At 43.7% G+C, this 123151-nt stretch overlaps 1 pseudogene; it reads left to right on the forward strand.

Annotated features, from left to right (window-relative positions):
• Positions 1-10122: 10122 nt before the first annotated feature.
• Positions 10123-63173, forward strand: LOC148773123 (MYND-type zinc finger-containing chromatin reader ZMYND8-like; annotated as a pseudogene).
• Positions 63174-123151: the final 59978 nt, after the last annotated feature.

Here is a 123151-nt window from a genome sequence, read left to right on the forward strand (position 1 = left end):
TGGATTCTTTTATGTCTTTTTCTGCTCTGATTGCTGTGGCCAAACCTTCCAGAACTATGTTGAACAGTAGTGGTGAGAGTGGGCACCCTTGTCTTGTTCCTGACTTTAGGGGAAATGCTTTCAGTTTTTCACCATTGACGATAATGTTTGCTGTGGATTTGTCATATATAGCTTTTATTATGTTGAGGTTTGTCCCTTCTATTCCCATCTTCTGGAGGGTTTTATAATAAATGGATGTTGGATTTTGTTGAAGGCTTTCTCTTCATCTATTGAGATAATCATATAATTTTTATTTATCAGTTTGTTAATATGGTGTATTACATTGATTGATTTGCAGATATTGAAGAATCCTTGCATTCCTGGGGTAAAGCCCACTTGGTCATGATGTGTGATCTTCTTAATGTGTTGTTGGATTGTGATTGCTAGAGTTTTGTTAAGGATTTTTGTATCTATGTTCATCATTGATACTGGCCTGTAGTTTTCTTTTTTTGTGGTATCTTCACCAGGTTTTGGGATTAGGGTGATGGTGGCCTCATAGAATGAGTTTGGAAGTTTCCCTTCCTCAGAAATTTTCTGGAAGAGTTTGAGAAGAATAGGTGTTAGTTCTTCTCTAAATTTTTGGAAGAATTCAGCTGTGATGCCGTCTGGTCCTGGGCTTTTGTTTGCTGGAAGACTTCTGATTACAGTTTCAATTTCCATGCTTGTGATGGGTCTGTTAAAATTTTCTATTCTTCCAAGTTATCCATTTTATTGCCATATAATTGCTGATAGTATTCTCTAATAATCCTTTGTATTTCTGTGTTGTCGGTTGTGATCTCTCTATTATCATTTCTAATTTTATTGATTTGTTTTTTCTCCCTTTGTTTCTTGATGAGTCTGACTAGTGTTTTGTCAGTTTTATTTACCTCCTCAAAGAACCAGCTTTTGGCTTTGTTGATTTTTGCTATGGTCTCTTTTGTTTCTTTTGCATTTATTTCTGCCCTAATTTTTAAGATTTCTTTCCTTCTACTTACCCTGGGGTTCCTCATTTCTTCCTTTTCTATTTTTTTTTAGATGTAGAGTTAGGTTAATTAATTGACTTTTTTCTTGTTTCTTGAGGTGTGCCTGTATTGCCATGAACCTTCCCCTTAGCACTGCTTTTACAGTGTCCCAGAGGTTTTGGGTTGTTGTGTTTTCATTTTCATTCATTTCTATGCCTATTTTTATTTCTCTTTTGATTTCTTCTATGATTTGTTGGTTATTCAGCAGTGTGTTGTTCAGCCTCCATATGTTGGCATTTTTAATAGTTTTTCTCCTGTAATTGAGATCTAATCTTACTGCATTGTGGTCAGAAAAGATGCTTGGAATGATTTCAATTTTTTTTTTTTTTTTGAGTTTACCAAGGCTAGATTTATGGCCCAGGATGTGATCTATCCTGGAAAAGGTTCTGCGTGCGCTTGAGAAAACGATGAAATTCATTGTTTTTGGCTGAAATGTCCTATAGAGATCTATTAGGTCTAGCTGGTCTATTGTATCTATTAAAGTTTGTGTTTCCTTGTTAATTTTCTGTTTAGTTGATCTATTCATAGGTGTGAGTGGGGTATTGAAGTCTCCCACTATTATTGTGTTGTTGTTAATTTCCCCTTTCATACTTGTTAGTAATTGTCTTACCTATTGCGGTGCTCCTATGTTGGGTGCATGAATATTTAGAATTGTTATATCTTCTTCCTGCATTGAGCCTTTGATCATTATGTAGTTTCCATCTTTGTCTCTTTCCACAGCCTTTGTTTTAAAATCTATTTCATCTGATATGAGTATTGCTACTCCTGCTTTCTTTTGGTCTCTATTTGCGTGGAATACCTTTTTCCAGTCCTTCACTTTCAGCCTGTATGTGTCCCTCGTTTTGAGGTGGGTCTCCTGTAGACAACATATTTGGGGGTCTTGTTTTTGTATCCATTCAGCCAGCCTTTGTCTTTTGGTTGGGGCATTCAACACATTTACATTTAAGGTGATTATTGATAAGTATGATCCTGTAGCCATTTTCTTTATTGCTCTGTGTTCGAGTTTATACACCCTTTCTGTGTTTCCTGTCTAGAGACGATCCTTTAGTATTTGTTGGAGAACTGGTTTGTTGATGCTGAATTCTCTCAGCTTTTGCTTGGCTGTAAAGCTTTTGACTTCTCCTTCATATTTGAACGAGATCTTTGCTGGGTATAATAATCTGGGCTGTAGGTTACTTTCTTTCATCACTTTAAGTATGTCCTGCCATTCCCTTCTGGCCTGAAGGGTTTCTGTTGAAAGATCAGCTGTTATCCTTATGGGAATCCCCTTGTGTGTTATTTATTGCTTTTCCCTTGCTGCTTTTAATATTTGTTGTTTGTGTTTGATCTTTGTTAATTTGATTAATATGTGCCTTGGAGTATTTCGCCTTGGGTTTATCCTGTTAGGGACTCTCTGTGTTTCTTGGACTTGGGTGAATATTTCCTTCCCCATTTTAGGGAAGTTTTCAACTATTATCTCCTCAAGTATTCTCTCATGAACCTTCTTTTTGTTTTCTTCTCCTGGGACTCCTATGATTCGAATGTTGTGGCGTTTAACATTGTCCCAGAGGTCTCTAATATTGTCCTCATGTCTTTTAATTCGTTTTTCTTTTTCCCCTCTCTGTTTTATTAATTTCTACAATTCTGTCTTCTAGCTCACTTATCGTGTCTTCTGCCTCCATTTTTCTACTCTTTGTTCCCTCCAGAGTGTTTCTGATCTCATCTATTGCATTATTCATTGTATACTGACTCTTTTTTATTTCCTCTAAATCCTTATTAAAACTTTCTCGCATCTTCTCAATCCTTTTCTCCAAGTTATTAATCTGTATCTCCGTTTTGCTTTCCAGATTTTGAATCATTTTCACTATTAAAATTCGAAATTCTTTATCAGGTAGGTTCCCTATATCTTCCTCTTTTGTTTGTGTTGGTGGGCATTTATCCTGTTCCTTTACTTGCTGGGTATTATTCTGCCACTTCATCTTACTTATACTGCTGTGCTTGGGGTGGCCTTTCCGTCTTCTGACAGTTTGTGGAGTTTTCTTAATTATGTAGTTTCCTCTGTGTGTGTGGGGTTGGATTTCTTCTCTCTGTTCAGTCGTGCTGTGGGGAGTGAGGGACGCTGCTAGCAAATATCCCTGGCGTCTGTGGGGAGTTCGTGCAGTGTCTCGGCTACACTGAGATTGCCCCCGCTGGTGGCATGTGTGCTTTCCCTGTTTATGCTGCTCAGGCTCTAGGTTGCTCTGTTGGGCACTGTCTGTGGCTGGCGCTGGTGTATGCACCTCCCAGGTTTGAGCGGCTCAGGTTCAGGTCCTCAGGAACTCCACAAAGGCGCGACTTGGCTGGGCTTGCATTTTGTACCTTCCCCGGTCCGAGCAGCTCAGGTGACCAGGCGTTTGCCAAGCGCAGTCACTGCGACTTATTGCCTCCCTGATCCCTGCCGCTCGGTTTTCTGGGTGTACAACGGGTGCACCTTCTCAGTCGGATATCGACCAGCCCGAAACCAAGAAGTCTCGGTCAGCGACGAAGCCTGCCTGCCACTTGGTATTGGAGGCCTCACTGGGGCCGCATTTGCCCCTTCTGGCGCTGGCTGCATTCCCTGCCTGTGTCGGCGGGGGATGGGGGATGGGTCAGCCGCAGCTGGCTCACTCTGCTCAGTCCTTTGTTCTGTGAGCGGGGCTGGCAGAGTCTTAGGTTGGGACTTTTCGCCTTTTCACAGGCTTTTCACCTTTTCACAGGGTTTTTGCCTTTCCGCAGGGTCACTATCCCTCAGTCTGCTTAGCTATCTCCCCATTAATGCCCTCAGATTGCCCTCGGGGCGTTTAGGTTCGGTCCTCTCTCTAAGCGCTGCCTTCTGCCCAGCCCCCGCTTGCTAGTGGGAGTTGCGGGGCAGGTACACCGCTTCTCCGCTGAGAGTTTCCTCTGGGCATTTAGTCTGTGGGTTTTAATTTTTAATTTTTTTTTCTCCTGGTTATGTGGCCCTCTGAGGTTCCAAGGCTCGCCACAGACTCGCCCATGAGTGTTTCCAGGTGTTTGGAAACTTCTCTGTCTCTCTCTCTCTTTTTTTTTTTTTTTTTTTTTTAGCCTCCCTTCCTGGAATGGAGTTCCATCCCTCCCTCTTTTGACTCTCTTTATTTCTTTTATACTCTTTCCTACCTCCTTTAGAAGACAATGGGCTGCTTTTCTGGGTGCCTGATGTCCTCTGCGGACATTCAGAAGTTGTTTTGTGGGATTTACTCAGCGTTCGAATGTTCTTTCGCTGAATTTGTGGGGGAGAAAGTGGTCGCCCCGTCCTATTACTCCGCCGTCTTCTATCCTCCGAAAGGTGTTGGTTTTAACTTGTAAACAATATACTTCTTTTTTGGAGGGATAGGATCTCAATAATCTGTCTTTGAGTCCAGAGTTTATTAAGTTTATTAAGATTAGTAAGTTTAAAAAAACCATGTTTCTTATCGATTCCATTATTTAGGTTATATGTTTCAAAAACAGGCCTCTACTCCAGAAGAGAATCGAATAAAATCCCAAGCGAAATAGACTTGGGAGATGACCGTCTGTTCCAGTCAGCGAAGACTATCAAAGCACATCGAACAGGTCAATCTGAAGTAGTGATCTATTTAACAATCTGTAAAGTCAGAAACAGCTGCGTGAGGAAGTTAAAATAAGGTCTCATAGGCATTAACAAAAAGGAAAAAGCAATGGATGCAGAAGGAATGGCATAGGCACAGACGGTGAGACCGAGGAGAACCGAGCACAGACTGAAAGTTCAGTGTGACTGAGGAATAGAGTTAAAGGAACAACGTGAAGATCGAGAATAAGTTAGAATCCAGAGTCCTCGTAGGCTCTTCTCAAGATCTTGCTTCCTGTCACATGGCTTAGCTGGTGAGTGACAATTTTCTCTGATTGTAGCAAGGTAGACAGTGTCCGATTGAAATATGTGCATGCTAGAGGATGGATAGGAGACCACTGAGTCATCTGAAGTTGAGAAATCCCACATTTGGTGCCAGGTGGGTGGCAAAAAAGACAGTGATATGTGGCTGAATCTAAAGCATGATAAGGAGTGAAATTAGCATAACTGAGATATGGATAGGGTGAAGTGCGTTAGGAAAGGAAGTAGTCAAGAGTGAATCACAGAAGGAGAGAATTTGTGTTGTTGTTCAGTCAGTAAGCCATACCCAACTCTTTGGAACCCCATGGACTCTAGCCTGCCAGACTTCCCTTCCCTGTCTCCCAGAATTTGTTCAGATTCATGTCCTTGGGTTTGGTGATGTTACTGAACCATCTCATCATCTGCTGACCACTTCTCCTTTTACCTTCAATCTTTCCCAGCATCAGGGCATTTCCTAATGAGTCAGCTCTTTGCATCAGGGGGCAAAAGGAAGAAAGAACACTGAAAGATAACTAGGTTTTCCAAGGAGAGCTCTTGAAACTATTTAGGATAAAAACGCAAAAAACACTTTTGACAAAATCCAACACCCATTTATGATGGGTGTACGGGAAAACCTGTTCAGGCAGTGGGATCAGAGGGAATCTTCTTCATGCTAATAACGGCTACCACATATGGATAAATCCACTGCAAACATGATCCCCAATGGTAAAAGCATGTCCCCTAAGGTTTAGAATAAGACAAAGATGCCCACTCTCACCATTGTTATTCAGCATAGTCTTGGGACTCCGAGTGACAGCAATCAGAGGAAAAGAAGGAAACCATTTTCAAACAAACTGAAAAAGAAGAGGTGAAACTGCCACTGTTTGCCCATGATGTGATACCATGCCCAGAGAAACCAAAGATGCCACCAGGAAATGACTAGAACTAATTAAGGACTTTAGGGAAGTTGCTGGATACAAAATTAACACACGGAAAACTCTTGCTTTCCTATACAATAACAACAAAACATCAAAAATAGAAACTAAGGAAGCAATCCCATTCACCATGGCCACAAGAAGAGTAAAATTCCTGGGAATAAACCTGCCTAGGCTGGGAAGAGACTGGTGCACAGAAAATAATAAGGCATGGATGAAACAAAGGTGACACAAAGATATGGAGAGATATACCATTCTCGTGTACTGGAAGAATCGATATTATGAAAAGGGCTACACCGCAAAATGCAATTTACAGATTCAGTGCCATTCCTATGAAATTACCAATGGCATTTTTCACAGATAATAGAAAAAAAAATTTTTTTTCAAACTTGTATGGAAATAGAGAAGCCCTTAAAGAGCCATGCTGTCTTGAGAGAGAAAAAGAAGAGCTGTAGGATTCAGACTCCCTGACTTCAGCCTTTACTACAAAAGGAGATCAATCCTGGGTGTTCATTGGAAGGACTGATGCTAAAGCTGAAACTGCAGTACTTTGGCCGCCTCATGTGACAGGTTGACTCACTGGAAAAGACTCAGGCTGGGAAAGGGTGGGAGCAGAAGGAAAAGCGGACGACAGAGAATGGGATAGCTGGATGGCATCACCGACTCTGTGGACGTGAGTTTGAGTGAACTCCGGGAGTTGGTGATGGACAGGGAGGCCTGGCGTGCTGTGATTCATGGAGTCGCGGAGAGTCGGACACGACTGAGCGACTGAACTGAACTGAACTGATAGTAATCAGTGCGGCATGGAACTGAGACAGAAACAGGAATATAGGCCAATGGAACACGATAGAAAACCCGGAGATAAACTCATGCCCAAATGGTCCCGTAATCTACAACAAAGGAGGCAGCAATATGCAAGGGAGAAAAGATCATTTCTTTTAAAAGTGATACTGGAAAATCTTGACAGCTAAAAGTAAAAGAATGAAATTAGGACACACCCTTGTGGTGGCTCAGTGGCCAAGATGTGTCTGACACTTTGTGAAGCTGTGGATGGCAGCACGCCAGGTCTCCCTGTCCTCCACCATCTCCCGGAGTTTGTCCAGGTTCATATCCACTGCATCGGTGATGCCACCCAACCATCTCATCCTTGTCTCCGGCTTCACCTTCTGCCTTCAGTCTTTCCCAGCATCAGGGTCTTTTCCAGTGAGTTGGCTCTTCACATCGGGTGGCCAAAGTATTAGAGCTTCAGCTTCAGCAGCAGTCCTTCCGATGAGAATTTAGGGTTGATTTCCTTGAACATTGACTGGCTTGGTCTCCTTGCTGTCCAAGGGACTGTCAGGAGTTCTCCAGGCCCACAGTTCAGAAAGCATCAGTTCTTTGGTGTTCTGCCTCCTTTTTGGTCCATCTCTGAAAACCATATGTGACTACTAGAAAGACCATAGCCTCGACTCTTTGGACCTTTGTCAGAAAAGTGATAGCTTTGCCTTTTTACACACTGTCTAGGTTTGTCATAGCTTTCCTGCCAATACGTGCTTTCTAATTTGATGGCTTCTGTCACCATCTGCAGTGATTTTAGAGCTCAAGAAGAGGAAATCTGGCACAGCTTTCCCCTTTCCCCCTTCTATTTGCCATGAAGTGATGGAATCGGATACTGTGATCTGGGTTTTTATAATGAGTTTTATGCCTGCGTTTGAACTGTCCTCCTTCACCCCCATGAAGAGGTTCTTTAGTCCCTGTTCGTTTTCTGTCATTAGAGGGGTATTCATATGCATATCTTAGGTGGTTGACATTTCTCCCAGCAATCATGATTTGGGGTTGCAACTCATCCAGCCTGGCATTTCTCATGATGTGCTATGCACTTAAGTTCAATAAGCAAGGTGACAATCAACAGCCTTGTCATCCTTTCTCAATCCTGAACCAAGCAATTATTCCATACCTGGTTCTAACTGTTGCTTCCTGACCTGCCTACAGGTCTCTCAGGATCCAGGGAAAGATGGTCCTGTATTGCCACCTCTTTAAGAGTTTTCCACAATCTGTTATGATCAACACAACCAAAGACTTTATCGAGTGGTCAGTGAAAAAGAGGTAGAGGTTTCTCTGGAGTTAACTTGCTATTTCTGTGATCCAGCCAGTGGTGACAACTTGAGATCTGGTTCCTCTGATGTTCCTAAGCCCACCTTGAACATCTGGAATTTCTCAGTTCATGTAATGCTGAAGCCTAGCATGAAGGATTTTGAGCATAACTTTATTAGCGTGGGAGATGAGCACAATTGTGCCGTGGTTTGAACATTCTTTCGTCCTACCCTTCTTGGAAATTGGGAAAAGGATTGACCTTTTCCAGGCCCGTGGCTGTTATTAGGTTTTCCAGATTTGCTGACGTCTTGAGTGCAGCACCTTGATACCATTGTCTTTTAGGATTTTAAGTAGCTCTGCTGGAATTCCATCATCTTACTTGATTTCACACTCCTGAATGTCTGGCTCTGGGAAGGTGAAGGGTGCTTATCTGGGTCGTTTAGGCCTTTTTTTCTAGACCTCTATATATTCTTTCCATCGCATCTTGATCTCTTCTGCTTCTTTTCGGCCTTTACGGTTTCTGTCCTTTTTTGTGCCTATCTTTGGATGAAATGTTCTTTGGATATTTCCAGTTTTCTTGAAGAGAGCTCTAGTCTTTCCCCTTCTGTTGTTTTCTTCTATTCCTTTGCATTGTTTATTGAAGAAGCCCTGCTTGTCTCTCCTTGCTATTCTCTGGAACTCTGCACTTAGTTGGGGTTCCTTTGCCTTTTCGTCAAGCTTTTTGCTTCTCTCCTTTCCACAGCTATGTGTAAACCCTCCTCAGACAATCACTTTGCCTTCGTGCTTTTATTTTTCTTTGGGATGGGTTTGTTCGCTGTACAATATTTTGGATCTCCTTCCACAGTACTTGAGGCACTCTGTTTACTAGATCTAAACCCTTGAAACGATTTTTCCCCTCCACCGCATATTCAGAGGGGATTTGATTCAAGTTGTACCTGGCTGGCCTAGTGGTTCTGCCCTCTACCCACACCCCACTCTGCCCCGTTTAGTTTAAGCCTGCATTTTTTCCATGAGAAGCTGATGATCTGATGATGATCCACAGTCAACTCCGGGTCTTGTTTTTGCAGACCGTATACAGCTTCTCCCCCTTGATTGCTCCCAAGAATATTATCAATCTGACATCAGCATAGACCATTTGGTGACATGCTCCTGTAAAGTCGTCTCTCGTGCTGTTGTAAAAGGATATTTGGTATGACCAGTGCATTCTCTTGGCAGAATTTGATTAGTCTGGGCCCTGCTTCATTTTGTACTCCAAGGTCCAACTTGCCTGTCGCTCCAGGTACCTCTTGACTTCCTGCTTTTGCATTCCAGTCCCCTGAGATGATAAGGACATCTTTCATTTGGTGTTAGTTCTACAAGGTCGTGTAGGTCTTCATAGAACTGATTAATTTCAGCTTCTTCAGCATCAGCATTTGGGGCAGAGACTTCAGTAAAGTGAATGGTTTGCCTTGGAAATGAACTGAGCTCATTCTGTCATTTTGGAGGTTGCACCCAAGTACTGCATTTCGGACTCTTTAGTGGATTACGAGGGCTCCTCCATTTCTCCTATGGGATTCTTGCCCACTGTAGTAGATATAATGACCATCCCAGTTAAATTTGCTCATCCCACTCCATTTTAGTTCCCTGAATCCTAAGACACTGAGGTTTACTCTTGCTCTGTCCTGCTTGACCCCATCCAACTTACCTTGATTCACGGACATAGCATTCCAGGTTCCTATGCAGTGACATTTTTTACAGCATCAGATCTTTACTTTCATCTCCAGACACATCCCTAGCTGAACTTCATTTCTGTTTTCGTCCAGCCACTTTATGATTGCTGGAGTCATTGTTGCAGCTTGGTTAGGAGGCTGTTGCTACAGCCTGCTCCTCTGGAGCAGGCCCTGCAGCAGAGATTTGCTGGGTCTTGCCTGGGTTGACAGGTTTGGATACAGCAGGAGAAACAAGAGCCACTGGGTTCAGGTCTCAATTTCGCAAGTTTGAGATGCCTGCTAGATTCCTAGGTGGAGAGAACATGAGGGTAGTTGGAGGCTTGAATCAGGCCAGGTCAGGGCAGAACGTGCAATTCTGAGAATATAGATGTATTCATGGGATTGGATTCAAAGCAGTAGGTCTCATAAATTAGGTGAAGTGGGGAACGAGGGAAGCTGCTGGCAAGTGATTGCTGACCAGGGATGCTGCTAAATCTTCTGCAGTGCACAGAACAATCCCCACGACAGAGAATTATGCAGCCGCGATGGCAGTAGTGCGAACGTTCAGAGACCCTGGCCAGGAGCATAAAGAAAGGGTGAGAAGCCTGATCCACTTGCCCGTGTTGTTGTTTCTTAGTCCTGTCTGACTCTTTGCAACCCCATGGACTGTAGCCCCCAGGCTCCTCTGTCCATGGGACTTTCCAGGCAAGAATACTGGAGTGTGTTGCCATTTCCTTCTCCAGGGGACCTTCCCAACCCAGGGATCGAACCTGTGTCTCTTGCTTTGGCAGGCGGGTTCTTTGCCATCAGGGAAGCCCACTGTGCATGTAGGCATTAGGAAAAGTGAGCAGAGGAGGCTGAGAAAGGAGCAGGAGACAAGCAGAGAAGCAATACTTGGGGTGTGCTATCCGGAGCCCTTTGAATATACCAGGTTTTATGGAGGGACAGGAAGCCACTAGTGTGGAGTGATCTTCCAGCCTGAAGACACAGACTCTGGTGGTCAGTGCCCTCTGGGCTCATCTTGTCCTGTGATGCCATTTTCAGAGGGAGGAACGGAGAACTGGAGAGGGGGCCCCAGGGATGGGATTGCAGAGACAGAGTGGGTGGAGTTGGAGTGAGTCTCTGTCCCCACTGAGGCTGAGGCCTTGTTTATCACAGTCACCTGGTCTTGCAACCCAGAAGTGATGGGACAGTGGCTTGAGGGGCTCCAGCTCAGGTTGGCTGGTGGGAGCTCCTTTTTTGAACATGCAAGGACCAGTCTGGGCCCCTCAGGTTCACTCCTAGTTCTCAGCAGTGTGGTTTGCTTTCTCACACTCTCCTCCCGCCTCCACACCCTCAAAAAGAAAGCTGTACAGAAGCATTCTCACGGTCACCCTTCCTCTTTGCCAGTCATGTGTGGCAGTTCTGCATTCTATTTGTTTTGTCCTGGTGTTTACTTGCATCTGCACAGGTGTTAAGATTCCTGGATTCTCCAAAAAGTGAACTTTACTCTCTGTATGGGAAAACTATTAAAAAAATATATATATACAGTAACCTTCAAGGTAAGGTAATAGCCCCATTGCACAGAGAAATAAAGTTACCTACCCAGGATCACACATGGCTTGTGGTTGAGTTTTGCCTTTAGATTTGGGTCTGTCTGCCATGTAGCTTTTTAACCAAGACAAATGATCTGCAATGCTGCAGGACAGGGCATCTTTTCACATTCACGAGCTCTCACCACTTGCTGCTGTAGGGTTCGTTGGCCCAGCTGTAGGAATCAGGGGTCAGATAAGGATTTGGATGGCAATGGAATGAAGCACAAAGTACTTTTTTTTCAAGGAGGCAGCTCACACCCATTGAATTTGTGCTGTCCAACCCTGAATTTTCAAGAAAAACAGAAATCCTCAGACCTGAAAACTTTCTTCTTGTTTATTCTTCCACTGTCAATGTCACCAGCCTCCTTGCTTTTCTCTGCAGAAAGCAAGACTTTGGAAGCCAGGCATTCTTTGAGGTCTTGGATGCAGGTCTGGGTACCCCAGTTTTCCAGTTGTTGTCTTGATTTTTCTTTTTTTTCTTAGAGTGAATGAGGTGAGAAAGATGTCTGCTTTACTGACTGACAAGAGCATCTTCCAGGGTGTCTTGTCTAAAGATATTATTCGTTTAAAGGAGCCATTAACTTGTGCCTCCTGCAAGACCATTCTTTATAGTCTGCCTGTGTCTTTTGAATAAAGGAGTTTTTTTTTTTTCTTTTAACTTATAAAGGAGTGTTTATATTTTTGTTTTAAAACTTTTTGGAGGTGGGGTGTGACTCATGGCATCTTAGCTCCCTGACCAGAGATGGAACCCGTGCCCCCTGAAGTGAAAGCGTGGTCTTAATCAATGACCACATAGGAAGTGCCCTTAAAACATTTTGCTTTGATGGCTGTTTCTTTTATGGCTGGAGCCTTAGGTAGTGGGATTTTAGTCCATCATACATCAAAGCTGGCTTGGCTGTTCGTTAGTGTGTTCTGATTTTTGAGGAATCACATAATTGAAGAAAAAAATGTTTTTCTATGTAATGAATGCACAGGGAACAAGAAGTCAAGGTAGGATCCCATGGTCTGTAGCCTGCCAGGCTCTTCTGTCCAGGGAATTCTTAAGGGAAGAACACTGGCATAGATTGCCATCCCCTTCTCCAAGTCAAAGTACCGAAAGATGATTAATGAAAAGTCAGTCTATACCTGTAACCTCTGATCACCTGTTCCTCTTTATCACTCCCCACCTGTGAAAATAATAGTGTGACCAGTGTTGGCCCCTTTTATTTTTTTGTTCCATCCTCTTTCCTTGTTGGCTCTATTTAGTCTCCTTGGAAAGCTCTTTTCGACCTCAGTCTGGGTGATCTGGGCCCCACTTAACAATGTCTAGATTATGACCAACCTTGATAGTATATTAAAAAGCAGAGACATTACTTTGCCAACCAAGGTCCGTCTAGTCAAGGCAATGGTTTTTCCCGTGGTCATGTATGGAGGTGAGAGTTGGACTGTGAAGAAGTCTGATCGCCGAAGGATCGATGCTTTTGAACTGTGGTGTTGGAGAAGACTCTTGAGAGTCCCTTATACTGCAAGGAGATCCAACCAGTCCATTCTAAGGGAGATCAATCCTGGATGTTCATTGGAGGGACTGATGCTAAAGCTGAAACTGCAATACTTTGGCCACCTCATGCGACGAGTTGACTCACTGGAAAAGACTCTGATGCTGGGAAAGGTTGGGGGCGGGAGGAGAAGGGGACGACCGAGAATGAGATGGCTGGATGGCATCACCGACTCTGTGGACATGAGTTTGAGTGTACTCCGGGAGTTGGTGATGGACAGGGAGGCCTGGCGTGCTGTGATTCATGGGGTCGCAGAGAGTCGGACACGACTGAGCAACTGAACTGAACTGAGACAGTTTTAACTCTGTGCGACCCCATTAGATGGCGGCCCACCAGGCTCCCCCATCCCTGGGATTCTCCAGACACTTTTGAACAGGGAGTCCAGGGGAGGGCTGCACCGTGTGTCTCATGACTGAGCGACTGAACTGAACTGAACTGCAAGGCACTAATGTCCACACTGAGAAGCCCAAGAACACATATATTAGTATCTGCATTTCCTTTCCTCCTTTTCTCCCCTACACCAGCGCTAATGCCCTTTACTATTTTCCTTTTCATTAAACAGATGGGCTTTCCATTTCACTGCACACAGAGCTATCACGCTGTTATTTTAGTGGCTGTATTTTCTTCCCTTTAAAGGTGAATGGTAACTTATTCATCCAGGCCCTTTACGTATTGAGTAGTTCTCTACTTTTGCTGTTGGAAACAGCTGCGATGAAGACCCTTCTGCCCAGGTGGGAGTGAATCCACAGGATATGTTCCTAGAAGTGGAGCCGTGGGCCACAGGCTCTGTGCTGCTGATATTTGGAGAGATATTGCCAGATTGCCCTCTGAAGGGTGGTTCTGATTTATGTTCCCATCAGCAAGGTAAGGTTGGTGCCTCATTTCTCCAAAGTGGGTGTGTTTCTTTCTTTCCTTCTTTCTTTTAGTCCCTGGTTTGCATTTATAGCCTAAGCTGTCTTCCTATCAGCTGAGAAGTTTAAATGTTGACAGCCAGGTTGGATTCTGCAGATATTCCCGATATAGAAGGGCAGAAGGAGTCCTGATAATCTCAGTTCAGTTCAGTTCAGTCGCTCAGTCGTGTCTGACTCTTTGCGACCCCATGAATCACAGCACGCCAGGCCTCCCTGTCCAGCACCAACTCCCGGAGTTCACGCAAACTCATGTCCATAGAGTCGGTGATGCCATGCAGCCATCTCATTCTCTGTCATCCCCTTCTCCTCCCGCTCCCAATCCTTCCCACCATCAGAGTCTTTTCCAGTGAGTCAACTCGTCGCATGAGGTGGCCAAAGTATTGCAGTTTCAGCTTTAGCATCAGTCCCTCCAATGAACACCCAGGATTGATCTCCTCTAGAATGGACTGATTGGATCTCTTACAGTCCAAGGGACTCTCAAGAGTCTTCTCCAGCACCACAGTTTAAAAGCATCAATTCTTCGGCGATCAGCCTTCTTCATAGTCCAACTCTCACATCCATACATGGCCACGGGAAAAACCATAGCCTTGACCAGACGGACCTTTGTTGGCAAAGTAATGTCTCTGCTTTTTAATATACTATCTAGGTTGGTCATGACTTTCCTTCCAAGGAGTAAGCGTCTTTTAATTTCATGGCTACAATCAGCATCTGCAGTGATTTTGGAGCCCCCAAAAAATAAAGTCTGACACTGTCTGCACAAGCTGCTAGGAGCCAAATGAGAAAGAGAAGCTCATCTTTTTCTCTCTGGGGAGGACAGTTGAGTCCATACACTGTTGAAAGTTTGTGACACTCAACTCCTAAAGGTCCATTCCCAGGGACCCTAGAGCAGTCCCCTCCCTGGCTTTTGGTGGTTTCTCATTAGAATAAACATTACAATAGCACGTTGACCCCATATTTTGTGAAAAGAAGTGCTTTATTTTTCATTCCTCTTGATTATGAATATTCAGTTTTTAGGCTAAAATTAAGACATTGCACTTACTGTAGACACACATGGGTAGGCCACATGCACTCTAGGCTTTCCAGGTGGCTTCGTGATAAAGACTCCGCCTGCCAATGCCAGAGACGTGGGTTAGATTCCTGGGTCAAGAAGATCCCCCTGGAGAAGGAAATGGCAATCCATTCCAATATTCCAGCCTGGGAGGTCTCATGGACAGAGAAGCCTGGCGGGATGCACTCCATGTGGTTGCAAAGAATCAGACATGACTGAGCACACATGCAAGAACAAAAGCAAAACCAAACAAACAAAAGATGCAGTGTAGACACACACAGGTACACACGCATGCTCATACTTGATTATTTTGGTGATGTGTAGATCTGTTTGTATGAACCCCAAGGTTTCATACAAGGTGCACAAGGGTTAAGACAAATCATGAGGCATTTTCTTTACTCACAGACAACATCTGTGTAATACAGGGCTTACAGCCTTACTGGCCAATTGGAAACACCCGAGGAACCTTTTTAAGGCCACCACTCAGGCCTTCCTTCATGCCTGTGAAGTCAGTCTCTGGAGGTGGGGCCAAGTAGTCAGGGTTATTTTTCTAAACCTCTGGACTGGACAGGGAGCGATTTCAATGTTAAGGCATGGTTAGCAGTCAGGGGCTGGCACACATTCCAACCTGTGGACCAAATCTGGCCCCCAACTTGTTTTTGTAAATAAAGCTTTATTGAAATGCAGTATTTCACGCATTATGTTATGGCACTTTTGGAGTAGAGGCTATACTCCTGCAAAGGTTCATTTACTCTGTGGCTCTTTATGGAAAAAATTGGTTGAACCCTACCTGATATGGTCAGTTGTGTTTTTCGGTAACAGATGTGTGAAATCTGTTAACCACATAGGAATGTTGTAGAGAACAGGATGTCCTGCTGTAACACGGGCAACACCACCATCTCCTGCTACTCCACTTCATGGGAAGTATTTTTGTGTGATAACTTCTTTTCTAACTTTATGCATGAAAAGGCTGCCTGTGTTTTCCCTTTGGAATGCAGTGGTTCCTCATTTCTGAGAGCAGAAATGATGAGATGGACCTCCTGTCTTTCTCCTTTTACTGTCATGTTCTCATTTCAGCTGCTGTTTAGTTTGATCTTCCTCTTTTCTATGTTCCTCAGTCCTCCTCCTCCTAGTTTTTTTTTTTTTTTTGCTCTTTGATCCCTCTTTCGTGGTGTCTGTTCACTTCGAAAAATGCCTTTCCCGTAAAATTGAATGAATATTCTTCCCCCTCTAAAGGAGTTGAGCATTCAGCCATTCTCCTTGCAAGCATCTTCATTCCTAGCCCTGAGAGGCTCTCTGAAGGGCCCCAGATCAATATGTGCACACACACCAGACAAAGACATGCATGCACGTGTGCACACTCGGATCAGTTTTCGTAGAGCGATTTCTTTAATGACAGGATGCTTTCTCAGTGTGCTGTGAAAACTCCCTTTTGGAATCTCCCTGGTGGCCAACCCCAAGTGTGCCCTTGGGACAGAGCCTTTCCTAATCTTCCCTCATTATGGTGATAAATGAAGTTTGAGCGATTTGTGGCTCCAGTCTTCTATGAGTGGGTTGGATGGGGCTTTGGGGTGACTACGTGTGACCCCTTAAAAGAGTAAATCTCTGGTGTGTGGTATTAGGAGCAGCCCCCCTTCTTGGGTGCTGGGCGGAGTGCAATGGTCACGTTAAGTGGGAGAATGAAGGCTTTGGAGGAGCCCTGCGGTCCAGCACTCGGTCTGTATCTTGGTCTTTGTACCAGGTTGGTGGTTGGAGGTGACATTCTGGGTGGGGGTAGCAAAGAGATGGGAGAAGTCGGATAGTGAGCTGATAGCCAGTGGAACCAGCTCAGAGGAGGCTGATCTTTATTCTTGATGGATCCTTGAGGGATCCTACATCCTTTCTGACCTGCTTTCGGGGATCAGTCAGGGGAACTTGGCACCCCTTATCAGACCCCAAGCGCGTTCGGGTCTATTGGAGGTGATGTCAGGATGAAAGACCGTGCTTCCTGGCTGCAGAGTCTCTCACTGTTTTCTGGGCCTTTGCTACTTCCACCATTTTGTCCCCTTGTTATGTTCTGGGGGTCTCCATCCTGGGTGTTCATTGGAAGGACTGATGCTAAAACTGAAACTCCAATACTTTGGCCACCTCATGCGACGAGTTGACTCACTGGAAAAGAGTCTGATGCTGGGAGGGATTGGGGGCAGGAGGAGACGGGGATGACAGAGAATGAGATGGCTGGGTGGCATTGCCGACTCGATGGACATGAGTTTGAGTGAACTCCGGGAGCTGGGGCTGGACAGGGAGGCCTGGCGTGCTGTGATTCATGGGGTCGCAAAGAGTCAGACACGACTGAGCGACTGAACTGAACTGAACTGAGAGGTGGCAGCAGAGGAGGTGGGGAAGGAATTCAAGAAATGCATGCTCATGGAGCCTTGGGAATCTGGGCCAACTTGGTCAAACAAAGACCCAGCAGACATGGGGGTTGGGGTGGTGGTAGGGGCAGGCAGGACCTTCGGACCTGAGTCATTAAGCAGAGGTCTTTGCCCGCAGTTGGTGTGAGGAGGAGTTGACATCTTACCTGAGCAAGAAGACACAGGTTCCTGTCCAAGACTAATCGGTCCCCATTCCTCAGATAGATACCAGGAGCCAAAGGGAGGTACAGCACACCAGCTGGAGTGTCTGCCTGTCTTGTTTTCCCTTTCTTTAAATATTTATTTGGTTAGGCGGGGTCTTATTTGTGAGACGCGCGACCTTTGACCTTCATTGGTGGCATGTGAACTATAAGCCGGGGCAAGTGGAATCTAGTTCCCTGCCTAGAAATACAACCTGGGCCCCCTGCATTGGGAGTATGGAGTTTAACCTCTGTACCACCAGGGAAGTTCCTATTTTCCCTTTCTTTAATTTGACCTCCAGACAAGGTTGACGAAGAATGAATTCTCTAGGTAAATGAGGAGTTGGGGTCCCCATCTTTATCAGTGAGGCTTTATCTCTGCGAGGCTCAGCACCTCTCTAGGCTACAAGCCCATGCTGATCTGAGCCTGAAGTTCAAAGCAAAGTGGCCAGACTCAGTGTGTCATTTTTCTGCTATTGTTGAAGTTGAACGTAGTGTAATCTTTGGCTATGGAGGATCCACAGTGATGCTGAGCTTCATGGAAACCAACCATCTGGCTGGGGTTGTGCATTTTCCATATTGAAAGTGACCCAGGCGATAGTTCAGTAGAAACCCGCCAAATGTTCTCTCAGCCTCTTATGTCCAAGTTAGCCCAGGCTGTCGAGTAGATAATATTGTTGGGGTAAACGATAGAGATATTTAAGGGTTTCTCCTCCTGGGCTCAAAAAGGTGTTTTCTAGAAGAAGCCAAGTGATGAGCGTTATTCGCTATTTCCCTCCAGTGCCTGATCTCACGAGGGGGTGGTGGTGTCTTCAAGACTGAAGCAAGGCCGAGATGGACCTGATGGATCTGGCTGAGTCTGTCCAGCTGCAGTCTGCTCCTGTCTCTCTCCTCTCCCCCAAGGGGCAGATTCACAGCAGATTCCAGCTAAATCTTGGCAAGACGATAGAGAGTTGCAAAGCACAAAGAGGTGTGTGTCTTGTTCGCTTATATGATTATCACCATCATTACTGTCTTTAGGGGTACCACCTGGTGGAAATGAAAGCCCAATCCCAGCTCCATTTTTAGCAGCAATTTTACCTTTGGCGCGTTTGGTCAACCAAAAAATATTTCTCCTGGCAGAATATTTCAGACTTGCTAGTTAACTGTTCAGAGGGTATTTTGAGTTTGTCAGAGTACGATCTTTGAGAGTGGCAGCCTGCTGACTCGAGGTGCCAGTTGTAAGAAAATTTGGAAGCAGAAAGAGCCTCCTGAGTTTTACAGTGTGCTTCTCTGCACACGGCAGTGTCTTCATTTCAGGGTCACATGTATCCCACAGTTGTCCAATGTGTCCAACACAAACCTTTCCCCTCCATGCTGGGCCACGCCCCTTCCCCACTCCTTCCCCTGGGAAATACATCCTGCTTCTGTATCTGTTGCCTCCTTTCCTCGTCCCCATGCTGCCTGCCGTTTTACACTGCCTACCCGAAACCTATCCCTAAGGCTGAGCTTGGGCATCACCTCCTCCAGGAAGTCTTCCTTGACTGCCCTCCCTGTCTGCCCACCTCCTGGGGGTACTTCATGGTTCCAAAACATCTGTGGTCCCTTTGTGTGTGTGGGTATCCCTCCCAATCTAGACTGGAATCTCCATGAGGGCAGAGAGGTTTGTCTTATAAAGATCTTATAAAGACTTGCCCTCTCCAAGATACTTGGTCTTATACACTTAGTAATGCTCTAGAATGTTTGTTGACGAGGTAAATAAAGTCAGGAGGGCATTTGTAAGGAAATAGGAGCTGGCTGGGTCTCAGTAGAGAAAGCCAGTCCAAGGTGAGGTTTCTTTGTCACTGGGTGCTCTGGGAGTCACCCAGGCTGTCTAACAAAAGCATTCCTTCCTGGGTCGCCCATTTGGTTAGGACATTGAGTGACGTGGATGAAATTTTGCAGTTCGTAGTCTTCTTGGGTTCTTGCAGGCAGCTGGTCTAGGTCCTCGGTTTGTTATTGTTAATAAGGATTTACAGAGGACTTCGTATGCACCTTGCACTGTGCGTAGATGGTCCTGGAAGGTTGATACTGTTATCGAACCCATTGTCCAGGGGAAGAAACGGAGGCTCAGAGAGGTAGCTCCCTCGTTGAGGGTCACACAACTAATAGAAGCAGAGGAGCAGGATCCGAATTCACCTCCTTTGGGCTCCAGTATCCACGCGTGTGTGGCCATGCTTGTCATTTTGTTGTCCAACCTTTAATTACCAACTGCACAAGCCCTGACATCCAGAAATTAAACCAGATTTGGTTTTTAGATTCTTCCAATTTGAGCCCTGGAGGAGGTGGATGTAGTTCACTCCTGATCCTGCTGGGCTGTTTGTGGGTAACCTTTTACGATTTTCTCTTCCATGATCCCATCATGGCAACCATTGCTCTAGAAGGAAGATGATACAGAGTTGATGGGGATTTCCTCTTTTCGAAAGTGTAGGGTATCGGATTATTGACCAGCAGATGGATGACACTCACTACAGGGAGCAGAAAACATAAATGGTTAAATGAAATTATTGTTAGAAATAGACTTTTGCCCATTTTTGCTTGTATATGGAGGACACTCCTGGTGTTTTACCATTTTTCCTTTTGCTTGAGACATGGAAATGGGTGACTTTCCTCTGGACTCAAATACAAGTAGAAAAACAGTAGAAGCACAGTAGCGGTTGACTCTGCTTCAGGGCAGGGAGCCAGATGGGGGCTGGGCAGCTGGGCCACCTGGAGACAGTGCTCCCCCAACTGAAAGGGGCCAGTATTTCCAGCCCAAGCCAGTCTTGCAGGCAAGTGACCCAGAATGGCCAGGTCTTCTTCCCTTTCAGACAAGCCTAACATCTTATTTTCTGTGTGAAACTTCCCGATTTGTGAATTGGCCAGCACATGCTAAGTTTAAAACAACAAATTACAAAATACTGGAGCACATTGGGTCAAAACATTGCTTCCTAAATAACACGCCTGCTTGCCCCATGTGGCTCATGTGCTGTGAGTTTGCATCACCTGCTTTAAAGCTTGGCTTGTTTCTTTGATAAAAAAAACTTAATGCTTTGGGAATTTGTGGGAAGAGCCCGTGTCTCTGGCCTTGTCTCTCTGTCTCGGTTTTCTTTGTGTCCCAGGACAAGTGATTTCTCAGGGCCTCTTTCCCCCTCCCCCAATCTGTAAAATAGAAGCACAAGCTGGAATCAAGATTGCTGGGAGAAATATCAATAACCTCATATATGCAGATGACACTACTCTTATGGCAGAAAGTGAAGAGGATCTAAAGAGCCTCTTGATGAAAGTGAAAGAGGAGAGTGAAAAAGTTGCTCAACATTTGGAAAACTAAGATCATGGCATCCGGTCCCATTACTTCATGGCAAATAGATGGGGAAACAGTGGAAACAGTGGCTGACTTTATTTTGGGGGGCTCCAAAATCACTGCAGATGGTGACTGCAGCCATGAAATTCAAAGACACTTACTCCTTGGAAGGGAAGTTTTGACCAACCTAGACAGCATATTAAAAAGCAGAGACATTACTTTGACCACAAAGGTCCAACTAGTCAAGGCTATGGTTTTTCCCAGTGATCATGTATGCACGTGAGAGTTGGACTATAAAGAAAGCTGAGCACCAAAGAATTGATGCTTTTGAACTGTGGTGTTGGAGAAGACTCTTGAGAGTCCCTTGGACTGCAGGGAGATCCAACCAGTCCATCCTCAAGGAGATCAGTCCTGGGTGTTCATTGGAAGGACTGATGTTGAAGCTGAAACTCCAGTTCTTTGGCCACCTGATGCGAAGAGCTGACTCATTTGAAAAGACCCTGATGCTGGGAAAGATTGACGGCAGGAGGAGAAAAAGACAACAGAGGATGAAATGGTTGGATGGCACCACCCAACTCAATGGACATGGGTTGGGGTGAACTCTGGGGGTGGTGATAGACAGGGAGGCTGGGCATGCTGCGGTTCATGGGGTCACAAAGAGTCGGACATGACTGAGCGACTGAAGTGAAGTGAACTGAACTGAACTGAAAATGGATCAGTTTTACCAACTCCTGTGTAGCATTCACTTCCATTCCTCCCATTCTCTGTGTCCCAGTGTGTTATGTGTGCGGCCAAGATTTAGCTCTGGATAAATTAGGAATTCATGTGGTTTGGCCCCATGTCATCTTTGAATGTCAGTAACTGAAACCCTCTCCAGGAAAGTTCCATTTGTCACGTGTAGTCAGATGCAACTTAAGTCTACTGCTAACCCCACCAGGCCAGTGTGATGCGATGTGTGGTTTGTTTGTTTGTTTGTTTTTTAATTCTAGCAGTGAGCATGGAAAATATTTGTGGGTTTTTGGTCCTGCTCTTTATTCTGTGACTACGCCACATGGTGGGTTTTTTTTTGTTGTTGTTGTTGGTTGGTTTAATTTGGGCATGCTTGAATTCTCAGAATATGTTTATATGGCTGTCAAGCACAGTGATTCAGGGGAGTATGAGAAGTCAGATAGTAGCAGAAGTGACTCTATCAGTGATGAGAAGCAGAGGTCCGAGAATGAGCCAGAAAGTGCTGAAGACAAAGAGGGGGCTCAGATGGGCAAAAAACCATCTGCTGTCAATAGAAAAGCCCAAACTGCTGAAGCCAGTGGAGATGGAAGAGGAGCTGAAAGCATGTCACCAGCCAGTGAGAAAGTGGATTCAGGATCAGTCTAGGAGAAGACGAGCCCCCAGCTTGAGAAGGACTTTTCAGACAATGCAAAACCCTTGCCTCATCCCACAAAGGATAAGCTGAAGGGAAAGAATTGACGGAATCCTCAACAGTACATTTGGACCTGGACTCCAACACAAAGAGCGGACTTGACATAAATTTAGGAAAAGACCATTCTGCATAGGAGGGTCAAAAACCTAGGAAGGAAGCCAAAGAACTGTCTCCCAAGCAGGAGGATGAGTGGCTGTACCAGTTTCTAGTTTCTTGATTTGGTTTTAGAATGTCATCTTGCCATTTGTAGTATCACGTGTCATGTCACTTTCTGACATCATGAAGTGTGGCACAACAAAGCTTGGATTAGCTCCTGGTCACCTAGCTAGTTACTGAGCAGGAGAAGGAATTAAGCTGTGCCTGCCCACCTTTTACCTTGTTGATACCCAAAGTGATTGATTTTGAGCACAGGGAAAGAAGTCTCTTAGAAAGTAATAGTTGCTTCTAGCAGTCAAGTCGTTTTGAACCTAAGCAGTTTCTTTTCCAATATGCCTAAAGTGTTTGTCAATGTGAAGACATTGGACAGGGCTGAAACTGATAAAAGTGTTCGATTCAAAGACCTTGATGAGTTTATTCCCCCTTACCTCCCCTCACGCTGCCCATGCATCTCAAAATACATTTTCTTACTAGAATATAAGACCTTTTGGGTCGGTGGCACCAGGCTGCTGAGTTCCTTAGGCCTCTAGACATCCAAGGGGCAGTGTATGATGTGCACCTGAGCCCGTACTCTGTCATATTTGCATTTAAGTGACATAGGCTTGAGGTGTCTCAACCTTGGCGCTATTGACTTTTTATGCTGGATAATTCTTTGTCCTGGGTATTGAAGGATGTTTATAAAGACCAGTATCCCTGGCCTCTACCAACTGGATGTCAGCAGCATCTACCCAGTGGCAGCCTTCAAAAGTGTCTTGACAAAGCTAAATCTCCCCTAGTTGTGAACTGCTGCCTGAGTCTTAGTAGTTCCCCCTTTGCTGCTATTAGGGACTGAACCAGCAGTGGCTGCTTTCAAACCTGCCACACCCCAGGCATGTTGGCAGACCCCCCAGTGGAATATAGGAGTGATTTGAAGGATATTCAGCCCATTGACGAAGCAGTCAGCGAATTTCTCAGCTGGCTTGGCAAGTGGGTGATGATATGCCCAAGAAAGATAAGCATTAATTAAGGGCCCAGCAGAGACATGGCCTAAGGACAAATCGGAGATTGTAGCCTTAAAACCTCTTAGACTTTCTGAGCTACATAGAGGAATAGCCAGGTTTAATTATGTGGCTCAGTGGTAAAGGATCCACCTGCCGATGCAAGACACAAGAATTTGATCCTTGGATTGGGAAGATCTCCTGTTGAATGAAATGGCAACCTACTCCTGTAGTCTTGCCTGGAGAATTCCATGGACAGAGGAGTATGGTGGGCTATATAGTCCATGGGGTCACAAAAGAGTTGGACACAACTTAGTGACTAAACATACAACACACACAGCTTCTGACAGGAGCTATCTTCTCAGTTCTGTGTCCCCTGGGGTTTACTTAGTCTGGCTGCTTAAAGCAGGAGAGGGGGATGGATTTTGAGCATTTTTCCTCTGCGTTTGTATCATTGTGAACTGTTGCAGAACCTCAGTTCCTGCAGTTAATTGAAAGAGGATGGAATATCTCAGTGACACAGGGCAGGAAGAGAGAGAGGCAGTTGAGTCAGTCAGGAAGGAGGGATCACCACCCCATCCCTTAAAATTATGAATGGCATCTGAAACACCCAATTCTGTGTAGATTGTGGTTTGAGAGACCGCTCCTGATGCTGTAGAAAGCAACAGGAGTAGCATTTATTCCATGAAGTTTGTGGAATTGTTGGGTCCCAGATGGCAGTGTTCCTATGAATGACACATTTATACTATCCCGCTCTTTCTGAAATAGATCTTTTGTTTGGTTGTGGGTTTTATCACCCCTTCCAGAAAGAATCTGTGATATACTGATAAAATGGAAATGATGACAGTGAGAAAGCTGAAAATAGAATAGTGAGAGATCTGGGGGAAAGTTTGTATACAAAAATAACTATTTCAACCTTCAGAATTAGCAAAGTCAGGCTTCAGTTTTGGCTCCGAGTTTCCTGGCAGTCGAAATGAAAAGGGAAAAACATATGAGTGCTTTAAAAGAACTCGTGTTTCCCCCCTAAATGGAAAAGCATTCCAGTTGATAACATGAAGCTGAGCTTTTCTCACTGGTATCTGAAGGAAGTTTCTCTAGGATCCTCTGAGTGTGTGGGGCTTTCGCAGAGGCTGAAATCCAGAGCCACCTGAGGGTGATTTCGGCCTTGAAGAATCGACTTCACGTCAGACTGCGGTGGAGCATCTTTTCAAAGGTGTGGTTTCACTCATGAGTTTATTAAGTGATGGGTATTTTGGAGAGTGCTTGGTGACCTCCAGCTGATGTTCAGTTACGAGTGCAGCTTATACACAGAATCTGAATCCTCAAACAGAAAGCTGTTTTTTCTAGCTAGAGATCCCAGAGTAGAGGCTAAGGGAACTCACTTCCGGACCTTGGCTACACTTAACCTGTGTCACATCAGTCGTTTCCAGCCTTCTCTTAAAAAGTCCTTTTTTAATGTACAAGACAGTAACCTCAGTCGGATATAAGTAGGCTAGTTGGGTGGGGTCGCTTTTGGAGTGTTGACCTGTAAGAAAGTCACTTCTTTTTGAGACTGCAGGTGATTATATCCTTCCAAATTTTTAGGACAAATGAAATTTCCCATGGCCTTTACTCCCCCTTGCCCCAAGTAAACCATCAGTATCCTTTAGAAATTAGAATGTTGTCGTGTCTAAATTAAAAGCCCCCAAGAGTGTGTCAAGCCTGGAATGTTTTCAGATTGCATACTTCTGTTCTTGTTGTTGTTGTTTGTTTGTCTGTTTGATTTAATTTGGAAAAGAGCTCCGGTGGGACTCTATCAGAGCAGCAACAAGCTACAAAGCCAGCTATCTGCTCTTGCAAGATGAGAGAGAGAAAGGACCTTTTTGTGGTTGTCCTTTGCCCAAGGAGGTATCAGACTAGCTAATCAACAAGAAAAGTACACTTTTTAATCACATGTCAGAAAAGTGAGGCACTAAAGTTGCTTTTTCAGGTGAGAAGCCTTGCCTGTGGCATCTCTGCCTTTTAGAAAGGCCAAGCTCAAAGCCACTTCTGCCCCCTCAAGGGGAAGGGGCAGTGGCTGTGACCGATATCTGGAAGGTTGTCCTAGGCAAGGATAGGGGTGTCCTCACTCTAGGTAGAGATCTTCTCCCAGCCCCACCCTGTGTTCTTGCCCAGGACTTTGGCTGAATTCTTCCCCAGAGGAGCAAGAGGGCCAGACAGTTGTGTAACCGCCAAGACAGCCCCACCCCCAGGAAGAAAAGTCAGCCTGTCAGCACTCTTTCCCTTTCACACTCCTTGGTTTTCCCAGACCGACAGTTAACTGAAAATTTCCCCTAGAATAATCAAGAACTCCTGTCTTTTCTGGGTGATAGAAATCTAAAAATGATAGGCATGGAGTCATGCAGCAGAAGCATGCTGGGCCCCTACAAAAGGTGTTGTCATTAAGGGCTTCCTTGGTGGCTCAGATAGAAAAGAATCTGCGTGCAATCCTGGGGGCCCAGATTTCTTTCGCTGGGTCGGGAAGATCCCCTGGGGAAGGAAATGGCAACCCACTCCAGCATTCTTGCCTGGGAAATCCCATGGACAGAGGAGCCTGGCGGGCTACAGTCTATGAGGTTGCAAAAGAGTTGGACACGACTGAGCGACTTCACTTTCAGTCCTTATTAAAAAGAGTTAGATGTCCAGGCACGTTGTTTGAGATCAAGGATGCTGACTGGCACCAGTGTTTTTTGTGTGAACCCGAGGGGGTCCTCTCTGGGGGTGCATGTTCATCTCTCCTGTGCCTGGGGCCCCTGCAGTCACAGCTGACTCCCTTCCCCTCACAGATGAATACTCATGTGGTCACCCCTTCTCCGCTGTTCAGTGCTTCTGGCTCTAACCTGCTTTCCAGCCAGCCCTTCTCACTGCCTGTCCTCACGCACCAAAATTCTGTCTATTCCTGGGCATGTCTTGGCTAAAACTGTTCTCCTCCAAATTTTCCCTGCTGCCTGTTGAAATCCTGCCCTCCACCCTCATAACTCAGTTCCTCCCAGTAGATACACTCCGAACGGCAGCGTTTTTCAAACTCTAGTCACTTGTATTCATTATTTTTGTCATTCCCAAGACCTGCTTGTACAATTACTGCCTTAATATATTTTCTGTCTGGAGCAGCAGCTCTTAAATTGAACTCAACTTTGGACGTAAACTTGACTACAAGGCAGTAGGTAAACAGTATTTTGTGCTCTACATAAAAGATGCAATATGGATAACTGCAGTCAAAATAAAAGCAGGGCTTCTAAATTCTCCATAAATACCATTATCCTGGCGATGGGTCTGCCCTTGGTGTGGAGTTCCCTTGAGCGTTAGGTGTCAAGGTACCGACACCACACTGAGACTATTCTGAAAGGAATTAGAAGAGATGGAAGAAAATACTCTTTTTTTTTTTTTTCTGGGTGATTCATTGTTGTTCAGTGCTTTGGCCTTTGGGAGGCTGTCTGATTCCTTGGGATATGTGCTCTGTAGGTGTCCTGGCCAAGGAAAGGGTTCCTGTTAATGTCCAGATGGACTTTGGCTAAGTCTTTCTCAAAGTGCTGACTGAACTCTAACTTTGTAAAACAAGGTACTTGCAATGATTCTGTTCATCCACTGGGTCATGGACTAGCAGGTGGGCAACTCCAGGCCAGGGGCTGGGTCATGTTGACCTCAGTCCCCCAGAGGCCTTGGCAAGTATCTCAAATGTGAGCAAGCACCTAACCCAAGGAGACTGATGTTTTAAGCTAGAATATGCTGCGGAAGTGGCCTAAGCATATCAAGTGAGAATGTGCTAATTCACGGGGAGGTCCTTGGCATGGTAGCCTGGGACGGTCACCTAGAACTCACTGGCCTAGAGACCCTGCAGGTCAGCCTGAGTCCCGTCTACTTTCTGTTTCGTTTTTTCATGTGTTGGCTTCCATTGTAGGTAAAGCTCCACCATCCACAACAGCAGGCAGCCAGTCTCCGCCGGAAATGCCGGTCCTCACCTGCTCATCCTCCCAAACTCGCACGGCTGGTGTCATGGCCCCCACCAGCACCACCTGCATGGTCACGGCCCGACCGCTGCTGCTCCGCCACCACTACCACCAGCACCACGGGTAACCCGGTGAAAAAGCAGAGGCCGATTTTACCAAAGGAGACTGCCCCAGCCGTGCAGCAGCTTCTGTGGAACTCATCAAGTAAGTTTCAAACGTCCTCCCAAAAGTGGCACATGCAGAAGATGCAGCGCCAGCAGCAGCAGCAAAGCCAGCAACAGCAGCCTCAGTCTTCCCAGGGGACGAGATATCAGAAGAGACAGGCTGTGAAAGGTACCATGCCTCCCCGCTCTGCTGTCCATGGCACCCGCTCCTTTTTTGCCGCATGGACTGGGGAAAAATAGTCCTTGTTTTATTTATTTAGTTACCCTTGGTTGCCTGGCCACTGTATTCTGGAGGTCTGATACATTCCATTTGGCATTATTCTGAAAAATTATTTTGCAGCTTGTTTTTGTACTTTTCTTTTTTATTTTTCATTTTATAAACGCTATACACAGGTCTTCTTAGAAGGGGGTGAAATGGATGCCTGAATGCACAAACATCTACTGTATTTTTTGACTTTCTATTTCATTCTTCACCCTTTCTCAGAGGTATTGTTAACCATAAGATGTTTTTCTAATTCATGTATGCATATATATTTATGTATGTGTATATACATATTGGACTGCAAGGGGATACAACCAGTCCATTCTAAAAAAGAACAGTCCTGGGTGTTCATTGGAAAGCCTGATGCTAAAGCTGAAGCTCCAATACTTTGACCACCTCATGCAAAGAGTTGACTCACTGGAAAATACTCTGATGCTGGCAGGGATTGGGGGCGGGAGGAGAAGGGGACAACAGAGAATGAGGTGGCTGGATTGCATCACCGACTTGATGGACATGAGTTTGAGTGAACTCCAGGAGTTGGTGATGGACAGGGAGGCCTGGCGTGGTGTGATTCATGGGGTCGCAAAGAGTCAGACACGACTGAGCGACTGAACTGAACTGAAGTATAATGATCCTTCCAGGGGAACTTGGGAGTTGGCAAGAAGGAACTCATTGATGGTATGGTTCCTAATTCCCAGATTGTCCTGTTAAAGATAAATAAACCTGGCCTTTAGATGACGTAGTTAGGATAGATTTTAATCTGCTGTTTACTGTTGCCATAGGGCAAAATGTCCAGCATGAACTGAAGTCAACTCCAGTGTGTACACAGGGCACTGGGGTTTTAAAGGGAGCATTTGGGAATAGGGAGTGGGAATCATGGGAACTCTATAGAGTCAGAAAATGAAAGTTTTACAAAAAGTGGGAAGGGGGTGTTGGTCCATGTGAAATATCTGGGTTTGCTAACTCTGTTCCCTCTTAAAGGTAGGCTTCTGCCCTCCCATAGAGACTGGGCAGTGGGCCCTATCGTTAGGTGTTGACCATTCTATTGGCAGCCTTGAGTTTTCTTCAGTTCACTTCAGTTGCTCAGTCGTATCCGACTCTTTGCAACCCCATGAATCACAGCACGCCAGGCCTCCCTGTCCAGCACCAACACACGGAGTTCATTCAAACTCATGTCCATCGAGTCGGTGATGCCATCCAGCCATCTCATTCTCTGTCGTCCCCTTCTCCTCCCGCCCGCAATCCTTCCCAGCATCGGAGTCTTTTCCAGTGAGTCAACTTGTCGCATGAGGTGGCCAAAGGGTTGCAGTTTCAGCTTTAGAATCAGTCCTTCCAATGGACACCCTGGATTGACCTCCTTTAGAATGGACTGGTTGGATCTCCTTGCAGTACAAGGAACAGGGTCTTCTCCAGTACCACAGTTCAAAAGCATCAATTCTTCGGCGATCAGCTTTCTTCACAGTCCAACTCTCACATCCATACATGACCACAGGAAAAACCATAGCCTTGACTAGACGGACCTTTGTTGGCAAAGTAATGTCTCTGCTTTTTAATATACTATCTGGTTTGGTTATAACTTTCCTTCCAAGGAGTAAGCGTCTTTTAATTTCCTGGCTGCAGTCAGCATCCGCAGTGATTTTGGAGCCCCCAAAAATAAAGTCTGACACTGTTTCCACTGATTCCCCATCTATTTCCCATGAAGTGATGGGACCAGATGCCATGATGTTTGTTTTCTGAATGTTGAGTTTCAAGCCAACCTTTTCACTCTCCTCCTTCACTTTCATCAAGAGGCTTTTGAGTTCCTCTTCACTTTCTGCCATAAGGGTGATGTCATCTGAATATCTGAGGTTATTGATTTTTCTCCCAGCAATCTTGATTCCAGCTTGTGCTTCCTCCAGCCCAGCGTTCCTCATGATGTACTCTACATATAAGTTAAATAAGCAGGGTGACAGTATACAACATTGTACTGTATACTCCTTTTCCTATTTGGAACCAGTCTGTTGTTCCATGTCCAGTTCTGACTGTTGCTTCTTGACCTGCATACAGGTTTCTCAAGAGGCAGGTCAGGTGGTCTGGTATTCCCGTCTCTTTCAGAAGTTTCCACAGTTTATTGTGATCCACACAGTCAAAGGCTTTGGCATAGTCAATGAAGCAGAAATAGATGTTTTACTGGAAATCTCTTGCTTTCTCCGTGATCCAGCGGATGTTGGCAAGTTGATCTCTGGTGCCTCTGCCTTTTCTAAAACATCTGGGAGTTCACGGTTCACATATTGCTGAAGCCTGGCTTGGAGAATTTTGAGCATGACTTTACTAGCGTGTGAGATAAGTCCAATTGTGCAGTAGTTTGAGCATTCTTTGGCCTTGCCTTTCTTTGGGATTGGAATGAAGGCTGACCTTTTCCAGTCCTGTGGCCACTGCTGAGTTTTCCAAATTTGCTGCATGTTGAGTGCAGCACTTTCACAGCATCATCTTTCAAGTTTTGAAATAGCTCAATTGGAATTCCATCACCTCCACTAGCTTTGTTCATAGTGATGCTTTCTAAGGCCCGCTTGACTTCACATTCCAAGATGTCTGGCTCTAGGTCAGTGATCACGTTATCGTGATTATCGTGAGTTTTCTTAGGTGGGGACTTTAAAGGGGTGGGGTTCATCCTAGGGATGCAGCCTTGAGCTGTTGGAAACTGTGTTACTCCTTAAAGACCCAGGTGTAGGCCTTGCTGAGAAAGGGCTCCATGGAGCCTTGCTCAAGTTTGGCCAATGGGAGAATCTTTGTCCCTTGAAAGCAGAGAAACTTAAAGAGTGTGGATTGGGCCCTGCTCCCACCACATCTTCGAGCTGGGACCGCCTTCCCCAGGCAGTGGGGTGACCAAGAACTTTTGCTTTCCCTGCTGTCCAGCAGAAAGTGATCACACAGAACCCATCCACCTCCACCATCACCCCGGTGACCAGCACCTTGTTGTCTCCCCTGGTCACCAGCTCAGGTTCCACAAGCACCCTTGCATCCTCCGTCAGGGCAGCCCATCACCACCGCTTCAGCTGATGTCGATGCAGAGACCACCAAGTACACTAGCCACGTGAGTGCCAGTTGCGTGATAGGGGAAGACCAGCCTTGGATATTTGCAGGAATTAAAGGGGACCAGGAAGTGGTGGAGTCCCTCCTCAACTCGCCTGTCCTCTTGGCATGTTCCTTGTTAGGGATGTGGTGGGCAGGCTTGCCTGCTGTGTGTTCACTTGTGGGCACACTCTCCATTTAGGTTCTGTCTTCTGTCTTTTAAAATTTATTATATTGAAGTATAGGTGGTGTACAATGTTCTGTTAATTTCTACTCTATAAGAAAATGATTCAGTTATATTCACGTATACTTTTTCACATCCCTTTCCATTATGGTTTATCTCAGGATATTGATTGTAGTTCCCTGTGCTATACAGGAGGACCTTATTGTTTATTCTATGTGTAATAGTTTGCATCTGCTAATCCCAGATTCCCAATGTATCCCATCCACCACCCCAGCCCTCCTCTCTACTTCTCTCTTAATTTGCCAAGTGCTTTTATGCTCACTGTTGAATTTGGGCAAGTAAACCTTGCAGATATCCTTGCTGTCGGATGAGAGCGCTCTCGAGTGATGTTCAGGTTCATGTCTTTGGAACCCAGGGAGTGAAAATCACCACCAGAATTGCAGCTCTCTGGGGAGTCCCTTCTGCTCCCTGCTGGTGCCTTGAACAGCAATTGATACATAGTTATGTTCTATGTATACATAGAATGAAAGCAGGTTGCTGCCTAACTTCTCACTGGGCTTCTTATCAATAATATATATTTTTTAAGTGTGAACATTTTTTAAAGTCTTTACTGAATTTGTTGTAATATTGCTTTATTGTCCTTCTTTTAAAACCTTTTGGTGTTTTGACTACAAGTCATGTGGAACCTTATCTCCCTGACTAGGGAATCAAACCTGTACTGCCGCCAACATTGGAAGGCAAAGTCTTAACCACTGGTCTTCCAGGGATGTCCTCACACGCATTTTATAGATGAGCATACTGAGATCTGGCCAGGTCACACAGCTTGTCCAGGGTTGCGTAATCCGTGAATGTCTAATTGGCATTTGAATGGTAACAGCCAGCATCTAGAATATCCTCTTGACCTGGCTTTGAGCTGACTTGTGAATTCACACCAGGCCTGCTGACCACAGCTGTCCGGTGTCTACAAACTGATTGTTGTTACATGTGGCTTTTTAAAGCAACCAACCCCGCTTAAGAGTCAGTGTGGCTAAAAAGATAAAATCCAAATCTTGGGGTTACGTCTCTTATTTAGTATTTCTGTCCCCCCGTTTTGAACACAACAAGAATTTTTATCAAATCCCTGAGTTTCAGAACAAGAAGTGTTCAACTATTAGGTGTAGTGGCAGCCTCAAGGTTTTTTACTTACCTGTTCATCACCTTGAACTAGGATTGACTTCATATTTTTATTTCTAGTGACTTAACAGAAATAAAATTAAGTCTAAACTCACCAGATCCTAGTCTTCAAGGCTTGAAGCCTAAGTCCATCTTCATTCTGTTAAAAACCAGTGATTAGCATGCAAGTGTTAAAGAATTAATACAAGCTTTCCTGGTGGCTTGTCGGTAAAGAATCCTCCAGCCACTGCAGGAGATATGGGGTCCGTCCCTCATTGGGGAAGATCCCTCATGCCCTGGAACAAGTAAACCCACGCACCACAACTACTGAGCCTGTGCTCTAGAGCTTGGGAACTGCAACTACTGAAGCCTGTGACTAGAGCCCATGCTCTACAACAAGGGAAACCACCACACTGAGAAGCCCGTAAACTGCAACTAGAGAGTAACCCCAATTCACTGCAACTAGATGAAACCTTGCAAAGCAGCAAAGACCCAGCACAGCCAAAAATAAATGCATAAATAAAATTTATTAAAGAATTAATGGTACCACTTGGAGCCTTTCTTCGTAACAAGAGCTGCTGTAGAATGACAAGAGAATTGAAAGAGGGTAATTTTTAAAATTAACTGATTTAAGATGTCCGGTATTGCCCAAATGGCTTTCATTTTTTAATTGCTTATCTGTTTGGCTGACCCAGGTCTTTAGTTGTTGTGTGCAAATTCTTAGTTCACACGTGGGATCTAGTTCTCTGACCAGGAATCAAATCCAGGCCCTCTGCATTGGAGGTGCAGAATCTTAGCCACTGGACCATGAGGGGAGTCCCCCCAGATGGCTTCTTGTTTGCTTGCCATTGGTTGGACTTCTTGTATCGCCTCCCATTGATTTGGTCCAAGTCATCTATTTACAGATGAGAAAACTGAGGCTGCCACGCAGCTCTGGCTAGTGTTCACGCCAAGCCAGTGTTCTCCTCTCCTGTAGCCATTTTTATTCCATCTCCTATAGCCCTCCGCTTTACTTGTGGAACAAAATTGAGGAATGAGCTTTTGGATAGGCATTTTCATCGCTGTCAGGAAAATGAATACAGAGACATAGTTTTGGACCTGGGCAACTTGCTTGTGTCTGAGGTGACCCAGAGTTGTGTGTTTTGGCAGAAGGGCTCTTTTTTATTAATGTTGAGTTCTTTGCTGTATTTGGAAGTGAGAATGAAGGTCAGATCAAAAATTCATGATTTCTTTAAAATGAAATGTAACTATGGCATTAGTAAAGTATTGACTTTCATCCACTTTCTAGAGTTTTCTCATTTTGTTTGAATATTTTAAATGGGCCTGAGCAGGGAGATCCCTGCAGTATGACGGACCGTAAAGCACAAAGTGTTTTTGCTGGCAGCCTCCCCCTGTGGTCTCTGCAACAAAGGGTAGGAGCAACATTTCAACAGATACTTTCTTTATTCATTTTCTGCCTATTTTGGGGGTTCTTTGGAGGTTACTGTTTTGGGGGTTGGCAGCAACTTTGCGATTACATGTTTATGAGAATTAATTCCTTTGTGAAAATAAGAAAACAGGTATTTCTTTATGAACTCCTCAGCAGGTTGTGAACCACGGTCTCCTCTTTTTCTCACTTAATCCTTGTGCACACCCTACAAGGGGGCACTGTTATTATTCTTGCTTTATGAATGGGGCTCAGAGAGAGCTGTGGATGATAAGATACAATTGCAGGAACAAACTCGGGCATCAGATACAAGGGTGCTCCTTGTCCTATTTTCTTGCTGAATTGGAGCAAACTGCATAGCACAGCGATGTCTTGGCAGTGGCTGGGCCAGATCTGAGACCTGGTTTGTTCTCCCATCCCCTTCTGTCCCTCCTGTGATGTGGGAGGGGGTGGCAGGTATGTGCCCATTTAGGTCACCGGAGAGCATTGATTAGAGTTCCCTGTGCTGGACAGTAGGTTCTCATAAGTTATCTCTTGTATACATAGTAGTGTATATGTACAGTATGTGCATATGTCAGTCGCAGTCTCCCAAGCTGAATCTCCCCAAACCCCATTCCCCTACTTTGGTAGCCGTAACTTTGTTCGCTACATCTGTGACTCTGTTTCTGTGACTCTCATCTCTGCCATCTTTTTGGATTCCACATATAAGCGACGTTGGACAATATGGTTTCTCTTCCTATCTTACTTCACTCTGTTTGACAGTCTCTAGGTTCACCCACGGAGAAGGCAATGGCACCCCACTCCAGTACTCTTGCCTGGAAAATTCCATGGGCGGAGGAGCCTGGTAGGCTGCAGTCCATGGGGTCTCAAAGAGTCAGACACGACCGAACGACTTCACTTTCACTTTTCACTTTCATGCATTGAGAAGGAAATGGCAACCCACTCCATTGTTCTTGCCTAGAGAATCCCAGGGACGGAGGTGCCTGGTGGGCTGCTGTCTATGGTGGGGCACAGAATCAGACATGACTGAAGCGGCATAGCAGCAGCAGCAGATTCACCCACATCTCTGCACACGGCACTGCTTCATGCCTTGTAATGGGTGAGCAATACGTTGTTGCATATATGTACATCTTCTATATACATTCCTCTGTCGATTTACATTTTTGGTTTTGTCCCTGCCCTGGTTATTGTAAATAGTGCTACAGTGAACACTGGGGTGCGTGCATCCCTTTGAATTATGGTTTTCTCCAGATACAGGCCTAGGAGTAGGATTGCTGCGTCACATGGTAGCTTATTTTCAGTTTTTAAGAAGCATCCATATAGTTCTCCTTAGTGGCTATACTAGTTTACATTCGCACCAACTACTTAGGAGGGTTCCCTTTTATTCATACTGTTTCCACCGTTTATAGTTTGAGATTTTTTGATGATGGCCATTCTGATTGGTGTCAGGTTGACTCCTCACGGTAGTTTTGATTTGCATTTGTCTAATAATTAGTTTTGTTGAGCACCTTTTCATGTGTTTGTTGGCCATCTGTATGTCTTCTTTGGAGAAATGTCTTTTGAGATCTCCGCCCGCCCCCGCCCATTTTTTGATTGGGTTATTTGGTTTTTGTTTGTTGTTGTTGTTTGTTTTTATATATTGAGCTTCAGTTCAGTTCAGTCGCTCAGTCGTGTCTGACTCTCCGCGACCCCATGAATCACAGCACGCCAGGCCTCCCTATCCATCATCAAATCCCGGAGTTCACTCAAACTCATGTCCACATAGTCGGTGATGCCATCCAGCCATCTCACTCTCGGTCGTCCCCTTCTCCTCCCGCCCCCAACATTTCCCAGCATCAGGGTCTTTTCCAGTGAGTCAACTCGTCGCATGAGGTGGCCAAAGTATTGCAGCTTCAGCTTTAGCATCAGTCCTTCCAATGAACACCCAGGATCGATCTCCCTTAGAATGGACTGGTTGGATCTCCTGGCGGTACAAGGGACTCTCAAGAGTCGTCTCCAACACCACATTTCAAAAGCATCAATTCTTCGGCGATCAGCTTTCTTCACAGTCCAACTCTCACATCCATACATGACCACAGGAAAAACCATAGCCTTGACTAGACGGACCTTTGTTGGCAAAGTAATGTCTCTGCTTTTCAATATATTATCAAGGTTGGTCAAAACTTTTCTTTCAAGGAGTAAGCGTCTTTTAATTTCCTGGCTGCAGTCAGCATCTGCAGTGATTTTGGAGCCCCCAAAAATAAAGTCTGACACTGTTTCCACTGTCTTTCCATCTATTTCCCATGAAATGATGGGACCAGATGCCATGATCTTTGTTTTCTGAATGTTGAGCTTCAAGCCAATCTTTTCACTCTCCTCTTTCACTTTCAACAAGAGGCTTTTGAGTTCCTCTTCACTTTCTGCCATAAGGGTAGTGTCATCTGCATATCTGAGGTTATTGATATTTCTCCCAGCAATCTTGATTCCAGCTTGTGCTTCTTCAAACCAGGAGTTCCTCATGATGTACTCTGTATATAAGTTAAATAAGCAAGGTGACAACATACAGCCTTGACGCACTCCTTTTCTATTTGGAACCAGTCTGTTGTTCCATGTACAGTTCTGACTGTTGCTTCCTGAGCTGCATACAGGTTTCTCAAGAGGCAGGTCAGGTGGTCTGGGAGTCCCATCTCTTTCAGAATGTTCCACAGTTTATTGTGATCCACACAGTCAAAGGCTTTGGCATAGTCAATGAGGCAGAAATAGATGTTTTTCTGGAACTCTCTTGCTTTCTCCATGATCCAGCGGATGTTGGCAATTTGATCTCTGGTGCCTCTGCCTTTTCTAAAACCTGTTTGAACATCTGGGAGTTCACGGTTCACATATTGCTGAAGCCTGGCTTGGAGAATTTTGAGCATGACTTTACTAGCGTGTGAGATGAGTGCAGTTGTGCGGTAGTTTGAGCATTCTTTGGCATTGCCTTTCTTTTTGATTGGAATGAAGACTGACCTTTTCCGGTCCTGTGGCCACTGCTGAGTTTTCCACATTTGCTGGCATATTGAGTGCAGCACTTTCACAGCATCATCTTTGAAGTTTTGAAATAGCTCAATTGGAATTCCATCACCTCCACTAGCTTTGTTCGTAGTGATGCTTTCTAAGGCCCACTTGACTTCACATTCCAAGATGTCTGGCTCTAGGTCAGTGATCACGGTATCGTGACTATCTTGGTCGTGAAGATCTCTTTTGTACAGTTCTTCTGTGTATTCTTGCCACCTCTTCTTAATATCTTCTGCTTCTGTTAGGTCCATACCATTTCTGTCCTTTATCGAGCCCATCTTTGCATGAAATGTTCCCTTGGAATCTCTAATTTTCTTCAAGACATCTCTTGTTTTTCCTATTGTGTTATTTTCCTCTATTTCTTTGCATTGATCACTGAGGAAGGCCTTCTTATCTCTCCTTGCTATTCTTTGGAACTCTGCATTCAGATGCTTATATCTTACCTTTTCTCCTTTGCTTTTCGCTTCTCTTCTTTTCACAGCTATTTGTAAGGCCTCCTCAGACAGCCATTATGCTTTTTTGCGTTTCTTTTCCATGGGGATGGTCTTGGTCCCTGTCTCCTGTACAATGTCACGAACGTCCGTCCAGAGTTCATCAGGCACTCTATCTATCAGATCTAGTCCCTTAAATCTATTTCTCACTTCCACTGTATAATCATAAGGCATTTCATTTAGGTCATATCTGAATGGTCTAGTGGTTTTCCCTACTTTCTTCAATTTAAGTCTGAATTTCGCAATAAGGAGCTCATGATCTGAGCCACAGTCAGCTCTTGGTCTTGTTTTTGCTAACTGTATACAGCTTCTCCATCTTTGGCTGCAAAGAATATAATCAATCTCATTTCGGTGTTGACCATCTGGTGATGTCCATGAGCTTATAATTCCTTTTGGAGATTAATTCCTTGTGGGTTGTTTCATTTGCAAATTTTTCTCCCATTGTGAAGGTTGTCTTTTTGTTTTGTTTATGGTTTTCTTTGCTGTATACAGAAAGATTTAGATATATGTCACCTAGCAAAAGCCTCAGGGAAGTTGATAACACGAATTGTTTATCTCTCAGATGATGGATGCAGTAAAATGCATGATGATGGAATTATATAACAATCGTAAGTGTTCTAAGAACACTACTGGAAGCACAATAGCTGAAGTCAGAGATGACACTTGTCATTCCTGTTTTGTGGTTGTTTTCAGTGTTTCACTTTTTTTTTTTAAGTTTTTAAATATTGGAGTAAAATTGCTTTACCATGTTGTGTTAGTTTCCGCTGTACAACAGTGTCAACCAGCTGTATGTAAATATGTGTCTCCTCTCTCTTGAGCTTCCTTCCCATTTTTCATTCCTTGTTTGCTAAGGGTGTTTTCTCTGGGCTGCTGTGGAGGCCCCTGAAGAAGTTCTCCGGAGACCGCTGTCAGGTTCTGGCTCCAGTTACCAGGCTCACTCTGCCTTGATTGTGGCAGTTGAGGATATTTCTTCACTTGGGTAGGAAACTGCTGCTGTGGAGACACACCCTGCCCTGTGTGATCACCTCACTTCCTTTTTTTTTTTTTTTTAACAGAAGATAACAATGTTTATTTAATCTAATTTCTCTCTCAACATCATGCCTTTCTTTTTTTTTTTTTTTTTTCTTTTCTTTTTTATTTATTCCGTTTTTTTTTTTAGAGGCTAATTACAATATTATATTTGTTTTGCCATACATTGACATGAATCCACCCCGGGTGTACATGTGCTCCCTCTTGAACTTCTAATCAAACGGCTGAAGCCAGAGCCTGAGTGGTTGACCCACTGGCGAAACCAAGAAACCAGTTATTTGGGTCCCAAGTAAAATTGGCTGCTTTGTCTTCTCCTGAAGTTTGGACTTTTTTATTCGAGTGCTCTTGGTGTTCAAGAGGTAGTATCCCAAGCTTCCTGAATTTAGGTGATTACTTAGAGAAAAGAGTGGTTAAAACATTGAAATGTCCAGTTCTGAAGCGACCCACTTATTTTTTTTTCAAAGCCTCGTTGAATTTTCTTCCTAGGATAATATCAGTGCAAGCCAGTTTCAAATGGGTCTCTAGGGGAAATAACAAGTCTCAGGTCTTGTTGAGAGCACTGAACGCCGTGATGGAGAAGTGAGGGTAACCCCAAGTGGAACCATTGATGTGAGAAGACAGTCAGAGTGAGGCTGGCACCCAGAAAAAAGAGGGGAACGTCTCCAGGAAGATGTTCTGACGGGTCTTAACCGACGAACCGTGTGCTTCAGCTTTTTTTTTTTTTTTTTTTTTTGGCCACACTGAGCAGCATATGGTATCCTAGTGCCCTGACCAGCGACTGAACCTGTGTCCTCTGCATTGGGAGCATGGAGGCTTAACCACTGGACCTCCAGGGAAGTCCCAAGAGAGTCCCAAGTGTGAATGCAAATATTTCAGGGAGGTACCGACAGAAATCAATGAATCTCTTTAGATATTTTTGCTATGTGACCATCTTCATGATTATGCGGAGATGTCAAAGAACAAGGCCAAATGCTGTTTTTAGAAAAACCTCCTCTCCCTCACCCTGACCTGTCGCCATGCTTCATTCTTTTTGTTTATTTAATTGATGTGGAGTTACCTGAAACCTTGCAACTATCACGTGTCAGAATATTCCAGATTTTAACGAGGTAAAGTGTAACTCCCTTCCACAATTAGATACAACATTTCTTCATTAATACAGTACAGTTGTTCCTGTTGTGTTTGATAAATGAGGATTTCTCAGCCTTGAAGCTACTGACATTGGTGCCATATGTTTTGCTGTGGTGACAGCTGTCCTGTCCGTCTGGGATGTTGAGCCGAATTCCTGGTCTTCTACCCTCTGAATGTGAGAAACAACCCAAAATGTCTCCAGGCACTGTTGTGTCATTGACAAAGGAAGGGGGCAAAAATCATACCTGTTTATAGCCATGGTGATGATTGAACACTGTCAGCACACTTTCATCACTTCAGCTTGGATTTATATTTTCTTCTTTCCAAATGAATTTGGCCCCAAATATACACTTCCTCCCCTTCACCCAAAATACCCTATGGTTTCCAGAATGGTTAGGCTTTGGGATGCCAGGTGAGTGATTATGGCCCACACCCAAAACTTCAGGTCAGAGATAAAATAAAGCTGCTTTTAGGATGTTTTACTTTTATTTTTTGGGCCAAAATCCCGCTCAAAACTTTTACATACAGTATGGGAGAAAGTGAAGAAGAACTGGAAAGTGAAAAGGTTGGCTTAAAGCTCAACATTCAGAAAACTAAGATCATGGCATCCGATCCCATCAAATAGAAGGGAAATAGAAGGGGAAATAGAAGGGGAAACAGTGGCTAACTTTTTGGGTAGGCTTAAAATCACTGTGGATGCTGATTGCAGCCATGAAATTAAAAGACTCTTACTCCTGGGAGTAAGGAAAGTGATGACCAATCTAGACAGCGTATTAAAAAACAGAGACATTATTTTGCCAACAAAGGTCCATCTAGCCAAGGCTATGGTTTTTCCAGTGGTCATGTATGGATGTGAGAGTTGGACTGTAAAGAAAGCTGAGCAGCGAAGAATTGATGCTTTTGAACTCTCGTGTTAGGGAAGACTCTTGAGAGTCCCTTGGACTGCAAGGAGAGCCAACCAATCCATCCTAAAGGTCATCAGGAGAGGTGGCCCTAAGATGGCAGGGGAATAGGATGGGGAGACCACTTTCTCCCCCAGAAATTCATTGAAAAAAACAACAACAACAACAAAACATTTAAACGCTGAGCAAATTCCACAAAACAACCTCTGAATGCTGGCAGAGGACATCAGGACCGAGTAAAGTAGCCCATTGTGTTCGAAAGGAGGTAGGACAAAATATAAAAGATAAAAAGAGAGAAAAAAGAGGTAGGGATGGAGATCCATCCCGGGAAGGGAGTCTTATAAGAGGAGAAATTTCCAAACACCAGGAAACAGTCTCACTAGCGGGTGTGTGGGGAGTTTTGGAATCTCAGAGGGCAGCATAAACAGGAGAAAAAATAAATAAATAAAACCTACAGATTGTGCCGTGCCTAACGGCAACTCCTGGCACACGCAGCCACCACCAGCAAATGGGGGCTGAACAGGGATGCGCGGGCTGTATTGCTTAGGGTAAGGATCAGGCCTGAATGCCCTGAGGGCAATCTGATGGAACTAACATGAGATAGCCACCCAAACTGTGGGACAGCCAGAGAGAGAGAGGGAAAAAAAACAAAACAAAACAAAACAGAGAATTATCCCGTGAAAGCCCTAACCTCAGTCTCTGCCAGGCCTTCACACAGAACAAAGGACTGAGTGAATGCCAGAGGAGAGCTAGCAGGCTTCAGACCAGCCCATCCCCTGTCAGAAGACAGGCAGGCAGGGGTCATCCAGAGCCAGAAAGGGGAAATCTTGACCCCAGAGAGGCATCCTGTACCAAACTGCAAATAGGTTCCGTTGCTAACCAAGACTTCTTGGGATTCTGGACGGTTGACATCTGCTGGGAGGGTTGCGGCCAGAGATCAGCTCCCCAGAAGAGACACAGTGCACACCTGAGAGGGATGTGCCCACAGCAACCCAGTAACCCAAGCAGCTCGGATGGGGGAGGCGATAAGACACACACACACACACACAGAGATGGGGGAGGTGATAAGACACACACACACACCTGCGGGAGACTGTGCTCACCAAGAACCTGGTCGCCACAGTTGCTGGGACCTGGGAAGGGCACAAAACGCAGGCCCAACCTAGTCTGCACCTTTGTGGAGTACCTGAGAACCTGAATCTGAGCAGGTTAGACCTGGGAAGTGCACGCAACCCAGGGCCCGCCCCAGACAGTTCCTGGCAGAGCAACCTAGAGACTAAAAAGGGTAGACCGTGAAAGCACACATGCCGTGAGCACAAACCCAGTGCGGCTAAAACACTGCGAGCACTCCCCACACACACCAGTGATACTTGTTTGCAGTGTTACTCCCTCCCCACAGCAGGACTGAATAAGTGAAACTAAAAAAGTGACCACTTTTGCCCCTTTGTGTCAGGGTGGATGTTAGACACTGAAGAGACCAGCAAAGAGAAGCTAAGATAAACAGAGGGAACTACTTTCGAAGTGGCAGGTGCAAGAGATCAAAACCCTGCAGTTAGCACCGACTACGTGGGAAGAGGCCTATAGATCTTGAGAATTATAAGACGGATCAAGGAACTATCTGAAACTGAACAGACCCCACACTGTCTGCAACAGCTCCAGAGAAGTTCCTAGATAATAAATTTATGTTTATCATTTTAAAAACTTTTATAAGTCCTCTATTACTCCTTTAATTTTCATTTTTAAACCTACTTGTACCTTGTCAAAAGAAGACCCTACTTTATTTCAATTTTTATTTTTTTTGCATTTTTGAAGTTGGATTAATATCTTTAAAAAAATATTTATTTTAATTGGAGGCTAATTAGTTTACAATATTGTATTGGTTTTGCCATACATTGACATGAATCCGCCACGGGTGTACATGTGTTCCCCATCTTGAGCCTCTCTCCCACATCCCTCCCAATACCATGACACCATTCTGTATCATGCATTGAACCTGGACTGGCGATTCGTTTCTCATATGATAATATACATATTTCAATGCCATTCTCCCAAATCATCCTGCCTTCACACACTCAGACAGAGACCAAAAGACTGTTCTGTACATCTGTGACTCTTTTGCTGTTCCGTGTACAGGGTTATTATTATCATCTTTCTAAATTCCACATAGATGCGATAGTATAATGTATTGGTATTTCTCTTTCTGGCTTAATTCACTCTGTACAATAGGCTCCAGTTTCATCCACCTCATTAGAACTGATTCAAATGTATCCTTTTTAACTGAGAGTAATAACCATTGTGTATATGTACCAAAGCTTTCTTATCCATTCGCCTGCAGATGGACATCTAGGTTGCTTCCATTTCCTTGCTAAAATAATCAGTGCTGCGATGAACATTGGAGTACATGTGTCTCTTTCAATACTCGTTTCCTCGGTGTGTATGCCCAGGAGTGTGATTGCTGGATCCTATGGCAGTTCTATTTCTAGTTTTTTAAGGAATCTACGCACTGTTCTCCATAGTGGTTTTACTAGTCTGCATTCCCACCAATAGTGTAAGAGGGTTCCCTTTTCTCCACACCCTCTCCAACATTTATTGCATGTAGACTTTTGGATAGCAGCCATTCTGACTGGTGTGAAATGGTATCTCATTGTGGTTTTGGTTTGCATTTCTCTGATTATGAGGGATGTTGAGCATTTTTCACGTGTTTGTTAGATATCTGGATGTCTTCTTTGGAGAAATGTCTGTTTAGTTCTTCGGCCCATTTTTTGATTGGGTCGTTCATTTTTCTGGAGTTGAGCTGCAGGAGCTGCTTGTATATTTTAGAGATTGATTATTTGTCAGTTGCTTCATTTGTTATTATTTTCTCCCATTCTGAAGGCTGTCCTTTCACCGTATTTATAGTTTCCTTTGGTGTGCAGGGCTTTTCATTTTAATTAGGTCCAATTATTTTATTTTTGCTTTTATTTCCAATATGCTGGGAGGTGGGTCATGGAGGATCCTGCTGTGATTTATGTCAGAGAGTGTTTTGCCTATGTTCTCCTCTAAGAGTTTAATACAACAGACTGGTTCCAAATAGGAAAAGGAGTACGTCAAGGCTGTATATTGTCACCTTGCTTATTTAAATTATATGCAGAGTACATCATGAGGAACGCTGGGCTGGAAGAAGCACAAGCCGGAATCAAGATTGCTGGGAGAAATATCAATAACCTCAGATATGCAGATGACACTACCCTTATAGCAGAAAGTGAGGAGGAACTAAAAATCCTCTTGATGAAACTGAAAGAGGAGAGTGAAAAGGTTGGCTTGAAGCTCAACTTTCAAAAAGCAAACATCATGCATCTGGTCCCATCACTTCATGGGAAATAGATGGAAAAACAGTGGAAACAGTGTCAGACTTTAGTTTTTGGGGCTCCAAAATCACTGCAGATGCTGATTGCAGCCAGGAAATTAAAAGACGCTTACTCCTTGGAAGGAAAGTTATGACCAACCTAGATAGTATGTTAAAAAGCAGAGACATTACTTTGCCAACAAAGGTCCGTCTAGTCAAGGCTATGGTTTTTCCCCTGGTCATGTATGGATGTGAGAGTTGGACTGTGAAGAAAGCTGATGGCCGAAGAATTGATACTTTTGAACTGTGGTGTTGGACAACACTCTTGAGAGTCCCTTGTTTTGCAAGGAGATCCAACCAGTCCATTTTAAAGGAGATCAATCCTGGGTGTTCATTGGAAGGACTGACGCTTAAGCTGAAACTGCAATACTTTGGCCACCTCATGTGATGAGTTGACTCCCTGGAAAAGATTCTGATGCTGGGAAAGGTTGGGGGCGGGAGGACAATGGGACGACGGAGAATGAGATGGCTGGATGGCATCACCGACTCTGTGGACATGAGTTTGAGTGAACTCCGGGAGTTGGTGGTGGACAGGGAGGCCTGGCATGCTTGATTCATGGGGTGGTGGAGAGTCGGACATGACTGAGCGACTGAACTGAACTGAATACAATATGAGATCAAAAACACTGTGGAGGGAACCAACAGTAGAAAAAAGACGCAAATGATAGGACAAGTGAGTTAGAAGATAGATTGGTAGAAAGAAATGAAACAGAGATGAAAAAAGAACAACCAAGTAAAAGAAATGAGGACAATCTCAGAGACCTCTGGTACCATGTTAAACGCCCCAACATTCGCATCATAGGAGTCCCAGAAGAAGACAAAAAGAAAGACCATGAGAAAATACTTGAGGAAATAATAATTGAAAACTTCCGTAAAATGGGGAAGGAAATAATCTCTCGAGTCCAAGAATTCCAGAGAGTCCCATCCAGGGTAAACCCAAGGTGAAATACCCCAAGACACACATTAACCAAATTAACAAAGATCAAACACAAAGAACAAATGTTAAAAGCAACAAGGGAAAAGCAACAAACAACACATAAGGGGATCCCCATAAGGATAACCGATGATCTTTCAATAGAAACTCTTCAGGCAAGGAGGGAATGGCAGGGCATACTAAAGTGTTGAAAGAAAATAACCTACAGCCCAGATGACTGTATTCAGCAAGGATCTCAATCAAATATGAAGGAGAATTCAAAAGCTTTACAGACAAGCAAAAGCTGAGAGAATTCAGCATCACCAAACCAGCTCTCCAACAAATGCTAAAGGACCTTCTCTAGACAGGAAACACAGAAACAGTGTATCACCTCGAGCCCAAAACAATAAAGTAAATGGCAATGGGATCATACGTATCAATAATCACCTTAAAAGTAAATGGGTTGAATGCCCCAACCTAAAGACAAAGACTAGCTGAAAGGATACCAAAACAAGACCACTATATATGTTGCCTACAAGAGACCCACCCCAAAATGAGGGACACATGCAGACTGAAAGTGAAGAACTGGAAAAAGATATTCCACACTATTAGAGACCAAAAGAAAGCAGGAGTCACAATGCTCATATCAGATAAGATAGACTTTAAAACAAAGGCTGTGAAAAGAGACAAAGAAGGACACCATATAATGATCAAAGGATCAATCCAAGAAGAACATATAACAATTATAAACATATATGCACCCAACATAGGAGCACCGCATTATGTAAGACAAATGCTAACAAGTATGAAAGAGGAAGTTAACAATAACACAATAATACTGGGAGAATTTAATACCCCACTCACAACTATGGATAGATCAGTTAAACAAAAAATTAACAAGGAAACACAAACGTTAAATCATCCAATAGACCAACTAGAACTAATTGATATCGATAGGACATTTCACCACAGAACAGTAAATTTCACCTTCTTTTCAAGCTCACACGGAACCTTCTCCAGATTAGATCATATCCTGGGCCATAAATCTAGCCTTGGTAAATTCAAAAAACTTGAAATCATTCCAAGCATCTTTTCTGACCACAATGCAGTAAGATTAGATCTCAATTACAGGAGAAAATCTATTAAAAATGCCAACATAGGGAGGATGAACAACACATTGCTTAATAACTAACGAATCATAGAAGAAATCAAAATATACATAGAAACGAATGAAAATGCAACAACCCAAAACCTGGGGGGTGGGGGGCGCTGTAAAAGCAGTGCTAAGGGGAAGGTTCATAGCAAAACAGGCATACCTCAATAAACAAGAAAAAAGTCAACTAAATAACCTAATTCTACACCTAAAGCAACTAGAAAAGGAAGAAATGAAGAGTCCGAGGGTGAGTATAAGGAAAGACATCTTAAAAATTAGGGCAGAAATAAAAGCAAAAGAAGCAAAAGAGACCAGGGCAAAAATCAACAAAACCAAAAGCTGGTTCTTTGAGAGGGTGAATAAAACTGACAAATCACTAGCCAGACTCATCGGGAAACAAAGGAAGAAAAACCAAATCAATAAAAGTAGAAATGAAAATGGAGAGATCACAGCAGACAACACAGAAACACAAAGGATAATAAGAGACTACTACCAGGAATTATATTCCAAAAAAATGGACAACTTGGAAGAAATGGCCAAATTCTTAGAAAAGTACAACTTTCCAAAACTGAACCAGGAAGAAATAGAAAATCTGAACAGACCCACCACAAGCATGGAAATTGAATCTCTAATCAGAAATCTTCCAGCAAATTAAAGCCCAGGTCCAGATGGCTTCATAGCTGAATTCTACCAAAAACTTAGAGAAGAGCTAACACCTCTCCTGCTCAAACTCTTCGAGAAAATTGCTGAGGAAGGGAAACTTCCAAACTCATTCTATGAGGCCACCATCACCCTAATCCCAAAACCTGGTAAAGATCCCACAAAAAAAAAGAAAACTATAGGCCAATATCACTGATGAACATAGATGCAAAAATCCTTAACAAAATTCTAGAAATCAGAATCCAACAACACATTAAGAAGATCATACATCATGACCAAGTGGGCTTTATCCCAGGGATGCAAGAATTCTTCAATATCCACAAATCAATTAAGGTAATACACCACATTAACAAACTGAAAAATAAAAATCATATGATTATCTCAATAGATGCAGAGAAAGCCTTCGACAAAATTCAACATCCATTTATGTTAAAAACCCTCCAGAAGGCAGGAATAGAAGGATCATATCTCAACATAATAAAAGCTATATATGACAAACCCACAGAAAACATTATCCTCAATGCTGAAAATCTGAAAGCATTTCCCCTAAATTCAGGAACAAGACAAGGGTGCCCACTCTCACCGATACTGTTCAACATAGTTCTGGAATTTTAGGCCACAGCAATCAGAGCAGAAAAAGACATAAAAGCAAACGAAACTGGAAAAGAAGAAGTAAAACTTTCACTGTTCGCTGATGATATGATGCTATACACAGAAAACCCTAAAGTCTCTACCAGAAAACTACTAGAGTTAATCAATGAATACAGCAAAGGTGCAGGATATAAAATCAACACACCGAAATCCCTTGCATTCCTACACACTAGTAATGAGAAAATAGAAAGAGAAATTAAGGAAACTATTCCATTCACTGTTGCAAAGAAAAGAATAAAATACTTAGTAATGTATCTATCTAAAGATACAAAAGACCTGTACAGAGAAAACTATAAAACACTGGTGAAAAAAATCAGAGACAACAATAATAGATGGAGAAATATACCGTGTCCGTGGATTGGAAGAATAAGTATTGTGAAAATGAGTATACTACCCAAAGTAATTTATAAGTTCAATGCAATCCCTATCAAGCTACCAACGGTGTTTTTCACAGAGCTAGAACAAATAATTTCACAATTTGTATGGAAATACAAAACACATCAAATAGGCAAAGCAATCTTGAGGAAGAAGAATGGAACTAGGTTAATCAACCTCCTGGACTTCAGGGTCTACAACAAAACCACAGTCGACAAGACAGTACAGTACTGGCATAAAGACAGAAATATAGATCAGTGGAACAAAATAGAAAACCAGAGATAAATCCACGGACCTATGGACACCTTATCTTTGACAAGGGAGACAAGAATATTCAGTGGAGAAAAGACAATCTCTTTAACAAGTGGTGCTGGGAAAACTGGTCAACCACTTGTAAAAGAATTAAATTAGAACACTCCCTAACACCATACACAAAATTAAACTCAAAATGGATTAAGGATCTAAATGTAAGACCAGAAGCTATAAAACTCCTAGAGGAGAACATAGGCAAAACACTCTCCGATATAAATCACAGCAGGATCCTCCATGATCCACCTCCCAGAATATTGGAAATAAAAGCAAAACTAAACAAATGGGACCTAATTAAAATTAAAAGCTTCTGCGCAGCAAAGGAAACTATAAGCAAGGTGAAAAGACAGCCTTCAGAATGGGAGAAAATAATAGCAAATGAAACAACTGACAAGAAATTAATCTCCAAAATATACAAGCAGCTCCTCCAGCTCAATTCCAGAAAAATAAAAGACCCAATCAAAAAATGGGCCAAAGAACTAAACAGACGTTTCTCCTAAGAAGACATACAGATGGCCAGCAAACACATGAAGAAATGCTCAATATCCCTCATTATCAGAGAAATGCAAATCAAAATCACAATGAGATACCATTTCGCAACAGTCAAAATGGCTGCTATCCAACAGTCTACATGCAATAAATGCTGGAGAGGGTGTGGAGAAAAGGCAACCCTGTTACACTGTTGGTGGGAATGCAGACTAGTACAGCCACTATGGAGAACAGTGTGGAGACTCCTTAAAAAACTGGAAACAGAACTGCCATATGATCTAGCAATCGCACTCCTGGGCATACACACCGAGGAAACCAGTATTGAAAGAGACACATGTACTCCAATGTTCATCGCAGCACTGTTTATAATAGCCAGGACATGGAAGCAACCTAGATGTCCATCTGCATACGAATGGATAAGAAAGCTTTTTTACGTATACACAATGGAGTATTACTCAGCCATTAAAAAGAATACATTTGAATCAGTTCTAACGAGGTGGATGAAAATGGAGCCTATTTTACAGAGTGAAGTAAGCCAGAAAGAAAAACACCAATACAGTATACTAATGCGTATATATGGAATTTAGAAAGATGGTAAGGATAACCCTGTATAGGAGACAACAAAAGAGACACAGGTGTACAGAACAGTCTTTGGGACTCTGTGAGATAGGGTGAGGGTGGGATGATTTGGGAGAATGGCATTGAAACATGTGTATTATCATATGTGAAATGAATCACCAGTCCAGGTTCGAAGCATGATACATGATGCTCGGGGCTGGTGCATGGGGGATGACCCAGAGGGAGGATAAGGCTAGGAGGAAGGTGGGAGGGGGATTCGAGAAGGGGAACACATGTACACCCGTGGTAGATTCATGTCAATGTATGGCGAAACCAACCAATATAATATTGTAAAGTAATTAGCCTCCAATAAAAAATAAAAATTAAAAAATAAAATAAAGGTATTAAGAATGTTATCTTACCTTGATCAGAATAGCTATCGTTCCCTTCCCCCCACCCTCCACCCCACCCCCAAAAATTAACCCAGAAAGTAACACGTGTTGGCACAAAGATGTGGCTCTTGTGTACTGCAGGAGGGAGAATAAAATGGTGCAGCCACTATGGAATATAATACAATGGCTCCTCAACAATAAAAATATATTTACCATACAAAAAAAGGAATATAGATACCTAAAGAAACCAAAGACCTGTATATAGAAAACTATAAAACACTGGTGAAAGAAATCAGAGAGGACACTACTAGATGGAGAAATATACCGTGTCCGTGGATTGGAAGAATAAGTATTATGAAAATGAGTATATTATGCAAAGTAATTTATAAGTTCAATGCAAACCCTATCAAGCTACCAACGGTGTTTTTCACAGAGCTAGAACAAATAATCTCACAATTTGTATGGAAATATAAAAAACCTCGAATAGCCAAAGCAATCTTGAGGAAGAAGAATGGAACTGTGGGAATCAAGCTGCCGGACTTCAGGCTCTACTACAAAGCCACAGTCATCAAGACAGTATGGGACTGGCATAAAGACAGAAATATAGATCAATGGAACAAAATAGAAAGCCAGAGATAAATCCACGCACCTATGGACACCTTATCTTTGACAAGGGATGCAAGAATATTCAATGGAAAAAAGACAATCTCTTTAACAAGTGGTGCTGGGAAAACTGGTCAACCACTTATAAAAGAATTAAACTAGAACACTCCCTAACACCATACACAAAAATAAACTCAAAATGGATTAAAGATCTAAATGTAAGACCAGAAACTATAAAACTCCTAGAGGAGAACATAGGCAAAACACTCTCCGACATAAATCACAGCAGGATCCTCCATGACCCACCTCCCAGAATATTGGAAATAAAAGCAAAACTAAACAAATGGGGCCTAATTAAAGTTAAAAGCTTCTGCACAGCAAAGGAAACTATAAGCAAGGTGGAAAGACAACCTTCAGAATGGGATAAAATAATAGCAAATGAAACAACTGACAAAGAATTCATCTCCAAAATATACAAGCAGCTCCTCCAGCTCAATTCCACAAAAATAAAAGACCCAATCAAAAAATGGGCCAAGGAACTAAACAGACATTTCTCCAAAGAAGACATACAGATGGCTAATAAACACATGAAAAAATGCTCAGCATCCCTCATTATCAGAGAAATGCAAATCAAAATCACAATGAGATACCATTACACACGAGTCGGAATGGCTGCTATCCAAAAGTCTACATGCAATAAATGCTGGAGTGGGTGTGGAGAAAAGGCAACCCTGTTACACTGTTGGTGGGAATGCAGACTAGTACAGCAACTTTGGAGAACAGTGAGGAGACTCCTTAGAAAACTGGAAATAGAACTGCCATACGACACAGCAATCGCACTCCTGGCCATACACAGTGAAGAAACCAGATTTGAAAGAATCACATATACTCCAATGTTCATCGCAGCACTGTTTATAATAGCCAGGAAATGGAAGCAACCTAGATGTCCATCTGCAGACGAATGGATAATAAAGCTTTGGTACATATACACATGGAATATTAATCAGCCATTAAAGAGAATACTTTTGAATCATTTCTAATGATGTGGATGAAACTGGAGCCTATTATACAGAGTGAAGTAAGCCAGAAAGAAAAACACCTGTACAGTATACTAACGCATATATATACAATTTAGAAAGATGATAAAGATAACCCTGTATACAAGACAGTAAAAGAGACACAGGTGTGTAGAACAGTCTTTTGGACTCTGTGGGAGAGGGCGAGGGTGGGATGATTTGGGAGAATGACATTGAAACATGTATATTATCATATGTGAAATGCATCGCTAGTCCAGTTTCGATGCATGAGACAGGATGCTCGGGGCTGGTGCATGGGGATGACCCAGAGGGATGGGATGGGGAGTGAGGTGGGAGGGGTTTCAAGATGGGGAAGACATGTACACCCGGGGTGGATTCATGTCAATTTATGGCAAAACCAACTAATATAATATTGTAAAGTAAGTAGCCTCCAATAAAAAATAAATAAATATAAAAAAAGAAAGCAACCCTTCCTTCACTTATCAGTTACAGTGGTAACTCTGATAACTGTTTTTCTTGAAAGTTGTGTCGTAAAGTTGGTTATTGTAATGAGAACAAAATTTGCATTAGGAACGGTGTTATAAGCGGGGGTCATGTCTTTGGCCAAGGTCCTACTTTCTGATATACCATGTATCGAATCAATTTTTCTTTGTGCCTCTCATCACTCTTTAAATAAACTTTATTTAGTGTCTGCTGCTGCTGCTGCTAAGTCGCTTCAGTTATGTCGGACTCTGTGTGACCCCACAGATGGCAGCCCACCATGCTCCACTGTCCCTGGGATTCTCCAGGCAAGAACAATGGAGTGGGTTGCCATTTCCTTCCCCAATGCATGAAAGTGAAAAGTGAAAGTAAAGTTGCTCAGTTGTGTCCGACTCTTCGTGACCCCATGGACTGCAGCCTACCAAGCTCCTCTGTCCATGGGATTTCCCAGGCAAGAGTACTGGAGTGCGGTGCCATTGACTTCTCTGTATTTAGTGTCTAATACAAGAAAAAGACTGGAGTAGGCATTTGAAAAAAAAAAAAAATCCTGATGGATAAACTGTCCATTTTTATCTCCCTGTCTTTTCTTGCTGGAACGTAGTTTCACATTTGTCTGTTCTGTTATATTCTACTTATCCTTCAAGGCCTAAACAACCCTTCTGTCTCAGGCTGCCCTTTTGGATTAAAGTCAAACAAATTCTGTCAATATTAATCCCACTCTTCTCTTTGCTGCCAGGCATGGGGCATTGTGACAGCATTTATCACCTCTTATTTTGGTGAGTGATGTGTTTAGCCTCCACCCTCTGTGTTCAGAGTTGATTTGGGGTAGGGACTGTCTCGTCCGGACTGGTTGCTGCCAGCATCTAGAAGGTAGTTAACATGTAATACCTGTTTAGAAGAGTTATGAATCTTTAGGTTGTTTGATACAGTCTTTAGTTGGTGTATCTGACTGGCTAAGGCAAAGAGAAAATTCGGCTTCAAGTATCTTCAAACTTCCAAGGCAGTTTAACTTGAAAAATGGTACTTGTGAACCTGTGTGCAGGGTGGAAATAGAGACGTGGACGCAGAGAACGGATATGTGGACCCCACGGAGAAGGAGAGGGTGGAATGCACTGAAAGAATAGTACTGACCTATATACACTGACTTGTGTAGCGTGGACAGCTGGTAGGGAAATGCCATCTAGTGCAGGAAGCTCAGCTCGGTGCTCTGAGATGACCCAGAGGGGTGGCTTGTGGGGAGGAGAGGAAGGCTTAACAGGGAGGGGTCATATGTATGCATTTGGCAGATTCCCTTGTAGCTCAGCTGGTAAAGAATCAGCCTGCAATGTGGGAGACCTCGGTTTGATCCCTTGGTTGGGAAGATCCCCTGGAGAAGGGAAAAGGCTACCCACTCCAGGATTCTGGCCCCAGGATTCTGGACTATACAGCTCGTGGGGTTGCAGAATCGGATATCACTGAGCAACTTTTCACTTTTGAGAAGGAAATGGCAACCCACTCCTGTCCTCTTGCCTGGAAAATCCCATGGACGGAGGAGCCTGATGGGCTAGAGTACATGGGGTCGCAACAAGTCAGACACAACTGAAGCGACTTAGCTGCAGCAGCCAGTATGAGAGTCTTATCTTGCAGCAAACCATTAAGCACGGGAGTTCTCAAGACAGACTCAGAGGTGTTCTTTCATCCTGTGGAGGAAGAGGGTTCAGGACATGATTTAGGGCAAGTCACTGCCTGGGTACAGGGAGGAAGGCCTTCCCGCTCACGGGCACAGTTGAGAAGGAGAGGACAGGGTGCTGAGGTAGAAGAGCCACCTGCTCTTCCCGGTTCTGCATGCAAGTTGGGAGGGGGTTTGCAGACAATGCAGACCACGTCCGTTTCCCCATATTCAGTCTTGGGACCTGGGACACCCTCCTACTGTGTAGGGTGTACAACCTTCCAGCGTCAATCTTCTGCTTTTGATCAGTCTATGATGGAGGTTGGACATCAAAACTATCATCAGGAAGAGACAGACAGCTCCCAGGTGAGTCAAGGCTGAAGACCACTGTTCCAGGCAGGGGAATCTAAGATGTAGACAAGGATGAGGACGAATGATCTTTGAGAAGTTCTCATTGTGGCCACCCGGGTGGTGGTGATGGTGGTGGTGGTTCAGGCACTCAGTCGTGTCTGACTCTTTTGAGATCCCTCTGGACTGTAGCCCACTAGGATCATCTGTTCATGGGATTCTCAAGGCAAGAATACTGGCGTGGGTTGCCATTCCCTTCCCGACCCAAGGATAGAGCCCCAGTCTCCTGTATTGGATTGACAGTCAAATTCTTTGCTGCTGAGCCACCAGGGGAGCTGGGTCAAAAGGTTACCAGAACCATAATGCAGGTTTGGGAGAGGGAGGTGCCTAAATAGAAAGTCAGGGCTAAATAAGCCTCAGCTTCATCATCAGGCTTCCCTGGTGGCCCAGTTGGTAAAGACTCCACCCACAATGCAGGAGACCTGGATTCCATTCCTGGGTAGGGAAGATCCTCTGGAGAAGGGAAACAGCTACCCACTCCATTATTCTGGCCTGGAAGTCCCATGGACTATAGTCCATGAGGTCGCGAAGAATCAGGCATGACTGAGAGACTTTCACTGTCACTTTTCATCATTAAGAGATAGAAAAGATTCTGCACAGCTTCTTGACAACAGTCCTAGAAATGCTGGGAGAATAAGGCCAGCCAGAGGAGAGTGGGACTTACCAGCAGTCCCCAACCTTTTTGAAATCAGGAAGTGGTTTGTGGAAGTCAATTTTTCCATGGGCTGGGGGTGCAAGTGGATGCTTTCCAGTTGATTCAAGCACATTCCATTTAATGTTCATTTTATTTTATTTTTATTATGACAACAGCTCCACCTCAGATCATCAGGCATTAGTCTCCAGAGGTTGGGGACCCCTGACTTAGATTGCTGTGCTTCGTCACTCAGTTGTGTCTGATTCTTTGCAACTCCCCAGACTGCAACCCACCAGGCTCCTCTATTCAAGGGATTCTAATATTGGAGTGGGTTGCCATGCCCTTCTCCAGGGCATCTTTCCTACCCAAGGATTGAACCCACATCTCCCGCATTACAGGCGCCTTCTTTACTGTCTGAGCCACCAGGGAAGCCCCAGAATACTGGGAGTGGGTAGCCTATCCCTTTTCTAGGGGATCTTCCCCACCCAGGAATCGAGCCGGGGTCTCCTGCATTGGAGGCAGATTCTTTACCAGCTGAGCTACCAGGAAAGCTGTTTACTCTGTAGAGTACTGATGAATTAAGTTCTGCTCTGCATAAAAGTCAAGTGGCTGTGGAGTATGTTACTTGTTTAGAATGATTCTATGTTTATTCTTACCTAAAATGGTCACTGAGTTTCTAAATAGCCATGACTTTGTTGAGTCTACTGTTTGAACCATGTTTTTATTTTTATTTATTTATTTTGTCATTTTGTGATTAGTTTATTTCACTTAGCATGTGCCCTAAAGGTGTTATTATACCCACGTAAACGACAGAATGATTTCTGTTTGTTTCCAAGGCAAATCGATCAGTATTATATTAAGCCAAGTCTGTGCGCCAACCAGAAGCCGAAGTTGAATGATTTTATGAAAACCTACAAGAAGTTTTAGAACTCATACCCGAAAAAGAAGTCTTTTTCATTACAGAGGACTGGAGTGCAAAAGTAGGAAGTCAAGAAACACCTGGAGTAACAGGCAAATTTGGCCTTGGAGCATGAAATGAAGCAGGGCAAAGGCTAATAGACATTTGCCAAGAGAACGCATAGCAAACACCCTCTTCCAACAACACAAGAGAAGACTATACACAAGGACATCACCAGATGGTCAACAGTGAAATCAGACTGATTATATTATTTGCAGCCAAAGATGGAGAAGCTCTATACAGTCAGCAAAAACAAGACCAGGAGCTGACTGTGGCTCAGATCATGAACTCCTTATTGTCAAATTCAGACTGAATTTGAAGAAAGTAGGGGAAACCACTGGACCTTCAGATATGACCTAAATCAAATCTCTTATGATTATACAGTTGAAGTAAGAAACAGATTTAAGGGACTAGATCTGATAGATAGAGTGCCTGATGAACTATGGATGGAGGTTCGTGGCATTGTACAGGAGACAGGAAGCAAGACCATTCCCATGGAAAAGAAATACAAAAAAGCAAAATGGCTGTCTGAGGAGGCCTTACAAATAGCTGTGAAAAGAAGGGAAGCGAAAAGCAACGGAGTAAAGGAAAGATATAAGCATCTGAATGCAGAGTTCCAAAGAAGGGCAAGGAGAGATAAGAAAGCCATCCTCAGCGATCAATGCAAAGAAATACAGGGAAACAGCAGAATAGGAAAAACAAGAGATCTCTTCAAGAAAATTAGAGATATCAAGGGAATATTTCATGCAAAGATGGGCTCAATAAAGGACAGAAATGATATGGACCTAACAGAAGCAGAAGATATTAAGAAGAGTTAGCAAGAATACACAGAAGAACTGTACAAAAAAGATCTTCACAGCCAAGATAATCACGATGGCATGATCACTCACCTGGAGCCAGATATCTTGGAATATGAAGTCAAGTGGGCCTTAGACAGCATCACTATGAACAAAGCTAGTGGAGGTGATAGAATTCCAATTGAGCTATTTCATATCCTGAAAAATGATGTTGTGAAAGTGCTGCACTCAATATGCCAGCAAATTTGGAAAACTCAGCAGTGGCCACAGGACTGGAAAATGTCAGTCTTCATTCCAATCCCAAAGAAAGGCAAGGCCAAAGAATGCTCAAACTACTGCACAATTGGACTTATCTCACACGCTAGTAAAGTCATGCTCAAAATTCTCCAAGCCAGGCTTCAGCAATATGTGAACGGTGAAATCCAGATGTTCAAGCAGGTGTTAGAAAAGGCAGAGGAACCAGAGATCAAATAGCCAACATCCGCTGGATCATGGAGAAAGCAAGAGAGCTCCAGAAAAACATCTATTTCTGCCTCATTGACTATGCCAAAGCCTTTGACTGTGTGGATCACAATAAACTGTGGAACATTCTGAAAGAGATGGGAATCCCAGACCACCTGACCTGTCTCTTGAGAAACCTGTATGCAGATCAGGAAGCAACAGTCAGAACTGTACATGGAACAACAGACTGGTTCCAAATAGGAAAAGGAGTACGTCAAGGTTGTATATTGTCACCCGTCTTATTTAACTTCTATGCAGGGTACATCATGAGGAACGCTGGGCTGGAAGAAGCACAAGCTGGAATCAAGATTGCTGGGAGAAATATCAATAACCTCAGATATTCAGATGACATCACCCTTATGGCAGCAAGTGAAGAGGAACTAAAAAGCCTCTTGATGAAAGTGAAAGAGGAGAGTGAAAATGTTGGCTTGAAGCTCAACATTCAGAAAATAAAAATCATGGCATCTGGTCCCATCACTTCATGGTAAATAGATGGGGAATCAGTGGAAACTGTCAGACTTTATTTTTTGGGGCTCCAAAATCACTGCAGATGCTGATTGCAGCCAGGAAATTAAAAGACACTCCTTGGAAGGAAAGTTATGACCAACCTAGATAGCATATTAAAAAGCAGAGACATTACTTTGCCAACCAAGGTCCGTCTAGTCAAGTCTATGGTTTTTCCCGTAGTCATGTATGGATGTGAGAGTTGGACTGTGAAGCAAACTGATCACGAAGAATTGATGCGTTTGAACTGTGGTGCTGTAGAAGACGCTTGAGAGTCCCTTGGACTGCAAGGAGATCCAACCAATCCATTGTAGAGGAGATCAATCCTGTGTGTTCATTGGAAGGACTGATGCTAAAACTGAAACTCCAATACTTTGGCCACCTCATTGGACGATTTGACTCAGGGAGGGATTGGGGGTGGGAGGAGACGGGGACGACAGAGAATTATATGGCTGGATGGCATCACCAGCTCGATGGACATGAGTTTGAGTGAACTCCGGGAGTCGGTGATGGACAGGGAAGCCTGGCGTGCTGGGATTCATGGGGTCGCAAAGAGTCAGACATGACTGAGTGACTGAATTGAACTGAACTGAACTTTACTAGCATCAGTACATCCACACTGTGACATATGTCAAAATTTCTTTCCTTTTTAAGTGAATAATGTTCAATTATCTGCAAATATCATGGCATCTAGTCCCACCTCTTCATGGGAAATAGATGGGGAAATAGTGGAAACAGTGTCAGACTTTATTTTGGGGGGCTCCAAAATCACTGTGGATGCTGATTGCAGCCAGGAAATTAAAAAACGCTTACTCCTTGAAAGAAAAGTTATGACCAACCTAGATAGCATATTAAAAAGCAGAAACATTACTTTGTCAACAAAGGTCCATCTAGTCAAGGCTATGATTTTTCCCGTGGTTATGTATGGATGTGAGAGTTGGACTGTGAAGAAAGCTGATCGCCGAAGAATCGATGCTTTTGAACTGTGGTGCTGGAGAAGACTCTTGAGAGTCACTTGTACTACCAGGAGATCCAACAAGTCCATTCTAAAGGAGATAAATCCTGGGTGTTCATTGAAAGGACTGATGCTAAACCTGAAACTCCAGTACTTTGGCCACCTCATGCGACGAGTTGACTCCCTCGAAAAGACTCTGATACTAGGAGGGATTGTGGGTGGGAGGAGACGGGGACGACAGAGAATGAGATGGCTGGATGGCATCACCAACTCAATGGACATGAGTTTGAGTGAACTCCGGGAGTTGGTGATGGACAGGGAGGCCTGGCAGGCTGTGGTCCATGGGGTCACAAAGTGTCTGACACGACTGAGAGACTGAACTGAACTTATCTGCAAATAGCACACTTTGTTTTTCCATTCATCCGTCAATAGATCCTTGGGGAGCTTCCACTTTTTTAGCTGTTGTGAAAAATGGTATTATATACATGGGTGTACAAATATCTTTTCAAGACTCTGCTTTCAATTCCTTTGAGTATATACATGTAAGTGGAATTGTTGGATCATGTGTGTGCGTTCAGTCACTGTCTTGTCCAACTCTTTGTTACCCCACGGTCTGCAGCACACCAGGCTTCTCTGTCCTTCAGCATCTCCCAGGGTTTGCTCAAAGTCATGTCCACTGAGTCAGTGATGCTATCTAACCAGCTTATCTTCTAGCGCCCTCTCTTATGCCTTCAGTCCTTCCCAGCGTCAGGGTCTCTTCCAATGTGTAGCTGAATTTAATTTTCTAAGTCATAGGTACCTGGAGCCATTTGTTGACAGTGATTGGTAGTAAGAGACAGAGAATCTTTATGAATAAAAGGTGTTTTCTTTTTTCTTTACATCCTAACTCCTTTATAGTTCCAATAAACAGTCTTGAGATGGCACATACCTACAGTTGAGGAAGGGGTCTTCAGGCCTCCTAAATTGCAGTTTTTGGAATGAACCATGTTTTTAGTGAAGAAAACTCCATTTTTAAAGTAAATATAACTTATATATTAATGAGTAGATGTTCTCTATTAATGAGTTCTCATAATTAGAGCTATTGCTAATGTAACAGAGGAGCCTGGTGAGCTAGAGTCCAGGGGGTTTACAAAGAGCCAAACACAGCTGAGTGACTAAATAACAGCGGGAAACTTGTAGGTCATGAAAGTAGGCTTTTGAATTTCGTTTGTGGATGGACAAACTCACACTCAAGTTCAGTGCAGTTGCTCAGTCATGTCCAACTCTTTGCGACCCCATGTACTTCAGCATGCCAGGTGTCCCTATCCATCACCAATTTCCATAACTTTCTCAAACTCACACCTATTGAGTTGGTAATGCCATCCAACCATCTCTTCGTCTGTTGTCCCCTTCTCCTGCCCTCAATCTTTCCCAGCATCAGGGTCTTTTCCAGTGAGTCAGTTCTTCGCATCAGGTGGCCAAAATATTGGAGCTTCAGCTTTAGCATCAGTTCTTCCAATGAATATTCAGGAGTGATTTCCTTTAGGATGGTCTCGTTTGATATCCTTGCAGTCCAAAGGACTCTCAAGAGTCTTCTCCAACACCACAGTTCAAAAGCATCAATTCTTTGGTGCTCAGCTTTCTCAAAACGGCATCATTATTTCATAGAAGAAGTGTAAGTTATTTGTACTCCTGTACGAGTTTACATTTTAAGAAATAACATTTTTCTTATTTCTAAAGAAACACATTCTTCCTAGAGTATTTAGAGAATACAGACACAAATTTAGAGAAACAAAAATTGACTACCCATGTAAAAATTAATATATGTGATATATATACCATACACTCATAGGTAAATGGAATGTATAATTTACTGTATAAAAATTTCTATCTCAAACTTGGTACAAAACATTATATAAAAAGCCATCAAATGAGATCATCTAACCTAATAACTTCCCGGTGGCTCAGTGGTAAAGGATCAGCCTGTTAATGCAGGAGACATAGATTCAATTGCTGGGTCAGGAAGATCCCCTGGAGAAGGAAATGCAACACACTCCAGTATTCTTGGCTGGAGAATCCCCTGGACAGATGGAGAAGTCTAGTAGGGTACAGTTCATGGGGTCTCAAAGAATGGATACAAGTGAGTGACTAACACTTTCAACCTAATAGCTGCCAGTAACTTGATGGATTATACAGTCAATGGCCTAACATTAAGTGTAATATTACTCCCTTTTGCATATTTCACTTCCAGACATCTTATCAATAATCTAGACTTGTGAACATCATATCAACTTCTGGTAGTGTCCACTTGTGAATGATGTGAAGAGGGGAAAGATTATGTTAGATATGGAGGTTTAATGATTTGCTTAGGCTTTTCACCACTTAAATGGGGTCTTCCTACTGGCTTTTACAACCATGCTATCTGAATTTGTGTTTTAATAAACTTATAATTTATGACTTTCCATGGGTGTCAGTGCTAGAAGTATTAAATACACGAAGATCTAGGCTGTCTATTAAGTAATATGATAAAGTTTTTTAACATACCCATCAGAGCTGATACTTTCAAGTAAGTGTTTTATTCAACACAGTCCTGTTAAGAACTGATTAACCGTCTCCTTCATCTATGAATATATTTATTCAGCAATGTCGCCTGTGAGTGCTCTGTGTTTGACATTTTTCATGGCTCATGGGTGTAATAATGAATGAGGCAGGTAGGCTAAAGTCTCATGAGAAAGAAAGATGGCGCCCAGCCATTGCAAGACAGGGGTGTAATCCTTCAGTTGGCACTGATGATGTGAAACCCTACCCAACCTAGTCCCTGGAGTCAGGTCACTTGTTAAAACAACATGACTCCTCGGAGAAGGAGATGGCAACCCATTCCAGTATTCTTGCCTGGAAAAGTCCATGGACAGAGGAGCCTGGTGGGCTACACTCCATGCGGTTACATGCATGAGAGTGGAGGGAGATGGGTTGGTAGCAATAAACTGGTAGAACTAAAAAAAAAAAAAAAAGACTCCTAAGGTGAATCCTGGCCATTGGAATTCCAGATTATGAGTAAAGGGTTTAAAAGTTCATTCATTATCAGTAGTTCCATTTGCAACAGCGTGGGTAGACCTAGAGATTGTCATACTGAGTGAAGTCAGTCAGACAGAAAAAGAGAAATAGCCTGTGATACATATCATATTGCATATACGTGGAATCTAAAAAGGAATCATACAGATGAACTTACTTACAAAACATAAACAGACTCACTTAGAGAATGAACGTATGGTTATGTGTGTGCAGTGGGGGCTTGGCGGGAAGGGTGGGGGGAGGGATAGTTAGGGAGTTTTGGATGCACATGCACACACTGCTGTATCTAACATAGAGAACCAGCAAGGACCTGCTGGACAGCACAGGGAACTCTGCCCAATATTATTAACAGCCTAAATGGGAAAAGAATTTGAAACACAATAGATACATGTGTATGCAGAACTGAATCCGTTTGCTGTACGCCTAAAACTAACACACCATTGTTAATCACCTATGTGGTTATTTCATGACGTGTGAGTCAAATTGTTACATTCTCCATCTCAAACTTACACAGTGCTGTATTCTAAATCACATCTCAAAAAGTACGGTATCGTAACTGTATCATAGTCGCTGTAAAAGCGGGATGCTCTTGGAATTCTCTTCAAAAGTTTAGGGTATTTTATTGACTGTTCCTTAGAGGGACAAATGATAAACATTTCATGTAAATTGGATTCTTTTCATATGAGTATTGCTAGTTGAGAACAGTGTTAGAGTCATACTTAAACATTTTGTTTTGTCATTTTATTTATTGTTTTTGGCTGTGCTGGGCCGTGGCTGGCTTTTGGGTGGACTTTCTTTGGTTGTGGTTATCAGGGGCTCCTCTTCATTTGCAGGCTTCTCATTGCAGTGACTTTAGGCACACAAGTTTCAGTAGTTGTGATTCATGGGCTTAGCTGCTCTGTGGCATGTGGAATCTTCCCAGACCAGGAATCAAACCTTGGTTCAACTCTGCATTGGTAGGCAGAGTCCCAATCACTGGATCACCAGGGAAGTCCCCATGCTTAACCTTTTAAAAGTTCTGGCATTTGGTAAAGGGAACGGCATACAGTAGGCCCTAAGTGACTATTTGCTGCTAATTGCGTGAGAGGTCTGACAAAATGATTGACGTATACCTGGAAAGTTCTGTTGCTGGCCTAAAAGCAGACAGGCCTGTGCTGACCCAGCTTTACTAGTGGCATTTTTCATTCATTGTGTCATTTCCAGAAACTCTTCAGAGATGATAGACTCCCTTGGACAAGAGAGGCAGGCTGCCAAAGCCCACTGAACGTGCTTCTGATACTCAGTGTGAGTACTCAGCAAGGACCATACATATTCGGATTTTAAAATTCCAGTGCATTTAAATCACATCAGTGTGATTTACAGCAACTCAGTTCGCATGTACATTGATAGCTTTACACACAGACACCCACTCACAGAGTGAAAGTTTAATGGGTCTGGCTTAAGGTAAGTCAGCATTTTGCTTTTCCTCATTCATGCAGACTGTTTGGTTCAAATTCAGGAAGTGCCACATATAGCTGTGTGACCTTGGGAAGGTTACTTAACCTCTCTGTTTTTCAGTTCCTTACATTATATATTATGGATAACACAATGTAATTAACACCTAAATTATAGAATGTGTGTGAGGCTAAGTGAGTTAATGTGTATAAGGAGCCTAGAATTCTGTTTGTCACATGGTAAGAACTGTTTCACTATTGCATTGTTATTATTTTCCACCATAACAATATTAACATTGGAAATATTTAATTTACCAGATAATCACTAAATTGTTAATATGTATAAGAAAATATTATTATGCTTAAAATTTTAAATATTTCTGAATCCAGATAAGTTAATATATAGAGTGTAGAATACCTTTTGTCACATAGTAACTATTTTATTTTTGTTATCCTTAACTTAATAGTGTTATATGTAATAATATTAACATTAAGAACACTTAGATTACTGGATCCAACTACCATTTTAATGGTTTTGATTATTTTTAATATTTTCAGTATGTAGAAAAACCTGAATTATCAAAATGAGAATGAAATTAAATGGTTACTTTGGAAATGCAGTAATTTAGAATACCTTTCCTCTCTAGATGAAACGTGTCCTCAAGAAATCCAGTTCCTTGCAATTGACTATATTTTAAAATTCTAACTCATTTTCCTTGCCATTTATAGATTGAGTGTTATTAAAATATTCATATCTTTCAGCTAATGTGGCATAACAAATTTAATTTGCACAACAAAGATGACATGACTAGAACATGATCTATAATCACTTTTTTTAAGCCTCACGCTGTAGGCATTTCATCAGAAAGAGAGACAAGTCAGACATATTTTGTAACTCTATAAAACCTTCCAAATAAACTCTTAGAAAGTTATGCAGTAATACAGTTTGGAAAAAAGCATTTTGTAAGGTTTTCACGGCATCTCAGTTGAGTAAGGTACCACTGTGCCATTCTTGACAGAGTTGTTTGACACATATGGGGGTGTTTCGTGTTATTTTTCATTGAGGAGTCTCTACTCAGCAATAGAATCTGATATTGTGAAGGAGGGATGGGGGAGAAATGGAGGGGGAAAACCACAGGCTACAACACTGGTCCGGAGGCAGCTACGGGGCAGACATGACCAGACGCTTGTACTGATAAGTCTGGTCTCCCTCTGGCTGGGGCCTTCCCTCAAAGAGTGGGGCCTCTCGAAGCCTGGGAGAAGATCCCAGGGGATGTCGCTGGAGGCCCGTCACCCGGTGTCCTCCTCCCTGCACCGGACAGAACATGGGCTCTTCCTCAAAGGCAGATGTGAGCTGCGCATCTCTGAGGCCGCTCTCCCCGGTTTCTGAATCCAGCTGAGCATCTGTCTAGAGACTGATCTTTTGCTCTTTGTACCAGAGACGTTCAGGGTTCAACACGGACACACGTCTGGGGTGTCCGGTTTCACCGAGCGTCTTCTCTGAGGATGAGTCACGTTGCCTTCTGGTTCTTTGGGAGCGTGTGTGAGAGGCCGGTAAAGATTAGCTCCGGGGGTTTCACGATGATTAACCTTGTCTCTCTGAAGGGCTCTGCCTTTGGCACTGAATGTTATTATTATTTCTGGTGGGGAAGGAGGGGGAGGGAGCAGGAGGAGGGGGAATTATAGCAGTAAAAGCAGGTGGGGAAGGGAGTAACAGAAGGAGTAAGAGTAGCAGCAGCAACAATAATCACATTGTTACTATTTTTGGGACCTGCTGCTGAGATGTGGCATGTGAAATGTTATGCAATACTTACACCGCTGCTGCAGAGCAAGTGTCGGTGTTAACTTTAATTTTAGACCTGATACATGCAGAGGTTATGTAACTTGCCCCAGCTCATCAAGCCAGTGAATGACAGATGTGAAAGCCAGACCCACGTGGCAGGGATCCCCAGGCGTGTGCTCCTAACCCATACCATTTGTAATCAAGACATGGGCGAGATTACTCCATAGGCTCTTTGTGTTAGATGCCTTGTGCCAGTGTGCATCATCTCTGACATCTCAATATCTTCACCCGTCGAAAGTCAGTAATCATAATAACCAACCTGACTTTCTCATAGAGTTTATGCAACGTTAATGCAAAGAAAAAAAGATAATGTTGAAAACGTGTTTTTGTAAAGGGGAAATGTCTTGGTAAAGTGTAAACTCTTCGTAAATATATGTTGGTTATTATTATCCTCTTGGTTATTATTGTACTAGTGTGAAATTTTTTGCGTTCTAGAAAGGAGAGTAGTTTGCAGTTGACCATAGGAAGGGTGAGAGCTTCATGCTCAGAAATTAGGATCCCAAAGTTTTGAGAGCTGGAAGGTCTTCGGAGGGTGTCCAGGTCAGTGGTTCTCTGTCCTTTGCCTATTTATATCGCCTGGGGGACCTGTTAAAAATCTATGCTCAAGATTCATTCCATTTTCAGAAATCTCATTTAACTGGTCTGGAGTAGAGATGAGACATCTCAGTATACACAAACGCATATGTGTGTGTACATGTAAATGTGTGTATGCTGATGTAATATAGGTTTATGCTTGTGTTTGTTCACCCATGATGATTCTAGTGTGTAGTTGGGGGCAAGAATGGCTGAACAGATCTCACAACCTTCTTTCTAATAATCATGCTTCAGTTCAGTCGCTCAGTTGTGTCCAACTCTTTGTGACCCCATGGACTGCAGCACGCCAGGCCTCCCTGTCCATCAGCTACTCCCAGAATTTACTCAGACTCATGTCCACTGGGGAGAAGGCAATGGTACCCCACTCCAGTACTCTTGCCTGGAAAATTTCATGGGTGGAGTAGCCTGGTAGGCTGCAGTCCATGGGGTCGCAAAGAGCTGGACATGACTGAGCGACTTCACTTTCACTTTTCACTTTCATGCATTGGAGAAGGAAATGGTAACCCACTCCAGTGTTCTTGCCTGGAGAATCCCAGGGACAGGAGCCTGGTGGGCTGCTATCTGTGCTGTTGCATCGAGTCGGACACGACTGAAGTGACTTAGCAGCAGCAGCAGCAGCAGCATATCCTTTGAGGCAGTGATGCCATCCAACCATCTCATCAATAATCATGGCAGCCTCTTGTTTACCCAGAATGGTTACAGCCAACACCCCTTGCCCAGGTCCCAGGTGATAAGCCCACCCCCTTCTCCTCTCAGGTGTCCTGGTTTGGGTGATAAATTGTGCCGTCCTCTGGTGGCTCAGATGGTAAAGAATCTGCATGCCAATACAGGAGATGTAGGTTCAGTCTCTGGGTCGGGAAGAGCCTCTGGAGAAGGGAATGGCAACTCACTCCAGTGTTCTTGTCGGGAGAATTCCATGGACAGAGGAGCCTAGTGGGCTCAGTCTGTGGGGTCGCAAAGTGTCAGAAGTGACTGAGCAGCTGAACACAGTGCTGATGAGGAATTGAAACTTTCGGGGGGCTATATTCCTTCCAAAGGAAACTGAGTAGAATGCCCTCCTTGGGCTTTCAAGGGTTACTTTGCAGTCATGTTCAACACCATATGAGTAAGCATGATTCTTCTTGAGAGTCTTAGGATGAGAGAATTTCTCTCTTGTCAAAGTTTTCTTTTAAAATTTATTTTATTTTTTGGCTCCACCTTGCAGGTCATGTGGGACCTTAGTTCCCTGACCAGGGATTGAACCCATATCCCCTGTATTGAGAACCTTATCCACTGGAACCCTAGGTAGGTCCCCAAACTGAGAGAATTCCTTACTTTTGCTGTGACAGTAAAAATTCTTTAAAATAGAACTACACTGTGTTTCCATGTGGACAACCTAAGTTTTCCAGTACTGAAGTCTCTCATCTCCTCTGCTTCATGTATGCAGGGAACATGTCATCACTGTTTCAGATCCTGAAACTGCCTTCTCATGAATGCTAGTAATTGTTACTTAGCGAATTAAATTTTGAAAACAGGTCAACAGCTTCACCAACTTTCTCCATTCTACTTCTCTGAGTATCATGCAGGACGGTGTGGACCCTGCTGGGTATGACATGCCTGATGACAACATTTATGAGACCTTTGTCCAAAAGAAAATTTGATGTTGACCAAGAAATCGGAGCACTGAAGAATTGATGCTTTTGAACTGTGGTGTTGGAGAAGACTCTTGAGTGTCCCTTGGACAGCAAGGAGATCAAACCAGTCAATCCTAAAGGAAATCAGTCCTCAATATTTATTAAAAGGACTGATGCTGAAACTGAAGTTCCAGTACTTTGGCTGCCTGATGTGAACAGTTGACTCATGGGAAAAGACCCTGATGCTGGGAAAGATTGAAGGCGGGAGGGGAAGAGGATGACAGAGGATGAGATGGTTGGATGGTGTCACTGACTCAATGGACATGAGTTTGGGTAATGGTTCAGAGGTTAAATAGTCTGCCTCCAATGCTGGAGACCCAGGTTCGATCCCTGGGTTGGGAAGATCCCCTGGAGAAGGAAATGGCAACCCACTCCAGTATTCTTGTCTGGAGAATCCAGGATTCATTCTGGAGAATCCCATGGATGGAGGAGCCTGGTAGGCTACAGTCCATGGGGTCACAAAGAATCGGACATAACAGCTATTGAACAACAAAAAAATATGACCTGCAGTTGAGTCTGACAGGTCTTGATGGTATCTTCTTGGTTGAGACTTTCTCAGCCAATGTCACATCTGATTTTGTCATTAAGGTCTGCGGAGCCCAGACTCTACACACCCCAGAATAAATCAGATACTTCTCAGCCAGTAGGCTTGCTTTTAGGGGATACACAGGAAGTCTGTGTTCAATACAACTGTGAGTCCATGGATGCGGGCACTTTTTTTGTTTTTGTTTTTTTTGGCTGTACTGGGTCTTATTTACCACACGTGGGATATAACTTTTTAGTTGCTGCACATGAAATTTTAGTTGTGGTGTGTGTGGGACCTGGTTTTCTGACCAGGGTTTAGCCACTGGACCACCAGGGAAGTTCTAGCACACTTCTTGAATAATAGTAATCAAGCATTTCTCCTTACACTTGGGTATATCGTCCTGGAATGAGCCAGTCACTAGCGCAGCTCTTGGAAAGTGAAATGTTTCTCTTGAAATTGGTCAGAGTGAAATCAAAGACGAAAGATGTTCCCGTCAACTAACATTAACGACTTTGGCTCCTTGAGCTTACAGCCAACACCTGCTTGGAATGCTCATCTGTGACAGCTGAGTCACAAGATAAGAGAATTCTGAGCCTTCCTGAGTTTGTTAGATTTTCAGTGTGTCCTTCCTATATAAAGATATCCATTTCTAATCATTACATCACCTACATGGTCAAAAAAAAAAAAAAAAAAAGAGTTGTGTATTGAATTGGAGTCCCAAGCAGGTGGTGCTTTTCGTAACACCAAAATCAGCTCCTGATTTACCTGTGTGCGTTCAAGGGAACCGTGAAACATCTGCCTGAGTTGAGTTGTGCCTATCCATAGCACCGGGCGGCCCTAGTTCACCAGTCTGCTTGCTAATCAAAAGCTATATTGACGTGCTGGCTTAATGGAGAGATCCTTGATAAAGGTATGCAGTTGCCGTGGGAATAGGCAAGTTTTTTATCCATGCCAGCTGCTATGCTTCTGCAATTCGTTATCTTTGCAGACGACTTTGGGGACTTTTTCTCCAAGGATAAATCACTGCCTTTAATATCGTTACCATCTATATCACTGAGGTGGTTTTCTCTGTTTACAAGATGAATGGCATTTTTCCTTTGGAACTCAAAAGTGGCAGATGATTCAATACCCACCTGGCAACTTTCGACTTTAGGAAACCCCTCCCCACACACAAACCCAACATGCACCTAGCTCCCTGACTTCCAAACCATCAACATTAAAAAAAGAAAAAGAAAAAAAAAAGACTAACAGGGATTTTTAACGATGTTGCAATCCCCTAGCCAGACTGTAGAGGGAGCTCTCCCTGGAATTAGCCCTGTGCACTACCTACAGCAGGGTTGACCACCTCATCTAGCCTTTTTTTTTTTTTTTTTTTCCCAGAATACTTTTCTCTGTTTTTCTGCTTAAAGGAGGGGACTTCATATCCACTGTCCTCCCCTGTCCCCTGTAAAGGAAATATTGCAAATAACCCGTCCCATAGTTTACCAAAAGCAGTGACTTTTTCATCTGACTTGCATCATGATGGTTATGTATTTCTGGTTTTTGAAAAACAGGAGAAACTTGAACACGTTAATAATGTTGGGCAAGCAGTATGAGTTTTTAACAAGAATATATTGTGCATAAGTTGCAATGAAAGAATTGTTAATTGTCTAGTACGTTTCATCTGAATATTGTTTGTTGCGTTCAGTTCAGTTGCTCAGTCGTGTCAGACTCTTTACGACCCCATGGACTGCAGCACACCAGGCCTCCCTGTCCATCGCCATCTCCCGGAGTTTACTCAGACTCACGTCCATCGAGTTGGTGATGCCATCCAACCATCTGCTCTGTGGTCCGCTTCTCCTCCAGGCTTCAATCTTTCCCGGAATCAGGATATTTTCCAATGAGTCAGTTCTTCATATCAGTTGCATTATTTCTATATTTTGGTTCTTCTTTATAATTTTTAATCTTAAAAAAAAAACAAAACAAAAAAGATGTTTTCTTGGAGTAGGTGGTTCTGACTGTTGCCTGCAAGGCTTCTCTGTCCATGGGATTATCCAGGCAAGAATACTGGACTGGGTTGTCATTCCCTTCTCTAGGGAATCTTTCCAAACCAGGGATTGAACTCAGGTCTCCCGCACTGCAGACTCTTTACCATCTGAACCACCAGGGAATTCCAAATGACAACAAAAAAAAGATGTCTTTTGGGAGGAGGTGGTTCTGTTGGCCTGTTCTAATCTACCCAGGGGATCAGTTGTGGCATGTGAGGAGGGACTGAACCTGGGCCACCTGCAGTGGGAGTGCAGAGTCTTAGCCACTGACCTCAGGGAACTCCTGTGTTTATTCTTATTTCTTCTCTTTGCTTCTTTCCATACCACTACCCCCTCATTTTCTTCTTTCTACTGCTCGTCTTTTTCTTGTGGTGCCTGCTCATGACCTGTGCTCACCTGGACATGAGGTTTTTTCCCTATCGTTCATTAACAACAGTTCAGTTCAGTTCAGTCACTCAGTCGTGTCCGACTCTTTGTGACCCCATGAATCACAACACGCCAGGACTCCCTGTCCATCACCAACTCACGGAGTTCACTCAAACTCATGTCCACAGAGTCGGTGATGCCATCCAGCCATCTCATTCTCTGTCGTCCCCATCGCCTCCCGTCCCCAATCCTTCCGAGCATCAGAGTCTTTTCCAGTGAGTCAACTCGTCCCATGAGGTGGCCAAAGTATTGGAGTTTCAGCTTTAGCATCAGTCCTTCCAATGAACATCCAAGATTGATCTTCTCTAGAATGGACTGGTTGGATCTCTTTGCAATCCAAGGGATTCTCAAGAGTCTTCTCCAGTACCACATTTCAGAAGCATCAATCCTTTGGTGATCAGCTTTCTTCACAGTCCAACTCTCACATCCATACATGACCACGGGAAAAACCATAGCCTTGACTAGACGGACCTTGGTTGGCAAAGTAATGTCTCTGCTTTTTAATATGCTATCTAGGTTGGTCATGACTTTCCTCCCAAGGGGTAACGTCTTTTAATTTCATGGCTGCAACCAGTATCGGCAGTGCTTTTGGAGCCCCAAAAAATAGTCTGACACTGTTTCCACTGTTTCCCCATCTATTTCTCATTGAGTGATGGGACCAGAGGCCATGATCTTTGTTTTCTGAAAGTTTAGCTTCAAGCCAACTTTTTCACTCTCCTCTTTCACTTTTATCAAGAGGCTTTTGAGTTCCTCTTCACTTTCTGCCATAAGGGTGGTGTCATCTGCATATCTGAGGTTATTGATATTTCTCCTGTCAATCTTGATTCCAGCTTGTGATTCTTCCAGCCCAGCGTTCCTCATGATGTACTCTGCATATAAGTTAAATAAGCAAGTTGACAATATACAACCTTGACGTACTCCTTTTTCTATTTGGAACCAGTCTGCTGTTTCATGTCTGGTTCTAACTGTTGCTTCCTGACCTGCATACTGATCCACACGGTCAAAGGCTTTGGCATAGTCAACGAAGCAGAAATAGATGTTTTTTTGGAACTCTCTTGCTTTCTTCATGATCCAGCGGATGTTGGCAATTTGATCTCTGGTGCTTCTGCCTTTTCTAAAACCTGCTTGAATATCTGGAAGTTCAGTTCAGTTCAGTCGTTCAGTCATGTCCGACTCTTTGCGACCCCATGAATCACAGCACGCCAGGCCTCCCTGTCCATCACCAACTCCCGGAGTTCTCTCAAACTCAGGTCCACAGAGTCGGTGATGCCATCCAGCCACCTCCTTCTCTGTCGTCCCCTTCTCCTCCTGCCCCCAGTCCTTCCCAGCATCAGAGTCTTTTCCAGTGAGTCAACTCGTCGCATGAGATGGCCAAAGTATTGGAGTTTCAACTTTAGCATCAGTCCTTCCAATGAACACCCAGGATTGATCTCCTTTAGAATGGACTGTTTGGATCTCCTTGCAGTCCAAGGGACTCTCAAGAGTCTTCTCTAGCACCACATTTCAAAAGCATCAATTCTACAGCGATCAGCTTTCTTCACAGTCCAAATCTCACATCCATACATGACCACTGGAAAAACCATAGCCTTGCCTAGACGGACCTTGGTTGGCAAAGTAATGTCTCTGCTTTTTAATATACTATGTAGGAAGTTCACGGTTCACATATTACTGAAGCCTGGCTTGGAGAATTTTGAGCATGACTTTATTAACGTGTGAGATGAGTACAATTGTGCGGTCGTTTGCACATTCTTTGGCGTTGCCTTTCTTTGGGATTGGAATAAAGACTGACCATTTCCAGTCCTGTGGCCACTGCTGAGTTTTCCAAATTTTCTGGCATATTGAGTGCAACACTTTCACAGCATCATCTTTCAGGGTTTGAAATAGCTCAATTGGAATTCCATCACCTCCACTCCTTTTTTTCATAGTGATGCTCTCCAAGGCCCACATGCTCCCTAGAATAGGGGACTTTAGGAACTGTAGTTGAATACCTTTTTCTTTGGGCACTAGTAGTATAGAACCCACCTGCCAATGCAGCAGAGTTAATAAACGCGGGTTCGATCCCTGAGTCAGGAAGGTCCCCTGAAGAAGGGAATGGCAATGCACTCCAGTATTCTTTTCTGGAGAATCACATGGACAGAGAAGCCTGGTGGGCTACAGTCCACGGGGTCACAAAGAGTTGGACGCGACTGAAGCAACTTAGCGCGCAAGTGCCTTTTTCTTGATAGAAGCAAACTCAGAGGTAAAAGGAGAGGCCACTCCTGTTTGCAGAGCATCTTCCCATCTCAGAGAGTGCCCCAGATGCTTTGTGCTCAGTAGGGCACTGGGTCTCCTCTCAGCCCTTCAAGTGGACAAAGCGGGCCTCCCTTTGCAGGGAGGAATGTTCTCAGCACACCACGCTATGCTCATCAGACGTGAAACCTGTGCACGAGACTTGAATGTGCGCCTAAGATATAGTTGTCTATTTAATAGAAACTGGGAGAGTAGTCTGGGGGTCTGGTTGAAGAAATGGAAGCCAAACGTAATCTTCATCGGTGGACATCTCCCCCCAAATCTTTACGTGGGATTCCTACCAACATGTGACCCACTTCGCCCCTGACTCTATTGTGAACTGTTGTGTGCTCAGTTATGTCCAGTTCTTTGAAAGCCCATGGATTATAGCCTGCCAGGCTCTTCTGTCCAAGGGATCTTCCCAGCAAGGAAACTGGAGTGGGTTGCTGCCACATCCTTTTTCGGGGGGATCTTCGTGATCCAGGGTCAAACCCTCACCTCTGTATTAGCAGGTGGATTCTTTACCAATGGCACCACCTGGGATCAGGTCATTTATTCTGCCTCCTTATCCTGTTATGTTGACACGCTGAGTACTTAATACAAATAACAACAACAAAAAAGCCTTCAGAGAGAAAATTACTGCTGGCAGCTGGACAGCCTTACTCACCTTCATTTCTGTTAGCTTTGGAACTGACATTTCTGTTTGAAATACTCTTTTGTCTCAAAACCGAATACCTCTGTTTCATTTCCTTCTCAAGACTATGAATTCTTTCCAAGGAAATGCTGTTTTCCATGGGGCCTTATTTCCACGTCGCCTGCTGCTTTGTAATGTGCTTACGGTTCTCTTGTGGGATGAGAACACAGGTCTGCCGTGTGTCTCCACCTTTGTTCTTCCTGTAACTGGCTTCTCCTCCCCACCCCCCACCTGGTTTAATTTATCTGCAACCAGCGTACTGTATAAGTTTTCTCATGCCTTTCACGTTTCTCCAATTCCCCGCATGAACTTTGGCCATTGTGACACGAGCATTTCTAAATCTGCTTCTCACATGATGCGTGGACAGGCACGTGGGGATTCTGTGGGATGTCTGACACCGGTGAACTTGGCTGACACCTCAACACTGGTTTTCATGTTTTTCCTGAGTGTTGCTGAAAGCTCATAAAAAACCACCATGCATATAGCATTGTTTGTTTTTATGTTTCTCCTTAGGAAGATTTTCTTTCTTTCATAGAACACGTGTCCTGGTGAGGCAATGTTTTTGTTTAGGTGTTTCCTTACATTTGCTTTGAAAATCGATGGACTTTTAAAGATGTTTAGTTGGAAAATAAAGCCCATCTTTTCACAGTCATTTTCCCAAAGCAGGGGCATTTGAAATGCTGACAGCTGGCTGCAAAGAACAGTAGTTCTGGAGTTCACCAGTGGCTTATTTTTTTTTTTTTTTTCAGATTTCAAACCGTATTTTCTAATCTAATCCTTTTCTAAGGACACAATCATATAGACACCTTTTTTTTTTTTTAATGTGCCGGGTGCATTCTTTATTATTTATTTATTGGAGTGTAATTGATTTACAATATTGTGTTAGGTTCCACTGTACAACACCCTGAATGAGCTGTCTGTACACAGTACCCCCTCCTTGATGGACCTCCCAACACCCTGAATCAGCTGTCTGAATACAATACCCCCTCCCTGATGGGCCTCCCACCCACCTCTCCGTCCTACACTCTGATCTGTTCTCCCTGTATTTTATAGTAGGTTCCAACTAGCTGGCTATTTGACACATTTCTTGTTTTTCATTCACTTGGTCGTGTCCGACTGCAGCATACCAGGCTTCCCTGTCCTTCACCATCTCCCAGAGTTTGTGCAAACTCATGTCCTTTGAGGACAGGGGAGGGACTTCCCGGCTGGTCCACTAGTAAAGACTTTGCCTTTCAATGTGGGAGATGCAGCTTCCATCCTTAATGAGGGAGCTAGGACCAAAGATCCAAACCAGAACACAGAAGCAGTATTGTAACATATTCACAAACACTTTAAAAGTGGTCCACGTCAAAAAAAAAAAAAAAAAAAAAATCTGTAAAAATCTGTAAAAAATCTGTCGGTTTTATTGGGATTGCAGTAGTTGTCAGTCACCAGAACCATGGATTTGTGGAGACTGCATTCACCAGAAGATCTCTAGTGCACCTTTAGCTATGAGGGTGAGAGACAGAGGGGAGGGGACCTCCTACCTGGAAGGGGAGACAGAGGGGCGGAGGGACCCCCCACCCAGATGGGGAGAGAGAGGTGGGAATGGGACGTTCATCCAGAGGGGGAGAAACAGAGGGGCGAGGGGACCCCTACCGGTAGCTCCCACAGTTCCCAGAACATGTGTGGGAAGAAGAATTGCATAGCAAAGGGGAGAGCCCCATTGAGAAAGTGCTCTGTTTTCTCAGAGGGTGTTACAGCATTGGAAATGAGGACTCCGTGGCCAAGATGACAGCGTCTCCCCTAACTTATTCAGAGAGAGATCCCCTGTCAGGTCCAGGTGCATTAGACCATCCTACAATGTAGGAGACGCAGGTTCGATCCCTGGGTCGGGAAGATCCCCTGGAGGAGTGCATGTCAACAAACTCTGGCATTCTTGCCTGGAGACTCCCCTGGACAGAGGAAACTGGCGGGCTCTGGTCGATGGGGTTGCAGAGTCACACACGACGGAGGGACTCACACTTTCCTGGCTTTGCAGAGCTTTCCTGTGGGTTGGGGCCTTTCTGGGAAGCTTTCAGGAGGTGGCCTACAGCAAGTTTCCAATGGAACACACAGAGACTTGGGGGACCTCTTATTCTCAGCAGTCTCCTCTCTCTACCGGACTTCTAGTGCTGCCCGCCAGGTGTCTGCCCTGGACACCTGCAAGGCTTCCTGTTTCTTAGCTGGGACAGAGCTATAGAGAACAGGCCACATTCACTTCTCGTCTGCTCTGAGTTACCTGGGGTGCTGGTCGTTGTTTAGTTGCTAAGTCGTGTCCAACTGTTTTGCAACCCCACAGACTATAGGCCTCCGGGAGCCTTAGCCTATGGGAGTTCCCCCAGACAAGAGCACTACAGTAGGTTGCCGTTCCCTCTTCCAGGGGATCTTCCAGACCCAGGGATCGAACCCACATCTCCTGAACTGGCGGGTGGATTCTTTACAATTGAGCCACCTGGGAAGCCCTACTCATTTAAATGCACATTATTTAATATTTTTCTCCCCCAAACCTTGACTGGAAGAGATGTTTTAGGGGGAAGAAAATGAAGTTGATGTGGCTGCCTCTTAAATAAAAAAGTCTGTTTTTAAAGACAGTATTCTGGGCTTGCTACTCATTGTTCACAGCCAAGGAAAAAGCAACTTGTGTTCAATTTTTCATTCCCAGTTACCAACTCACTTGTTACAAGTTTTGAAATCATTCCTGGGTAGACTTCCCTGATAGCCCAGGTGGTAAAGAATCTGCCTGCAATGTAGGAGACCTGGGTTCGATCCCTGGGTCAAAATGATCCCCTGGAGAAGGGAATGGCAACCCACTCCAGTACTCTTGCTTGGAAAATCCCATAGACAGTGTAGCCCGGTTGGCTATGGTCCATGGGGTAACAAAGAGTCGGACACGAGTGAGTGACTAACAGTTTCACTTTTCCCTATAAGTAACACCCTTAGACTTTTCAAAAACTGTTCTAGAGCTAACAAAGCTCTGAGCTGGTGGAAACCATCTGTAACTGAGAAGAGATGAACCACACTTGCCTGAATCTTTGGGGACTTGCAGCTTATGAACCATTGATTAGAAGCTCTATTAAGAGATAGACACACACACACACACACACAAAGAGAGTGAGAGGAAGAGAGATGGCTACATGCAAGGACTTTTTGCAAACATCCTTTCAAATATACAGCATGTAGATGCTCCATTGGGGAGGTGAGAAATAGACTCACATTATACTGAAGTGAGATAACTGAGTATATGAAATTGGCCGTGGCAAGGATTTAATAGGTAAAATGTTCCTTCCAGGGTTCTTCTTAACCTCTTCTATTATGTTCAAGCTTTTTGTAACTTAAGATCAGGAGGAAAAAGCTCCCGGACCATCGAACCCATCTTTCTCTTTGCCCCACCAGGCACAGTCTCTACCATACCCTCTCAAAGTCTTGGTGCCCCAGAGAATCTTCATTAAAAGGGTGGTCTGCTACCTCTGACCTTCACTTGGGACTCTTCCCTGAAAGCGGTGGTTGACAGTGACCTAGTGACAGTGATACAGAACTGGAAAAGGATGTTTGGAGCTTGGAACGCCTTCTCTGCAACGCAGGTTACTTTTCTTCCTGTAATAGAAACTTTCTCTGTGCATCAGCAGAATGACTTCAGGATCTGAGACGTCACAGATACCAAGCCTAGCTTCTCAAGTCATGTCTTAAATCATGAAACGCCTCTCTCAGCAGAGCGAGCTTTGGCAAACAAGGGAACGCTCAAGAGTCAGTAACTGTTCAAGTGCCTTCTCCTGACTCCGGAGACTCTCAGATCCTGGCGTTAGTGGGAAACCACTCTGTCTCTCTCTCTCTTGCCCTAATACCGTGTAGGTTTTTTCATGTGGTCTGTCTGTCTCACTCTCTCGCTCTCCTATTGTTTGTAGATTTGCAAAGTTCTCTAAAGCCAAGAAATCCTATTTCATTAATCGTATTTCCGTCAGTCCAACAGAGTAAAGCATGCAAAAGCATCTCACTTCCTTTGAGGTTAGAGACAGTCCAGAGAGGTTTCAGAGTAAGAGTGTGGTAATTTGGGGAGGGCATGAGGGAACACACCTGGGGTTGATGTCAGCCTTCTACAGGACGATCCTGCTGTTCCCACTGTCGAAAACACAGCAAGACAAGGGGAGGGCCATAAGAAGTACAGCGTACTATGTATAAAATAAGCCACAAAGAGACCCTGTCCAGCACAAGAAACATAGCTAGTATTTTTTTAATAGCTATAAATGGAGTATGTGCTTCCATGGTGGCTCAGATGGTAAAGAATCTGCCTGCAACACAGGAGACCTAGGTTCGATCGCTAGGTAGGGACCATCTCCTGAAGGGAAAGTTATCACTACCCACTCCAGTATTCTTGCCTGGAAAATCCCATGGACAGAGAGCATGGCAGGCTACAACCCATGGGGTCACAAAGAATGGAGCACGACAGAAGTGACTTAGCACACACATAGCCCTGACATGGCACATGAAGGCTACAAAATCAAATTTTCTGTATTTTTCATCACACAAGTGCCTAAATGCAATGTGAATGGTTATTAGAGTTTTTAAACCAAATTTTAATGGGGGAAAATCTTTGGGGCAAACACTTCACTCATGAGAAAGGAATAAATAACAGCTTTGGGAATTGACTGATCCAGTCAAAAAGCATAGAAGAGTTGGAGAAAGGCAACACTCTATTGAAAGTCATAAGGAGAAGTGTAATAGCAACAAGATTATTGTTAGTCTGAGTCTTTTTTTTTTTCTTTTTAAAGTAGGCCAGCTCTGCACAGAGGTTTCCCTTCTTAGTGTTATCATGTGATGCCCATAAACCCTGTGTAAAGTATAATTACATAAAATAATTATATTCACGCTAGAGCTGACAAAGTGTCCCTGAGGGTGCAGCTTTGCATCAAGCCATGTCACTAGTAAGTAGTCAGCGCCCAGGCTTTTAACCCAGACATAATGCGTGTTCTACTTCACCCTGGCTACCAAGTTCTAAATCCATGGAGATCTTCCCAAATCTATGCATGGCCTTTAGGGAGGTCGTAAACATCTGCAAACCGCATGTGGCTGTCCCATAGCTGCATTTTTCTCCGGGAAGACATCTCAATATTTCAAATTTCTCGAACGTTTTATAAGCCATACGAGCCACCTAAGATAAGAAGCAGAGGAAATGGAAAACTTGTAAAACTTAGCAGAAAGGCAGTTTCCCGTCTTTCCCGTTTAAAAAAAAAAAAAAAAATATGTTCTCAGAGGATGACCCTCAGAAAACTGCTTTTTTTTTTTTTTTTTCACTTTAGTAGCCTATTGATTTATTATTTTTAATGATGGCTGGGGAGATAACAGTAATTAAATGTGGTGGTGTTTCTTTATCATATGAATGATTTATTTATCTTGTGCAGTCATGTGAGTGATTTATAAGTTGTATAGCATTTCCAGCAGTTGAATATTAGATAGCAGTTTGTCCTGATGGAGATCACTGGTGATGTTCCTTTCTTTCTCTCCAACGCCAACCCTGAATATTAAAGGGCGTCTCTGAGCCTCTGTGATGGACTTAGCACGTGAGCACAGGTCTGACTTTCTGTAACCTCTGTGACTGTAGCCCACGAGGCTCCTCTGTCCATGGGAGTCTCCAGGCAAGGATACTGGAGTGGTTTGCAACTGAGCTCCCCCAGGGGATCTTCCCCACTCAGGGATCGAACCTGGGTCTCATGTCTCCTGCATTAGCAGGCCGGTTCTTCACTACTAGTGGCCCCGGGAAGCCCGTGACGGACTTGGAGATGTTTTTATTAGGGAGAGATGCTACTGGGCTGTGTTCTGAAAAAACGTCACCAATGGCTCACATAGATAATCCTTTACAGAGTGTGCCTCCTGGTGCTGGGCACCAAGGAAGTGCACGTCTTTCTGCATGGCCCCGTAACTATGAGCATAAATGGAGCATGGTGTCAGGGCCAGAATCAAAGAATAGACAGACTCGGGAATAAGAAACTAAAGCCTGGCCCCGCATCAGATGGGAGCTGGACGATACATCAGTGTCACAGAAGAAGATAAATTAATGACTGGGAATTTAAGGACCACTGAAGCTGGGAAGATGGGCTACTGTCCTTCAGGGTATGGGTGTCATTCAGTTGTTCAGTGGTGTCTGACTCTTTGTGACCCCATGGACTGCAGCACAGCAAGCCTCCCTGTCCATCACCATCTCCCAGAGTTCACTGAAACTCAGGGCCATCGAGTCAGTGATGCCATCCCACCATCTCATCCTCTGTCACCCCCTTCTCCTCCTGCCTTCAATCTTTCCCTGCATCAGGGTCTTTTCCAATGAATCAGGTCTTCACATCAGGTGGCCAGAGTATTGCAGCTTCAGCACCAGTCCTTTCAGTGAATATTCAGGGTTGATTTCCTTTAGTAAATCAGGATGTGGTAGACAGGGTCAGAGATTGAATGTGGGACCATGTGTCTGAGGAGACGGTTACCTGATCCAAGGTCACTCTGCTCAGTGAATCAGAGATGAGGTGTTGAGGCGAGGAATCTGACTTTACTCAGAGAGCAGACTGACCAGGGAGATGGCAGGGTAGTGTCTCAGAGTAACCATCTTATCAGGGTTCTGGGTGCCAGGTTGTTTCATGGATGAGAAGAAAGGGGGAGGTGAGAAAACCAAGGAAAAAGGCCCCATTGATCTTGCAACTGTCCCCTGTAGTGGCAAACCTCTGGCAGGTGGGTGTGTTAATTCCTTCCTTCCTGCCATCCCCAGGTGAACAGGGCTTTGAAAAAAGGTGCTTGCTTTAGTTTAAGGGCCAGGCAGAGGGGCAGGATGCTCTGATGCAGGCCATTTATGTACAATTATAACAAAAAGCAACATAAAGCAAGTCAAGGATACAGTTCCAACAGGGACTCAGAACTCGTCTTTTCCTGCAGCAAGATGACCTGGGTCCCAAAAGCCCGACTCAAGGTGGGAGGTCTTGTTGCAGAAAGTGAGACCCCCCCGCCCCCCAGGACCCCCAAGGGTAGGCTCTTGTCTAACCCTCGGAAATGAATTGTCCGAGGAGACACATACATGCTGACAATCCTTGTTTGACGATGTAGGCAATAAAGCCCACCGGCCCAAGGAATGGACTTGGGAGACACAAGGTACAGCAAGAAGTGAGGTTTTCAGGATGGTCTTTGCAAGATCAGCTGCCTGGTGGGAGGCTCACCCAGAGACAATACAGTGGGGGTTTTTATCCACTTGGCATGCAAGTCCCTCCCGAATTTTTTCATTGGGATGCCACAGTAAGCAATCTTCCCGAGAGGGTCACCTGGATTTTTTTTCTTAACTCTCCTTGAGCCCTTCTTCTCATATTTTTATGTTTTGAATTTACCAACAGAATGAAAATCCTTGGCATTTCACTCTTTCCCTTTGTCTGGCTTTTCCTGTGCAAGGATCCTAAAAGGCTGTTCCATCAGCAGGCTGTCCCTCTTGGCTGGTTGTCCCTGAAAATGGATCCCTTGGTGTTTTTTGGTTTCACTTGATAACGGTGGCTGGCATGGCGTTCTCCAAGGAAGAGGTGCCTCGAGGCTGTACGCACAAGAGTGTAGCGTTCTGGGCTCTGGCCTCAGTGAAGAGGCATGCGTGGCTCCATCAGGGAAGCCAACTGGCCAGCAGAGGTGACCCCTGAGGTTTAGAGGTCAGATGCGGGGGGTAGGAAGGGTAGGGGGTGTCTAGCGTGAGATGTACTGCTGGAAGCGGAGGTTTCTTCTCCTGACTTAGTGCTGAATTCCCCTCCTGGAGCATAAGCCAGGTTCTAGAAGAGATGGACACAATCCCTAAACAGGGACGGAGAACAGAGGTGGACTGGGCTGCCCCTTCCGGGTGCCCAGCATGGGTGGTTGCCTTTGTGGGGCATGGTTAGTGTAAGCTATAGTTCGGTCCGAGGCAGAAAAAAAGGAGAAACGACCTCAATGCAGGTAGGCAAGGAGGGGTGACAGTCAGCATGATGCAGGCTGAGCATTAGAGGGATCAGGTGGACTTTATGTTTAAAGGGAGGTTTGTGGAAGCGATAAGGGAAATGGTAGTCAGGCAGGATGTTTGGGGTAATCTTTAGTTGAGATGGCATTTGTCATTGAACAGGGGGTGGAGGTTTCTGGGCAGGGGGTGATAAGTCCCAAGTAGATGCCTCAGGGCAGGACTGAAAGTTGGGTTTGGTTTTCCCCAAAGTGAGATGATTCAGCAAGGGCCTTTGAGACTCTTGTTTTCTTCTCTAGGCCCAAGGACTTCATCAGTTAGGTGTTGCTTCAGCTCAGGGTGTCCCTCTACCCAAGGCTTTGTCTCTGCTGGGGTGACCCGCATCTAAAGAGCGCTTGAAGTGGGGAGAGGCACAGCCCTGCCAGCCAGCATGACTCTCAAAGGCTTCCTGCTCCCAACTTCTTTCTGCGATTCCCTCGGGCTGGGCCAGAGCTCAGTCTGTTCAGCCTTCCCCATTGAACATCCTTTCTGAGTCTTCTCCCTCCCTTCCACCCGTGTTGATAGGAGAAGTCTTTCGGATGCTCATCTATTTTTTTTTTTTTTAATTGTCTATTGGATAGACAAAATATCTATGTTTACATTTAATATCTTGACATCTTAATGCTTAATTTCTTATCCCCCTTCCTTTCGGAATTGAACCATGCTTACTCAGAATACGCTAGATTTGTGGAATTATTTTATGCACCATAAATAGAATGTTGGGATAAACCTGAAACTTTAGATAAACCAATATCCTGGTGGCTCAGATACTTAAGAATCTGCCTGCAAACCAGGGTGCAATCTCTGGGTTGGGAAGATCCCCTGGAGGAGGAAATGGCAACTCACTCGAGTATTCTTGCCTGGAGACTCCCATGGACAGAGGAGACTGGTGGACTGCAGTCCGAAGGGTCGCAAACAGTGGGATATGACTAAGCGACTAACACTTTCACTTTCTTTTCAAACTGACATTTTTTAAAGCAAAAGCAAATATGCAGAAACACGCTATGATGAATACACTATGATGTCTTTTAATTTATTCTTTGACTGTGGGATTCATCACTGCAAAATGAAGAAACGTGGCATGTAGTAGTTTGTATTTTTTATTGCTTTAAAAGAGATTAATATCTGTTTATTACATATGGTTGACAGACAGGTTCCCTTTGAAGAAAATTTTTTTTTATCATGTGGTTTAATATTTTCTTCTGGAGAAAAAACTAAAGATTTATTTTTGCCCATTGTTTGTAATCTGAATGAATGCTCCAAACAAAGTGTGATTTCACAATGAAATATCCTAGCCGACTTTTACCTGTCTGTTACTTTACTAAGTAACCAAATATGACACGGAGAATTGAGCTGGCTGAAAATGCTGCCTCTGAAATAGAGGACAGTACTTGTTCCTGCAGGGGGCGCTGTGGTACAGTATAAAAGACCCATCTCTGCTTGGATAGCTAGGCTTTGCCCTGCCCTCTGGTTTTAAGTTTAACACCAGGCTTCTTAACTTAATTAAAAAATGTTATTTTCCCTACTGTGGCAACAGGCACGTTTGTTTGTGGAAGTTACACTAGCAGCTGATCTCAGTTATTCATTACAAATGGATACATGTATATGTATGGCTGAGTCCCTTCTCTATATTCACCTTGAAACACTCACAAAATTGTTAATTGGCTATATACCCCAATGCAAAAGAAAAAAATTATAATAAAAGTAAAAATCAAGTTTCTCTGGGGGGAAAAAAAAGGAATAGCATGATTGTCACAAATGTGATGGTTAGATGGAGTTTTGATTTTCTATAATGTTGCTTGTCTCCATTTACTAACTGTCGCAACTTAGTTCAGTGGCTCAGTCGTGTCCGACCTTTTGTGACCCCCTGGACTGCAGCACGCCAGGCTTCCCTGTCCATCTTTGACTTGCGGAGTTTACTCAAACTCCTGTCCATCAAGTCTGTGATAACATCCTACCATCTCATCCTCTGTCCTCCCCTTCTCCTCCTGCCTTCAATATTTCCCAGCATCAGGCTCTTTTCAAATTAATTGTTTATACTTTGAAAAAAATATATATATATATAGTTTGACCTTAGAACATTGGTTTCTTAGTTTTAGTGTACATTTTTTTTAAAAAAAAAAAGGCATCCAGATGGTAAAGTACTGTTTCAGCTTTCTGAGATTTATTATAATTGTTACAAAATTGACAAGTCAAAAGTGTTAGTGAGTCATACTCAATGTCGGTTAAATTGCTGATCTCTGGAGGAAGATGCTGGAGAGGGTGCCTTGGTGCTCCTGTGGTTCTCAGGGAGTTGCTCCAGTCCCCCTGTGTGTCAGGCATTAGGGCTTTTCTCCAGTCCACTGGAAGACTCAACCTCTTGGCAAGTGGTTTGCTCTGTAGCACCTCACAGGACTGAGGAACTTAATCCTAGGCCTGAAGCCTTGGAGTCTGTCCCTTTGGCAAGACCGAAATGGGAATATTGTTACCGGCTTGAATTTCCACTTCAAGAGAAAAAAGCATGCTTGTCGTTTTCAGCTTCCCATGCTGAGATTCAAATGCAGATCTGACTTGGCCTGTCTGACCACAGTGGAGGGAGCTGAGGTTCCAAGAACTGGGTGGAGGCCCTCATTTTATCTCCTTTTTTCTTTCACTTTTTTTTTTTTTTCAATTTAATCTCCTTCTCGCTCTCTCTCTCTCTCTTTTTTTTTTTTTCCAGACCTGCCTCAATATATAGAACTTATGGTTCCCTGGAGGCTCAGCAGCAAAAGAATCAATCAATGCAGGAGACCTGGGTTTCAATCCCTGGGTCAGGAAAATCCCCTGGAGGAGGGCATGGCAATACACTCCAGTATTCTTGCCTGGAGAATCCCTTGGACAGAGGAGCCTAGTGGTGTTACAGTCCATGGGGTCACAAAGAGCCATTAAAGAACTGTCTGTGCAAGGATATCTCACGGACACCCTCTGCAAACCAGCCTGGGAGTCAGGCATGGTGTTGGCTTTGCAATAAGGATGGACTGACCTCTCACCTCTGTATAAAGCCTCCATCTTCCTCCTTGTCCCTGTCGTAAGCACCTCAGTCTCTGTGCTGTGCTGTCGTCTCTGTTTTGCAACTCCTCCTGGGGCTAACCTCCATCGGGACACATCATCCTGAGGCTTCATGTGTCCAGGCTGTGTTTGAGTTGTACCGTCTCTCCTCAACTCACCCTCTTCTACTGGGTCATCTGGAGACACAGACTAAATTTAGCATAAGGCGTGTCCAGTATTTTTGCCCGGGGAATCCCATGGGCAAAGGATCTGGGAGTGCTGCAGTCCACGGGGTCCGACACGACTGAGCAATTTAATACAACATGAGACAAGTATCCACTGAGCCTTGTTAGGGCTGGATCTTTTTTGTTTGTTTTTACTTATTTACTGTTTTATTTTTGGCTGGGTCTTGGGTGGCCTGCACAGGCTTCCTCTAGTTTCAACAAGTAGGGGCTATCCTCCGGTTGTGGTGATCAGGCTTCTGATAGCAGAGGCTTCTCTTCTCGTGGAGCACAGGTTTCCACGGTTGTGTTTCTCAGGCCCTAGAGTGTGGGTCTCAGTTGTTGTGGCTCAGCATGGCCTTAGTAGCCCCAAGGCATGTGGGATCTTCCCAGACAAGGGATGGAACCAGTGACCCCTGCATTACAAGGCAGACTGCTAACCACTGGAACAGCAGGGAAGCCTGCTTTGACATTCCTAATCTGGCACAGTAGACGTTTACAAGCCAGTCATTGCGTGGAGTGCCCCACAATTTACCTGGGATTTCCTTGTGAACCTGTGTGAGCTGCCCATCTTTGCTGGAAGGGCAGCACAGAAGTAACACTCTGTTCTTTTCATTGCATTCGGTTGTAGACCAGAGTGTTTTGAGCGTTCCCATAGCTGCTGATGATTTGACTAAAGTGAAGTTAAAGTGAAAGTCCTTCAGTCATGTCTCACTCCTTGCATACAGTCCATGGAATTCTCCAGGCCAGAATACTGGAGTGGGTAGCCTTTCCTTTCTCCAGGGGATCTTCCCAAACCCAGAGATTGAACCCAGGTCTCCTTCATTGCAGGCGGATTCTTTCCCAGCTGAGCCACCAGGGAAGCCCAAGAAAACTGGAGTGGGTAGTCTATCACTTCTCCAGCGGATCTTCTCGACCCAGCGATGGAAACGAGGTCTCCTGCTTTGGAGGTGGATTCTTTACCAACTCAGCTAAGGTGGTCCTCAGTTTTAACACTTTAATTTTTAAAGAAGGTGCGCTCTTTCCTTGATGCTAGCTCAGTCGGCAGCCAGAATTAGAGTCTGTCATGCCATCATGCTGTGAGAGTTGTGGAGATGAGAAACAGCAGTTCCTTCCTTTGACAAGGACCCTATTATCTAGAAGGCAGAATGAGTGCTTACTGGTTTGTCACCTACGCTTCACCTTTAATCCTGTCCATGTGGCTTATTAAAAGAAGCTGAACAGAAGTTGAATGTTTCTGATTTTATTTCACTGAAGGTTTGAACTTTTTTTTTTTTTTTCTGGAAAATTCATCAAACTGAGATGTTTTTGGATTAAGAACTTCCTAAGCGCTCCTTTAGGAAAATAAGAAATCATAATTTGGAAAAGGGGATTTGAAGAATTTTACTTCCCAGAAGACTATTTCCTATCCCATGTCTAGTTCCCTTGCATTTCTGTACAGAAGCTCAGAATACATAATAATTAATATAAAGAATATATTTTCTCATGTTTTAGACCTTATTTATCGAGAAAGGATAAATGATGAAAGTAAACCGTGGTTTCTCACTTTTAGCATGATGGTCATTTGGGCTATATAATTATGTTTTTTAATTTATTATTTTATTGGATTTTAGTTTACAATGTTCTGTTAGTTTCTGCCGTGCAACAGAGTGAATCAGCTATATGTACACACATATCCGCTCTCTTTTTTGGATTTCCTTCCCCTTGAGGTCACCCCAAGGCACTGAATAGAGGTCCCCGAGCTACACAGTGGGTTCTCATCAGTTACCTATTTTATGTCTGTGTGTCTGAGTCTGCAACCCCATGGACTGCAGCCCACAAGGCTCCTCGGTACATGGATTTCCCAGGCAGGAATATGAAGGCAGTTGTCATTTCCTCCTCCAGGGGATCTTCCTGGACTGGGGCTCTATTTTACACATAGCATCAATAGTGTGTGTACGTCAGTCCCATCTCCCATTTCACCCTATTAGCAGCTCTCCCCACGATGGTATCCATATGTTTGTTCACTGCAATCTGTGTCTCTATTTCTTTGGCTGTGTGTCTGTACTGAGTCCGGTCTGTGAATTACAGGCCATTTAGCCCCTGGACCCTGCCCACCAAATCCAGAGGTTCCTTCCAGTTTTGACAACCAGAAATATCTCCAAATACTGCAACTGTCCCTTTCTGGGTAACAGAAGCATGGACGGACAAATTTGTCTCTGCTTGAGAACTCCTGAAGCAGATCATAGAATTGTTGTGTAATTTTTAAACTTTGTCATATAGAAACTATGGGTGGAATTATAGACTTATAATTAAGATTTTTATTCAAGTAGAATTTTATTCAAGTAAAATTTCCATTATTAAGTGTAGGGAATTTTAAGTATAAGTTTAAAGAAGAAAGTAGACCAGATAAGGTTGAATTTTAAGTATTTGTAGAGATATATCTTTGCAATGTAATATCAATATATATTAACTATAATATAAATATATAAAATATTAAAATGAATATATATGTGAAACGAATCACTAGTTCAGGGTCGATGCATGTTATAGGATGCTCGGGGCTGGCATGCGGGGATGACCCAGAGGGAGGATAAAGGGAGGAGGGAGGTGGGAGGGGGGTTCAGGAGGGGGAACTTATGTAAACCCGGAGCAAATTCATATCAATGTATGGCAAAACCAACCAATATAATATTGTAAAATAATTTGCCTCCAATAAAAAATAAATTAACTACAAAAAAATAAAATAAAATAAAATTAATGTGTGTTATCAACGTGGGCTCAGTTGCTCAGTTGTGTCTGACTCTCTGTGACCTCTTGAACTGTAGCCCATTAGGCTCCTCTCTCTATGGGATTCTTCAGGCAAGAATACTGGAGTGGGTTGACATGACCTCCTCCAGGGGATCTTCCTGATCCAGGGATTGAACTCATGTCTGCCTGCATTTTCCATATTGTAGGCAGATTCCCTACCCACTGAGCCACAGCAAGGTCTGCAGCATTAAAATTAATATATGTTAAAGTATCAACATATATTAAAACATTACAATTTTAAGTATTCCTGGAGATACGTTTTTGCCCCATAATATATATTAAAATAGGTGCTGTGGAGATGACATTTATTTTTTGCTAAATTATACCAGTTGTGGTTTCCCTGACGAGATTTTGATAGAATTTCTTGTCGCACAGAAGGATGAATTATCTGATACCGCGTTCACTGGACTGACTGTGTGCTGGTGGTGACCGTCGTGGAAGCACAGTGCCCATTCCTGATGAGAGAACTTCAGTGGGAATGTTTGTTCCCGGGGTGCTTCACCGTCAATTCGAGACCTGCTGTAATTGGTTTTCAGTGGTGCCTAGTTTTAGTTCTTTTTCCGGCATTTTCTGTCAGATTGCCACTGGGAGGACTGAATTGCAAGGTACTGCACATAATTCGAACTGGGTGTGTATTTGCTACAAAAATCTTGGCAGATGAAATATTTTTTACTACCTTCACTGTGTGTGGTAGGAAGGAATGAACAAATACTACCCCATAGTATCTCCTAAGTCCTTGGATAGGTCAGGAATGAAGCTTGAGTAACCACAGGTGTTCAGAAAAGGAATGCAAAAATATTTCTGATGTGTTGTTCAACCATTATGCAACTATTTGATTTATTACAGCTATTGAAATACCTTCACAAATATTTTCTGGCACAGCAAGCATTTATTTTGGAAACATTTACTTGACTTCGAAGGTTGCTCTTACTCAATTGTTTGCTCAATAGAAGGGGGAAAAGTGGGAAGTGCTTTTCAAGTTAGTTGTCACCTATAGGTCCTTTAGTCCCCACATGAAGAAATCTTTGGGGTTCAGTTCAGTCGCTCAGTCGTGTCCAACTTTCCGCGACCCCATGAATCACAGCACACCAGGCCTCCCTGTCCAAGACGAACTCCTGGAGTTCACTCAAACTCATGTCCACAGAGTCGGTGATGCCATCCAGCCATCTCATTCTCTGTCGTCCCCTTCTCCTCCCGCCCCCAACCTTTCCCAGCATCAGAGTCTTTTCCAGTGAGTCAACTCGTCGCATGACGTGGCCAAAGTATTGCAGTTTCAGCTTTAGCATCAGTCCTTCCAATGAACACCCAGGATTGATCTCCCTTAGAATGGACTGGTTGGATCTCCTTGCGGTACAAGGGACTCTCAAGAGTCTTCTCCAGCACCACAGTTCAAAAGCATCAATTCTTCGGTGATCAGCATTCTTCACAGTCCAACTCTCACATCCATACATGACCATGGGAAAAACCATTGCCTTGACTAGACGGACCTTGGTTGGCAAAGTAATGTCTCTGCTTGTTAATATACTATCAAGGTTGGTCATAACTTTCCTTCCAAGGAGTAAGCATCTTTTAATTTCATGGCTGCAATCAGCATCTGCAGGGATTTTGGAGCCCAAAAAAATAAAGTCTGACACGGTTTCCACTGTTTTTCCATCTATTTCCCATGAAGTGATGGGACCAGATGCCATGATCTTTGTTTTCTGAATGTTGAGCTTCAAGCCAACCTTTTCACTCTCCTCTTTCACTTTCAGTTCAGTTCAGTTCAGTCGCTCAGTCGTGTGCGACTCTTCGCGACTCCATGAATCACAGCATGCCAGGCCTCCCTATCCATCACCAACTCCCGGAGTACACTCAAACTCATGTCCACAGAGTCAGTGATGCCATCCAGCCATCTCATTCTCTGTCGTCCCCTTCTCCTCCTGCCCCCAACCTTTCCCAGCATCAGAGTCTTTTCCAGTGAGTCAACTCGTCGCATGAGGTGGCCAAAGTATTGCAGTTTCAGCTTTAGCATCAGTCCTTCCAATGAACACCCAGGGTCGATCTCCCTTAGAATGGACTGGTTGGATCTCTTTGCGGTACAAGGGACTCTCAAGAGTCTTCTCCAGCACCACAGTTCAAAAGCATCGATTCTTCGGCAATCAGCCTTCTTCACAGTCCAACTCTCACATCCATACATGACCACGGGAAGAACAATTGCCTTGACTAGACGGACCTTGGTTGGCAAAGTAATGTCTCTGCTTTTTAATATACTATCAAGGTTGGTCATAACTTTCCTTCCAAGGAACAAGCGTCTTTTAATTTCATGGCTGCAATCAGCATCTGCAGTGATTTTGGAACCCAAAAAAAACCAAAGTCTGACACGGTTTCCACTGTTTTTCCATCTATTTCCCATGAAGTGATGGAACCAGATGCCATGATCTTTGTTTTCTTAATGTTGAGCTTCAAGCCAACCTTTTCACTCTCCTCTTTCACTTTCATCAGGAGGCTTTTGAGTTCCTCTTCACTTTCTGCCATAAGGGTAGTGTCATCTGCATATCTGAGGTTATTGATATTTCTTTCAGCAAGAGGCTTTTGAGTTCCTCTTCACTTTCTGCCATAATTAGTGTTAAAATTATTCAGGAAATAAAGAAATACATGAGGGAGTGAACAAAAGCCCATTTGATGGCTACAGGAAGATGACAACTTGGTAGAGACTTCAGAATTGAAACACACACACACACACACACACACACATACACACACAAGATCCCTGAAGATAAAAAATGGAGAAAAAGCACATGTAGATATGACAGTGATGGAAATTAGCGACAGAAGGAGCTTCACGGGGACAACGAATTTCACTTTGTTCTAAGGTTCCTTATATTCATGTATCCTTCCTCGGGTGTCAGAGGTGATCATGGAAATTGAGTAGGTAAAGAGTATGAGGCAGGCTTTGGGTGGATTGACTGTAACTTTCTGCAAGTGGATTTATGAATGAAGGAGAATACATGTGTCGATGAGAAAAAAAAGCACAACTGAGAGTTGTGAGTTAAGTTTTACTGCAGGCAAAATGAGTACTGTGGCCTGGTATACAGCCTGTCAGTTAGCTCTTAGGAGCTGCTCCCGAGAGGGCGGACAGAGGTCACTGTGTATCTTGGCGAAACGTGGTTTTGGTGAAGGGGGATTTATGCAATGAAGCACACACGTTTAGCAGAAGGTGGTGGCCGGTCACAGAGGGTTGCTGGTAGTCAAATGGAGCTGCTAACTCCATCATTGATTTTAGGGCCTTTCTAGAGCTGAGACAATGTGAGAAACTGAGCACGTTAAGCCTTTTCCTTCGGACTTCCCTGGTGGCACAGTGGTTCAGACTCTGAACTTCCACAGCAGGGGATATGTGTTCTGTCCCTGGTTGGGAAACTAAAGTCCCATATGCCACATGGCCCAAAGAAATAAATCAATAAATATTAGAAATAAAGCTTCATTATAGAAACTAGGTAGCCACTGAAAAATCTGTTCACCGAGTGACAGTGGAGACGCAGACATAGAAAACAGACTTATGGACAAAGAGGTGGGTAAAGGGAAACTGTTAGTCACTCAGTTGTATCCGACTCTTTGCAACCCCGTGGACTGTAGCCCTCCAGGCTCCTCTGTTTGTGGGATTCTGCAGGCAAGAATCGTGGAGTAGGTTGCCACTTCTTAAAGAGGGAGAGGGTGAGATAAATAGAATAGAATGGATGCATATGCACTAAGGTATGTAAATAGAGAGCCAATGGGAATTTGCTCTCTGACTCAGGAACTCAAACTGGGGCTCTGTAATAATTCTAATTAGGATTCTAATTCTCTGTGAATCCTAATTCGCTTCAGCAATGTCTGACTCTTTGCGACCGCATGGACTGTAGCCCTTCAGTCTCCTCTGTCCCTGGGATTCTCCAGTCAGGAATACTGGAGTGGGTTGCCCTTTCCTTCTCCACGAATTCTTTGCAATTATCTGTAATAATTCCCACCCTAGAGGAGTGGGAATAGGCGGGAGGTAGGAGGGAGATTCAAGAGGGAGTGGACATATGTACACCTCTGGTTAATTCATGTTGATGTATGACCAAAATCAAACCAATATTGTAAAGCAATCATCAATCAATGAAAAATAAATGCATTTTTAAAATATTAATAAAAACAAATACTTAACAGGACAAAAGTTAAAAAAAAAAGGAAAGAAAAGAAACTAAGTAGCCCAGCCCAGTCCCCAACATGTTGAAATAAAAAAAAAAAAAAGCAATATTTTCCTGAAAATATCTAACTGTCTGCAGACCTGGTCTGCCCGTCTCTCCAAAGCACAGATGGCTCAATTCCTCACCTCCACCCTGAACTCCTTTCAGGGGAGCCTGGAGGGTCAGTGACTGCACTGGTCAAGGACCTCATCCTAAAAGAAGCAGACAACAAGGGCAATTTTCAGTTGGCAGTCCTAAAAACGAGCACAATCAGTTTGTTTGTTTGTTTTTAACCTGGGTCTCCTGCATTGCAGGCAGACCCTTTACCATCTGAGCTACCAGGGAAGCTAGAATTTATTTATTTGGCTGTGCGATGTCTTTGCTGTAACGTGCAGGGTATTTAGTTGCAACACATGGGGTCTAGTTCCCTGACCAGGGATCAAACCCAGGCCACCTACATTGGGAGCTAGGGGTGGTAGCCACTGGACTGCCAGGGAGGTCCCCCACATCAGTTTGACCATGGGATCCCATGAGATGTCTTGAGTAAAGGAAAAGAAATGGTGATTCAGCTGATTCTATCAGTGTTGGTGAGCTGAGGTGAGCCAACTCACCTCAGAAAAGACCCTGATGCTGGGAAAGATTGAAGGCAGGAGGAGAAGGGGATGACAGAGAATTAGATGGTTGGATGGCATCACCGACTCGATGGACATGAGTTTGAGCAAACTCTGGGAGTTGGTGAAGGACACGGAAGCCTGGTGTACTGAAGTCCACGCGGTCGCAGGGAGTTGGGACACGACTGAGCCACTGAATAATAGTGACCAGCTCATGCTGGAAAGGACTCTTATTTCTTTGATCCCGAGGAGGAAAAATCCTTTGATGGGTAATAACCAAATAGCACCTCATAAACAACAATGGGCATTATCCTTTTATGTCTACTTGTGCATTTCTGGGAACTTTGTGCATGGGAAGTACTCAATAAACGTACACCGAAATGAACTGATTTACGTTGAAACTGCTGTCTCTAAAGCTAACGGTAAAGCGACAGTTTGGGCTATGAGAGCCCCAGGCGGCATCTGTCATCATGCAGATTAGCATTCCTAATAAAGTTAAAACGGTGGAGGCATTTTCCTTCATTCCAAGGCTTCTGTGAGGACTAATTTGAGGGTCCGGAGAAGTTGAGAAGTCTTGTCAACACCACATCAGTGGAGACACACATGAGTTCCTTCTGCCCTGAAATGTTATCTATGGTCATGACCACCCCTTAATAGGAGCTTTTGAAACCCAGGCTTCAAGCTACCCAGTACAGCATCGATACCATCAGAGCTTATTATCGAATTTTCATCTCCCCAGAACTGACACCCCCGGGTCAGCCATAACAGCAGCAGCCTGTTTTTTGGATGAATGAGAACATGTTCATTCGTTGGAGGTGCTGAGTGCCTTCTGTAAGGAGAACATGAAATGCCAATGCTTTCAAATGCATTTAACTTCTCTCAGATCACTTCATGGGAAATGGAGAAACAGTGGAAACAGTAACAGACTTTATTTTTGGGGGGGGGCTCCAAAATCACTACGGATGCTGATTGCAGCCATGAAATTAAAAGACGCTTACTCCTTGGAAGGAAAGTTATGACCAACCTAGATAGCATATTAAAAAGCAGAGACATTACTTTGCCAACCAAGGTCCGTCTAGTCAAGGCTACGGTTTTTCCAGTGGTCATGTATGTTGTGAGAGTTGGGCTGTGAAGAAAGCTGATCGCCGAAGAATTGATGCTTTTGAACTGTGGTGTTGGAGAAGACTCTTGAGAGTCCCTTGGACTTCAAGGAGATCCAACCAGTCCATTCTAGAGATCAATCCTGGGTGTTCATTGGAAGGATTGATGCTAAAGCTGAAACTGCAATACTTTGCCCACCTCATGCGACGAGTTGACTTACTGGAAAAGACTCTGATGCTAGGAAAGTTTGGGGGCGGGAGGAGAAGCGGACGACAGAGAATGAGATGGCTGAATGGCATCACCGACTCGAGGGACATGAGTTTGATTGAACTCCGGGAGTTGGTGATGGACAGGGAGGCCTGGCGTGCTGTGATTCATGGGGTCGCTTAGAATCAGACACGACTGAGGGACTGAACTGAACTGAACTGAACCGAACCTCCATTGGCATTCACCGAGTAGGGAAAGGTGTTTCAGAGACAACAGGGCAGCTGACAACTTGTGCAGGAGCGGTTCAGTAAAGAGTGTGGATGCTGAGGGGTCTGCTTACTAAGGAAAGAGTAGAGCGAGGCGAGGCTTAGATGTGGCTGAATTACACCTCCCGCTTCTGCCCAGCAGTCACTCTCCTCTCCTATGGGTCTTGCAGCTTCTTACCCACGAAGATGAACTTCAAATGTGCAGGCTTCCAAAAGCCGCTTAATGTAAGTGGTTCCTCCGCACCACCAGTGAATTTCCTCTGAACTTTTCTCCACCACATCTTGACTCCCTAGCCCCCAAACTGCCTGCTTTGTTTGCACCCAAGTTGAGTCTTCAGATGTCGAATTTTTGCAGGCCCGTTACTCTATTCTCAATCCGGTTTTCCCCTGAGGTTCTTACTGCTGCTGCTGCTGCTGCTAAGTCACTTCAGTCGTGTCTTACTCTGTGCGACCCCATAGACAGAAGCCCACCAGGCTCCTCCGTCCCTGAGATTCTCCTGGCAAGAACAGTGAAATGGGTTGCCATTTCCTTCTCCAATGTGTGAAAGTGAAAAGTGAAGTTGCTCAGTCGTGTCCGACCCTTAGTGACCCCACGGACTGCAGCCTCCCAGGCTCCTCCATCCATGGGGTTTTCTAGGCAAGAGTACTGGAGTGGCTTGCCAATTTGGGTTCAACTCCCTGTGGTTCTCTGTGACCTGAATCGGTATTTATTTCTACTGAAACATCTGAGATCTGATCTGTTTCAAGGGAGCAATGTTTCCAAGGAACAGACCATGACTTTCGATATACAGATGCTGATATGTAAGTGCAAGAATAGTAGTGTATAAGAAAAAGGAATTTTATTAGTAGTGATGGGTTAAAAATCTATTATTTCATGCAAATGTAAGGTAGAAAGCAAGTGGCGTGGGTGGTTTCGTCATTCAGTCATGTCCGACTATTGTGACCCCATGGACTGTAACCCGCCAGGTTCCTCTGTTCATGGGACTCTCCAGGCAAGAATACTGGAGTGAATTGCCATTTAAACATAATACATCAGGTTGCATCAAGGAAAAAGAGCTGAGGTTGCCTGAAAATGGGAAAAACTAATATATTTTTTTAAAAATTCTACTTACTGAGAGATATGTAAATGAATTTGCTTGTTGTTTTAAAACTTGATCGCAGATAAGCCCCACTTTAGAGAAACTTATTGGTCAGAATCTCACTCACTGTCACAGTTAGGAGTGATCCTAAAATTATATGGCCCCACGTGGTTCCCTTTTTATTTTTTTTTATTTTTTTTTAAATTAAAAAACCACTTTAAAGTCATCATTGGTTTAAATTTGTAAACAAAGCAGTAGGAATGGGCTTCAAGCAGCAGTTATCGGAACACCATGAAGATGAAAGGGAACACGTGCACACCTTTGTTTTGAGATGGTAACTTAACCTTTTGATTCTGACTTGGCCAAGATCAGTAAAGAGTTACGAGGCCTCCTAGGTGGCCCGGTGGCTAAGATGCTGTGCTCCTAATGCAGGGCACCCAGGTTTGATCCCTGCTCAGGGAACTAGACCCCACGTGCCCCAGCTAGGACCCTGCATTTCGTAACTGAAGCTCCCAGAGCCTGCCACCAGGATCACAGGTCCTGCCTGCTGCAACTAAGACCCAGTGCACCCAAATAAATAAATAAACACTTCAAATAGGTAGCTGTACAAGTGCTGTTAAAAATTAAAGCGAAGTCTATCTTTATTCCGAATTTTCGTTTTCGTAAAGTTGAGAGAGAAGAGAGCTTCTCTGTATCACTGAACACAAAAAATTTTCCCCCATAGCGCCAAAGATCAGTGACCTATAACCTATAGTCTAGAATATGTTTCTTGTCAACAGACACTTGTCAGATTATTGGCTTCAGAAAATTTTTTGTTTGCCTAAGTTTTCAAAAGATGTTTGGTAAAAGAGGCTGGCTACTAGCTTTGGAGATGGTCTTTCTTGATGACCTCACTCACTGATGTAGTTAAACTTAAGATAACCAATTTTTTAAAAAATGTTTTCCATATAGTTTTATTGAAAGTTTTATAAGGCAACTTGCACATAGTGTCAAATGCAGAATCTCACTTTTAATGTTAAGTCCCAGTAACACATGTTCCGTCACAAAGTTGTGTCTGGCTCATTGTGACCCCATAGACTGTAGCTGCCAGGCTCCTCTGTCCATGGCATTCTGCAGGCAAGGATACTGGAGTGAGTTGCCAAGCCCTCCTCCAGGGGATATTCCCAACCCAGGGATCGAACCCGTGTCTCTTATGTCTCCTGCATGGGCAGGCAGGTTCTTTACCATTAGGGCCAACTGGAAAGCCCAGTCTTCATGGTAAAGTCTTCTTTTAAGATTAAAAATATATATGATTGTAATGCATTGCTCTTCCTTTTCAAGCCACCGGTAGAGTTATGGGATGCCCTATGTCTCCCAAGCACAATAGCAAATAAATCCTAGAAGCAGAGTCATTCAGTTATTTAACACATAATCAAAAATTTGGTTTTCAGAGATAAGCTTTCAGGGGTTTGGGAAAATGTCTTGTTGAGTAGTGTCAGTTCTCAGACTGGCATGTAGGAAACGCCATTTCCTATTTTTTGATAGGGATTTGTGGAGATGCCTGTGGTGAGTTATAAACTTATTCAAACCATGATTTGGGGAAACTCTTTTGATTGCTGTCAAGTGTTATTTTGATAAAATATTTTGTGTTTATATATATGATGTCTCTAATAATATATTATTATCTTATTATATAATATAGATAATTATACATTAGTGTCATACATATATATGTAATATATAGTGTAATATATATAATATAATATATATTTCATGTTTAGACATATAATTATATATATATAAAATTGAATTAACAGACATTACTTCACCACATCTGCCAGACTCTCTGTGCCCAGAATGGTTTTTGGCTGCATATCATAAAATAAAATCCATCGTAAAAGTTTATGCCACTGATAATATTCTAAAAATCTTCTCTATACGGACACGATAAAAGAGGAGAAAATCCAAAAATGAGGGAGGGGACATGTGGCTAGCTAAGTGACGTGTTAAAGAGGAGTGCTCCCGAGGATGTGGGTGAATTTGGTGTCAGTTCAGTGTGTTTGCCAAAAAACCGCTGGCTTGGAGGCACACCCTGCAAGTGGTTTACTATCCTGGATCTTCCTCATGCAGTCCTGAGGTCCTCAGGCTCAGCATTTCAAGGCAGAAGTGCTATTGGATGTTTTACTAGATTGCAGTCTCCCCATCCTGGTCTTGGGTGCCGACCCAGTTCTCTGCACGAGCACCCATTTTACTCCATGCTATCCTATGTCGTTGCCAGGTGGGAAGACCCTTCAATGCGTGCTTGAAGGAAACACGCAAGCATTTGTTAGCTTGGAGAAGTGTCTATTTAAATAATTTTCAGGTAAGCTAACTTTGGAACATTCTAACTGGGCGATGTAGAGATTCCCTACCTCAGCATAATACACATAAAAATTACGGTGTGTTTCATATGGTGCCTTTCAGTCAGGTGTTTAGAACTTGCATTTGACGTCATGAAATTTGGACTTTTTAATGATCATTGTTACAGTAGGAAATTTCAAGGAAATCGTTTTACGATATGTGTTTTACTTCTTACAACTTGGTAGCTAAACCTGTAACGACCACTTAACGTTTAACTCTGAGTTAAGTTCAAATATTTTCAAAACTCTCTTTGTACTGTAATTGTTTTTGCCTTCCACCACTTGCAACAAAGCCAAGTAGAATAGAAAAAGGAGTCTCAAAGAAAAATCAGAATATACTCGATTAGCCAAATGGTTTCTGCTTAGTTTAGCTGAGAAATACTCTTATGTTTTGCCAAAAGTTGACACAGAATTCCGTTGGCCTTTAATACATCACTTTTTGGTCACTTGATTAAATGTTAAGCATTCTTCCTATGTATTAGAAGAGAGGGAAGTGTTTCCATGAGAAAAGCAGGGATCCGTGCCCAGTTTCCACATTTTCAGAGAGCTATAGCAACAAATTCTAGAGAAAGGGCATGGCAACCCAATCCAGTATTCTTGCTTGGGAAATCCTCTGGACAAGGGAGCCTGGCACGCTACAGTCCATGAGGTTGCAAAGAGTCTGGCATGACTGAGCAACAAAGCCACCACAGCTGCCAGCACCGCAGCAACAAATTCTAGAATGATCTAAGGAGGAAATTCATAGATTCCCCTGGCTCATGAAGCCCTGGTGCTCATTTTCACAGACTTCAGTGAGAAAGTAGGCAGAAGAGAGAAGGAGAATAGCAAGTAGATGTAATTTTTAATTTCTGGAAATCTGTATCCCATAGGAGTAGAGATGAAAGAATGTTGTATTTGGAAGGAATTTCATTTTTCCAATCCCGTTGTTTACAGAATTCATAGATCCTCTTATCAAAAACCCGCGAGAGCCCTTCATTAAAGATAAAGGAACTCATTGCCTTCTGAGACAGTCCCTTCTATTTTTGCACAGATTGAAAGTTCCTGCTTGTTCTGAAACAAAAGATCTCTCTGAAGTGTCTCTGCCTGATTTCTCAGGGAGTCTTTGCCAGCAATGCCGAACAGCTTTTAATGAAGCAACTTGTGTGATTTGGGGTCTTCCCGGGTGGCTAAAGAATCTGCCTGCAAAGCAGGAGACTCGAGTTCAATCCCTGGGTTGGGGAGATCCCCTGGAAGAGGGCATGGCTACCCACTGCAGTGTTCTTGCCTGGAGAATCCCTTGGACAGAAGAGTATAGCAGACTACAGCCCATGGGTCACAGAGAGTCCGACACGGCTGAGCAAGTAACACAACCCCACAACAATGTGATTCAAGGATTGTTTGTGTGTCTCTCCACTCCAGGTCTGGGTTCCATGTTTCCAAGCTCTCTTTTCCAATGGAGGATTTTCTGTACTCCAGATGTGAAGGTCACCCTTTCCAACATCTGTCCACATTCTTAATAACTGTGTTGAATATGTCAGATGGCTCAGAACTGAGAACAGTACCTTCGGGGTAGTCTAAATGTGAGGAATGGAGCTATTCCTTATTTATTGTCCTCGTGTTCATGGATTCGTTAATGAAGTCAGAATTGCACTAGTGTTTCATAGATTTACACTGTTGATTTATACTGAACTCATTGTGAAGTAACTTTTAAAAATAATTTTTATATCCTACTCTCCCACATATAATATTTATGGATTTGTTTTTCTTTTTTTAATCATGAATTTGAGGCTTTATATATTTCATCATTCAGTTCAGTTCAGTTCAGTCGCTCAGTTGTGTCCGACTCTCCACGACCCCATGAATCACAGCACGCCAGGCCTCCCTATCCATCACCAACTCCCGGAGTACACTCAAACTCATGTCCACAGAATCGGTGACGCCATCCAGCCATCTCATTCTCCGTCGTCCCCTTCTCCTCCCGCCCCCAACCTTTCCCAGCATCAGAGTCTTTTCCAGTGAGTCAACTCGTCGCATGAGGTGGCCAAAGTATTGAAGTTTCAGCTTTAGCATCAGTCCCTCCAATGAACATCCAGGATTGATCTCCTTTAGAATGGACTGGTTGGATCTCCTTGCAGTATAAGGGACTCTCAAGAGTCTTCTCCAACACCACAGTTCAAAAGCATCGATTCTTCGGCGATCAGGTGAAAGTAATATCCATGAGTAAAATAAAGTTTAGGAAAACCGAGGCAAAAATATATACAAGGGTGCAGGAATGATGGTAGATTATTTTTTTTATCTTTGTTGTTATTTTTTAAACTAATTAATTTTAATTGGAGAATAATTACAGTATTGTGACTTTTTTTTCTTTTTATTTTTTTATTTTTTTTGCCGTGAAGTGAAGTCGCTCAGTCATGTCCGATTTTTTGCGACCCCATGGACTGTAGTCTACCAAGCTCCTTTGTCCTGGGGATTCTCCAGGCAAGAATACTGGAGTGGGTTGCTGTTTCCTTCTCCAGGAGATCTTCCCAACCCAGGGATCAAACTCAGGTCTCCCACATTGGAGGCAGACGCTTTACCATCTGAGCCACCAAGGAAGCTCTCTCTCTCTGTTTTTTTTTTTTTTTTTTGCCATCAGTTCAGTTGAGTTCAGTTCAGTTGCTCAGTCGTACCCAACTCTCCGCGACCCCAGGAATCACAGCACGCCAGGACTCCCTGTCCATCACCAACTCCTGGAGTTCACTCAAACTCACGTCCATTAAGTCGGTGATGCCATCCAGCCATCTCATTCTCTGTCGTCCCCTTCTCCTCCTGCCCCAATCCCTCCCAGCATCAGAGTCTTCTCCAGAGAGTCAACTAACACTTAGCATAAGGTGGCCAAAGTATTGGAGCTTCAGCTTTAGCATCAGTCCTTCAAATAAACACCCAGGACTGATCTCCTTTAGAATGGACTGGTTGGATCTCCTTGCAGTCCATGGGACTCTCAAGAGTCTTCTCCAACACCACAGTTCAAAAGCATCAATTCTTCAGTTCAGTTCAGTTCAGTCGCTCAGTCGTGTCTGACTCTCCGTGACCCCATGAATCACAGCATGCCAGGACTCCCTATCCATCACCAACTCCCTGAGTTCAATCAAACTCATGTCCATAGAGTCGGTGATACCATCCAGCCATCTCATTCTCGGTCGTCCCATTCTTCTCCCGCCCCCAACCTTTCCCAGCATCAGAGTCTTTTCCAGTGAGTCAACTCGTCTCATGAGGTGGCCAAAGTATTGCAGTTTCAGCTTTAGCATCAGTCCTTCCAATGAACACCCAGGCTCGATCTCCCTTAAAATGGACTGGTTGGATCTCTGTGCAGTACAGGGGACTCTCAAGAGTCTTCTCCAACACCACAGTTCAAAAGCATCAATTCTTCAGCGATCAGCTTTCTTCAGAGTCCAACTCTCACATGCATACATGACCACGGGAAAGACCATAGCCTTGACTAGACGGACCATTGTTGGCAAAGTAATGTCTCTGCTTTTTAATATGCTCTCTAGGTTGATCATAACTTTCCTTCCAAGGAGTGTCTTTTAATTTCATGGCTACAATCAGCATCGGCAGTGATTTTGGAGCCCCCAAAAATAAAGTCTGACACTGTTTCCACTGTTTTTCCATCTATTTTCCACGAAGTGATGGGACCAGATGCCATGATCTTTGTTCTCTGAATGTTGAGCTTCAAGCCAACCTTTTCACTATCCTCTTTTACTTTCATCAAGAGGCTTTTGAGTTCCTCTTCACTTTCTGCCATAAGGGTAGTGTCATCTGCAGAGCTGAGATTATTGGTATTTCTCCCAGCAATCTTGATTCCAGCTTGTGCTTCTTCCAGCCCAGCATTCCTCATGATGTACTCTGTATATAAGTTAAATAAGCAAGGTGACAATATACAGCCTTGATGCACTTCTTTTCCTATTTGGAACTAGTCGGTTGTTCCATGTACAGTTCTGGCTGTTGCTTCCTGACCTGCATACAGGCTTCTCAAGAGGCAGATAAGGTGGTCTGTTATTCCCATCTCTTTCAGAATGTTCCACAGTTTATTGTGATCCACACAGTCAAAGGCTTTGGCATAGTCAATGAAGCAGAAATAGATGTTTTTCTGGAACTCTCCTGCTTTCGCCATGATCCAGCGGATGTTGGCAATTTCATCTCTGGTGCCTCTGCCATTTCTAAAACCTGCTTGAACACCTGGGAGTTCACGGTTCACGTATTGCTGAAGCCTGGCTTGGAGAATTTTGGACATGACTTTACTAGCGTGTGAGATGAGTGCAATTGTGCAGTAGTTTGAGCATTCTTTGGCGTTGCCTTTCTTTGCAATTGGAATGAAGATTGACCTTTTCCAGTCCTGTGGCCACTGCTGAGTTTTCCACATTTGCTGGCATATTGAGTGTAGCCCTTTCACAGCATCATTTTTCAAGATTTGAAATAGCTCAACTGGAATTCTATCACCACTACTAGCTTTGTTCGTAGTGATGCTTAGAAGGCCCACTTGACTTCACATTCCAAGATGTCTGGCTCTAGGTCAGTGATCACGTTATCATGACTATCTTGGTCGTGAAGATCTTTTTTGTACAGTTCTTCGATGTATTCTTGCCACCTCTTCTTAATATCTTCTGCTTCTGTTAGGTCCATACCATTTCTGTCCTTTATCGAGCCCATCTTTGCATGAAATGTTCCCTTGGAATCTCTAATTTTCTTGAAGAGATCTCTTGTTTTTCCTATTCTGTTGTTTTCCTCTATTTCTTTGCATTGATCATTGAGGAAGGCTTTCTTATCTCTCCTTGCTATTCGTTGGAACTCTGCATTCAGATGCTTATAACTTTCCTTTTCTCCTTTGCTTTGCACTTCTCTTCTTTTCACAGCTATTTGTAAGACTTCCTCAGAAGCCATTTTGCTTTTTTGCATTTCTTTTCCATGGGGATGGTCTTGGTCCCTGTCTCCTGTACAATGTCACGAACGTCCGTCCAGAGTTCATCAGGCACTCTATCTATCAGATCTAGTCCCTTAAAACTATTCCTCACTTCCACTGTATAATCATAAGGGATTTGATTTAGGTCATACCTGAATGGTCTAGGGATTTTCCCTACTTTCTTCAAGTCTGAATTTGGCAATAAGGAGTTCATGATATGAGCCACAGTCAGCTCCTGGTCTTTTTTTCGCTAACAGTATACAGCTTCTCCATCTTTGGTTGCAAAGAATATAATCAATCTGATTTCGGTGTTGACCATCTGGTGATGTCCACGTGTAGAGTCTTCTCTTGTGTTGTTGGAAGAGAGTGTTTGCTATGACCAGTGCGTTCTCTTGACAAAACTCTATTAGCCTTTGCCCTGCTTCATTCCGTGCTCCAAGGCCAAATTTGCCTGTTAGTCCAGGTGTTTCTTGACTTCCTACTTTTGCATTCCAGTCCCCTATAATGAAAAGGATATCTTTTTTGGATGTTAGTTCTAAAAGGTCTTGTAGGTCTTCATAGAACCATTCAACTTCGGCTTCTTCAGCATTACTGGTTGGGGCATAGGCTTGGATTACTGTAATATTGAATGGTTTGCCTTGGAAACGAACAGAAATCATTCTGTCGTTTTTAAGATTGCATCCAAGTACTGCATTTCGGACTCTTTTGTTGACCATGATGGCTACTCCATTTCTTCTAAGGGATTCCTGCCCACAGTAGTAGATATAATGGTCATCCGAGTTAAATTCACCCATTCCAGTCCATTTTAATTCACTGATTCCTAGAATGTCGACGTTCACTCTTGCCATCTCCTGTTTGACCACTTCCAATTTGCCTTGATTCATGGACCTAACATTCCAGGTTCCTATAAAATATTGCTCTTACAGCATGGAACCTTGCATCTATCACTAGTCACATCCACAACTGGGTATTGGTTTTGGTTTGGCTCCATCCCTTCAGTCTTTCTGGATTTATTTTCCACTGATCTCCAGTAACATAGGTCAGGCATTTACCGACCTGGGGAGTTCCTCATTCAGAATCATATCATTTTGCCTTTTCATACTGTTCATGGGGTTTGCAAGGCAAGTATACTGAAGTGGTTTGCCTTTCCCTTTTCCAGTGGACCACATTCTGTCAAACCTCTCTATCATGACCAACCTGTCTTGGGTGGACCCACACGGCATGGCTTAGTTTCAATGAGTTAGACAAGACTGTGCTCCGTTTGATCAGATTGACTAGTTTTCTCTGTTAAGATTCACTGTATCTGCCCTCTGATGCTGTCTTGCAATACCTATCGTCTTACTTGGGTTTCTCTTACCTTGGTCGTGGGGTATCTCTTCACAGCTGCTCCAGCAAAGCGCAGCCACTGCTTCTTACCTTGGACCAGGGGTGTCTCCTCACGGCTACCCCTAAGGCTGTATTTCTGTTCTTGAGTGCTGGGTACATTGGAAGAACTTGCTTTGTATTCACAGCATCCTTTGCCTGGATATTTTTTTCTTGTTGAGTTAGGTCTGGGAAGACAAAGGCTAGTATAATGGAGGGGTGTGGGTGGTGATGATGAATTTTCTACTTAATAAAACAACAGGTGATTGAAATATATTTGAATTCACTTGGAAGAATCAATGAGATCTGGAAAGCTGTTATTATTCACACCTGGACCAGAAAGTCAGGCAATGAGAATCTTCTTCCTTCTAGATTTGGCTGCAATGATAGAGCAGGGTAGATGGGGTGTGTAAAGATTTAAGATAAGAATACACTCTGGGATCATGCTAAGTTGCCCAATCACTGCAACTATGGCCATATAAAATGGCAGGAATCAAGGCCATAGGGTAGTTCAGCTAGCTGTCTGTGTGGAGCCATTTGGGTGAAAGGCTGAGGGACTGATTGTGGTTATACAGGAGCAGTGAATAATCATCAACCAGGAGAGTGAGTCTGTGAAGCCAGTGGGTGATGGGATCAGGCAGATTGCTGACATCCATCAAGTGAGGCTGGGCAATACCAAAAAAAAAAAAAAATCCATAGTGAAAACCACGTAATGTGTCTGCAGTATTTCATTATGATACATGCTGTAAGGTGAAAGTGATCTAAGATGTTGAGAAGACACATATGTAATGTTAAGTACAGGAGATAATGCTTTAGGGAGAGTATAAAGCATGACCAAATTTATGTTCACAGTTCATGAAAAAACAAGGACTAGAAATACTGTTTTTCCCCCCAGATTCTGGTGAATATCTTTTTAAAAATAATTGAGTAATTGTTAAGAAAAGCTGTGAGAAGACTTCTGCTGCTGCTGCTGCTAAGTCGCTTCAGTCGTGTTCGACTCTGTGTAGCCCCATAGACGTCAGCCCACCAGGCTCATCTGTCCTTGGGATTCTCCGGGCAAGAACACTGGAGTTGGTTGCCATTTCCTTCTCCAATGCAGGAAAGTGAAAAGTGAAAGTGAAGTCACTCAGTCATGTCTGACTCTTCAAGACCCCATGGACTTCACCCTACCAGGCTCCTCCAACCTTGGGATTTTCCAGGCAAGAGTACTGGAGTTGGGGTGACAAGTCTAAACAGCATATTAAAAAGCAGAGATATCCCTTTGCTGACAGAGGTCCATCTAGTCAAAGCTAGGGTTTTGCCAGTAGTCATGTACACATGTGAGAGCTGGACTATAAAGAAGGCTGAGTGCCAAAGAATTGATGCTTTCACATTATGCTGCTAGAGAGTCCCTTGTACCGCAAGGAGATCAAACCGGTCCATCCTAAAGGAAATCAGTCCAGAGTATTCACTGGAAGGACTGATGCTGAAGCTGAAGCTCCAATACTTTGGCCACCTGATTCGAAGAGTTGACTCATTGGAAAATACCCTGATGCTGGGAAAGATTGAAGGCGGGTGGAGAAGGGGACAACAGAGGATGAGGTGGTTGGATGGCATCACCAACTCAATGTTCATGAGTCCGAGCAAGCTCCGGGAGTTGGTAATGGACAGGGAGGCCTGGTGTGCTGCAGTCCATGGATTGGCCAAGAATTGGAGACAACTTAGCGACTGACAACAACAGCTAAACTTTAAAGCAACCAAAGGAGTAGCCATCTAGTGATCATTAAATTTTCCCCATTGATTTTAAACATTCAAGTATATGTAAAGTATATGTGGAAAAAAAAAAAAAAAAGCATTGAGCATACTACCACTCAGTGTGGGCTTCCTCATGCACATCACCATGACAAATGGTGTGGCTCATCCAGTTCTCCATCTTGTAGTAATGATCCCTTTAAATGTCTGGCCTTGTTCCTTAGGGTAATGAATTGAGATCCGTTGAAAATGTAGATCTCACGTACTTAGCACTTGCCCTCTTCACTTTATTGTTTAAAACAATAAAAGCTTCGCAAATGCACAGGTTTTTTCCCTTCTCATTCCACACGGTTTATTCAGCTGACCTGGCTACTCTTTGTCTTCGTGACTTGACTTCATTGCACTTTCTGAAAGTGTTTTTGGCTCCTAGCATTGGTTCCCACCCGTGTTCAGGTGAAAATATGATCTGTTAGTGAGTTTCATCAGTCAGCAATCTCTTATTGTACACCTATACTAGTTTGTTTCATTTCAACATTAGGCCCTCTAAGTCACCAGTCCCCAAGCTTCTTGGCACCACGGTCCAGTTTCGTCTTGGGTATAAACGAAGTCATGAGACCCTGAAAGGCTTAAAGCCCATAACCCCCTTGCTTGTAACAAAGAGACGTATGGATTTGAACCTTATATATATATATATATATATATATTTTGAGGCATCATTGAATTGTATACTGTGAGTTTTTTGTCTTAACCTTGTTTGTGGTCCAACTCGTACATGTGTATGTGACTCCCGGACAAACCATAGCTTTGGCTATACAGACCTTTGTCAGCAAAGTGATGTCTCTTTTTAATATGCTCTCTAGGTTTGTCATAGCTTTCCTCCCAAGGAGCAAGCGTCTCTTAATTTCATGGCTGAAGTCACCCTCTGCAGTGATTGTGGAGCCCAAGAAAATAAAGTCTGTAACCGTTTCCACTTTCCCCTCTTCTTTTTAGCCATGAAGTTACAGGACCGGATGCCATGTTCTTGGTGTTTTTTGTTATTTGATGTTGAATTTCAAGTCACCATCTCCACTCTCCTGAACAGGGGAGAATAGAACTCTTTCTTGATTTTAGTACATTGGCCAGTCACAGTGCTGGACACTTACCCATTATCTCTTAAGTGTATTTATTGGAGAGAAGCTCGATACACACATAGAGAATAGAACAGACTGCCAGTTTGTCCTATGTTTTTCATGACTGTTGAAACATCTTTGGTTTTGGATAAGTAATTTATATTTACATATGGAGTCAAAATATATTAATTTTTTACAGTGGAGCATTGAAAGAATAAGCAAAAAAAAATGCAAATGAAAGTTCTAAACAATAGCACAACATTAAGGGGAAACATTTATCATTGTGTCAGGAAGAGAAAGCTTTGGGTAAATAAGGAGTAAGTCACTTCATCTGTGCAAATGATACTCCATGACAAACATTTTAAGTGTGGGAGAAGCAAACAAAATTAATTTAGAACCTCATTGTACGAGCATATACAGAGGTTCGCCAAGCTGCCATTTCACCCGAGTCAGCCTCAGTTACTGTCCACCTGGATGATATATTTATGTGTCCTGCCTCGCCACGGGGTGATTTATGTGGCTACGTCATCCCTACCCTCTCTTGCCATCATCCTGCCTCAGATCAAAAGATAAACACTCCCTCGTGCCTGCCCTCTGGTTTTGAAGCATCATTAACTTTGTCTGAGGGCGCATTTGGTTATGAGCTAGTAAAATCCTTACGCATGACATTTAGACAAGATGGCAGTGAAGTATGACGTTCAGTTCACTCCCTTTTATCTCACTCGCAAGTTAGACAAGCTGAGCTCTAATGAGAGTTGGGGGCTTGGTCAGATCAAAGCTCGGTCTCCTATAAATTAAAAGGGTGTGTCTCTTCCCTGCATCCTTCCATTTAAGTGGGAACCTTAAGTTTGTTCTTTCAGTCTGTGAATCTGTTTCTGAATTTGTTTGTACATAAGTTCATTTGTACCATTGCTTTTCAGATTATGCTTATAAGGGATGACATACTATAGTTAGGGAGTTTGGGATGGACAAGGATACACTGCTGTATTCAACATGAAGAACCAACAAAGACCTGCTGGACAGCACAGGGAACTCTGCTCAGTGTCATGTGGCAGCCTGGATGGCAGGGGAGTTTGGGGGAGAATGGGTACATCTGTATGCATGACTGGGCCCCTTTGTTGTTTGTCTGAAATTATCACAAGATTTTTAATCAGCCATACCTCTATACAAAATAAAATGTTAACATGGGGGAAAATAGAGGAATATTTCGGGAGGCAATAAAGAAAGAAAGAAAAGGTGTGTCTCTACTCTAACCACTTGCATCTCAGCAGCTCACCTCTTTTTTCAAAGCTGCCTCTTCTCCACTGCTCCCTTTAAGCTCTATGAGTCTTACGGTGGCCACCTGGCTGTTCAGTGTCTCCCCAGAAATCTACTTCCTTTTTTTTTTCCAGTTTGAATTGCTTACTTTTCCACTGGCCCATTTCAAAACCTCAGAACTATATCCACTCTCCTCTCCCATTTCTTAGGGTCAGGTATGAACCGCTCCTGGTTGGTTCACCATGTCCTAGCTCAGACTTACAACCTCTCTCCAGAAGAGCCGCACTGACTTTCTGACAGCTGTCTCTGCCTCCAGTCTCTCCTAATGAAATCCTTCCTCAATAGGCCAGAAGATTTACCTTTGTAGTTCTTCTTAGTTGCTTCAGTCGTGTCTGACTCTTTGTGACCTCATGAACTGTAGCTCGCCAGGATCCTCTGTCCATGGGATTCTCCAGGCAAGAATATTGGAGTGGGTTGCCATTTCCTTCTCCAGGGATCTTTCGAAACCAAGGACCCAACCTGTGTCTCCTGCATTGAACTGACAGGTAGATTCTTTACTGCTGAGCTATCATTTAAGCCCTGTGTGTGTGTGTGTATGTGTGTGTGTGTGTGCGTGTTTATAGATGGCATCTTAAAAGAGTATAATCAAATTAACTGAATATTTAAGACTTAATGAAAAAGAGATAGAAAAAAAACTTATGGAATGACAAAAAATTACTCTCCAAATTCATGCTAACTCAAACTACCACTAACGTGGTCCTTCCATGATATTTTTGTTGTTGTTGTTGTTAGAGTTAAGAAGGGTTGATTATTCATCATTAGATACAGACATTTCACAGGAATGCACCACATTAATGTAAATGAATCCAGCAAGGCGTTTTTTTGTTTGTTTGTTTGTTTTGTTTCTTTTCAAGTTCACTGCATCCAGGCATAACAAATCCATGGAAAATTCTTAGAATAGCTCTCTTTAGTCTGATACTCCATTTATGGGTAGAGGATTTTAGATGAGGTTCAAACGTGGATGGAAATGTGAGATCATGTATATATGTTTGCCATGTTTTATAAAATGTACATTATCAAACAGAAATAGCAAAGCTTTATGTGTCTTTGCTGTGGTCAGAAATAAACCCGTTACCTCCGGGGCTGTTTGTACACCATTTCAACATGTCAAGAGTTTCTCAGGCATAGATTTTTCCCAGTCAGAAACCATTGCTCACACCTTTCCCGTCATCCACGTCTTACTCATATGATTCTCTCCCGATTGCCTTTTCTCCTCCAGCTGCTTTTCTTTGTTTTTCTCATGGACACGTCTTCCATCTTCACCCTGAAGATTCATCCCCGAGACAGTTCTCTGACCCCTCATTGTGCTGGAAAACCCCAGGTTCGTGTTCTGGCCTCTATGCTGTGGAGTGTCAAATCCGATGTCCAAATCCTCACAGCTACCCCTTTTGGTCATGTGTGACTCTTTGTGACCCCATGGACTGTAACCCACCAGGCTCCTCTGTCCATGGGATTCTCCAGGCAAGAATACTGGAGTGGGTGGCCATGCCCTCCCCCAGGAAATCTTCCCAACTTAGGGATCGAACCCAGCTCTCCCACATTGCAGGCAGTTTCTGTACCATCTGAGCCACCAGGGAAACCTGCACAGAGAGGATGTAATAATAATGGAAATAAAGAAATAAATGTAATATGCTTGATTCATCCTCAAACCATCCCCCTAACAACTGCCCCCAGTCTGTGGGAAAATTATCTTTCGTGACACCCATCCCAGATGCCAAAAATATTGGGGATCCCTGCTGTAGAATGTGGGCTTCCCAGATGGCGCTAGTGGTAAAGAACCCACCTGCCAATGCAGGAGATATAAGAGATGCAGGTTCGATCCCTGGGTTGGGAAGATCCCCTGGGGAAGGAGGGCATGGCAACCCAGTCCAGTATTCTTGCCTGGAGAATCCCCATGGACAGAGGAGCCTGGTCGGCTACAGTCCATAGGGTTGCAAAAGAGTCAGACATAACCAAAGGGGTTTAGCCCTCATCCACACTTGTAGAAGGCAGAATAAAAAGCCTACCCCTCAAAGATGTCTCCATTGTAATTCCTGGAGTCTTTGAACTTGTGGCTTTCCATGGCAATGTTGCAGATGGAATTAAGACTCCCCATCTGCTGACACAAAGTAGATTATTCAGATGGGTCCAGTGTAATCCCAGGGGTCCTGACAGGTGGAGGAGGCAGGCAGGGATGTAGTGTGAGAAGCACTGGACCAGCCCAGGCTGGCTTTGAAGGTGGCGGAAAGGGCTGGGAGTCAAGGGCTGTGGGCTCCTCAAGGATTCTTACCTGAGCTTCCGGAAGGTACTGGATTCTTGCAGACATCTACATACTGGCCTTGTGAAACCCATCTTGGACTTCAGAACTGTAAGATAATGAATTTGACTTGTGTGAAGCCACTGAGTCTGTGATGACTTTCCGGCCACAGCCCTGGAGATGAGTGCGTAGGTGAGCTTCCTGATGAATATGAGTTTACTTGAATACATTTCAGACTTCCAGATGAATTCTCCGGGTCCCTGAATCAAAGGCAGCCCAATGCCTTCTGTGCCTAATTAGGAAATAATGGCTCTTTTCCTGTCCTCTGAACCCAGTCGTTTATTCCAGATCTGCATCAGGATCAGTTTCCTCCTGGCACTGCTTCCCCTCAAGCCTTTGTCATTTCTCATGTGCACGAGGCTATTTTTGTAGTAACTGCTGTCACTGAATATACTTTCTTCTTCGTCTTCTTCTAAAGTTGCTCAGTCGTGTCTGACTCTATGTGACCCCATGGACTATACAGTCCATGGAATTCTCTAAGCCAGAATACTGCTTTGGGTAGCCTTTCCCTTCTCCAGGGGATCTTCCCAACCCAGGGAGCTAACCCATGTCTCCCACATTGAAGGCAGATTCTTTACCAGCTAAGCCACCAGGGAAGACCAAGAAGACTGGAGTGGATAGCCTACCCCCTCTCCAGGGGAACTTCCTGACCCAGGAATCAAAGTGGGGTCTCCTGCATTGCAGGCAGATTCTTTATCAACTGTGCTATCAGGAAAGCCTAGTATATACTTTGGACATCCCTTTGGACCTCCCTAAACCCATGTTCTACTTGTGCGTAGTCGTTGGTGGCTTAGTTGCTCAGTTGTGTCAGACTCTGTGATCTTGTAGACTGTAAAGCCTGCTAGGCTTCTCTGTTCATGGGCTTTTCCAGGCAAGAATACTGGAGTGCCTTGCCATTTTCTTTTCCAGGGGGTCTTCCTGACCCAGGAATTGAACCTGTATCTTCTGTATTGGAGGCAGATTCTTTACCACTGAGTCAACCTTTATGTTTTCATTATTATTTTTTTTTAGAGGTTAGAATAAATTTTATTATTCATTTCACTATTAATTTGCATTAAAATAAATGAAAGTCAATAATATTCTAAAAATCTTTTAGACTGACTACATCAAAAATCTTTGTTTTCCTATTTGATCGTGGAAAATGTTGTGAGGCAGTTTAGTTTTTTAGTATTTTTTTAGTGCTATGATTATTTTCAGGTTAGTTCTTTTTGTCACAGTAAACTAGTGTGTTTCAACTACTGACATACTTTAATCCCAGAATCGGGAATTGTGGATTTTAAAATAGTATCCAAGTATTTAGGGGTTCCCAGGTGGCTCAATGGTAAAGAATCTGCCTGCCAATACAGCAAGCATGGGTTCAATCACCGGGTTGGGAAGATCCCCTGGAGAAGGAAATAGCAAGCCACTCCAGTATTCTTGCCTGGGAAATCTCATGGACAGAGGAGCCTGGCGGGCTACAGTCCATGGGGCCACAAAAGTGTCGGGGACGAGTGAGTGACTGAGCGTGCATGCACTCATTCATACGTTTATATACAAAAATACTCCATAAATTTTTTTGCCAGAACTATAACTGTTTTTATGACCCAAATTTATAAATCTTGGAAGAACTAAATGCTTGAAATAAACACAAGTCAAATATTGGCCCATTAAAATATTTTTTAAATAAAACATTTATTCCTGCAAAGTATAAGTGAACCATAATTCACTGTTGGTAATATACTGCTTTTATCCTTAAGGCTGTCACAATACATTGGTGGGATTAATATATATTGTACACCTAAAATATATATACATGCCGCCATAATTCACAGAAGTGCATGTTCACACAGATTTTACAGACATTGAATTATACATTTGTACATATAAAATCTAATTTGGAAACAATGTGCTCAGACGTAAACAGCTTTGCCTACTTTAGTTTTCAATATTCCTGTCAGTTCTATGGATTTTATTTAAAGCCTACTGGAAGGACTGAAGCTGAAGCTGAATCTCCAATACGTCAGCCACCTGATGTGAAGAACTGACTCATTTGAAAAGACCCTGATGATGGGAAAGATTGAAGGCGGGAGAAGGAGGGGACGACAGAGGATGAGACAGTTGGATTGCATCACTGACTCGATGGACATGACCTGAGTAAGCTCCGGGAGTTGGTGATGGACAGGGAGGCCTGGCGTGCTGCAGTCCATGGGGTTGCAGAGCAGCTGAACTGGGTTGACTGAAAGCATTTAATTTTCAGCTGAATATTTATTTAACAGAGCCAAATTAATACTAGTGTAAAATAATCATTTTTCTTTTAGAACAGGCTCTAAACCTTTGACTTTAGACTTCAGTTCAGTTCAGTCGGTCAGTCGTGTCAGACTCTTTGCAACCCCATGAATCACAGCATGCCAGGCCTCCCTGTCCATCACCAACTCCTGGAGTTCACGCAAACTCATGTCCATCCAGTCGGTGATGCCATCCACCCATCTTATTCTCTGTCATCACCTTCTCCTCCCGCCCCCAGTCCTTCCCAGCATCAGACTCTTTTCTAGTGAGTCAACTTGTCACATGAGGTAGCCAAAGTATTGGAGTTTCAGCTTCAGCATCAGTCCTTCCAATGAACACCCAGGATTGATTTCCTTTAGAATGGACTGGCTGGATCTCCTTGCAGTCCAAGGGACTCTCAAGAGTCTTCTCCAGCACCACAGTCAAAAGCATCAATTCTTCGGCTATCAGCTTTCTTCACAGTCCAAGTCTCACATCCATACACGACCACTGGAAAAACCATAGCCTTGGCTAGACTTAGAAGCAACAAACAAATGAAAGAGCAGAGGGGGAGAGGAGTAAAAACTTTTTTTTAAATTAATTTATTTTGATTGAAGGCTAATTATTTTACAGTATTGTACCTTTCAACTTGTAGATGTACAGGAAAGTATCATGAAAAATACTTCAGATGTGGCCTGTTTATTAGCATGAAAAACTTCTTGCTGCTTGTCTGGGAACAGAAACATCCACTTTACAAAGATAACAGCTTCCCAGTCTTGCAACCATGGGGAGAAACGCCTCTCCTTCCCTGTCCAGGTTTATGAACCATTTGTTAACAGCTGTTCTCAGGACCTTCACCCCATTCTCACGTTTGACATTTTCTAATTCAAAGATGATGGTAGTTGTGTCTTTCTTTTTTTTAATGTATTTATTTCTAATTGGAGGATCATTGCGTTACAATATTGTGTTGGTTTCTGCCATACATTGACATGAATCAGCCACAGGTTTACATGTGTCTCCTCTGTCTTGAACCTCCCTTCCACCTCCCAGCCCATCCCACCCTGTAGGTTGTCACAGAGTTCCCTGTGCCGTCCATCAAATTTCCACTGGCTATCTTACCTCCCTGGCTCAGATGATCAAGAATCTGCCGCAGTGTGGGAGACCGGGTTCAGTTGCTGGGTGGGGAAGATCCCCTGGATAAGGGAACAATGGCTACTTAATCCAGGATTCTTGCCTGGACAATCACATGGGCAGAGAAGCCTGGCGGGCTATGTCCATGGAGTCGCATAGTTGGACATGAGTGAGCAACTGGGCACACATCTGTTTTACATATAGCAATGCGTGAGTTTCAATGCTACTGTCTCCGTTTGTTCCACCCTCTCCTTCCTGCTCTGTGTCCACAACGGCCTGTTCTGGAAGAAATCATTTTCTTGGCTTTCAAGCATCCATCAGCACACATGTAAACCTCACTTTGATCTTTACTGTAGAGAAAAGGAGTCTGAGGCTTGATAGTTCAGACTGTGTGTCTCATACACACACACACAATTAGTGTCTTTTCTGGCGGAGATTCACTTAAGTCAACTTTTAAGCAAATGGAAAGGATAGCTAGTGAATGCATCCTAGTAATTTCCAGAGCAAATAAAGTGAACAAACACACCCAGCCAGCCTTGTAATCGGATGGATCCGATGGTTCCTGTGTCTTGAGGGCATACAAGCTTGTCAGCTGGACGTGTGCTTCTTTCCTTTTTCCTTCAGGAGTGTCAGTTCCCTTCATGCACAGGGATCTCTTGCTGTCTGCCATCCCCACGGTGTGGATCACTGATGTGGAAAGCGTTGGAAAAGCAAACCTCTACCGGGGTGACTTCACCTAGGTCGGGGGTCCCCAGCCTATAGGATCTTCAGCTAGACTGGGGGTCTCCAGCCTCCAGGATTTAACACCTGATGACCTAAGGTAGACCTCATGTCATAATAAGATAAATAAAGTGAAGTCTCTCAGTCGTGTCTGATTCTTTCTGACCCCATGGACTGTAGAGTTCCAGGCAAGAATACTGGTGTGGGTTGCCATTTGCTCCTCCAAGGGATCTTCACGACCCAGGGACTGATAAATGCAATATGCTCGAATCATCCAAAACCCATCCACAGACCCCAGTTAGAGGAAAAACTGTCTTCCGTGAAACCAGTGTCTGGTGCACAGAACATTGGAAAACGCTGCCCTTGATGACCTCCTGATGCCTTAGAACAGGAGTGACCGTGACCGCCCTTAGTTATGAATGTGTCTCAGAATGAAAACTATCACTCCAAGTTCTCATGAATGAGGGAGTATTGTGTGAGAACAGATGTTCCTTTTAGTCTGGTCCTGAGTGCAGCGATGAGCAGCTCTGAACTTGTGCCTGATTCATTGGTCCACCCTCTTCACACTGGAGTGTCAATGTTCCTGTTATTAGTCAGTCTCTAAGTCGTGTCAGACTTTATTTTTGGGGGCTCCAAAATCACTGCATATGCTGATTGCAGACAGGAAATTAAAAGACGCTTACTCCTTGGAAGGAAAGTTATGACCAACCTAGATAGCATATTAAAAAGCAGAGACAGTTCTGGAAGTTTTGGCTACAGCAATCAGAGCAGAAAAAGAAAAAGACATAAAAAGAATGCAAATTGGAAAAGAAGAAGTAAAACTTTCACTGTTCGCTGATGACATGATCCTCTACACAGAAAACCCTAAAGACTCTACCAGAAAACTACTAGAGCTAACAATGAATACAGTAAAGTCGCAGGATATAAAATCAACACACAGTAATCCCTTGCATTCCTATACACTAATAATGAGAAAATAGAGAAATTAAGGAAACTATTCCATTCACTGTTGCAACGAAAAGAATCAAATACTTAGAAATATATCTGCCTAAGGAAACAAAAGACTTGTACATAGAAAACTATAAAACACTAGTGAAAGTAATCAAAGAGGACACTAATAGATGGAGAAATATACCGTGTTCGTGGATTGGGAGAACAAATATTGTGAAAATGAGTATACTACCCAAAGTAATTTATACATTCAATGCAATCCTTATCAAGCTACCAACGATATTTTTCACAGAACTAGAACAAAAAACCTCACAATTTGTATGGAAATACAAAAACCTCAAATAGCCAAAGCAATCTTGAGGAAGAAGAATGGAACTGGAGGAATTAATCCTCCAGACTTCAGGCTCTACTACAAAGTCACAGTCATCAAGACAGTATGGTACTGGCATAAAGACAGAAATACAGATCAATGGAACAAAATAGAAAGCCCAGAGATAAATCCACGCACCTATGGACACCTTATCTTCGACAAAGGAGGCAAGAATATAAAATAGACAAAAGACAGTATCTTTAACAAGTGGTGCTGAAAAAACTGGTCAGCCACTTGTAAAAGAATGAAACTAGAACACTCCCTAACACCATACACCAAAATAAACTCAAAATGGATTAGAGAGCTAAATGTAAGACCAGATTCTATAAAACTCCTAGAGGAGAACGTAGGCAAAACCGTCTCCGACATAAATCACAGCAGGATCCTCCAAGACCCACCTACCAGAATATTGGAAATAAAAGCAAAACTAAACAAATGGGACCTAATGAAAATCAAAAGCTTCTGCACAGCAAAGGAAACTATAAGCAAGGTGAAAAGACAGCCTTCAGAATGGGAGAAAATAATAGCAAATGAAGCAACTGATAAAGGATTATTCTGCAAAATATACAAGCAGCTCTTGCAGCTAAATTTCAGAAAAATAAGTGACCCAATCAGAAAATGGGCCAAAGAACTAAACAGACATTTCTCCAAAGAAGACATGCAGATGGCTAACAAACACATGAAAAAGTGCTCAACATCCCTCATAATCAGAGAAATGCAAATCAAAACCACAATGAGATACCATTTCACACCAGTCAGAATGGCTGCTATCCAAATGTCTACATGCAATAAATGCTGGAGAGAGTGTGGAGAAAAAGGAACCCTCTTACACTGTTGGTGGGAATGCAAACTAGTACAGCCACTATGGAGAACAGTGTGGAGATTCCTCAAAAAACTGTAAATAGAACTGCCATATGATCCAGCAATCGCACTCCTGGGCATACACACCAAGGAAACCAGAATTGAAAGAGACACACGTACTCCAATGTTCATTGCAGCACTGTTTATAACAGCCAGGACATGGAAGCAACCTAGATGTCCATCTGCAGACGAATGGATAAGAAAGCTTTAGAACATATACACAATGGAGTATTTTTCAGCCATCAAAAAGGATGCATTTGAATCATTTTTAATGAGGTGGATGAAATTGGAGCCTATTATACAGCGTGAAGTAAGCCAGAAAGAAAAACATCAATACAGTATACTAACGCATATATATGGAATTTAGAAAGATGGTGAACTTAACCCTGTATACGAGACTGCAAAAGAGACATAGGTATATAGAAGAGTTTTTGGGACTCTGTGGGAGAGGATGCCATCCAGCCATCTCATTCTCGGTTGTCCCCTTTTCCTCCCGCCCCCAACCTTTCCTAGCATCAGAGTCTTTTCCAGTGAGTCAACTCATCGCATGAAATGGCCAAAGTATTGGAGTTTCAGCTTTAGCATCAGTCCTTCCAATGAACACCCAGGATTGATCTCCTCTAGAATGGACTGGTTGCATATCCTTGCAGTCCAAGGGACTCTCCAGAGTCTTCTCCAACACCACAGTTCAAAATCATCAATTCTTCAGCGATCAGCTTTCTTCACAGTTCAAATCTCACATCCATACAGAGTAAGCGTCTTTTAATTTCATGGCTGCAATCAGCATCCGCAGTGATTTTGGAACCCAAAAAAATAAAGTCTGACACTGTTTCCACTGTTTTTCCATCTATTTCCCGTGAAGTGATGGGACCAGATGCCATAATCTTTGTTTTCTGAATGCTGAGATTCAAGCCAACCTTTTCACTCTCTTCTTTCACTTTCATTAAGAGGCTTTTAGATTCCCTATATCTTCCTCTTTTGTTTGTGTTGATGGGCATTTATCCTGTTCCTTTACTTGCTGGGTATTTCTCTGCCTCTTCATCTTACTTATATTGCTGTGCTTGGGGTGGCCTTTCCTCTTCTGACAGTTCGTGGAGTTCTCTTAATTATGTAGTTTCCTCACTGTGTGTGGGGTTGGACAGGTGGCTTGTCAAGGTTCCCTGGTTAGGGAAGCTTGTGTTAGTGTTCTGGTGGGTGGAGCTGGATTTATTCTCTCTTGGGTGCAATAAAGTGTCCAGTAATGAGTTTGAGATGTCAGTGGGTTTGGAGTGGCTTTGGCTAGCCTGTATATTGAAGTTCAGGGCTATTCTACTGTGTTGCTGGCAAATCTGCCTGGTATGTCTTTCACTGAAACTTGTTGACCCTTGGGTGGTGCCTAGTTTCAGTGTATGTATGGAGGCATTTGATGAGTACCTATCAATTTATGTTCCCTGGAACAGGAGATCTCTGGTGTTCTCAGGATTTGGACTTAAGCCTCTGCCTCTGGTTTTTGGTCTTATTCTTGCAGTAGCCCCAAGACTTCTCCATCTGTCACTTCCAAGACATTTCCTTCTTTTAAAGGTCTTCTGTTTGCTAGTCTCTTCCATGTCTAAGTCCCATCCTGGTATACGGGGGGCAGTGGTGGACATAATAGGTTCACCTGTTCAGACGTTATGTGGGGAAGGAGGGACGCTGCTAGAAAAAATCCCTGGCATCATTGGGGAGTGCACGCAGTGTCTCGGCTACACTGGGATTGCCCCTGCTTGTGGCGTGTGTGTTTTCCCTGTTTATGCTGCTCAGGCTCTAGGTTGCTCTGTTGGGAACTGTCCGCGGCCGGCGCTGGGTTGCATGCATTTCCCAAGTCTGAGTGGCTCAGATTCTCATGTACTCCACAAAGGCGCAGACTTTGTCGGACCTGCATTTTGTGCCTTCCACGTCTGAGCAGGTGAACTACATCTCAGGTGACCAGGTGTTTGGCGAGCGCGGTTGCTGCGACTTATCGCCTCCCCGGTCCCTGCTGCTCGGTTTTCTGGATGTCCAAGCAGCGCAAATTCTTGGGAGGATATTGACTGGCCCGAACCCAAGAAGTCTTGGTTAGCAATGAAGCTTGCCTGCAGCTTGGTATGGGAAGCCTCTCTGGGGCCGTGGTGGCCCCTTCCAGCGCTGGCCGCCCTCCCTGCCTGTGTTGGTGAGGGATGGGGGATGGGCCACCCACAGTCGACTCACTCTGCTCAGTCCTTTGTTCTGTGAGCAGGGTTGGTGGAGTCTTACGTTGGGACTTTTCACATTTTTTCAGGCTTTTTGCCTTTCCGTGGGGTCGCTGTCCCTCCTTCTGCTTAGCTATCTCCCGTTAACACCCTTCTGCTTAGCTATCTCTGGTTAATGCCCTCAGACTGCCCTCGGGGCATTCAGGCCCTGTCCTTTCTCTAAGCGCTGCCGCTGCACCTCCCTGCCCAGCCCCTGCTTGCTAGTTCGGGGTGCAGGCTGTTGCGCCACTTCTCTGCTGAGAGTTTCCTCTGAGCACTTAGTCTGTGGGTTTTAATTATTTATTGCTTTTCTCTCCTGGTTATGTGGCCCTCTGAGGTTCCAAGGTTGGCCACAGATCCGCCAGTGACTCTTTCCAGGTGTTTGGAAACTTCTCTCTCTCTTTTTTTTTTTTTTTTTTCAGCCTCCCTTCCTGGGATGGAGCTCCGTCCCTCCTTATTTTGTCTCTCTTTTTATCTTTTATACTCTTACCTACCTTCTTTCAAAGACAATGGGCTGCTTTTCTGGGTGCCTGATGTCCTCTGCTGGCATTCAGAAGTTGTTTTATGGAATTTACTCAGCGTTCAAATGTTCTTTTGCTGAATTTGTGGGACAGAAAGTGGTCGCTCCGTCCTATTCCTCCGCCATCTTCTATCCTCCCCGCAAGGGTTCAGGGTTGCTTTAATTAATTGTTATTCTTGTTTTTTTTTCCTTTTCCAGATGCAAGCACGTTTCCTACACGTTATAAATAAAAATTCATGCATCCCATTTATTAAACCCTTTTACTATTTTCGGAGGCTTCCCTGATGGCTCAGACAGTAAAGAAATCACTCGTAATGCAGGAGACGTGGGTTCGATCCCTGGGTTGTGATGATCCCCTGGAGCAGGAAACAGCAACCTACTCCTGTATTCTTGCCTGGAGAATCCCATGAACAGAGGAGCCTGGTGGGCTACATAGCATGGGGTCACAAAGAGTTAGACGTGACTGAGTGATTAACACTTGGGTCACTTTACCATTTTTTAGTAAAATTATAAATAACTAAATGTGAAGATCATATACAAATTCTGACCAAGGAAAGGACTGAAGGGATAACAAGGTTCTGATACTCATAATGGCCGAAAAGCACAATGTTGGACAGATAATGAGAAACACACATATTTAAATATCTCATTATGGAGATTATTTCTCATTTTGACCCAGTGTAGGGAAGTAGGGTCTGTGTACAGGCTTTGGAATTAGGGAGACTGGGGCTGATAATCTCTGCCTCTGTGTGGATTTGGGAAAACCATTTTAGCTCTAAATTCTCCTTTATCCTACATAATCACTTGTCATCACTGCTGTAAAAGTTACAAGAGACCGTGGGTACAAAGGACTGACATGGGATGGGCAGTCAAAAGGTATGGTAATTATTAATAATAGAATTCCAGTAAATAGGAGTACAGGCTAAAACGAATTCTTAATTCGCTTTAAGAATTCAGAATTCTTATTTTCTCCGTTTGAAATGAGGTGATTAGATAAGTGAATGTTTTGGCAATTATGGTATTTCATTCAATAACAATGTCAGTAATGATCAGATCCTGCAATTGAAATTGAAACAGAGTGATATTTTGGTGAATCTGATGAAGCAGAAGTCACCAAAGATGACATTCTGTGTATTACTCAGCAACCTCACTTTTCTGACACTGATATAATTTCCCCAATAATTCCCTCCACTGGAAGATAATTACATGCAGGATAACAAGAAGGCCTATTTGCAAAGATTCGTACAAATTGTGGATCACAGTCAGGTCAAGGGCAGTGTTGTTTAGCAACAACAACAATTTTTTAAAAATTAAAAAAAAAAAAATGGGACAGAGAATACAGATATTTTTATTGGGCTTTTAAAAATATCTAGGATTCTGTCCTGCATTTGGTATCCCTTTCCCACCATCACCCCCAAGCACCAACACCTAACTACCAAAGATCTAAACTCCTTTGGTATAAAAGATATTTTTAAGTATGAGAATTTTGAAAGCTTATCTGGCCCATCTCACACTTATGCAGATTATCAGCTGCAAGCAGTATAAGCAATAATAGAAATACCTGGGGAAAAAATCTTTCCATTTTGATTTCTCAGTTCAGTGTATATTATATTTGGAAACCTTCACCTGTGAAATTAAAAAAAAAAGTTTATACATAAAGGTTACATTTAAAAAATGCTTGTCTAATAGAAAAAAAGCTTGATTTTTAATTTCTACGCTATGTTAGGGTCTGTACTGTATATTTTCAAATGTATCCAATGACAAGTAATTGACACTTCTTAACGAGTTTCAGAAAAACATCTATTTCTGCTTAATTGACGATGCCAAAGCCTTTGACTATGCCGATCACAATAAACTGTGGAACATTCTGAAAGAGATGGGAATCCCAGACCACCTGACCTGCCTCTTGAGAAACCTGTATGCAGCTCAGGAAGCAACTGAACTGTACATGGAACAACAGACTGGTTCCAAATAGGAAAAGGTGTACGTCAAGGTTGTATATTGTCACCTGGCTTATTTAACTTATATGCAGAGTACATCATGAGGAACGCTGGGCTGGAAGAAGCACAAGCTGGAATCAAGATTGCTGGGAGAAATATCAATAACCTCAGATATGCAGATGACACTACCCTTATGGCAGAAAGTGAAGAGGAACTCAAAAGCCTCTTGTTGAAAGTGAAAGAGGAGAGTGAAAAGGTTGGCTTGAAGCTCAACATTCAGAAAACAAGGATCATGGCATCTGGTCCCATCACTTCATGGGAAATAGATGGAAAAACAGTGGAAACAGTGTCAGACTTTATTTTTGGGGGCTCCAAAATCACTGCAGATGCTGATTGCAGCGATGAAATTAAAAGACGCTTGCTCCTTGGAAGGAAAGTTATGACCAACCTTGATAGTATATTAAAAAGCAGAGACATTACTTTGCCAACAAAGGTCCGTTTAGCCAAGGCTATGGTTTTTCCCGTGGTCATGTATGGATGTGAGAGTTGGACTGTGAAGAAAGCTGATCGCGGGAGAATTGATGCTTTTGAACTGTGGTGTTGGAGAAGACTCTTGAGAGTCCGTTGTACCGCCAGGAGATCCAACCAGTCCATTCTAAGGGAGATCGATCCTGGGTGTTCATTGGAAGGACTGATGCCAAAGCTGAAACTGCAATACTTTGGCCACCTCATGCGATGAGTTCACTCACTGGAAAAATATCTGATGCTGGGAAAGGTTGGGGGAGGGAGGAGAAGGGGAAGACAGAGAATGAGATGGCTGGATGGCATCACCGACTCTGTGGACATGAGTTTGAGTGAGCTCCGGGAGTTGGTGATGGACAGGGAGGCCTGGCGTGCTGTGATTCATGGGGTCGCGGAGAATCGGACACGACTGAGCAACTGAACTGAACTGAACTGAACTGAACAACCCCTAGTTTTAAGCTACACATATATACATACACATACACATTAAATACATACATTTGCATATATGCGTGCATGTCTGCATGCCGCGTCGTTTCAGTTGTATCCCACTCTGTGACCCTATGGACCTTAGCCCATAAGGTTCGTCTGCTCACGAAGATTCTCCAGACCAGAATACTGGAGTTTGTTGCCATGCCCTCCTCCAGGGGATCTTCCTGACCCAGGAATCAAACCTGCATCTCTTGCCTCTCTTGCATTGGCAAGCAAATTCTTTACCATTCTTCACCACTAGCTCCACCTGGGAAGCCTATTTACATATATATATTATATATGGAATTCATATACAGTTTGAAGACAAATATTTCCATTTAAAATAGAGTCACTGAGTTTTACCTCAAGTGGTCAGTTCTTCTAGCACATTTCTAACAGACAGAAAACAGGTGCAAGTGAAAAGGCACTTATGAAGAACTGTTCTGCTTGCACGATTTAGAAATTCAGTTTCAACTCATTTAAGAAAACAAAGAGAAAAAGTTGGGTGTGGTATGGGAAGATCACAGTTGCCTCCCCAGGCCCAACAAATGCCATCACACCTCCTAGGCCAACTTCTCTGTCTTTATATCTCAGCGTGGTGCTGTGCTGTGCTTAGTCACTCAGTCATGTCTGACTCTGTGACTCTGTAGCCCACCAGGTTCCTCTGTCCATGGGATTCTCCAGGCCAGAGAGAATCTCCCTGGAGTGGGTAGCCTTTCCCTTCTCCAGGAGATCTTCCCCAACACCAGGATCAAACCCAGGTCTCCGCATTGCAGGTGAATTCTTTACCAATGAACCAGGGAAGACCTGGCTCTGCGCTAACTCCCTCTAAACAGCCTTTATTCCCTCTCTGTGGTGTCATTCACCAATAGCTGCCTGCCCTTCCTCCTGAGCGACAATAACCCGTGGGAAGAAACTTCTCTGTGGGTGCCCAGGGGATGCTCTACTCCAGGACTGCAGAAGTCTCTCCTCAGAACTCTATGGTGGTCTCGACACACAAGGAATGATTTCACCAGGCCATGGCGGCCTGCGGTACCACCTTCATGCCTCTGGGGCAAGGGCGTGGCTGTGTGAGCCAATGCTCTGGCCACAACCCCTGAAATTGAAACCTGTGCATTTCTTCTTTCAACTTCATCAGGCTCAGCATGCAGTGTTTTGGGAGGAGGTGACAGGGGTGAGGAGCTGCCACACGGAGGGACCATAAAAGTGTCACATGGAATGATGGCATGCCTCACAGACCTGTTCACCTGTGCTAGGATGCCAAGGTTGGAACAGAAATCCCACCACGTGGACAACAGACTGGAACAGGAGAGACTCTGGCCCTGTCCTTAGGGCAGAGGTGTAGCAAGCATCCCTTGCCTGCATCTTTCTCCTTCTTGATGAAAACACTTGATCAAATTTTGTAGAAGGAAGTTGAGGACGGGCTTCCCTGATAGTTCAGTTGGTAAAAAATCGGCCTGCAATGCAGAAGATCCCAGTTTGACTCCTGTGTCGGGAAGATCCCCTGGAGAAGGGATAGGCTACCCACGCCACTATCCTTGGGCTTCCCTCTTGACTCAGATGGCAAAGAATCTGCCTGCAATGTGGGAGACCTGGGTTCAATCCCTGGGTTGGGAAGACCCCCTGGAGAAGGGAAAGGCTACCCACTCCAGGATTCTGGCCTGGAAAATTCCATGGACTCTATAGTCCATGGGGTTGCAAAGAGTCAGACACACTGATCGACTGTCATTCAAGTTGAAGACAGGGAAAGCCTTGGGCACTTTGCTTCTGGGGAAGAGGGCGGGGCAGGTGAGCCGCAGGTTCTGGCCAACCCACGTGTCTCCAGGGGAGAGTGGGTGTAGGTAGGAGGCGTCCTTATTCCTGCCACACCCAGACCTTGGGGATGGGAGGCTGGGCACTGGGCCTGTGACCGCCGAGCTGGCTGCTTGGAGGCTGAGCACCTAAACATTTCTCCCTCCTCCATCCTTAAGAAATTAAAGCCAAACCAGGGCTCGGCTTCAGCATTTGAAGACACAAGCTTCAGGGCCTTCAGTTCAGTTCACTCAGTTGTGTCCGACTCTTTGCGACCCCATAGACTGCAGCACGCCAGGCCTCCCTGTCCATCACCAACTCCTGGAGCTTGCGCAAACTCATGTCCATTGAGTCAGTGATGCTATCCACCCATCTTATCCTCTCTCATCCCCTTCTCCTCCTGCCTTCAATCTTTCCCAGCATCAGGGTCTTTTCAAATGAGTCTGTTCTTCACATCAGGTGGCCGAAGTATTGCAGCTTCAGCATCAGTCCTTCCAGTGAACACCCAGGACCGATCTCCTTTAGGACAGACTGGTTGGATCTCCTTGCATCCAAGGGATTCTCAAGAGTCTTCCCCAACACCACAGTTCAAAAGCATCAATTCTTGGCATCACGTGGCTGAAGTATTGGAGTTTCAGCTTCAGCATCAGTCCTTCCACTGAATATTCAGGACTGATTTCCTTTAGGATGGATCAGGGCCTTAGGTTACTAAATTCCAGGCCCAGGCCAAGTATCTAATCTGAAGGTACCGAAATCTGAGTTGACGCCCCTTTCCCCTTCACTCGGAATGTCCAAGTGAAGAGCACTGCAAGGGTGAATGTTTTATACACATGGTGAACTTGTGCCCCCAGAGGTTTTAGGGGAAAATAAATATTTTACAGTTAAATTTGTTGCAAATATCACGTGGTGCAGGTGACACTTCTTTGGGCCTTCAATTGCCCGTGCCAAATCTCAGTTTGTCTTGACAAACTTCCCTATGAAATACATTAAATTGTTGAATAATTCAGTA

This window comes from Moschus berezovskii, chromosome Y (assembly GCF_049115385.1).
Source record: "Moschus berezovskii isolate FMDL1 chromosome Y, NW_MosBer_1.0, whole genome shotgun sequence".
In the NCBI taxonomy this organism is placed as follows: domain Eukaryota; kingdom Metazoa; phylum Chordata; class Mammalia; order Artiodactyla; family Moschidae; genus Moschus; species Moschus berezovskii.